This window comes from Perca flavescens, chromosome 13, assembly GCF_004354835.1.
Source record: "Perca flavescens isolate YP-PL-M2 chromosome 13, PFLA_1.0, whole genome shotgun sequence".
In the NCBI taxonomy this organism is placed as follows: Eukaryota; Metazoa; Chordata; class Actinopteri; order Perciformes; family Percidae; genus Perca; species Perca flavescens.
In genome coordinates this window covers 23,661,813-23,805,991 of record NC_041343.1, presented here as the reverse complement: position 1 = coordinate 23,805,991, position 144,179 = coordinate 23,661,813, and the positions used below count along the sequence as shown (strand labels likewise).

The window sequence follows — 144,179 nt, the reverse complement described above, 5'->3', positions numbered from 1 at the left end:
CAACTAATACGCCCTCTATGTTAGAGGCAGAGCTGGAGGATAACGGGGATTGTCGCCGATTTCCCAGGCGGAAGTCACTGATGTAGTCAAACAACTACACAGTGGCAAAGCCCCGGGATTGATGAGATCCGTCCAGAAATGCTCAAGGCTCTGGGTGTGGAGGGGCTGTCCTGGTTGACACGCCTCTTCAACATTGCGTGGAAGTCTGGGACGGTGCCAAAGGAGTGGCAGACTGGGGTGGTGGTTCCTCTTTTAAAAAGGGGGACCAGAGGGTGTGTGCCAATTATAGGGGTATCACACTTCTCAGCCTCCCTGGTAAAGTCTACTCCAAGGTGCTGGAAAGGAGGGTTCGGCCGATAGTCGAACCTCGGGTTGAGGAGGAACAATGCGGATTCCGTCCTGGTCGTGGAACAACGGACCAGCTCTTCACTCGCAAGGATCCTGGAGGGAGCCTGGGAGTATGCCCAACCGGGTCTACATGTGTTTTGTGGATTTGGAGAAGGCGTATGACCGGGTCCCCGGGAGATACTGTGGGAGGTGCTGGGAGTATGGGGTGAGGGGGTCTCTACTCAGGGCCATCCAATCTCTGTATGACCAAAGTGAGAGCTGTGTCCGGGTTCTCGGTAGTAAGTCGGACTCGTTTCAGGTGAGGGTTGGCCTCCGCCAGGGCTGCGCTTTGTCACCAATCCTGTTTGTAATATTTATGGACAGGATATCGAGGCGTAGTCGGGGTGGGGAGGGGTTGCAGTTTGGTGGGCTGGGGATCTCATCGCTGCTCTTTGCAGATGATGTGGTCCTGATGGCATCATCGGCCTGCGACCTTCAGCACTCACTGGATCGGTTCGCAACCGAGTGTGAAGCGGTTGGGATGAGGATCAGCACCTCTAAATCGGAGGCCATGGTTCTCAGCAGGAAACCGATGGAATGCCTTCTCCAGGTAGGGAATGAGTCCTTACCCCAAGTGAAGGAGTTCAAGTACCTTGGGGTTTTGTTCGCGAGTGAGGGGACAATGGGCGGGAGATTGGTCGGAGAATCGCGCAGCGGGTGCGGTATTGCATTCAATCTATCGCACCGCCAGGACGAAAAGAGAGCTGAGCCAGAAGGCAAAGCTCTCGATCTACCGGTCAGTTTTCGTTCCTACCCTCACCTATGGTCATGAAGGCTGGGTCATGACCGAAAGAACGAGATCCAGGGTACAAGCGGCGAAATGGGTTTCCTCAGGAGGGTGGCTGGCGTCTCCCTTAGAGATAGGGTGAGAAGCTCAGTCATCCGTGAGGAGCTCGGAGAGAGCCGCTGCTCTTTGCGTTGAAAGGAGCCAGTTGAGGTGGTTCGGGCATCTGGTAAGGATGCCCCCTGGGCGCCTCCCTAGGGAGGTGTTCCAGGCACGTCCAGCTGGGAGGAGGCCTCGGGGAAGACCCAGGACTAGGTGGAGGGATTATATCTCCAACCTGGCCTGGGAACGCCTCGGGATCCCCCAGTCGGAGCTGGTTAATGTTGCTCGGGAAAGGGAAGTTTGGGGTCCCCTGCTGGAGCTGCTCCCCCCGCGACCCGACACCGGATAAGCGGACGAAGATAGATGGACGTTGTTAAAGGTGTGACATGTATTCATTTTAAGACATTAGTAATTAAGTAAGTATAGAAACTAATAAGTCAGTTGCTACTGGTCTATAGGACTGTATTAATAAGACAATACAATCACAAGGTATAGCCTCAACACCATCTAAGAGTGAGACTCAACCAAAAGTTAATATTTTGGATTTATTGCAAGATTGTTGTATTAGATTACATTGCACTGTACCGAGGTTTCCATTTTTCTATGTGTAAAATGTATGGTCCTTATTTGGCCAACATGTTGATGTAATATCTTTGAATAATATAATCTTGGTGAAACTTTTAGCAAAACCTATGGATTCTTTTTTTGTTCTGTACAACCAAAATTAGTTAGAAAACGTGAATATGTCATCTACATACCAGAAATATCCAATAATCTTGTTGAAATTTGAAGTTAAAGTTTCCATCGTTGAAGAGTATTCATTCATTTTTATTAGTTCATGGGGGAAAGGGGTTGTATTTGTAGAAGTAAAATATTTTCACCTAAGATCATCATGCTATATTTGTGTCAGAGAAAGTTATAATATTTACAGTTAGTTACGTATTACATTTAACATAGCCTATTTAGAGTGTATATAGTGTGTCACCTATATAAAGTTGTTAAAGGTGCCCTGCAACACAAAACCGTCTTTACCCGATTTTTTGAAATATGTTAGGTCCATATGTGTTTGTGTTATGTTGTGAATGTGAAAATGAACTGCTACCTCCTCTGTCAGCTCTAGCCACTGAAAAGAAATAAGCAGAGAAATCAGGCCAATTACAAAAGCTGGTCAGTGTGACGTGGTGTTGCCTGAGCTCATTACTATTCATTAGCTCGCCCAGTTGTGCTGGGTAAAGGATGCTGATAGCCAGGCTCTCACTGGCTAGCTGTTAGCCAATCAGAGTCAAGCAGCTTAGCTCGTTGAATATTAATGAGAACTGGCACAAATCGAGCTGAGTCTTCCTGCAGGCTTTCTATACCACGCTAGAATGGCTTGAAACAAGGTAACCAAGGCATTTTTTCCACAAAAAATGTTACAGAGTCAATGGTAGAACTTCAGACATTACCACAAAGTAATGAAATACGTGTGGCAGGGCACATTTAAGCAGCGGTGGAAGCAGTATTAAGAATAGAAGTAATGAAAAAAGTAACTAGTAAGTATGGCTGTCAAATAAATATAGTGGGAAAGTAGAATAGTAGAAATATTACTAGCTGTTTTGCAAGTTTTAAGCCACATGTCCTTTTAAGATTCTGTATCTTGACAGGACACATTTTCAGTGGTGGTCATAAGTGTAACTATCTATGACAATTTCTTTGACAATTGTTACTGTGTTCCTCTCCGGCTGTTTACAGCAATACACTGCCTTGTAGCCTAGATTTTGTGATACTAATATTCACTTAATTTGCTTTGTTAGGATATAGCTACATTCAGTGTACATTTCTTACAAAAATGTAAAATCTAATGCAATCCGGCACCTCAGCCATACGTTCTACCTCCTTTACAAAGATAAGAATATTGTTTTTTGGATTGACCCTATCAAAGAGATATTCATTTCACTATATTTTAATTACTAATATTATAAGTATGTGGTTGTAGTTTGCAGTGGTGTTGAACTGGACTGCATTGTACTGGAAGGTGTTTCTAACGGTTTACTACTATTACTATTACTATATGAAGAGTTGGCCATTTGTGCAGAATTAGTTAAGCTAAAATAGATGCTGATATTTGTATGGCGGTTATCAGAGAATCACATCTGGCATTTGTTAACCTCTGTATTCAAAATGCCACCGAGCCATAGAGGAGACAGTAAAGATGTAAAATCTGGACCATAATAAGTGAAAACGATAAAAGAGTGTTTTTGTTCTGAAAGAAACAGTTTCAAACATGCTAAATCTGCCTGCTGTTAGTTTCAGCTCCAGATTGACGTTATTATTAGGGTTTAAAATCTAACAGCAGGAATGAGTTCATTTATGTTTCTATAATACCGAACCCCAGCTCAACTGCTTTGATTCATTTCTCAAAACTTTAAAGGGATATGCCACCGTTTGTTGAAATAGGGCTTATCACGGTCTCCCCTAGCTGTAGATAGGTGGGCCAACGCATTTTTTGTTCATGCATTGTTTTAGTCCGGTGCAACACCGGCAACGCCACCGCTAGTTAGCTTAGCGTAGTGAATGGAATCCTATGTTGCCGGTTAGCACGTTGTGAGTAAAAGTGAGCCAACAAAAGACAAAAAAACAACCTAATTACTTGCACTGAGACAAAAAATGCGTTGGCCCAACTATCTACAGCCAGGGTAGACCGTGATAAGCACTATTTCAACAAACGGTGGAGTATTCCTTTAAAACGTGACGCGTTGACACAAAATATAGAAAAAATGGGTCCCATACCTTCCAAAATTTTTTAGAAGAACTCCTTGTAGAAAATCTAATTTGTTCTAATTGAAGGAAATAAAGGACAATAAGGAATAAGGAATAAGGAAATAAACTAAAAGGAAATTAAGAAGCACCGGGGTGCTTCTTAATTTCCATTTAGTTAAAATTAGTCTTCTCGCTAATAAGGTATGACTTTTCAAATCTCATATTTGATTTAAAGACAGTGACAGTAGTAGTGTCAAAAAGCACAAAGAGGACAAATACAAAGTGTGTGATCCTCTTCACGTCTATTTGGTTTGAAGTACTCCAGTCAAGTTAATTAGTTCCAAACATTTCCGTATTTTTCTTCCTTTGTTATCCATAGGTTTTGTTATTATTACATTATAGGTTATATTCACAACAAGCATGCACGCACGCACGCACGCACGCACGCACGCACACAGCATCAGCCAACATTACACTATTTTTCCATGATGTAGGCTACATTTGATTTTCATAACCACACATTCCAGTAAATAAGATCAATATGTGAATACAGAGATGACTTCAATAAGTATTCGTCTTGAGGCAGCTGTGTGATGGTGTTGCAGTGGAGTGGGTGCACTGAGAAGATGCATGCACTGTATCATGACCACAATATCCATGTCAACTTCAATTAGGCCAATAGACGGGTATATATCCTCATTTTTTAAACAATAGGTCAGGATTCAGGACCTAAAATAGCTGACAGGCCCTACTGCTCCAGCATCCCTGCATCCCTACATGTCAAGAGCACTAGTTTTAATTAGTCCGGGTCCCAGGGTGACAGGCTACATTTATCACTTGGGTCCCAGGCCTAAAGAATGTAAGCACCCCTGCTCTATGGGAAGCTAAAGTCGATGCAATGTCATGCGCAGCCTGATTCTGATAGTCCTGCTGCAAACTACAATGCCTTTTCCACAAGTTTCAGAGATGCTCTTCCTCCGTCCGTCATAGGTGGCTAATTTCATACTAATACTCACAACTAAAATAGATGTAGGGTGTAAGCATAATTTACCATTAGGATTTACATAGATGGTATTGATCTGGCAAGGAGAGCTGTGCTATTGCAGCCAATGGTTTGCATTTCCTACTAAATTACAGTAATTAGCCTTCTTTAACTTCTGAAATGGTTTAAACAGCTTGCTTGTTTTTTACCTCCATTTAACAAGATGTCTCTAGACATTGAAATTCTACACAGAACACTGAACGAACATTCACAGAAGGAAGAAGAGAGCAACTGAAGAGAAAAACATAAAAGGCATCTAAATACATTAAAAACACAGGTCTATTAGATGTCTTTAACAGTCAGATTTCGTGTTCCTCTCATGTGCACATTTTTAGTGTTAACAGTTAAAGTTGTGGCCTACCTTAGCTCATTTTGTATACTGTAGATTCAATTAGGTCAAGAAGCAGCTTGTTTCAAAATGAGGAAAATATTTGCATTCATCTGCTATTAGAGTGGGTGTGAACAGGAAATAATGTAAACAGGAAGAATAGAAAGTACAGAACAGGAAGTATGATGTAATTTATTTTATTTGTTACAGTAAAAATACCATTTCTGTCTCAGCAGAAGCATGATTCCAACACATCTTGATTAGGGAAATATCATGGTTTGGGTTCAAATAACTACTTATGGAGCAATCGTGGCAGACAGACAAAAACAAATCCTACAGCCATTATAGAGAGCTCTTTGTCACTTGAACGTAAACATCATTTTTGGGCATTTGCTGAAACAACTGATTCTGTTGCTTTTCTTCGGACTAAGACGAAAAAAACAATAAGCAAAAGGTACCTGGCTAAGCACACCATTTAACATACTTTCAAAATGCGCACAGAGGAAAAATAATTGAATAAGACTAACTTTGAGTTAGTAGTAGAACTACTTTTGGAAAAATTGTAAAATTACTAGAAACGGAACCATCCCTGAGTTGTAGCATAGACATTTTATATAGTTACAGTTATAGTTAACTGTTCATCAGTCTGAGTCAGCTTCGAAGGAGTTCATTAAAAGTCTCTGCACTCTGCATTACACTCTGCCATTTCCCGATATACACACATCTCATTATGTTCTACACCCGTGAAAGGTTTACCGTGATCTAATATATAACAACCCCATTCTCCTCGCAGTAACCTTGATATCCACATACACTTTACAGAGTGGGTTGATCCTTTCCTCGCTGGCCATCCCCCAGGACTCCAGCTGAAAGGGCTACCTGTTGTCTGTGTGTTTCCCAATTATAGTTTTCTCCTGAGTAAGCGTACATTAGGTGACTCATCAAGAACGCTGTCTGCCAGCGCTGGCTGGAACGCAGTGTATTATTTCAGCATCAGTGTATATTTCAGGCTGAGTGAGAGGAGAGGAGAGCGCGGCCATAAACTTAATGGGTTAGTTCACTCAATAAAGCGGCGACTTGTATGACTTGGAAGCTGCCCAAAATATAACATACTCAGGAGTGCCACCGGTGGTTTTTCTGAGGGAATTTGAGAGGAGGTGAAAGTGTGTTTTTTTTTATGTGTGCTTACTTGTGTGTCTTCTTGTCTTTCTTGGACTGAAGAAAATGTGCGAGAAGAGAACATTTCTTACAGAAATTAGTTTAGAGCTGGAATGGTTAAGATCTAAAGGTTGATTAAGTAAACTAAATGTTAATAAATTAATGTGTGCTCATTTGTGTACATATGTGCACCTAACATGTGAGAATATAATGTTGTTTTAGTGCACAGAGGTTATGTGCATGCATACAAGTCCAGGGTGCAGAGGGAACATTCAGACAGCATCATGTTCCTGGGTCAATTGGGTTCGTTAATGTCTCTCATCTCTGCGGTGTGTTAGCAAAACACTTGATTCAGAGCATCAGGAGAGTTTGGCCTGCTGGGAAGAAGTTTTGTAACCACTTACAGTAAACTGACACTGCATGAAAATAGAATTACAATGTTCCGAGATCCATGGAAAACAGGATGGAGAGAAGTATGGGGGAGAAGTTTAAGAGTGGACTAAGTTAAAAAACCCAACAGCATTTTTTTCAACAAAGTTATTGCTAAAGCCCACAGAAACACGTATTGCTATAGTCTGACTGATTCATCATAAAGTGCTTTTTGTCAAATATAAATATAGTTCTCTCTGAGTTTTTTTTTGGTTGCTCAAATGTTGAAATTAGAATTTGTTGTTAACCTAAACATACCTGACAACGCTGAAATTGTTTCTTTTGTGTGTGAGCAACATGTAACTTTTTAAAGTGAGTTAAAATGAACGCTTAGATGCTTAAATCTACAGCAAGAAGGTCATAAATTCATAACAAACTCTAATATAAATCTGGCGCACTCTTTGGTGTTTTGGCCTTTACATGTGGAGAATGAATGCAGTGTGTTTCTAAAGGTGAGACCGTTCTTTTATCAGCTCTCATCAATGTTCTCGTCAGGTTGCACATTAAAGAAACTCCTGTCTGGATCTGTACAGACATTATTTCATCTCTGCATGTTCGACTGTTGTTCCAACTTGCTCAGTTTATCTTTGGCTGCGGCTTCACTGTTCCTTTACAACTGCTTTGAAAGTGATTTCAGGTGAGATTTTATGAAAAGATGCTCTGTTTGCAAGCCTTGTTCTTTTCTTTTAAACCAAATGTGTTGACATAATCCATTTTAGGAGGTTACTTACGCACTGTGTGTGTGTGTGTGTGTGTGTGTGTGTGTGTGTGTGTGTGTGTGTGTGTGTGTGTGTGTGTGTGTGTGTGTGTGTGTGTGTGTGTGTGTGTGTGTGTGTAATTGAACCATTTGCATACCTATTAAACAGTAAAACAACCTTTTTAAAAGAAAGTCATAAGGTTAATTTTCACTTTTTTTTAATAATGACCATCTTCTTAATTGTGTGCATTCTGCTGGTTTACAATATAAATAATTCTTTAAGACCCTCTCTTCTTGATTATTTATTTCCCATGCAGAATATAAAGCTAACAGGTAACGGGACTTGACAACATTGCTTTTGTTAATATTACCATAATTCATTCACAGCAAATCATAGAGGCCAAGCCCTTTATTCTATTCCTCCTAAATGTTATGGCTGTTACAATGATGGTCTTAAGACATTTTGATATAAGTTAAAGTTAAATTGGTTTTTACTGTGCTGTGGAAACAAAACCAGCGACAGAGCAGTGAGCTGGTCTGTATGTCTATCTGTCTGACTTCATGTTGGCTTGCCTTCCTCTGGAATCCCTCTGCATATCAATGACTTCATGTCAAAACAAGCCCCAAATCCCCCTCTGCTGTGTGTGTGCGTGTGTGAGTAAGAGTTAGAAGATGGAGAATCTCGCAGGGGTTTGTTCACATATCTGTGCAGCCAAAATGAAAGGAGGCTGTGTGTGTGTGTGTGTGTGTGTGTGTGTGTGTGTGTGTGTGTGTGTGTGTGTGATTGTGCATATCTGTGAGTCTGAATGACTGTTCATAAGCCTCTTTACAAAGGCTGGAGGTTAAAAGTCCAGTGTTTCTCTCTGATCATCTTTCTGCCAGACTGGTCAAGTGCAGAGAAAGAGAGATATGTCGCTCAAGTGAGAAGAAGGAGGCACAAAATGAAAGTGTGTGTGTGTGTGTGTGTGTGTGTGTGTGTGTGTGTATGCGTGCTGCAGACATTTCACAACCACACTACCTGAATTTTATATTTTCTGGCAAAGCAAGACACAGAAAGATCAAGCTGGAGGAGGGAAGGAAGAAGCCTCAGAAGCCTAAAGCTGTGTTAGTTCACCTACAGTCTGCAGTTAGCCGATGGCAATGAGGGGCCACTGCTTCAATTTTAATAGACTACAACATCCAAATAGGCCTTTTTCACAGCAGACATTTTGACATATAATAGCAGAAAAAGCACAGATGTAATTAGTGATGGGCGACTGTATTCCATTTCGGTGAGCTTCTTCCAGGGTCTATGCGCATACTCACTCACTGGTCTGGCTCACTGGACACTTAAGTGGGAAAGAGCCACTGTTAAAAGTATTGGATGGCTTCACACTGGGTGAGCGTGGCGTGAGCGTGTCAGCTGCGTGGCGTGTCAGTTTTTATTTCGGCTTCCATGTTGACAGGTTAGAGCTTGCACACTGCCTGCGTGACACGCACGTCTCAAAACCGCCGAAAACGCGTGCATGCTAGAAATAGGACCGATGCCTATTTTTCACGCGACACGCAAGCGTGTTGGAAGCATTTCCAGGCAAAATAGAATAGGAAAATATGTTTATATGTCATTTTGAATAATAAAATATATATATATATATATATAATAAATCAATGTGTCCAGACATGGCTTGCAGCAGCACCACGTCAGACACGTTTCTGGTGTGCAAAGACATAGAAAACGCCACGTAGCCGCCACGCAACTGACATGCAACAGAAACGCCACGCTCATGCCACGCAGCCAGTGTGTGGCCGGCCTTAGTTTCAAAGTCAAAATGTCTGCTGTGAAAAAGGCATACTGTGTGATGTGATAATGTGCACTCCTAACACATAATTTCTTCTTTAAAGCAGCTCTAGCACTACCACCTCAAGGTATTACCTTAACATATTTTATGGTATCTTAAAAAAAGCAACTTTTGTTATTTAAGTTTTTATTAGTTTTAACATTTTGACATTATACAAAAAACAAAATGTTATTGTTTATTTAAAAGGGACAATGCACAATACATTTATGGCACCAGGTTCAGCTTAAAGCTAATTTCCATCAAAAGCCTTTTATAGTTGGAGGCTGCCAGTCTATGACCTATTAAAGTGATGAAACTCTTTATCATAACATATGACGTAGTATTTGCAGAATTGTTTATAAAACAATATATATATATATAAATAAAAACACTACTTTTTCAAATATATGTACAGTATAGAGCAAGGCCTGCCATGGTCATAGCTAGTGTCAAAAAGTACATATCACATTTCAGCATCACACAAATTAAGATACGGTAATTTTCTTGTTACAATAACTTCAAATTTGCCATGGGATATCCCCATATAATTAAAATATTACAGATACACAGATATGCTAAAACCTGGGCCCCCGTTATAGAATTTGTTGAAAGTGAATCCCTCACATTATGTTCTGTCAACTGGTCTATTGATGTACGGTATAAGGATATATGTGGTATAATGCTGCATAATATTCCCACTCTGAGCAGTGTAAAGTGATGTACAGGAACTGTGTGTAACTATATTTTGTGTACCTTTTTTTCTTGGTTGAGCCTTGGTGGGGGGTTTGGGACGGGGTTGTAATACATTGTATTTTTGTTGTTTCTTGTTTTGTAATTTGAAAATCTATAAATAAAGTACTAAAAAAAAATAACCTATTGTCTTTTGGGGTTGGAGGGGGTGGATAGGCTTTTGCCTTTCTAGCTCCACTTTGTGATTACTGCCAATGGTCTGTTATTTATTTTATGTCTTAATTTGATGAATTAGCATGTCGCACCTTTAATTGGTTTAATCTAAATGACTACAACCAATAACCAATAACAAGCCCCTGTGCAAGAGGGTATTTTAGGTCAGTTGCAGCTCTAAACTCTACCGCTGTGTGGCGCTGTTAAAAACACGTTAAGATGGAAAAACACTTTCCGGGACCCCCCCTTCGCAGACAGGAAGTTGCCTTTGTTGACTCGTCAAGGAAAAAGCAAGATGGCTAACCTGGACGTGGAGGATTTTATTCAGCAAAACAGAGCTTTGGCGGACCAGGTAGAAACATTTCGAGGTTACTGGGAGAGTGAAAAACACTGGCAGGCCAGGAGGGAGTTCATACTACGGAACATAAGCGACTTTGAGGACCCTCATCTGGACCACCTGATCTCCCTGTCCATGGTCTGGGCTAACAACGTCTTCCTCGGCTGTCGGTACGTAAACACAACGTGCTCTCACGACCGCTACGGTGTAGTACAAATGCGCCCTTATCGGACAGCTCCTTGTGTTGATTTCTTTCCGGAGCTGGACGAGATTAAAACCGCTCCACAGCCGATAAGACTCCCTTACGTAGCTAGCTACGTTAACCCGTAATTTAGCCTGTAGAGATTAACGTTGGCGGTTAAACACTTAACTTCAGTACAGCCGTTTATGTTCACCTTAAATATATTTGCCAAACTCGTCAGTTAACTATTCCTCAATTGAGGCACCATTATCTTCCAAAAGTTAAACTCATTGCTTGACATAACTTCTGATAAGTCACGAAACTCACCTTTTTGTGTGTTGTATGTTTTGGGTTCACGGTCTTCTTCGTCTCATTCTCAGCTCATAATGGGCTCACAGCTGCCACCTGTGTCCTGAACTGAAAACGACAAACTAATGGGCGCCAGACTGCAGTTGCAATTTTCTCTCTCAAATCAAACAGCAGATAATAAAGATGATGACTATGTCTCGGTTTTTAAATCAAGGCTGTCTTTGACCAACAAAAAAAGAGAGGAAAAAGGATCATGATATGACACAAGTTGTCTACGGCCAGTGGAAGTAACGTTATTAGTTGAGGGTTGGATTTGTGATTCCACTAGTGATATTTGAGTTATAGAATGACTTACTGACCATATAAACCCTTGTGTTGACTTCGGGTCAAATTGACCCGTTTTCAATTTTTGTTTTATATCAGAAAATATGGGACGTAGAAATAAGCGCTGAAAATGTGTATAAGAAAAATGTAACAATTTAAAACGTTGGAAAAAGCAAAAACAAACTAAAGAAAAAAAAAGGGGTCAAAAAAAAAAGTTTGATTTAAGGCTGGACAGGCCTGCAATAACTTTCACAACAGACGGATAGATCTATGAGGCCAATTTTCATAAATGCATAATAAAAGCAAACATTATTCATAATGATTTATCAATAACCAAAATTATAATCTTTTAATTCTCTGTTCATCAATCTATCATCAATATCAGCAATATTCTCCCTTGTTTTTCAGTCCACTGTTATCACTTCAGAAACATGAACCACAGATGAATTGATGATGCTGAATCGTTGTGGGTAATAATATTAACATTTCCTTCCACTAATGGCAGGTATAGCACAGAGCTCCTGGAGAAAGTCAAGGAAATGGCTGAAGGCGTCGTGGTGGAGGACGCACCGGTCTTCAAGACAAGAGATGAGATTATGAAGAAGCAACAGGTACGTTTGTGGACACGCGCACACAGAGATTTGTTGACGGCAAAAATCCTTCATTTATGCCTCTCTTTTCCATCACAGGGTCGATGACCGGCTCATTCGCATTATCCCTTCTGGTCACGTTGGATCAAGCCTGAAGACTGATGGGACTCAGCTGTTACGTACATGTATACAGGCTGCGATTTTAACAAGTCTGGCCACATTTCACATGGTGAAATACAATCTTACACTGTTTATCAACAGTGTAAGATTGTAACACCATGATGGTAACAGATGTGATCAGAGTGTAAAAACAAAAGCAGAGATATTGTGTTATCCTGCATTTAATTGTACAGACACAACATGAACATGTTTTCGACAGTGTGGGAGCTTCACTGCTCATCCATTTTTACACTTTCTTTTAAAAAGCGTACTCATTGTTTTTTAATTAAATTTTAGATGAAAGATGACACATAATCTTGTCATTATGTGTTTAGCACAATAAATAACTTCCTTTCTTCTCATGGGATTGTATTTTTTTTGTTGCATTTTTCCAAGACAGATCATAGTGGTTCTGTGCTGTTAGACTTTCTGTGAGTAATCAAACAACGTAGGACATACATTTTCTATTATCACTACCGCAAAGCTCTAAAAACAACATAATGTCCAGGGGTCTCATTTATAAAACTGTGCGTAGGATCCTTACTATAAGTGTACGTACGCCCAAATTGGCCGCCGAAAAAAAGTCAGATTTATAAAACCGTGCGTACGCACACCTGTAAGCAATGTTCCCTTTATAAATCACAGATTGACTACAAGTGGTACGTGGATCAGCCTCTTATCCCGCCCTGTACACGCCCATTTTTAACCATAAATAGTCATTGTAAAGCACCTCGTGAATGCTGATCAGTATGTTAATGACCCTGGCAGTTGTTCTTCGTTACACCGAAACATGCCGAATCATGACTGGCGGGGAAAACAAACAAACCTTTAAAAATCCTCTGACGCTCGGGAATTGCTGCCAATTGAATTATAATTTCGGCCTGTCGCACAGTGTATGGAAACCGGATCTATAGACTACCTTTATTAATAAAATCTTCCAAATCAGCAGGCATTAAGGCACTCGGGGACAGCTTCGATATACCAGACGTATATAATAAGATTTAACAGAACTATATATTATATCCAAACAAGCCTTAGTGATGAAGTTGAAGATTATATATAATTTTTTTTTTTTAAAACACTTAGCTGTCAGCCATTTCCCTCTGAAAACAGCCGGTTTCACCCAGAGTGGCGAGGACCTGTATTTGGACCGGGATGGCACGGTTCCGGCGTGTTGCCCTCTCTACTGGACCCAATTCAGTACATAGATCCAAGAGCGCAGCTATATTACTCTTACAGCTACATTAGGGAATCGGCATATGAGCCAGTCATCGTCATTGTCCCTGAAGTCTCTCTTTCTCCTGATTCTTCCATTGCTGTCCTCCTGCAGGGCCAGCAGTGCCATCATGCAGCATTACGCACGGGTTCACCGCAGTATTTATATGTTTAGTCTACAACAATTTGTGATTGTTAACACCTTGCTAAAATCACAGCAACAACTAGTGGTATCCCCCACCCCGAGATACAATTTGAAATCGAAATGTAATAGGCAAACACACTTTTCTTCATGCAGGGTTTGTTATAAACAGTATTAGATTTTAGACCGATAACAAGGACATGGAGCGTAACGATTGCGCGAGAGCTTAACGGCTGTATTTCCAGACTTTGACATTTGATGATATATGCACAGTATTAAAGACATATATTTAGTTATTTACACGGTGTTCTGCAGTTATCTAATGGTAGGGTATTTGATGATATCCTGTATTCCATGTAGTCGGGCCATCTCCTACTCCTGCGCTCCGTAGCGGACAATGTAACGGCGAGACAGCGCCGATTAAATATTAAGAACACATTTTTATTTAAGATTTCAGTTTATGGAACAGTTATCACGGAGTACAAGCGCAAATAACACTGCTGGATTGAATCTTCATGGTAACGTGGATGATATGGAGTGAAAAAATGTGCGAGGCATCAATATTTTTATTTTTTCTACTCTTATAGTTATTCCCATTTACTTTTTACAGTCTGACTTCAGTTCACCACCTCACCATCTGCGTCGCCATTTCCTATTTTGTCTCCATAATGTGCGTACGCATGGGTCAGAGTTTGCGTGGAGGACCGCACATTCTCCCGTCAAGTTTGTTTTTTATAAATCACAACCTTTGCGTGGGATGTGGCGTACCTACGTTTTCAGCCCCGTTTTGTGCGTACGCCACGTTTATAAATGAGACCCCAGCTGTTTATCGCTGCTTAGTGGGCTTAACAAAATTGGAACAAAGCAGCACATTTCTGTAATTTTCTCAGTTACGGGTTGGGTTTGGATCTTGCTTAATACTTTATCTTCATGATGGGTGAATTCATCTGCTGGCAGTTCTCAAAAGAACAAGATAACTATTTCTGAGCACAAACCCAACCCTTATGACCGGAAAGGAAATCATATTAAAATTGGAAACGGATTGTGTTGGTTTTAACAATATCTCACATATAGAACTGAACAATCATTGACGAGCAGAACTCTTTCCTCTAATTACTCAAGCTCACCGTTTCACCATAGTCAATGTTACAGTACTATAGAAAAACACGAGGACAAATAAGTTCTAACAGTTTCTCACAGATTAAACAAAAGAGCAAAAAACCTGTCTCAAACTCTGAAAAATGTTTAATTATGTTTATACAGCATATTCTTATAAGTATACATTTTTTGTTTGTTTAATTCACAACATCTTTATAACATATCCCTTCTGCTTTTAAAGTGAAATAAATCACTAGCCACAATATGAACTTTACGGTCTCAGAAAAGAGTACACTTTGTTTTATGATGATTGATTTTCCGTGGATTATTTAGCTAGATTTGGGCAGGGTTTAGCGATGACTGTACTCAAGTGATCTTTTAACTGAGTATCAGAAACAAACAAAACAGGTGGTTTCACACTCTTGAAACTGCATGCAAGTTCATTTCTGCTAAGGTTTCATTTAGAGCAAAAAAAAAAAAAAAAGACTGCACTGCACTGCTTATATCCTCTGCTCATTTGTTAGTTCATTTATATATGTCAGCTGTGTCATTTCAAGAGAAGGAAACAAAAGCATAGACTCTTCATTTATGCCGTCACAGGCAACAAAGCATCTGAAAGTCATTCACTTTCTGTGGCGGATGAAACTGGAAAACCGTGTGGGCGCAAATCTAAGATGAGCTGTCAGCAGAGGGAGCTGAGAACAGTTCAACTTCTCTCTTCTATCTTATGAGTTAAATTATGAACTATGAAAACTAACAAAGGTGTATTACAGAAAACCAGCAGAATAGAACAGAGAACATATTGTAGAAGTAAATCATGTTCCCATTTTTACCAACTTCATCCTGATTCTAGTTGCCTGTAACATACACAGCTTGCTACCACTGTCGTTTAAGCCCTGTTAGCCATGAATTGCACCGTAATAGAAATGATATAGCACCACCATTCGAGAAAAACTACTACAAGTACTGTTGAACTCCTGAGCTCAGGGGCTCCGATGCTCTACGTACATTTTGATAACATTCCATAAAGAAAAGACACAGGGACAAAGGACAGCAGTGGGAAGACTGACTCACTTAGCTGACTTAAGGAAAATTAAATTGTTGTGATGAATACAGGATTTCCTTGGCTCAGCCGGAATTCCTACATCCTCTTCAACTAACCCTGTTCTTCATTTTGGGATCCACGGCCCAAGTTTATCCTGTCCCATCCTGGTGTTAATATTTACTTTGCCATAACACTCCCTCTCAAACATACTCTTCTACCTTGGAGCCAAAGTGATGGAATAAAAGCTCAGAGCTGCTTCGCCAGGGAGACATGATTCATCAGTGCAAGGGAGACTTGGCGCTGTTGCAGCCTGTGACGTCTGTAAGCCCAAACCTTCAGTGTCTCTTAAAATAACAGAGATATGCTGGAACAGATCAGGGATAGTTATTTATAAGCTGCATCTGTGGCGGACTTTGGAGAATAACAATGATACTGACTCTGAAAGGCATATTCTGGGTTGCTATTCTTCAAAATATGCTGATTTGGTCATCAACCTGCCCTTTCCAAACAGTCAACTTGTCTGCACACAAGCAGACATTACACAAAAAGAAAAAGGAAAATTTCCTAAGAAAAAAAAAAAAACAAATCTGTAAAACTTAAACGCTAACAGCATCAATCCAACCAAACAACGAATATATATTACAAATTATGTTAGCAATAACTTATTTCACATCATGCAATAAAAAAAAAAGTAAAATTAAGGACAAAAACACAAATATAAGATTGATTTTCCCTCCCTATTTATCCTCAAATGTATTGGCAAGCAAGTTAATGTCCATTCTGATTTGGTTGTTCTCTTGATGTTTTGTTTTTTTATTCCTTTTTTCAGGGTGGCACTTGAGTACTTCCGATATAGTTGCTGTTTTTTCTTGATGAGGTAAAAATGAAAGACTAAAGGATGATGGAGAGAGGGTGGTGGAGACGAGCGAGTAACGAGCGAGAGAAGCTCAGACGTCCACCCAGCTCTGCTCCACGATGGCCGTCACCCTCTTCTCGTACTCCCTCTTGTTTTCCTGATAGAGCTGTGCGGCCTGACTGTTGGCCGGGCTATTGGGGTTTGGCTCATCCAGCAATGACTGCGGAAAAAGTGAGAAAAAAAATACCCACCTGATCTTATCAGCATTAAATAACAAAGACAGATTCTGTGAATGGGGTGGCATAATGAGAAATGTACTTGTATGCAATGTATACAGCAAAAGGTATGAGGTAATATAGCTTTATGCATAATTACTATTCAGTAAGGGTGTCCCAATTTCGATTTTAAAACAAAAACTTATCGAAAGGATACTATTAGAGCCCGACCGATAAAGGATTTTTAAGGCCTATATCGATACAAATATTTGGCGATTTAGATTTCCCTAACATTAGTTATTTATATGTCCTCACTAAAATAATATAATAATGCAGTTTGAAAATAAACTTGTTTGTTTTATTGTCACAACAGAACAGAGGAACATCAAAATATATTAGAAGTTCTGATAAATAAAATGTATAAAAATACAAACTTAAGATATGAAATTTAAAGGGTTAAACACGAGTGTTGCCAACAGGGACGTTGTAGAGCACCCTCTGGTGGTCAAACTATGCAATGTCCGTTTTTATGTTTTAAATATTCATTTATAAGCCATTGTAACACAGCTGCACTTTTCCAGACACCATGGCCACTGCTGGAGTCGGAGAAAAGAAAAATCAAATCGGATTAAATGGAATCAAAACCTTACAATCTAAAGCCAAATGGAATCTAGGATTTGGAGAATCGTGACACCCCCTTCTATTCAGGAATATTATTTCACATTTATTATGATCTCTCTCTGATTTTTTTCCCTTCATTTGGAAAAGAAAATTAGGTAGGTAGTGTTGAACAGAAATGTCATTGGATATGATCATTTATCATCCACTGAAATAACAGAAGTTTACCATCTGAAATGTATACACAAATGCAGGATGCTCGTTTACCACCCACTCATATTTTATTCTACAAATCTAGGGTGAATTGTTGGAAAATCATTTTATTTGTTTGTGTTCACATGAACATTTGAGTTGCAGCAAATAACACACAATATCCCATGTATTTCAGTCAGGCCAATGCATTCGTAGATGGCATGAACTGAAGCAAGTGCAGTGCAAAAAAAAAAAAAAAGAATGAAAACAAAAGGATGCCAAATGGCCCATGTGAACACACAGAGTGTGCTTTGTGTAAAGACAGTTAACCCAACCAACCTGGATGGAGGTGAGTATGGACGACACATCGTATGTGGGGCTCCAGCGGTTCTGAAGGATGTCTAAACATATACTGCCATCTGCGTAAACTGGTAAAACAAGAGAAATCACTAAAGCTTCAGACCATTGAGACCAACATCACAACACCAGTTATTATGTCTCTGTGTCAGTGTCACCGAGATAGATTTCTCTACATTCTCTACTCAGACTGAAAGAACAGATGCTTTTTAAACAAAACAGATGGTGAAGATGAATCCTGGAGACAGTTACAGTTTCACAAGCTAGCAGTATATTCCAAATGATACACAAATTGACTGTGTTTTCACACTGCAGTTGACGACCGCATTACAGCACAGAAAAACACTGCAAGTCCCCCAGTATAAAAAAGGACCTTATGATCTGGTGTAATCAGCAAATACAACACATAAAACTAAATGATAAAACATGCAGCCCAGACCAATCAAAAACCAAATGGAACACTTTTCTGGTTGCAAAACCCATTATGTTGGCTGTACAAACATATACAAAAAAATCAACTCCATTTGGACTTTACTGACACACTCACTGACCTAACCTACTTCATTTTAATTATGAACTGGGAAAGGAGATGAATGGGAGGAAACCGTTTGAAAGTGGAGGAACTTGAAGCCTTGAGATAACGGAGGCACAAACAAAAAAAAAGGGTAGTGTACTTCATACACCAATACATGTAAACTGTAGACGTTGGTTATGAATAAAGTGAGGGCAGGCGTTTATTTCTATATAAAAATAAAACAATTTCAATCAGTGTGTTAGGGCAATTGTACCGCTTACCATTTGGGTGAAACATTCTGGAGACAAACCGAACTGTGGGAGGCTTGTTTGGGTACTCCTCTGAAAACTCTATCAGCAGCTTAAACGTCCCTGCAGAGAGACAGAGGGGGAGAGCGGGTAGGAGGAGAAGGGCGAGAGACAGGGCGAACCACAAAGAGAGAGGGAGAGAGAGTGTGAGGGGTGCATACAAGTAATTTTGAGGGGAGATTACAGATGTGAAGGATCGAGTAGGTCAGAGAAAGCGAGAGAAACAATTGCGTTACTAAAAATACAGCTGGCTCGACTGGAAGGAGAAGCTAATCCTTCACTGAGGCAGAGATGTCGACTCTGCAGGCTAAAGAGGAGAATAAAGAAGGGGACAAGCCTAACGAGAGAAAACAAACCCTGAGTCAGCGCTTTTCTTGCCTGACCTAAGTCATAATTACAAGCAAAAAAAGTGTGTATGAGGAAAAAAAAAAAAGTCTCTATATGTGCATGAATGTGTGTGCGTATGACTCTTGTACTGTATGTATTATACGACAGAGCTGCAAGTTTGTTACCAACTGAACACATCTAATGGATGTTCAGCTACTCAGTTACTGGTACTGATGTCAGCCATTTATCTACAACACAATTGCCAGATTTATACATGATCAGGGTTACCACCAAGAGCTATATGCACATAGTAAGCTAAACTTGATGAATACATTACGCGCATGTAATATAATACATTAGGAACAGCTGTCCCCCGTCCACAGCTAAATGTAACCAAATACAAAGAAATCTGCTTTTACCATAATTCAATTTTGTGTAACACGTGTTGAAAATATTTTGGAGTCTGTTGCATATTTGGACAGTGAAACACTTTTTTGTTGTGTTAGTTCATTCAATTCTCATTGAAATAAATCAATGATTATGACGTTAAAGAGCAGACCTGCAGCTTTACATTTTAAGATTAGATAAAAACAGATTGGGTCTTGTAGGTCATTCATTCATTCATTTAGCGATGATACAATGTTATCAAATGTCTACAAATTTCTGCTGTTGAGAATATACTGCAATAAAACCAAACAAGAGTATGAAGAGTTTGCAATGCAACGCCATTCATCAAAGGCTCTGCAGTAGCATGTAAATGCACATTCCTGGTAGATTACTTTGTAACACATGCAGTATTTCTACAGTTTATCACGCGACCTGCGCAATGAAAAGGCATTGCTGCTATGACCATTTTGTAAAATCCTGTATCAAAGTATTATAGACCTCTGCGCAGTGTTTTGGCGTCTGTGAAGCCTTCAAATTCCCAGATATGTTACTTTATAAAACTGGACTTCCTGGACTAAACTCCACTACTAATCGCTGCCTTCGACAACACGTCTGAACGGCATTGTACATTTACAACATTGGAAGGTATTTCATTGCATTAAACATTATTCTAATTATTTTATGTGACTTGTGTACATTTTCCACATTATGTTATCTATGAAAATAAGAAAACATCCTTATCAAAAGTATATCACTGTCCCACTGCACTGTATAGAAATTAGGGAGCTATGTATAAGGCAGCTCAACTCGCCACCGTTTCAATACAAATCAAATGTGTTTGTGTGTATAACCTTAGGAAAATTACAGTGCAAACGGCACTGTAAGTTAATTTAGCGCAAGTCAACTTGTCATTATATAGTATAAAAAAATAAAATAATTTAAAGTACTTCTAGGCCTTGGATTGAGATAATTTAAAACCCTTTTCATACTTTTTTATTTTTTAAAGACTCTCTGATATCCTGTTTGTAATCATTTAATCTCTACAGTACTTTTCTGAAAATATCTATTTATAGGTGTTGGAATGATTTTAAATGTGTTTGTGATTGATTGCTAGTGGTGTGTAACCCACCATCACATTTACAACACACTGCCCAGAAGGCTGATATAGATGGATGGAATAATGCACCTCCACAATAATAACAGCACAGGAGGAAGTTAAATCAAAGCCAGAGCTTTGGATAAATGTGCTCCCACTGAGCCTGCACTTTATAGACAAGATGAATCAAGATTGAGACCTTACCGTCTTCAAACGGTGTTCCCACAGGCCTGCAGAAGTCAGAGAAAGAGAAAAATTGTATTATTTCCATACCCAAAAATCCCCCATGCTAGCAATAAGACAGGGCTCGTAAGAAAACAAAGTACTACCATCAATCCTTCAAGAATTTGCTCTGCACAGACACCAGTCTGTATTTACTCAGCTCTTCACATTCACACAGACCATGTAAAGGAGCCAATTAAAACAGCTGTCCACAGGTTTTACATTTCTGGCAGCTTCCTCTTTGACTTTGAATTAGGCGAGGAACTATTAGCAAGTTCTATTGCTCTGTGTTGTTGCTCTGGTTTGTTTTTGTTGCACCTTGTTGAGTTTTCAATTACTTTCTATTATTGCTTGCAATAAGCTTGTGCTATTGATGTTTTATTATGTTTTGCTTTGACTTTTGAATTTCATACTACATACTATTCTGTGAATCTTTTTTTTTTTAAACCGAGAAGTAGGCTAGGTTTTTTTTTTTTACCACTAGGTGCTGCACTTGACTCATCTGCTCCCGAGTGAGACTGATGAGATAGCCCATAATGAATGTAGCGACTCCAGTCCACTGGGTGTAGGTAACGCACCTCTAAGCCAAGTCTTTTTTTCCTGCAGTGTTTATGCTGCGTTAAATTTACTTTGGAGGCCGGCTGCCGGAGCTCAGAACTGGGAATCACGTTACACCCGAGTTGACCACTTTCCAGTAACAATTTAGAAATCCTTTGTATTTAACGGGGTGAGGGGACTCAAGCCAAGTTAGCCAGACATCAGGCCAGGTCAATCGGTTTGCAAACAATCAATCCTGTTTAGCCGGTTTAGCCTGTTAACACCAGACCGGTTAAACCGGAAATCAACCCAACTCTAAGAAGAGTTTAAATTAGCATGCTGCTTTTTCACGAGTCGTTCTTTCAATTGCACGACAAATTGTGGACTAAGAAATATCACTAATCTAATAAAAAGTCACAATTTGGTTTGGTCTTCATCAATACATGTTTTTTCTTGCTTCCTCAACCTCCCTTGACCCCTCAACTCCAGTCCCATCAGTGTCTCAGCCTGTTCTTCCATCAAACACTTCCGCTACATGCTGATTTTCCAGACTGTTCTGTGCCAAAAATCCAGGCTGTAATCAAAAATACTTTTAAAAAAAAGCAGGGTGAACATGGAGAACGAGAATCAAAAAGGGGTGGATGGGTTGGGGGAATCACAGTGGCACAGTAAAGACAGCAGGGTGGATTTCGAGCATGACTCACCCAAAAATAACTGCGTTCCAAAGCATGATGTTGTTCTCTGATGGTGCTCCACTCACACCAGTGGGAGGATCTTCTTGAAGTCTGGGTAAGACAGAGAGATAGAGATGCAAGAAAAAAACAGACAAGCAGAAAGATGGACAGAGAGAAAGAGACAAGATAAGAGAAAGACATGTAAGGCAAGAAAGAGACAAAAGGCAAAGCAAGAAGAAAGAGAGACATAAGAACAAAGGGAGACGAAGAAACATAAGATCAAAATGAAAAGATAGGGAGCAAAAAGTGAAATAAATTAAAAAGGGACAAAACAAAATTAAAACAAGGAATAAAATGAGGATGTAAAAGGCGGAAACAAAACAAACATGGGAGAAAGAAGAGAGAGGGAAAGAAACAAGGATGGGAGAGCGCAAAAGGATTTTAATAAACACCTTGACTGCAGGATAATTATCAGTCAAAACACGAACTGCTGTATCAACATGACTTCAGTAGACAGAAAGGCTTGCAGGATCAACTGCACACTGCCCCTCCTGCGGTCACATGTCAGTTTACATAAGCTGTACCATTAACATTCATCTGAAGCACTACTGTGACCAACATTGTCATAATCCGGCAATCTGGGTACACGACAGACAAATACAAACCCTGAAAAAAAAGGAGGCACCCTGATGTCTTTTTTGCAGCAGCAGCAATGCCATTTTGTTTGGAATAAACAGGAGGAGAAACTCAAACAACACGAAATCCTAAGAAATAGTCATGAAATGTTTAGTCGATTGATACCTTGATCAATAGAAAAGGAGTCAAAGATTGTTTATAACTGATTTATGCTAACATGTTAGTTTTACTAATGTGAGGGTTTGATGCTTAAAAAGCAGGGCTGCAACTATAGGGTCATTTTACAGTCGCCGCAGCAGAGTTGGCGTGCGCAAACGTGACGTCAAAATGATGTAGATCTCGCTGGCGCTACAGGAGTTTGAGGTGCGCGAGCAGAGGGCGCGCACCACTATTTTTTCCAGTGGCGTGCGACAAAGCGGAAACAGGAAGCATGGACAAGTTCGGACAACCGGATGCCAGGACTCTCAGTTCAGAATCGACTCAACATGACGTTTTATATAAACTTTTTATTGATTTGGAGGAATTTTAACTGCTATTTGTCTGATTGAAATGCTTATTCTGTACAGAACACATGTTGTGTAGCTGATAGTGACATTTAGAAGTCAGAGAGACTACATCTGTTCAGATTACGGATCATCCACAGTATGTGGTTACTTAAAATCAGCAACAGATCGCATGTAGAGCATTTTGAGAGCTACTCTGTCATAATAAAATCAACTGGAGACTGTGTACAAGCTGATTTATGGGTCCGATAACATTTTATTAAATCGGACCACAGTGTTTGTGTCACTTCCTGCTCAGCCTGAAGGCTGCTGGAATCAGCTGGAAAACTGTCTGACTTGAGAGCAGATTTTTGTCACCGCCCTCTGCTGCTGCCACCTGCTCTCATCCACTTTACAGGCGAGGCGCAGTTCATCTCGAACGAGCCTATGGTCTCTCTCTTTCTCATGGGCGGGCCAAATTCTCTGGGCGGGCAAAGCAGAGAAAGGGGAGGTCACCTTGCTCCTTATGACATCATAAGGAGCAAGATTCCAGATCGGCCCATCTGAGCTTCCATTTTCTCAAAGGCAGAGCAGGATACCCAGGGCTTGGTTTACACCTATCACCATTTCTAGCCACTGGGGGACCATAGGCAGGCTGGAGGAATGCATATTAATGTTAAAAAACCTCATGACATGGGACCTTTATGGGGTCCTTGGCTTACAAAACGTTGAAGTCCCCTGCTCTGTATTACCCTTGGCTACAGTAGTTAGCAGGCATTAGCTCAGAGGGCTCACTTGGCTTGTTAACTTTATTATGTAAACGTCTTTGTCGCCCTGAACGTCCAACCAAACCCTGTTTAAAAAAAAAAAAAAAAAAAAAAAAAAAAAAATGGCAGTTCAACCAAGCGTTTAACGAAAGGATTAATATTCGTATTGAACAGCTAGATCCGGGTACAGCCATAGCTGCAACTAACTATTATTTATTTCTTTATTGATCCAACTGCAGATTATGTTTCTCACTTAATCAGTTAATTACTTAGTCAATTAAATGTAAGAAACAACTGTCAGAGCTCGAAGTGAATTCTTAAAATCACTTGTTTAGTATGAACAGCAGTTTAAACCCCAGTGGTATGAAACAAAGAAAAGCAGCAAATCCAGACATCTGAGAACCTGGAACACACTAATTGTTTGGCCTTTTTGCAAAAAATAAATAAATAAAAGAAAATGGTATTAAAAATTGATCAATCAAAATAGCTGGTAATACATTTTCTGACTACTTAAAAAATATATTTGCTACAGGTTCAATTCATGGTAAAATGCATCCTTTGGGTTTTTTATTTTCTAAAAGACCATTTAGAAACAACATAAGAGTATTTCTCTTTATTTTATGGCATTTTACAGCCCAAATAACTCATCAGATAACCAAAAATGACAACAATGGATTAATCATTTATGAAAATAATTAGCTTCAGTTCCACAAAGAAAGCAGCCCTGCGCTGTTGGACTGACAGCTGAGCTGTGAAGAGCAGTGCAAAAATTAAATTAAATTAAGTTTCCAACAGCCTCTGGTTTGTTAAACTACTGCTCAGTAAATGCTATAAAACAGGCCTGCATGACAAATAAAGGAAGTGTGTTGAAATGAGCCTGACTACTCATACCGGTCTGTTGCTGATACAATGTGTCATATTAAAAAGGTCTTGCTTCAGATCACCAATGCATGTAGGCCAGGTCCAGAATCACCACCAACTATTTAGGCCTACAATCTCATTCCTAGTATTAATAAGAGCTTACAGCTATAAAACAAGATGGGCTGATTTGTGTGTCTGTGTGCGAATGTAGATCCATGTCTACATTAAGTCCCTAGCTGCAGACAGACCCACTGCAATTAACCTCATTTACTGTAATAGGCTCTCTGCTGGTGGTGGGATGCTTTACCCAGCTACTAGACTGATAAATACTTAATTTGACTTGCAAACTGGGGATTAATGACCAGTCTGCAAACAGCAGATTAGTGGAAGTAATGGGCAGTCTTGAGCCAATATATACTAGCCTGGATGCCAGCCGAATTTAGCCCCGCCCACAACATTTGAGGTTGGGAAGTTTGGTCTGGACTTGATCCGTTGTGGAGCAACTATGCTCCAACCAGAGCTGTTCGGACCAAATGGGCGGGCTTTATCTGCCTTTGCTCTGTCAAAGCCTGCCTTGGACTTGCAGCTTCTGTGACGTCTGTCTCCGTTGCTCCGATTGGTTGTAGGTCTATCCAATTGAGTGCAGAGGCATTTTCTTTCCTGGTTTGGTTGAAACACGCCCCATAATCAAGGCCCAATGGAGCAGTATCAGACTCAGATTCTGACTAGAATCTGAGTGGGATGACGTCAGGCTAAATATATACTTTACTGTTTTTAGTCTTTGTGGGGCAATGTGGGTTAGGGGAGCACTGTGTGATGGCTCATTTTGATAAAAATAAAAACTGCCAACCATTTTCTCATTGGCTTATGTGATGATTTGGTGGTTTTGTATCTTTTTAAACTGAATATCGTTGGACTGTTGGTCGGATAAAACAAGACATTTGAGGACATCACCCAGGACTCTGTGATGGACATTTTTCCCAATTTTCTGCCATTTTACAGACCGAGGAAATAATGAGCAGAATTAATAACTGTTATTTACAGCCCTAGTATAATTTCTGTTATAATACATACCCTAAACAGTGTAGTAAAGAAAACCCTCCAGTCAATTCAGTAACTGACATACATATACTAGTTACTTGTTTGTATAAAGCTTCAAGTTCACATTACACGACTTTCAAAATCGTCGATCGCTGCACTGTTCACACTACACAACTTGCCGTCTTGTAAATCGGGAGTCTTTAAGTTGTTGTGGTTTTCACACTACATGACTGACGGGTGACACTGGGTCACACACTACAAGATCTTTCAACAGGAGGAATACCTGGTGTGCATGTCTGATCTCTAAACTACCTTTTGTCACAGAAACACTAGTCTATATCCACGATGTTCCACTTCCGGTCGATCTATGAGAACTACAGTGGTGTGAAAAAGTGTTTGCCCCCTTCCTCATTTCCTGTTCCTTTGCATGTTTGTCACACTTAAGTGTTTCGGAACATCAAACCAATTTAAACAAAAGTCAAGGACAACACAAGTAAACACAAAATGCAATTTGTAAATGAAGGTGTTTATTATTAAAGGAGAAAAAAAATCCAAACCATCATGGCCCTGTGTGAAAAAGTGATTGCCCCCCTTGTTAAAACATACTATAACTGTGGTTGTCCACACCTGAGTTCAATTTCTCTAGCCACACCCAGGCCTGATTATTGCCACACCTGTTCACAATCAAGGCATCACTTAAATAGGAGCTGCTTGACACAGTAAGGTCCACCAGAAGATCCTTAAAAGCTACACATCATGCCGAGACCCAAAGAAATTCAGGAACAATTGAGAAAGAAAGTAATTGAGATCTATCAGTCTGGAAAGGGTTATAAAGCCATTTCCAAAGCTTTGGGAATCCAGCGAACCACAGTGAGAGCCATTATCCACAAATGGCGAAGACATGGAACAGTGGTGAACCTTCCCAGGAGTGGCCGGCCGCCCAAAATTACCCCAAGAGCGCAGCGACGACTCATCCAAGAGGTCACAAAAGACCCCACAACAACGTCCAAAGAACTGCAGGCCTCACTTGCCTCAGTTAAGGTCAGCGTTCATGCCTCCACCATCAGGAAAAGACTGGGCAAAAATGGCCTGCATGGCAGAGTTCAAGGAGAAAACCACTGCTGAGCAAAAAGAACATCAAAGCTCGTCTCAATTTCTCCAGAACACATCTTGATGATCCCCAAGACTTTTGGGACAACATTCTGTGGACCGATGAGACAAAAAGTGGAACTCTTTGGAAGGTGTGTGTCCAAGTATATCTGGCGTAGAAGGAACACTGCATTCCATAAAAAGAACATTATACCAACTGTAAAATATGGTGGTGGCAGTGTGATGGTCTGGGGCTGTTTTGCTGCTTCAGGACCTGGAAGACTTGCCGTGATAAAAGGAACTATGAATTCTGCTGTCTACCAAGAGATCCTGAAGGAGAATGTCCGACCATCTGTTCGTGTACTCAAGCTGAAACGAACTTGGGTTCTGCAGCAGGACAATGATCCTAAACACACCAGCAAGTCCACCACCGAATGGCTGAAGAAAAACAAAATGAAGACTTTGGAGTGGCCTAGCCAAAGTCCTGACCTGAATCCTATTGAGATGTTGTGGTATGACCTTAAAAAGGCCGTTCATGCTCGAAAACCCTCTAATGTAACTGAATTAGGACAATTCTGCAAAGATGAGTGGGCCAAAATTCCTCCAGGACGCTGTAAAAGCCTCATTGCACGTTATCGCAAACGCTTGGTTGCAGTTGTTGCTGCTAAGGGTGGCCCAACCAGTTATTAGGTTTAGGGGGCAATCACTTTTTCACACAGGGCCATGATGGTTTGGATTTGTTTTCACCTTTAATGATAAACACCTTCATTTACAAATTGCATTTTGTGTTTACTTGTGTTGTCCTTGACTATTGTTTAAATTGGTTTGATGTTCCGAAACACTTAAGTGTGACAAACATGCAAAGGAACAGGAAATGAGGAAGGGGGCAAACACTTTTTCACACCACTGTATGGTTAACTGCTCCTCAGATCTCTGCAGGGTAAATTGAGACAGCTAGCTAGACTATCTGAAATCTGAGTTTTCTGTTGAACAACTAAGATAACTTTTGAACGCCAATGTTCCACCAAAACAAGTTCCTTCCCGAAGCTATTTTGCAGCCGCACCGGGGGCTTTGTGCGGCGTATAGCGCCGCCCGTGACGATTGTGATTGGTTTAAAGCAGGGGTCTTCAACGTTCTGTAAGCCAAGGACCCCTTAACTGAAAGAGAGACAGAGCAGGGACCCCCTACTACATACATTGTATAAACTGAAGTTTCATAATAAGCTGGGCCTACAATAACGTGTAGGGCGGCCTCAAGTATTTATACATAACTTTTGTGCATAGAATACTAAGCTATTAAAATAGCCTAATAATTGTGGAGATGATTTTATAAATCGTGTTTTAATGTTAAACATACATGTGGCACATTGAATCCTTAGGCTTAACTCTGTGGATGGCCTTAGTGAATACCTTACCTATGGGCCAATGAGCAGTGTGGATTTATATTTGCTATGTTGGATTCATGTTAAGACTTTTCAATTTTTGAAAATTAAAATAACTATAAAATGGAGGCAAGCACTACATTGACTCTGAGGACCCCCTAGGGGTCCCGGACACCCTGTTGAAGATCCCTGGTTTAAAGAAATGCCAATAAACCAGAGCACGTTTCTCACATCCCGGAATGCTGTGTGGACTAGCCAGACTATGAAAACATATGCGAAAAGTGACACGTGGAAATTATTTTTTGTTCCAAAAATGGATGTTCGCCCAAAGCAAGCCCTCCAAGTTGTTATTGTGCAGATTTGCATCGATAAAACTTAGAAGAAAAAGAAAAGAAGGCTTAGGATTAGGGAGTGTTGTCATTGGCACACGTTTTCACTAAATAGCCAGTTTCTGCACGTCTTTACTATTTAGGCCTATAGCCAGTTTCCTCTTGGTGCTACAACTTTAGTCCGTGTTGCAAATGCAACAAATACAAACAAATTTCCTATTGTTACAGGAAATTTGTTAAAATACTCTGAGGAGCAATAAGATTGAAAAAAAGAAAGAGAAAGTGAAGGTTGTTGTTTTCACAATGATTTTGCTTCTAAAAATAAATTTAAAGAAATGAAAGTAACGCTTTACTGAATATAATCTGAAGAAATTCCGATGTTTTTTGAGCTACAAAATTGCTTATTTAAGCAGCACTTCAAAACCAAAGTGTCATTTCACATCCAAGGTACTGAGCCAAAACATCACACAAAAATGTTGCTGTTCAATTACTTTGCTCAGTTTCAAGACACACATTGCGCAAATAATTTGACTTACAGATCAAACAAGGGAGGTTAGGCATTATCACACAAGGCTGAGTTCAATCAGCCAGCCTTGGCATGGACACACAGGCTGATCCAGAAATATGCTTTGTTTTCCTTGCCTCAGTGTTTAACAGTTTACCACCTGGGGACTGGCACAGCAGAGTAGAGTTACAGTGACACATTATCTGCCCTGCTTCAACGGCAGTTCTTAGTAGAATAGCTCAGGATCTTTTTTCCAGACAGGTGTGTGTGTGTGTGTGTGTGTGTGTGAATAATACAAACGTTTTTGCGCTGTAGGATGCCATATGGAGCATATGGCAACAGATTGGGGATGGCGGTTATTACAAGCAGACCCTTGCCAGGTGTGATTCTCCCAGCACACCCAAACATATTCTTGTCGTCATGGCACAGGCTTGATAATATAATAGTTTAAACCAGAGGGATATTGGTCTTGTTTATATATACTGAATTTAAAAAAAACGCATTAAGAAGAGTGGGCAGGCACATATCATGCCACCCTAAATATTGAGATGAAGCCCCCCCCGACCACGAACACAGAGTTGTGCAACACCTGGGAGCCAAGTTGCTGCAGGGGGAGGGAGGGGGAGATTGAGCCATAATGCTGGCTGGCTGGTTGGATTTGGCTACCTTTATAGCAGCAGAATGTAAAACCAGAGCATGCAGACTACACGGAGTAATTCGAATAAATCGTGTCACATTTAGCTTCTAATCAAGGTCAGTTAAGGCTTGACAAAGGGTTTGCTGAATCTTCTGGGAAGCCAAATTTAAGCCACCTCAGCTAGCCGAATGTTGCACCTAGGCTAACATACAAACTTCCTTTAGTCAGGAGAGGAAAAATGCAAAGACTACCCTTAACGTTATTCCCTGGATAGAAAACACTGCATAAAACCGAAGTGCTTCCTTCGGACATTGTCCCGTAGAATCAAAAATAAACAGTCGTGCATTTGTAAATCCTACAAATGCCATGTGCAAAGACAAACCAAAAAATAACAATAACTGCAGTCAAGCTTTAGCTAGCTATTTACAGTATTCTCTGCACCAACAGCTAACGCTAAGCTAACTAAGCTAGCTAGCTACACACACAAATAGAAGAGCGGACTGCCAAAACGTTGCGGTACCTTTTAAAATCTCTCATAAGCCGTCTCCTTGCCGGGGTCGACATTGTTCAAAATGTAATTTAAAAACTAAGGCAGGACCATAGACCGAATACTATCCGAAACCAAATCCGGTGTTTCTTCCGCTTGTATGCGTTTTCTTCTTCTCCCAAAACAACTAGGTAGCTGTTTTTGGTGACGTCGGTTGCTTACAGTGCTGGCCTGCAAAGGTACAGCCCCTTTTATGTCAGAAACCATGTCGATATTAAAAATATGGTTATCATAACGCTCTAAAAATATAATCCAACTATAATTCTGTTGGTGTGAGGTATAAAATAGCCTACATCTTATAGCAATAGCTGAAAAACAAAGCCTACTGCAAGCCAAAAGTAAGCAGTAGGCTGGTCATCATAACATAGAGGCATATAAAACATATTCAAGTCTTATTTGTTGTGTATTATAGTAATTTTAATGTCCGAACCAGGTTGGAACACCCTAACATAAATACACTATTTTGTTGCAATATTCCTACATAAATTTAAAGTATTTCTGTGATGCAAGTTTTTAGTTTTAAGTTCTATTTGTCACATAGCCTGGCCTACTCAACATATCTCTACATTGTGCAGTAAAATGCTTTGTTGCCGCTTCTGGTAGCCTACTGTGCTTAACATAAATAACAATACACTGTCAAAAATGCAATACATACAACACATGATAAAGTAGGCTACAAACAAAAGATAAAGTGCAATAAGGTGCAGTATAGCCTAATATATATAATATATAATATATTTCATAATATTAAATATGGGGCAAATATTAAACAGCTCCACATATTGTATGACACTATACCAAATATTATAGGAAACCATCACAGGAAATGTGATGAAGGCTTTTATTTGTGTAAACACAAGATAAACAAAATATTACACAACTAAATATCAGATGAGACGTTTTCTTTGTCTTTTCAAATAAATAATAAGTCATTTCAGACACTTTGGGCCCCTGGGCCTGTGTCCGGTAGGCTCTCGTCCACACCAATGTTTATTAAAGAGATAGTGACAAATACTAGAGTGCATGTGATACTCACATTTGAGATCGTATATAGGGACCTTATTATCAGTCTTATAAAGTTACTCTAGCCTGTGATATTCTCATAATATTTTCTTAGGTTATTACAAAGTGACTGCAGACCTTAGTGACTAACTGTACATTGCATTTATCACACATATAAAGAGATGATCAAGTCAAGTAAGGTTAACTTTATTGTCAATTCTGCAATATGTGCCAGACATACAGAGCAATTGAAAATACGTTTCTCTCCGACCCACGGTGCAATAAGGACACGTACAACAAGTGAAATATAAAAAATAAGAAATACAGTATATACAAATAAAGATAAAAAAGATAAGTAATATGTACAAATAAGATAAAGAAATATAAGTAATATATACAATACAGTAATAAATTCTAAATAGTTCAAATGTGAGGCAAAATCAAACAACAGAGAAAACTAAAGATGAAGACCCACCACGGTTGTGTCGTCCGCAAACTTCACGATGTGGTTGCTGCTGAAGAAAGTTTGCAGACGACACAACTGTGGTGGGTCTCATCTCCGTGGTGGGTCTCATCTCCAACAACTTTGTCTGGTGTCATGGTAATAGCATCAAGATAAGATAAGGATAAGATTTTTATCCTCGTAGGGTGACTCAGGTGTCTTAGCAGCAACGGCAGTGAGAATGAAACACAGGTGCAGGCAAGGTTAGAGTCAAGAACCCACCAAGATAAATAAGAATTAAAATAAAAACAAGAAGTAGAGATAAGATAAATACTGAGCTGCTGGCCCTAAATATCTGCACTGGATCACATGAGTCATAAGATAGCTGCAAACATTCAGTGAGGTTAATGCAGAAGTGACAGTGTAGTGAAATGGAGAAGAGACATGCAACATGTTTTTTTAATGGACTAACATTATCATTCATGTCATCCATCTTGCGATGTGCATGGGGAAAAGTCTGTCTGTTAAAGAAAATGCAAGCTGTCATCTACCTAATACAATCACCCCACCTTGACTTCTGGATGGATGACAGGTGAAAATGTAAATTAATGTGCACCAGTCTAATAATCTATTCAGCAGTAAGTGGTTTATCTTACATCTACATAATCCATCTGTAGTTTATGCACATTGCCTGCATGGTTATGCCGGTAAAATGATTAACATTATGTCAGCAAAAATATGGACAGATCAAGTAGTGATTGTGGGTTGAATTCACCTTCATAAATCAGTAATAACATGTTGAGTACTCAAATCAGAGTATGAAGAAGAAGAAGAAGAAGAAGAAGACGACATGCCTTTATTTATCCCGCGAGGGGAAATTCACAATTTTCACTCTGTTAGTACAGTTGCACACACACTTGTATACAGATTACAGATAATGTAAAATTATGGATGCATACTTACATGTGTTCTGGAGCTAAAACGATTAGTTGATTAATCAATTGTCAGACAAAGCAATTGCCAGCTATTTTGATGATCGATTTATTGTTTTAGTATTTTTACATTTTTCAAATGCCAAACATTTCCCAATTCAAGCCTCTCAGTTGTGAGCGTTTGCTACTTTTCTTTGCCTTATGTGATAATAAACACAATACTTTTAGGCTTTGGATGGTTGGTTAAACAAAATAAGCAGTTTGACATTGCCTTGGGCTTTATGAAAATGTAATAAAAAAAAAATGTCACTACTACTACAACAGCACTTTCACTATTTATAGGCTATATTAATAGATGAAAATAGTTGTTAGTTGCAGCCCTAATGTGTTCTGTCGTAATTTTAGGATTTCCACTGAAAATGATGCCTAAAGCAGGAAAATTGTGGAGTGAAACTTTATAGAATGATGTAAACAGCTTCATTACACTGTTTTTTGTGAGATGCATGTAAAGCATCTGGTAAAGTTATTGCAGACGTTATTGTCTGTTCTTCTTTTTCATTTTTAAATGGCAGAAATTGTTGCAGAAATTGACCAAGACCAGAATCAACATGACACATCTCAATACTGTGACTCACACACTGAACTAAAGCACCATCCCACTGCAGGGTTTCATTGAAATCCCACTCAAAACTCTAGCAAATATAACTGTCTATTTAATCTAGTTTAATCATTCTCTTGCCCATTTCCCAGAGCGAGTCCAGATTGTGGCTATCAATAGACCCACTGCCCTGTTAGCATTTAGCTATTGAGAGAATGTAGGTCACACATAGACAAAAAGGCTGGCGTTAGTCTTTTCTGGCTCCCCCAAGAGCCAGGAATGAAAAGCATGCTCTTTATGTAATGCAAAACACATTTACATGATACTATCTATGCTCTTGAGGGAGGAAACAGGTTTATTTATAGGATTTCATCACCAGTAGAAAACTCACTTTTAGTCAGTCAATCAGTCAGAAACTGGACAAAGGCCTGGATCCAGCAAAAATAGGCAGGAAGAGATAATCACTGCTGAGCTCAGGTGCCTTTAATAGAAAGGGCAGAGAAATGGTGCATTACTTTCTCTCACTGAGATACTGAGTGTTTCTCTTTATCCCTCCCTTCTATAATATAGCAACATACTGTATATGAAGTGTATGATCATAATTGAGGGAAATAATAGGTCATAATGAGTGTATGAACGTTTAAATGCTTTAACAACAGGATATGATACGTTTTCCTTCTTCATTATGTTAAGCAGGTTAGAAAATGTTAATGTAGTTGATGATTTTGGAAATCATGATTTATTTTATGCATTGATAACTAAATATGCAATACATAGTTACATTTTTTGATATAAACATGTGCTTTAAGTTAAGTATAACTTATCTTTTTTAGTGTAAAACCATCTGTAGAGACACGTTGAAACCTATGAATATACTGTCTAATAACAACAAACTTAATTAAGACAGACCTAGTCAGGAACGTACACAATAATTCTGCAAAATAATTTGATGATGTGTAACAGTCATTTTAAACTCTCCCTGAGTCTATTGGGTCCCAACTGAAACTTTGAAATTTAAAACAGAAATGTTTGTCAACCAGATGGAAGTTATTACAGATACAGTAGAATATGCAAAATGCATGAAAACTGATATCTAAACACACATGGTATTTTTTATCACAGATCTATAATGACATATAAAGCTCACCTGTTGTTGCGTGTTTGTTTGTGTGCAACAGTGCATTGAAATGTGCATAGATGTTCAAATCTGGCTAATATTTCAGAATTAAATGTCAACTATTCATGTCCATTTCTGTTACAATGGATTTCAAAATATTTTTTTCATTTGCATAGTGGGCCTGTTTTGGCAATAATGCAGTGAATTGTTTCATTGTCATGTCTTCCCTGCAGCTGAACAGGTTCAGCCTTCATTCTAAAATATCAGTATTTCCTTTAGCATTCACAAAGTGTGTTGGTTAAACATTATTGTGACTTATGCTTCAATTTTAACTTCAACTTCAACTTCCAACTTTAAACTTTATTATCCCGAAGGAAATTTGATCTGTAGCAGGCATCAGATCACATCAAGGACATCATTCCCTCCCTTTCTCTTCCTCATGTTCTGCGGATGGAGGGGTCACTTAGGCCTTTTACCTAACTCATCAGTCTTACTCTAATGACCCATTAGTCGCCACAGAAACCTGCAGGTTTCGGCTAGAAGACTCCAGTCTGAGTGTTGGGGCAGGGCCGTGATGAGTCATCACCGTGTACTGCTGCCATCAGTGCTAATGAGGAGCGAGGCTTTAGGATGGTACAAGCTAATTGTCTGATTAGACCTGTGATGTTCCATTACATTTGCATGGGCGCTGATGGTAATTAAATTACGCAGCTGACTGGTGTTTGAGTGTTTGGGCAGTCGGTCAAGCCTGTAGTACGTTGGAGTGTCTCATCAACTTTTAGGATCTGTGAAGGGCAATGGTGCTTCCAGTGGCGGTAGTGAAGTTTAAATGGATTAAAATTATGCCGTAATTGGATCTGGACAAAATAAGACTGAAAACGTTCACATCAGGAAGGTGTTTTTTTGCTGCATGGTCGTTGTATCAGATGGGTTGCATTACATTACGTTACATGTCACTTAGCTGACGCTTTTATCCAAAGCGACTTACAATTGCTATATATATCAGAGGTAACACGCCTCTGGAGCAACTAGAGGTTAGGTGTCTTGCTCAGGGACACATTGATGTTCATTCATGTCCCCCACAGGATGACTTGTAATAACTTTGATGACCCCTTAATTTTTCCACTGGCACTATGATCAGGTATTTGGACATCAGCCTCAGCAGCACTTTGTGTTTGGTGCTAATTGGCAAATGTTACCATGCATTATACCTGTTTAACATCAGCATGTTAACTTGTTGTTGTTAGCATTTTGCTCAAAGCCCCACTGTGCCTTAGCACAGCCACAGTCACATAGCCCCTACTGTGGCTGCAGACTCATAGTCTTGTTATCATGTAGCCGGTCACTTGGTTATCTGGAGCAGGATGTCTTAATTCCAGTATAAAACAATGTGTCTAACAGAGGACCATAGGAAGAGATAGAGATATACCGCGTACACAAGTTACTAGTAACACAAATTATGTGTCCTACCAATGGATCCACCCAGTCTTGGTGTAAGGGACAGATATTAAGCTGATATGTGATACTTTTCTTTCTTTTGTCAATGTCTAAAATTGGTTGGTCCAGCCAGGTTAAAGAAGAAACCAACAAAAGTATATTGGTGTCAAAACTGTGAAAATTGCTACAGTGAGGGTTATCAAATGTGATTTTTCAATTGTTGGATCACCACAAAGAAAAATGGCCTCCACCTATATTGCATTGTTTGGGGTGTTGGCAAAAATCCAAGGAATGGAAATCTGCATGGCAAGATACCATTGTTGTTTTATGATGATTTGAGTGAACTGATCCTTTAAAATAAATCATTGATCATTAGAACACATTCTGATGTAGTGTTTCTGTGTCTGATGTGGTAAGAGAGAGCGCATGTTTTTATATAAATGCTGTTTTGGAAGCTTCTCACAATCTTTACAGTAAGGGTGCCTCTGGAACTTTGGAGAAGCACAAAACCAAATGCAAATACTGTGGATTACTGTGAGTTGCAATTCATTATTCATTACTGATGCAACAACAAGGCTTTTTGTAGCAATACGTGTATACAGCATGTATTAGTGAGGAATGAAAACAAAGGAGTTCTAGCCAACCCTGGGTAAAGCCAGAGTATCAGAGGCAGAGAGTATTGTCAAATGTTAATACACACACACACACACACACACACACACACACACACACACACACACATGCACACACACACACACACACACACACACACACACACACACACACACACACACACACACAAAACTTTAAAGATGCATAATAGAAAATGTTGGAAGCACCTCACTTGAAAAACTGAGAACATAGATTTCAGCTTCTGATGTGTGCTAATTACCACCAGCGCCCATGTAGGCATAGAGAAATAAAAGACAAAAGTTGCAAAAAATATGCAGACAGGACCAGGCAACACTTTTTAAGCTCAGGAGACTTTAAAATGCTAAGCTTTCATTTAACAAAAACATTCAAACTTAATGTTTTGTGGACTATAATGGAGTGTAGCACAACAGTTATTTTTTCCCTCTAACAAGGCTTTTTGATATTGTTTTCTTCCTAAGGACGAGTACCCTGGACTTCTTCTTTGTCAACACCAGATGGAGCTCAAGATATTAGATGGGAACAGTAATCTGCTGTTGTCATGGTTTCAGGTATCCTGGAGGCAAATTTGCCTTTCCTAGATTTGCAAAGTCATGACCTGTCCTACTCTGCCTCTGATTGGCTAGAACTCGTTACCTTTGTTTGTTGGATTGGTTAGGTATAGGCATGAGGCGTGAGATTGGTTAAGGTAAGAATACCAGGACAAAACAATCAGAGGCAGAGTAGGGCGGGACACGCCTTTGCCAAACCAAAATCCACATCCTGGAGACACAATACTGCATGCTAATGGAAAGAGAAAAAGAGAGAGGTAGAGGTTGTTAATTCCTCTCTTTTTTGTTTTATATCTGTATCTCTATATTTGTGTATGTAGTATAATGTAGGCCTATATGTATGTGCCAAATCGCTTTTTCACGTTTAACCTGCAAATCTATATTGATTTGTCATATGACTGCAACATCATACTTTTCTAAAAGTGGTCATAACTTTTCAACTTGTCATATTTGTATACATGTATACGTTCATAATCTCTATTATCTAAACTACTGCTACATAACCTGTATCTGTCTCTTGCAGTCTTTCCTTATTTGGAGTTTCTCAAGGTTATGCAGAGGGTAATCATCAGATGACTTCACAATGCACCGCTTAAAAAGCTATTGCTATACAACTCAACTATTGTTTTTTTGGGAGGGAGACGCACAATGGGTCTCTGTCCCATCCCGTCCAGGATTCTAAGTGGTTCTGTTCTCCTCATTTCCTCTGACATCACAAACAGTATCATCAACCAACTATCCAAAACAACCCATTTGTCATGATCTAATCCTCTGCCACATTGCAGATAAACATATCTCTGATTGTGTTGTTTACAAGAAGCCATTTTGTCCTGATAGCTTGGCATCAGCATCAAACATGCAGTCTGCATCTGCTTGCCTAAAAGGGCTTTTATCCAAACCTCCTTGGCATACACAGATAATTTAAATTTAGATGTTGAACAGCAGCAGCAGCAGCAGCAGCAGCAGGTACCCAAATAGCTTTCATTACCAAATGGGAACAACAACAATGAGGCTCACTGATAAACTGCAGTCATTTGATTGGTGATTATAAAATAATCATGTATCCTGGCTTATACTTAATGGCATGTTGGAGGTCACACTGGCTCCGTCCCGCCACAGTGCAGCTGAGAGTTGTGTTACTTTGGATTAAGCTCTTGTATTATGTTGCCTCTGTTGTCTCCTGCTTATTTATGCAGTGATGGTCAACTGTGTGTGTGATGTCGTCACTCGCATAACTAGCAACAAACATTTGGGACACTCTGTCATCACTGGACACATGCACGGGGTTGGGTAAAGCTAAATAATGAAAGCTGACCAACTGTGTAATCTACCTGTTAAAAATATATATTATCTTTTGTTGTGGTTTCTGCGTTTATGCCTTGCATTCTGTTTTGGTTTCTGTATTTTGCCTTGTGTTTTGTGCCGTTTCTGTTGCTTCGTAGTTTTCTGTATGTTTCCTGTTTTTGTTGTTGTTCTCCCTTGTGTTTAGTGTTGTGTCAAGTTTCTGTGTTTAGTCGATTTCATGTTTCCCTGTTTATGTTCTGCTTCCTGTTTTATTTTGATAGTCTGGTCTTCTGTCTTGTCATGTCTGGCTTTGCTTTCTGTTCCCACCTTTGTTGATTGTCTTGCCCCGCCCTGATGTGCTTCACCTCTTGTCTCACCTGTTTCTGATTTACCCATCACCTCATGTATTTAGCCTCTGTGTTCCCCTTGTCTTGTGTCAGATCGTTTTGTGTCAGCACCTGTTTAGTTTGTAGCCATGCCCTTGTGTTTCCTCCCTGTGCCTTGTGTTTGTGCCTGCGTCAGTTTGCTTCATCCTATGTTTTTCCCGTCAGTTTTGTTTTTGTGAGTTTTCCAGTCTGTGTACTGCCGCTTTTTGTTTTCATTAAACCCTCCACATCAACGTTTGCCTGCCTGCCTGCTCTCTCTGCATTTGGGTCCTCACTCTCCCACCACACACCACAACAATCTTTATCAATTTTTACATTTTGCTAAATTGTAGATGCCACTTTGTTGTATGTAGTGTGAGCCATTCACATGCAGAAACAACTAGAACTTTAAGACTTATTTATTTCCACTTTGCACAGGGACACATGCACGTTTTGCTACATATAGGGAACAATCTAAAAGTGTTCCCTAATACATCATCAAATGAAATGCAGGCTGATCACATAAGGGTGAATGAGCCACTGGGGTGTGCCAGGTTGGGCGCTTGCCCAGTCCACTGCCCAGGGCTACAACAATCCGACAGCTGGATGAGCTTGTTTCCAAAGTAATTGATGAAATGTTAATGTGGAAAACAACGATCCAGAGAATGCTTACCATGATCTAAAAAAGGCCACAGGGTCACTGTTTAAGAGACTTGGAACTTGATGAGGTTTGTCAGGAGTCAGATGACTGGGGAATGCAATGTAGTTGTCTACTGTGAGCCTGCAAACAGAGATTTTCAATTATGAGGCGAGCGCTCTTGAAAATAAGGATTATTACATGGTTTGTTCAAGCCAAGAATAGGGAATCAGGAAATCAAGGGAATCAAGTTTAATCAGGAAAACAGAAAAAACACCAACTTATTGAAAGAGTCACACATGCATCCTCTGTGGGACTGTGTGATTGCTGCAGGAGGAAATAGATTTGAATTCTTTTAGAAGAGCTGAACCAAAGTGAAGGATGTATTCATTTTTTATTTATTTCAGAAGGATAGTGTACTAACTGCTGCTGAGGAATATCAGATTGTTGATTACAAAGATGATGACTAATCTGCAAGACAATAGTGGGTATAACTTAGCCATCTACACTATTTTGAATGTTGTAAATGAGAAGAGCAGTTTTCTGCACGTAATCAATAGTCTGCACACTTTAAAAATAACCTGCCAATCATAGGGTTGTGTGCCAGCAGTGGAACACTGAATCAAAGCGACCTTCCCTCCTGTTTAATTTAATCATATTGCCTCCGCCATTTGTCACCCTCTTTCATCTTGCCTGGTGTTTCATCATATTTACAAAGGGACCTGATAGGTTTAATTAAATATACAATAATTATTAATTAACATGATACATGTCTCTATTCTTCAGTGAGTGGCCCTGAAAGGCAGCTCAGGTGATTCAGTCTTTGATCACTGCTTTTGTTTAATATGTGGCGTCTTTTTGTGGCATAGACTGAGGTTTGCATTATGAATAGTGGGCCAAATGGACCAGGAAATATATTGTAGCTAGGTTTGTGTAGGCCTAAATGCACGTACGCATAGTCACTAGAGCATGCACTTTATGTTTTATGATTTATGTATTTTTGCTTTTCTTGACACAGCACAATGTTTTTCATTTTAAAGTGACCTCTGTCAACCTCTACTTACAGCACCCCTAAAAAGTGTCTGGCAAAGGTCCCTAGCATGTGAACGGGTTTACTTGTTGTTTTCCACAGTTTGCATTTAGGTTATCTATGGTTTCTCTTTTGGTAATTATTTTTTTACTTCATTTTTTTTTCTTTTTCTGGGCCAGACTTGCACTGTTAATATGGCTGCATGTGATGGACGCATCCTGTGAATAAATACAGCTGGACTGCAAACGGGGTCTTCCTCTCAGGTTTTGTGCCTCGGCCAACCTTACGGTAATATTATGATTTGAAGAAATTAAATTTCATAAGCAAGTAACTGTCATACTGATTATTAGTATAGCCTAGTGAACTATTAATGTATGTTTTATTCTATTTAGTCAATTTATTTACAAAAACAAAGTAAAACTTGTAAGCTATATAAAAGAAAAACAAACAAGATCACCAGCAACATACAAGCCACAAGTAAGCAACTATAGCATTGTTCTTGTTCAAAAGGGCTAGGAAAAAGTTAAGAACTTTTCCAGTCCTACCCCCTCTTAGTTTTCATTATTCATAATATAAATTGAATTTGCATCCATCAGTGTCCATGTTGAATTCAGTCGACTGCAAATCGACTCTTTTGTTTTTGTTATTTTAATTCTTTTAGAACCAGTGTGGGCAAATGTCCAGGAAACACAACAAAGCTTATTCAGTGGTTCAATATGTATTAAAATGTAGGCTAAGTGGTGAATTAATGAATGCCTTTTTTTTTTTTTTTTTTTTTTGTGTGTGTGTCATGCCACTAAGTGGCCCATCCCAGGACACCGATACAAAAGTAATTTCATCCACAGCTTCCGGTCCAATGTCCACACACAACATACTCTACTTTGCACAAAATAAAGAATAAAGAATAGAAAACATATTATATAATATAAATAAACAGGGAATGTGCACGTCCATGCTTGTTCTAGAAAGTCTGCAAATAAAAATTTTCATAAAACCTAATTAACAGATCTTTATTCAGCCTCATCTCTCTTACTTCAACTTTGTTGTATAATTACAATCTTAAATCATGATAATGTTAATGTTGTAATCAGGAACAATGGGTCATACTTTATAAACTGATATTTTAGTATGTACAATTTTAATTTGAAAAGTAACTGTAGCTCTTAAATTAATGTAGAAAAGTAGAAACTAGCATATTTTGGAAATACTCAAGAAAGGTACAAGTACCTCAAAATTATACTAAAGTAGGCTACAATAAAATTGTACTTAGGCTAGTTACTTTCCAGACACTTTTATTTTGAAGGAAGTGTTAAATTCCGGTGTTTTCGTGGTTACAGTTGGAGCAATTACACCCTCTTTACACTTGTCTTGTGGATATTAGACTGACAGGAAGGATTATATCCAGACTGAACTGAAAGGGTGGGGACAGGAGTATTATGTGATATTAGTTATGGGCCCATTACAGACTGCAGTGAATAGTCCTGAACCAAGCTACTGTTAAATCACTTATCAAAAAGTATCCAAAAAAGAATTCTGTTTTGTTATTATCATAATTTTTTTTATATTACGGAATATATTAGCCTACATTTTCTTTTTGTATTACTTTAACTGAATTTATTTGCCTCATTGCAGTCCTGAAATGTTTTAATCCTGGTTCAACCATGGACAGTAAAGCACGTAATAACATTGTTTATAAAAGAGCTGTATACATTACAATATATTATTTTCAAATGTATTAAATAAAAGTACATCAAAATATACCTAAAGCACTAAAAGTAAAAGTAGGCTACCCATTATGCAGTTCATTTCAGAACTGCAGAACAATGTATATTATATAGGCCTAATTGGATTATAAATATTAATGCACTAATGTGTAAGCATCACTTTAATGTTGCAGCTGGTAAAGGTGGAGCTAATTTTAATTAGTTTATACTGCTGGATAACTTGGGAATTTCCCCCCTAGGTTTAATAAAATCTTATCTTATCTTGACCTATACATAACTATTAATTTGTTAGTTATATTTTGTATTATTAATCAGAATGTTACTATAAGTCTCTGGAATAGGTGTAGAAGTATAACATAGACACTATGTAGCCTACAAAATAGTTATTCTTAGATAGTTGTTTGTTAGCTTTGTTGCCCTTGTTTCAAGCTATATTTTCATTTCTATCTTTTCTGTTCTTGAACTGTGTGCAAGTACATCGAGAGCATCTTTAAATTAATTGTATATGTACACAAAGGCTACTTGCCAATAAAACTGATTCTGAGTAGAGCAAAATGGAACTAGGGCCCAGCATACTCAAGAAAAGTACAAGTAGCCTATCTAAAATGTGTACTTAAGTTATTGAATAAATGTACTCAGTTACTTTCCACCACTGCAGATGGGTAAATAACATTAATTGAAAAAGCTCAGGCAAGCGTTTTTTTCCAGCTCTCCACATCAGCCACATGCTTTTATTTAGAAGGTCATAACCGGAACTGCGGTCTTTTATTGCGGAGAGTAAATTCCAGGGTGGATCATCATGGGTGGATCACCAACTGACGTCTCTATTCAGTTTTCAGTCAAATCATAGCAATCTGCCGGACAGAGCAGATACATGCGTCTACTAACAAGAGACACGCTAGCACCTTCTGTGGTGCTCTGATAAGCTTCGGAAAATACTAGTACATCTGTGGGACGTCTTCTAACCGAAATTAGGTAACGCGTCGGCAAACGAACATCCCGAAAACACACAAAAATGGACGAAAAGCCGTTTACGAAAGAACTTGATCAGTGGATCGAGCAGCTTAACGAATGCAAGCAGCTGTCGGAGGGACAGGTGAAAACATTGTGTGAAAAGGTGAGATATCTCTCAACTCTAAGTTACTGTTAACGTCTTCTCTCTCCTTGCCGACGCCTTCCAGACATTCTTAAAATGGCGTCTATAGTGTACATTTCACTGCGCCGTGCGTATATTTTACAATCACGTTATGGTTTTTGGTTTGGGCGTTTGAATCGTTGCCTGTGGAGCTAATCAATCAGGCAGACTTTATTTGTATAGCACTTTTCATAAATATATAATGTAGCTAACACAAAGTGCTTTACATAATCCACACAAAGCAATAATTGGATTTGTATTCAATAAAATAATAACCGCCTTTACTGAGGAAACTATGTCCTAAATATCTTACAGTGAGGAACACCAAGCAAAACGGGCTAAAATGCATAGATAAATAGACCGACAAATACGTTGATAAATACATAAATAAAGCTCACTTAAAAGCCAGACTAAAAAGGTAACGTTGAGTCTTCAGTTTGCTTTTAAAAGTATCAACGGTCTCTGCTGCCCTCAGTCCCTCATGAAGGTTGTTGTGGAGGCGTGGACCAGCTAATGAATTACCAACACATGTTGTTGCTGACTGTGGGTTTACTAGCCAGGAAGGGGTCAGCCATACTGTGTGGATTCAAGTCACATACCACTTTTACAGCCCTCCTCATTCAAACTGTCAGTGTGACCTGTGGCATCTCTTTTTAGCTAAAAAAAATCATACATCTATACAGACACACATGTAAACAAACCGCTCTGTGAGGATTGTAAACAGCAATACAGTAGGGCATTGCAATAAATACACTATAAAAAGTGCTGGAATAAATTAAGATTATTATTAATTAACAGGTTGCTTATATATCTGAGGTATGTGGATATGACAGTAGTTTATATTTGATGCTATGATACCAAAACAAACCCCCAAAACAATACTTTGAGCCTTTCTATCCTCAAAGACTATCCTAATGTAGGCTAATGTGCAGCACATTGCAGCCCTGGAAAGGTTGATAAAGGCTTTCTGTACAGTTAAAGATGTGGCTGACCTGAGATGAAGTTGGCTTATCATCCTCTATGCATGTGTGCTACGTGGTTACTCTGCTTTACTCACAGGTAGTTAAGAAAGTTGCCATTAACCTCTGACCCCTGCTAAGTTTTTATTTACTTCTCTAGTCAATAAGTAGTGAGGCTGACTTGTTTACTAGGCAATAAAGTAGTCAATTTTCAAACTTAAACATGAAATATATGACTTCATTGGTCAAAGACACATCATGTGAATGGGAACTCTAACTGGTGAACTTTCTTTTGCTTCCAGTTGGTAGACCTGTGTCACACAGGGAAACTTAGAGGTAATGTAAGCAAATGACGTAGGCGACTGAACTCATTACATGGCTAGATTTTTCCCCTGACACTGTCATCTTTGAGGTCACAAAGGTGTTGTCATCTTAGCGTGGTGTTTGACCTTTTAGCCACTGCAACTGTTAAACTTATTGTGATTCTTTCAAACAGAAACTGAAAACCGAACATGTACAATGTTTTCAGTATCCACATTTTTTGCTCTGCTCCTTCTTTAGCTGATAACTGGCCAACTGACTCTGAAGACTTCTGGTATGAGTTGGAGCCTAACCCCTTTCTCACCTCAACGTATTTCCGCTCAGACCATCTGCTGATTTCCAGCTCTAGCTGTCGGGGCCACACATAACAAGTTCACCTGTAGACTCTTAAACATTTTTTAAATCATCAAAATGTGGTGTTTCTTGATTTTCTTTTGCAAAACTAGGCCCACTACCCTATTTGGAGTGCTGGAAGTTAACCAAGGAAGGAGCTTCACAAATAATGTTTCTCTTTCCTGTTACTCTCCACTGTTTCCTCCCAAATGCAGCAAAGATGCCATAAAAATAGTTGAGAGGAAAACCTACACAGTTTCCTCACCCTGCTGTATCGTTGTCATAGCTTGTGTTCGCTCAGCTACTCCAAAGTGTCTACCTGCATCTACAGTATCCATTCACCACCCTGTGACTTGTGTTAATTTATTCAGCAGAATGCAACCTCACATCCTCCTCCCTGATTTAAAAATAGCAGAGGATGTGATTTTGATTTTGAGTTGCATCACCAACGCTATCAAATCTATTGTAATGGGATCAGAGTGTGTGACTCATGATAACACTGGGGGTGCGGAGGAATGTGATGTGCTGTGTAATCTGTCCTTTTAGTCTTTTCATTCCTGCTTTCCTGCTTTCTCAGAAAAAGCAGAGTGTCTGCCTGGTGTCTGGTGGGCAGGCAGGAGGGAATACTCAATCATAATCAATGCAAATCTTTCAGTTTTCAACATTGCCGTATTTTCCCCTCGCAAGGCTCTGCGTGGGTTGTTTGTTTACAATGTAGTATTGTAATCTGCTTGATCATTTAATCGTGTTTAATCATTTAAATGTAGTTGCCGTGTTTACATTAAGTGAGTGCAGACAATGCTCTGTTTCTCCTCAAACATTAATGCCATATGGCATCATCTAAAGGTTGTCAGAATGATGTAATATATTGGTCATGCGGCAATAATTGCCCCACTTCCTGGAGCTGAAGTCCTCTCTATGACCACTGTCTATGTTTAAACCAGTTGGATGCAGCTAGTCAGGGCAGCAAATAAAGCCTTGTTTGCCAACTGAGGTCATGGTTTTACTCAGAAAAATGAGTCGGTGTTCCACATGATAGTTTGTTTTCCTACCACAACGCCTGATTTATACTAGAGAACTAAATTTGCATCGTGTATCCATTAAGCAAAGCAGAAATCCCAAGATAGTGTCATAGTGATATCATAAAAACAGTATGTAAATTTCATCTGTCAAAAAGACAGATGAAAGTATGTGACAACACAGTGTTCCCTGTGAACACACTCCAACCAAAAAGACTGACGTTGACAAAATGTTGTTAAATGCATTCTCAGCTAAATTCACAAACTGTCACAGTAGAAAACACGGACCCATTCTGCCATCATCTAGCTGGTGCTGATTTCCACACTGATTATAGTGCTGTTGCCAGGCAGATGCTTAACTTTTAACTACCGTAATTTTAAAACCTCTTGAGTGAAGTCATTGTTTGTAGTTGTGCCTAGTCGTCGAGCTTAATGTCTGCAGGAAAATCTTTGGCCGTGTTTAACTGACTTTTACTGGGATTATATTACGGCAGACGTTAAAATGCTGACTTCACTTCTTGGCGCTTGGCTAAGCCGTTTGATGTCTGTGTGATGTCTTTGGCACGACTGTCATCTAGGAGGTTCCCTCCCTGCAGCCTCTCTGTGGCATTTCTGCTACAGGTGTGGTACTTTGGTCGAGGTGCTTGCGTTACATCTGCTGTCATCCTTTTTCATATACAGCTGAACTGGCACCTACAGTACTTAAACTGTGACCCGCCATCTCCTGGATAAACCGGTCTCTCGCATCACTATGTCCAGGCTCAAATTGGGAATTATGAAAATGTTATCCTGATACCGTAAACAGCAGGTCACATTGAATTAGTTTACTTCCTCCATCCAGTTTTATGGAATATTTGATCTACAGATTTTAATCCTGTTCGATGTTTTATTGTTTTTTGTCATATTTTTGTTGCTTGGTTTCGTTATAAGTAAAGGATATTTACTAGGTTTTTTTTAAGTGAGGTGATTGATGTTGCTGAATCGCAGTGCAAGAATGATCTTGTAATCCAACAACCAGCTATAAAGGCAGGTTATTTACAACTGCAGGATTTTGATTAAAGATTAGGAGTCTCTTAATGAGAGGAAGGAGCAAGGAAGTAAGAGCATCAAACAGATGAAAACACTGGCCCGATTCCTCTGCAGTATCTGAGGCAACCTTTAGCAGGACTCCGCAGACGACAAAGAAATCAAATCAGTGGTTTATTACGGCACACAGTGAGAAGATATAACTCGTATCTGTTGTCAGACCAAGTTATCCCTGCTCTGGCCTCGTTCAAAGTGCACATTAACCAAGTTCTAATCAGCTGAGCCAGTTTAGTACACAGAGGTGATATCTGAAGCATCACTGAACACATTACTCAGTTCAGCAGTGTAAGATTACAGAGCTGTAGACCATTTTATTGTATTATGCATTGGCAAAGCAACTTAGTAGTGGATGTTCTAATGTATTGTGGGTGGAAGAAATGGCACTTAAGGATATTGTCTTTGATTGAATAGTTATACTTTTGTTTAAACCCAGGGTCTGATATGTTTTCCCAGGGGAACGGTTAGGGCTGGGTATCGTTCAAAAACTTTTGATACCGTGACTTCGATACCAGTTCCTAAACGTTATTTTTCCGATACCAATTTTATAAAACAAAAAGGTCTACAACAACACTACAGCACGGTAGACGGCCAATCTCACTCAACGTAATCAGGAGGGGGTGGGGGGGATGAAAATATATTGCTGTTCCACTTTAACACAGGCATGTAGCTTAAGAGTCCAAGGCCCTGCTCAATCTGTCATCCACAGCCCAGTCATTGAAATGCCTCCTGTCACATGGTAGTATGGGCACGTGGAAGATGTAATATAGGTCAGCATTGTGCAGCGCTGCAGTCCTTCTCTCTCTCTCTCTCTCTCTCTCTCTCTCTCTCTCTCTCTCTCTCTCTCTCTCTCTCTCTCTCTCTCTCTCTCTCTCTCTCTCTCTCTCTCTCTCTCTCTGCCGGGATGACAGGCCGACTTCAGCAGTCTGTCAATTGTCTCTTTATCTCACCGTGGTCGCATTTGTTGTTTAAAGGCAACAGTATGAAAAGATTGCGGGCTGCTCAGAATGTGCCACAGACAAAACACCAGGCATTTATTTGGGAGGACCTAACCCCTCAATGTTTCTATTGTCCACCTTCCTATGATGCCTGTCTCGTAGGCTGTTTTTATCATCAAATGTAAGATAAACCACATATAGAAACTAAACTACCAACCACAGAGATTTAGTTAGAAGATACAAACGTACTGAGAGCTGAAAACACAACTTTTCTAAACGTCTTTCTCTCCTGCACAGGTCCTGGCGCCCGTCAGTAGACATCCTTAATACCTTATTATGGCACAGACAAATACTGTAGGCAGCGCTTTTTCAGTAGTGATCACATGTTTCTAATTCTAATGTGTGATTTATGTGAGAGGAACAACTGCAATGTATACACAAACTCTCACACACAACCAGTCTATATGCGAACGGGAATTATGTATGTGTTTATTTGCATATAGAGCGGGGAAGTGAGATCCGATCACAAGTGGTCACTCAGGACGCATTTGGAGATCCATTCTGCTGCTAGGTGGGAACACGCCCATCCACTTGTGATTGGATCACTCAGGGCAGATGTTTAAACCAGGTCAAAACAGGCCCACTGCTAAAAGGAATGTGGTCATATGTGGCCTAAACCACCTCCAAATGTGGTCTGAGTGATCGGATCTCAATGCGTCCTGCGTGCATTCCCACCCGTACTTAGAGCTGCCCCCTTATGATCGGCTCACTCAGATCACATTTTAATACCAGGTGAAAACGGGGCTTCTGTCTCTCTTCTTGCTCCATATCTCCAATGTGGCTCAGTGCGTCAGACATGTCTGGTGGTCATTCAGCTCAGACAAATTTCTCTCTCAGCCTGAGGATTTGTTTGCTTCAAAGCTCCTTTTAAAGAGCTCATCCAGCTGACTGACCCCTTTAGTCAGACCAGCCGGCCAAGCTAGACTGACTGCAGGAATAGTTCTTGTTGTGGGACTCCAGATTTAGTATTGGTGCTTTTTTTTCATTATGTTTTTAGTTTTGGTTTAGTGGGGCAAGTACCGGTTAAGGCTGCATAATCATAAGGCACCTGCTTAGTGAAAATTAATAACAGAATGTATGCTTATCTTTTTAAAATTAAAGAAATATGCACTTTAAAGGAACACGCCGACTTATTGGGACTGTAACTTATTCACCGTATCCCCCAGAGTTAGATAAGTCCATACATACCCTTCTCCTCTCAGTGCGTGTCGTAACTCTGTCTGGCGCTCCCACCGATACCCTGGTTGGCACAGATCCTGGAGATAATCGGCTCCACCTAGCCTACTGCTCCCAATAAGTGACAAAATAACGCCAACATTTTCCTATTTACATGTTGTGATTTGTATAGTCACAGGGTGTACAAATAACAAGGTCACATGAGACACAGCTATCTTCTAAACGTATACATACCGGGAACTATATTCTCAGAAGGCAAAGCACTGCTACTTGGGTGGAGTGATTTGATCGCAGCACACGTAAGCCCCGTGGTGAGGAACAGAGAGTTCGCCTGGAGTTTGCTCAGTTGCTGCAATCAAATCACTCCGCCTGTACAACTCTACACAAAATAAGGAGAATCTATTCAGTTCAATTGTATTTTTAGTGTCAAATCACAACAGAAGTTATCTCAGGACACTTTACAGATAGAGTAGGTCTAGACCACAGTCTATACTTTACAGAGACCTATATGCAAACCCAAGAGCAAGCTTTCCTTTTAACAGGCATAAACTACTTGTTCTGTCACTAGACACACAGGTGGTTGTTTCAATGAAGCCAAATTATGCCATGTAAACTTTCCTGCAACAGCTGACCAGCAAAAGAAAATCTGTGTGTGACTATCTCCTGTTTGCATTGAATCAGCAGGCAACCGTAACCAAGTGTAAAATAAACTAGCTGTCAGCAGCTGAGTCATACACTGCCACAGCAGCTTTTAGACTGCGCCATAAGGATCTTTGTAGAATTAAACTGTGTCCACCTTGTAGTGGCTGACTGTGTTGCCATCGCCCTCCTAGCTCAAACTAAGTGCACTCAAAATAGTAATCTGAGGAAACAAAGTGTTTAAATCACAGGCACTAGTGACCGTTTTCCAGTCTCTTCTCTGATGAAGAGCAAATAATGACAAAATTACAGTGTAAAGTCACTTGGAGTTCCCTGCATTTCAAATGAGCAAAACACAGTAAAGTGGCACACAATATATTAATTGTGGAAAAATGACTTCAGGTTTTGTATTTCATACTTCCTGGTGTGTGTTTTTTTTTTTTTTTTTTTTTTTTTTTGTATCCATGGGTCACAGTTAAATGTGTGTGTGTGTGTGTGTGTATTTATTTTTTTCTGCAGGCAAAGGAGATACTGACCAAGGAGTCAAACGTTCAGGAGGTGAGATGTCCGGTAACGGTGTGTGGCGACGTGCACGGCCAGTTCCACGACCTCATGGAACTGTTCAAGATCGGAGGGAAATCTCCAGACACAAACTATTTGTTCATGGGAGACTACGTTGACAGAGGGTACTACTCCGTAGAAACCGTTTCTTTACTAGTATCACTTAAGGTAAGTTATCATTGTAAGAAGTCCTCACACATTTGACTTGTTCCAAAACTGAAACTGAATAGGGGTTTTGAGGACGAAATTTACCACACGGCTCTGTTTGCTCGTGTTTCAGGTACGCTACCGGGAGCGCATCACAATCCTCAGAGGGAACCACGAGAGCAGACAGATCACACAAGTTTACGGCTTCTATGATGAATGCCTAAGAAAATATGGCAACGCCAACGTTTGGAAGTACTTTACCGACCTGTTTGATTATCTCCCCCTCACTGCCTTGGTAGACTCTCAGGTGAGAATTGGTTGGTTTCACAAATATAATAAATACGACTTTGTTGTGACAGAGTTTAATGTTGCATTGTAGAATAAAATATATAACATTGCTAGTTTGGGAATTATTAGTTTAATGATGTGATGGATACAGAAGCTGATGGTGAGTACTTTTACGTTTTTACTACTAATACTGACATTTTCCTCTCATCCTTCCAGATATTCTGCCTTCATGGAGGCCTGTCACCGTCCATAGATACTTTGGATCACATCAGAGCACTGGACCGTTTGCAGGAAGTGCCACATGAGGTAGTTGGATAATACTTAATTTTGATGTTCCTGGCCAAGCGGCTTATAACTTTGCCTTTTGACTATGTAACAAAATTTTGGTTGTAAAATAACTGTCATCAACAAATGTTTGTCAGTAACAGTCACTTTACCATAAACGATACTTAAAGCGTAACTCTCGCCAAAATGCAACCTAGGGTCTTTTTGTGAATGTACCCCAGTCAAACTTTGGTTTAAAAGCATATTTAGGACGGAATTGCCACTTTTAAGATTTACCGTATTTTCATTTTTCGGTCAAATGTCCTTTTGAATGGGAGTGCTAGGGGCTCTTTTATGCTAGTCTCAAAATAGCTATTTTTAAAACACTAAGAAAGCTCGACACAACATTCAACTTTGCTCAAAGTATCACCAGGGGCTCTACACCTTAACGCAAGCATTGACAACGTTGTTTGTGTACCCAGAATTTACTAAAAAGAAAGCATTTTAACAACTCACCGCAGCTCTTGTTGTTTCTGGCCGGTAACACCTCGGCAGTCAAAACGAGTCGATATCCAAATGCGAATGAACGGACTCCATATGAGGCTCCTTTTTCAACTACAAGGTCAATATTGTTTTTCAAGAACGACAAAACAAGAAATAATCTGTGCATTTATATGGAACTAAGCTTTAGGAGCTTTCCATCTTTACTCTCCTCCCTCTTATATTGCATTTGGAAATCGATTGTTTTTGACTGATAAAATGGCTGCGGCCAGAAACAACAAGAGCTACGGTGAGTTGTTCAAAACCTTTCTTTTTAGTAAACTCTGGGTACACAAACAACGTTGTCAATGCTTGAATTAAGGTGTAGAGCCCCTGTGATACTTCGAGCAAAGTTTAATGTTGTGTCGAGCCTTCTTAGTGTTTTAAAATGGCTATTTTGAGGCTAGCATAAAAGTGCCCCTATCACTCGCATTCAAAAGGCCATTTGACCGAAAATACGGTAAATCTTAAAAGTGGCGATTCCGTCCTAAATATGCTTTTAAACAAAAGTTTGACTCAGGTACATTCACAAAAAGACCCTAGGTTGCATTTTGGCGAGAGTTACGCTTTAAAGCCAGAAAAGGAAGCATTGTGTTGATATTGTCTTTTCTCCATAATTCAGTATATTTGCAGATGAACATGGTGGCTGTTCAAGTATTTAATAGCAGGACTGCGTCTTTGTTTCCTTGCCAACGTGCTCCTCTTTGTCTCCCGCAGGGTCCCATGTGTGACCTGCTGTGGTCGGACCCTGACGACCGCGGTGGCTGGGGCATCTCCCCTCGAGGAGCCGGCTACACTTTCGGCCAGGACATCTCTGAGACTTTCAACCACGCCAACCGCCTCACGCTGGTGTCCCGTGCCCACCAGCTGGTTATGGAGGTGCGTGTCTTATTTAAATTTACCAGGCAATTATACATTTTAGTATAATTCAGGACTGTGGCTGTTACAGTACATAGACTTCCCAGATGCAGTCAAGAAGTACCCACTTCAGTGGTGTTTTGTTTATTCAAGTAATGCTTAACGAAAACTGAACTAAATGAGCACAAACGGAACAAAGATTTCTCCCAACCACTACTGCCACAGAAAACAATAAGACAAAGGGCTATACCACCATCTTGAACTGTCATACAGAGATTAAAAACAGATTTTCATTACAGTAGCACTTTTTGAATTGTACTGAATTATACATCTCCGGTGAATAATGCATCGGTTTCCTCCAGGGTTACAACTGGTGCCATGAGAGGAATGTGGTGACAATATTTAGTGCTCCCAACTACTGCTACCGCTGTGGCAACCAGGCAGCTATCATGGAACTAGACGACACCCTCAAATACTCATTGTAAGTATAACAAAAAAACTGAGAGCTGCAGTATGTGATTGTGTGTATCCCTAAAAGCTGAAGCTCAGCATGATTATGTTCCCCCCGAATGTTTAATGCCTGAAATGGTGCTACATGCGTTGTAAAACACAAATTGTGTGTATGCATCATTCTAAACAATGCTTAGTATTATGCTTCCAATATGTCCGAGTTGCATTTATGATTGGTTGACAAATCTCATGTTTTTTTTCTACTTTTTTTTTATTTCTTCTCCTAACTAGTTTGCAGTTTGATCCTGCACCTCGCAGAGGGGAGCCTCATGTCACTCGCCGCACCCCAGATTACTTCCTGTAAATTCTGACCTTTTGACCCTTGTACAGTCAGGCCCAGTATTGCCATGATGTATGATATTCAACCGATAACAACATGAATGAGGAAAGGGAGGGTGGGAGACTGGGGGGGGCTACACAGCAGTGCACATTGTATATCCACACAAAGACCTATTTAAGCATTTAGCAAAAAAGAAATGTCTGTGTCTTTTGAATTAACCAAAAGGTGTGTGCCATATGTATAACAATATTCATTGCTGAGGACTTGTATTGAAAATCTCTCCCACTATGTAAAACAGTGATGTTTAAATTCCTCATCCTGTTCCTGGTGCAGCTGGACCGAATGCACCGAGGTCAAGACGAAAATTTACTACGTCAAATGCGGCTGTTTGAACTCTACATGCCATGGCTTATATTTAGGAGATCTGAATGTGATCTGTTTGCACTTTTGTAAATCTAAACAAATGTAACATATGTGAAAAGAAGAATATTATTTCACACTACAGATGCTTTTTTCTTCTTTTTTTTTTTATTTAAAAAAATTACAAATAAAGCCCCCAACAGGCAAGTTTTACACAAGATTTCTTTGCCCTGTGTAACTTTTTAAGGAAAGCCCTTCCTATGCAGTCACACAGCTGAGCTTGGTGTATATGATAGACAGATAATGGAGTGTTCATCCACATCCACTCACTGACTCCCGTTGAACTACCAGAGTCTGTATTAACCAAACCATTTCAATAATAAAGATGAAGGTGGCTCCTTGATATGAATGTGCTGTCATCTTTCTTTTCCTTTTTATGATACTGAAAAACATTGCCCTGAATGAGATGGCAACTGGTGTTATGGTCTGGCTTAGAAGGTCCCTTTGACCTGTGATTAATTCTGAACTGAACCACCTGGAAGTCAGCCAGTTCACCAACCAGGGAGTAGGTCAGTCATCAGTACCGGTTGGCTGGCATAGCTACAATTGCAGCATTAGTTCAGGGTTTGTGGTTTGGATAGGTTTGCACACTGATGACCTTCTTCCTCTTGGAGAGCTACTATAATGGTAACTAAACTGTCTCAAAGATACATTGTTTATCAGGACATCTTGGTTAATATTAAAAAGGTAATTTTTTTTTCTTCAAGAAAAGCACACATTCTATACACACACACCAACATTTACCACCATCTTGCCAGTGTGAGCACAATTATGAGCTTTGACAGCAAATTGTAGAATGTTTGATCCCTTTTACTGTCGGTCTCAGTAAAGGATTCTTTAGTCTTTACATTGAAACAATGGCTTTTAAGCATTATCATATTGTAAATGTAAACATTTCTAACATTTTGGTATATTCATGAGCAAATCAGTACTGATGCAACATTTAGAAATATATTAAGCGGTATTTATGCAATCAAAACTAATAAAAGCTTTTGAGGAGCACTTGAAAGCACCATAGACTGAGCAATGATTATCTGTACCTAGAAAATGCATTTCCAGCAGAAAATGCGTTGGAATGCTGAATAGCTGAATTGCTAAAGCTAAACTGGTTGAATAGCTTAAATCCGTAAGAAGAAGTTGAAGTAGTGAAAATAGTTGAAAAAGCGGAAATCGTTTTAATAAGTATGAATTTCATTAAAAAGTTAAAAGTTTATGCTAAACTGAACTGTTTGCTTTAAATGTTGAATAATGACAACATATGTAGAACATCGTGAGGTCTGAGTAGATTTTCTAACTGATAATGACTCACATGCAGAAATATGAAACAAATTAATACTGTTAAAGATGAAAGTTGAAAAGGCTGAAAGAAGAAATATTTTTATTATTATCAGATAAATACACTGCATAGAAAGAAAAAGCATCAATCTAGCTGAGATGAGATTTGAAATATATTAGGTGAAAAAAATGGGTCTGAACAAGAAGAAAGAGGAAAGAGAGGAGAGAAAGAGAGAAGAAAGGAGAGCAGGAGAGAAGAGAAGAGAGAAGAGAGAGGAGAGAAAGAATAAAGAGAGAAGGAGAGAGAGAGGAGAGGAAAAGAAAGACAGCAACTTTGACTAAAATTGACTAAAAAGGCTGAAAGTTTAAAGACTTTGTATTATTATCAGCCATATCCATTGCGTAGAACAAACAAGCATGACCCTCAAGAACTGAGAGGTGGATATATTGCCTGAAAAGAAACGGGCTATATACATGGATGAAATCACAAATGACCCTGGAGGGAGAGACAGAAGAAGGAAGGGAGAGAGGGAGTGAAAGAGCGGAAGGGAGGGAGAGAGAGAGACAGACAGAGAAGGAGTGATGGAAGGAGAGAGAGATTGAGAAGGATGGAGGGAGGGAGAGACAGAGGGAGGGAGACTAAAGGAAGGAAGGAGGGGAACAGAGGAGGGAGGAAGACAGAGAAAAGAGAAAGGAGGGAGGGAGGCATAGAGAAAGAGAGGGAGACAGGAGGGAGGGAGACAGACAGATAAGGAGACAGACAGACAGACAGAAGTGGAACACAAATGATATAGCCTGATGCTTTCTATTGAGTGTGTTGATTATCTCAAAATAATGAGATAGTATCTAAAAAATAATGACTAAAAATCTCCAAATAATTACTCAAGATCTCAAATCTTATAATAAGATAGTTTCTCAAAATAATGAGATAGTATCTCAAAATAACGACGAGAAGCTCTCGAAATGATGAGATAGTATCTTAAATAATCAAAATAATGATATTTCAAATTGTATAACCAGAATGTCATCCAAAAAATACAAATGGCGTGCAAGCTCATCCTGTTGACGATTGCATAACTCAAAGCATATTTATTTAGTGTTTTGATGTAAAATAATAATAAAACAGGGTTAGATAAACAGGGAATGAGCCCTCATGGGGTCCGCCCCCCCTTCCGTTCTCCTCCAGTATCTGACAAAGCGACCGTCAGCCTCCGGGCGGCAGGACTCACCAGGTTGATCCAGAGACTTCCAGCCGCGATTGGTGCCTCCGAGTCTGTCAGGCCCTGCTGTTGACTACAGAGGAATTTCACCTCTGGATCCGAGTTAAAACACTTACGGTACGTAGCTTCGCAAAGCGGAATGTATTCTTTATTTCGTTCACCTTTTTAAATCGATCTTTAAAATGTGTTTACATTTTTGTTTGAATAGCTTCGGTGTGGTTGCTAAGAGGCCTCATTGACGTAGCGTTAGCGTAACGTCAAGCTTAGATGCTAGCATAGTGCATGGTAATGCTAGCTGCCTGGTTCGCTTAGCTACTATTTAACCAATATTAGACGATTGCTTTGGTTGTAAAAATACACACAAGGTAGGTATTGTAGCTAGCGTTTAACATGCGGAACTGGTGTTGTATGCATTAACGAGCACCCATTTAGTTAATAACGTGGTTAGAATTAACGTTACCGTTGTTTAGCCTGTGTTAACAGGTGGCTAGCTAAATGTATCGTTGGTTAGCTTGTAGGTAACGTTAGCGCTAGCTAATGCTAACAATTTGTCGTTTGAATTTATATTGGTAATAACAACGCCAGCGTAGGTATTGTTAATTTATGTGTGCATGTTGTACCAGGTTTATCATTATTGCTGTAACGTTAGATACCTACCGTGAACTATCATTGGCCTGTAACGTAAGGTCTATAGCGGAATAACAGACATGACAACTTGTCAATATTAGCTTAGCTAGCTAGCTAGTGGTAGCGTTAGCAATGACCAGACGTTACATTAAGTGTCCGCTAATACAAGTTTACTTTGTCAAATTTTGTATTTTACTTTCTGCCTTAAGATAAATCATGCACAAGTTGAAGGAGATAATGGGATTAGCTGCATGTTTTACATTTTGTACCTCCATACGGTTCCATGTGACAAATTTGAAAAATATTGATTGATATTCCTTTAGGTACCCTTTTAATGTATTTAATAACCTTATTGTTATACTCTACAGATAATGCCCACAATAAAACTACAGAGCTCCGATGGGGAAATCTTCGAGGTGGATGTTGAGATAGCCAAACAGTCTGTCACAATCAAGACCATGTTAGAAGGTATAGCTATTTTCTTAAATCAAAACAAACTGTTGAGTCCATTGTGTCGCTTCATGGCTGGTGTGATGTTATTTTTCTTTGCGCCATTTAAATTAATTAAATACATGCACATTGTGGTAGATGTTACTGATGATTGATTTGATTTTATTTTTTTTTTCTATATCATGCACACAAGTGCCCAACCCTCATGGGCAAACATTTCACAAAATCATAGGCTTACACCATACATCAACAGACACCTTTTATGAGATGTGAAACATTTAGCTCCTTAAGTCCTGAATATCACAAAGTGACCTGTTCTGGAAAATGAAGGAAAAATTGTTTTGATTAGAATTAGCTGATGTCTGGCATTCATTGATTATTTGACAGATTTGGGAATGGATGATGAAGGAGATGATGACCCAGTTCCCCTCCCTAATGTGAACGCTGCCATCCTCAAGAAGGTACAGAACACACTCCGTCACCACCAAGAAGAAACACAGCGATACTAGACAAAGACAAACAATTTTAGTGTGGTGTTTAAACCCTTCTACTCCAGTTTGAAGTGCAGTGCTGATTAATGCCATACATATTTGACTGGTTTTAACTAATGTAATGCATTACATTGGTTAAAATGTGTGTCCCTCAGGTGATTCAGTGGTGCACTCATCACAAAGATGACCCTCCTCCTCCTGAGGATGATGAGAACAAGGAGAAGAGGACAGATGACATTCCTGTATGGGACCAGGAGTTCCTCAAAGTGGACCAAGGCACCTTGTTTGAACTGATTCTGGTAAATGTAGTTTACATTACATTTACGTTACATAGACCTACGTTTATTCTCTGGAGGTTGACCATAATCTTAACTACAAGCATTACCATTACCATGCCAAACCACCAACCCTCACCTATACTTAAACCAAAATGCAAATTTGTTAACAGATTTTTATCTCCACAACACATGCACATCAGTAATGTCAGTAACACTGCTGAAAACCTTTTTTGGTATTCTATAATTTGATTTCTCAAGACATTTGCTTTGATGCACATTATATAAAGTTGTCATTGCAGATATTTTCTTTTTGCTTTAGTACCTCTTTTTGTTGGTAAAGTTTTCTTTTGTTACTGCTCCTTTCCTGTGGTCTATTACATTCACGGCTGTAAAGTACTGAGTGATTTTCATTTGGTTGACTCAGATCCAAAAGATGCATAAGCAGGCAGAGTGCGTGAAAGGTAACCTAATCAGTGCTTGGGAGTGATTTGGGAAATAGGCGTTCCAGGAAGTGAAACACAAGTCGGAGTGCCGGAGTGTCCGACACTTGAGTTGATTACCCTCCCCCTCTCCGGCTGTTTATGTCTTTACGTGCACAAAGCTAGTTGATGCTGAAGAGGGAAGGGCTGGTGACGAAGTAGCTTAGTGGGCGCTCCCATGCTAAATGAAAATGAATGCAAATTGACCTCCAAATGGTGTCTGGGAGGTTCAACAGGTATTAAACACGCATATGTTGCATCTGGTCTTAATAATTTAAGGGTTTACTGGAAGACAGAGATGCTCGAAAGTCTCTGAGCTAGAGTCAAAGTCTCTGAGCTAGAGTCAAAGTCTCTGAGCTAGAGTCAAAGTCTCTGAGCTAGAGTCAAAGTCTCTGAGCTAGAGTCAAAGTCTCTGAGCTAGAGTCAAAGTCTCTGAGCTAGAGTCAAAGTCTCTGAGCTAGAGTCAAAGTCTCTGAGCTAGAGTCCGGTGTGGTCAACATGTTTTGTTGCGCAGCAGATTTGTTAATGGTTATGCAGGGAGGGAATAACATTCAGCTCCTCAGACGTTTCCTAAAAAGGATTGTTCACGAGTCCTGCATCTCGAGTCCTGCATGAGTTTGAAGTCTTATGATGATGAGTCAGTTTTTGATGTTTTGTTTATTGGTCTCAGCCTCACTCAGAAGTAGAGCTGGGAGTTATGGTTGGAATCAATGTCCCAATATTAGTAAGACTGTTCTTCATATCTAAACCTCTAGATAGAGAGAGGGTTGTCAATCATCGGTTGAGCGAGAGAGAAAGTGAATGACTGTGCATGCACTCCGAGCAGACGGGTGTTGGCGATCGAAAGTAGAGGAGAAATTAGACTTTATTGTCCCCAAGGGGCAGAGAGCAACGGCACTTAGTAACGACATACAATAGCATACAACCGTACACACTCAGGCCCTTGCACTCAAGACTAAAGTCGCAACTATTAGTAAATGAACGGTGAAGGTTTCAGTTTGTCTATGAATAAACGCTGCAGCCCACCGAAGGGAGCATCTACTAAAACAAGGTGTGCTTCCTGACCACGGTCTGGGAGCTGAAGCGGGAAAGTCATCTCGCGCTGATTTCCGTCCTAACATTTGAGGCTGTGGGCATGTTCCCTATCGTCATGGGATGTAACCTAATGTCTGGTCTGTTTGCAAAAGTAACCCTAATTACACAGTAACACTTTAGATGAGTTATACAGTTCAAATTGTTGAATAGCACGATTTATGTTGTTGAATTTATGAAATTAAAGCAGTCCTCAATTATTTGTCTCAAACATACTGTAGATTAACAGTGTCCTATGATATGCTACTTAAGTACACTTTGAGAACCTATTACTAGGACTACAGGAACATTGCATATCCATGAATTCCCATTTACATACACTACAACGGACTATCCCTGTAACAATATGGCCACAATTTAGCACACACCATACACGGTCCAGCTATATACTAGGTTTCCAGCCAGTCTTGTTTATATAAAAAAAAAAAACTTTTTGCAAGGTAAGACTTGCTAAATACTGCTATTTGTAGCTTTTGCTGGGCTTGCAGAAAGAACTGGAGTTAAGGCTCTTATACACTATACGCATCCAAGGTGGCGCGTGCCATCGTGACGTCAAAATTACGTAATATCCTGCCAGAGCGCCCGATTTATAGCACGTGTGACAAAACGGAAAAAGGAGGTCTGAACGAGTTTGCAGACAACCGGATGCCAGGACTCTGAGTGACTGCAAGTCTGTCTTGTAAACTTACTGGGTTAGGATGAGTTCTTTTATGGTGAATGAAAGGCTTGATCCGACGAAGTAGGTCATCGAATCAAATTGAAGCATTGACAACAACACTGCTGCCAGTTCTGCCATTTGTTTACTTTTTTTTTTTTTCTTCTTCTTCTAGTCCGTAGAGAGAGCAACGACGGTAGCATTTCCTCATTAGCGCCACCTCTGTTCAGGAGAAGACTGGAACTAGTGTCGCGACCACCAGCGCGGGTATAAATAGTCACGGCGATCCCATGACGTCATGTTTGCGCGCGCCAGCTGGGCTGTGTCTAATATATAAGAGCCATTAGGTGGCCTTTGAACTTACTGGACACTCTTTACACCTGGCTGAGATCTGATCACAACATCCACCTCCCAGATGTGGTCTGACCGATCAATTTGCACTCCAATCGCAATGCTTTCTGTGTGCGTTTTTACACCTTGAATCAATGTGTTTTTCCTTATCCAGAGAAGACACGGATACAGACTGCATGTTGGTGCCAGGTGTAAATTGTATATTATCCAGTCGTCGTGACGGCAACACAAATGCAGCCTCTTACTGTTTCTATTTATTTACTGTGTAAACACAACATGCTTTTGTCGTCAGCATTAATCCTCGACTTTTAGAAAAAATGACACCAGTGAAAATCCTCAGTAGCTCCATGTATCGTAGTCCCTGAAATGAATCCGAAAACAAAACTGCCTCAGCTGGTTGTTGTTGTGTTAATTTTTCTTGAAATGCTAAAGGTGTCTGTCAGTCCTTCCAGCCTTTTTCTTACTGCCACCCCCGTCCCCTAATCTTCTCCATGTTGTTTCCTTTTTAGGCCGCCAACTATTTGGACATCAAAGGTCTGTTAGATGTCACCTGCAAGACGGTGGCCAACATGATTAAAGGCAAAACCCCAGAGGAGATCAGGAAGACTTTCAACATCAAAAATGATTTCACGGAGGAGGAAGAAGCCCAGGTAGTTATTCCACCCGTCATCTGTCTTGTTATAGATTACTTTGGAGTGATGCTAAACCTAATTTTAAATTACCCTTTTTTTTATTTATTCTGTACAAGGGATCATAGCTTTGACAGTTGACCCCCTGCCCCCCACATATTTTCGGAAACTGATCCCGTTTGTCTCTCCTACCGTCCACAGGTACGCAAAGAGAACCAGTGGTGTGAAGAGAAGTAAAGGGGCAAGATCCTGCCAACACTCCACACTGAAAAAGAATGGTCCCTGTTAACTGGTTGCACTGGCGTTGTTCATACCAATAGCATGACCATTTTAACTTTCCTGTGTTATTAATTTAAACAAAGCTCTTTTCTGTCTCCACACACACGGTGTGCATTCTCATAACAAATAGTTCTGGTTTCATGGCTTCGTACCCTTAAAGATTAGAAAATGTTTCCCTGTTGTTAATCGCTAAGGTTGTCTTTTTTACTGGACATGTTATGTTTTTCTTTTAGGGTAATTAATGAAATAAAATGGCTCTTTTGACAATGGAGATGAAAGAGTGAATATTTTATTTTTGCTCTGAGTGCATCTGTTCAGTGAAACCATGTTCAGAGAGGATGGACTGCTTAAAAGGAAAAGTGAAGTTTAGGGTGGAAAGAAGTTTGAATTTCTTTTTTGCGTAATGTCCTTTGGACTCAAAAGTACTTGTGTGTTGTCACACAGCATTGGGTAATTTTTCCTAATTCATGTTTTGAATTGGAATCTTTTGTTGGATACAGCTCAGATGCTGGCTTTTGGGATGATCAAACCATTTGAAGTAGTAAATAAAACTCATAAAAAGGGATGGTGTCTGTCATTTTTGTGTTGAAGGTACTGGGGGTGCAGAGGAACATTTTAAATTATTTTAAAAAGTAATATGACTCACTGAAATCATTCTTAAAATACACTTTTTTTTTTAACTACAGTAGACATGAACAATATATATATTCAAAACACTTTTAATACATCAAACAAAAACAAGGAATACGTTTTGAGGCGTTAAAAAATACAAAGACATCTCCGAGATGTTCCCACTACTGACGTGAACATCCTCAAAATAAAACAAGCTATTTCTAGCACAAGAGCTCTCTCTGCTGGAGGGAAACGGGTTTGCTGTACAAAAGATCAGTTTACAGTTTGCCCACAGCATTGTATGCGGAGTTTGAAGCTGGAAGCAGAATTAAAGCCTTTGTAATCAATTTTTGTTACACTGAAGTTGGAACATGCACAGATTGAGAACACAAAATATTTGAACGCTGCGGCAGTAACACTTGACTGAAACAAAGTAAAATTCCATACGAGGACAAACACAATGTATTGCTTTAAGAAATGGTAGAAACTTTTTTTGTAAGTATTACAGTTTTTTTAGTTTTTTTTTTTTTTTTTTTTACATAAAACCTATAAAAGTTTAATTATAATAGGGAATTCCAACATTTATAAAACTTTACAACACAATGCAATATAATAGTACCCATTTGGTCTCAGATTAGTTCATAGAGCTACAAAATGTTCAAAGGAAAACAGCCAAGAGGAAAACAAAAATCCCTCATCTTTGAGGGTTTCACCACCAGCGAAAACATCTGACCTGACATCTGAAAAGTCACAAAATTCATAATTTCTTTTGTTTGAGAAAATGTAACAAAAATGTAACAGCTGATCTAGTGAGAGACTGAAAGTGCCTAAAAGAAATAACGTAACTTGGCAGTTGGGGAGGCTCTTGTCATGTATTAGACTGTGTGTTTCTTTCTTTGTCTGAGGGCTGCACACAGGTAGTTGTAAAAATGTTTACAAATGGAATGAAACGGAAGTCGTACTGTTGACAAAATGGCAGCTAAAAAAAACAGGCGAGGTTGTACTGGTCAGGCTGGCTGGTTGCTGCTCTCTGCTCCCCTCTGGTTCGGTCTGAGGGATGGTGGTGGATGTAAACCTTTACATTTGGAGAGAAGTGTATATGTAACAACACTGAAGATGAGGCAGTGTTGATGTGGTTCATTTAACAAAGAGCTCATTTACGATACATTTTGTTTGATTGTCATGGAGGTCAAAGCACAGGGCCGGTTTAAGAAAAAAATAAAAGAGAGAGGCTTGGGAGTTTTAGTTGTAAAATTGTTTCTCAGGAGGCAAAGCTGTCCTCGATGGCAAAACTAATTGCTTTAGTTGCGTTGAACTGCAGCAGATGGAGCCAAAGAACCACAGATCTTTAGGCTCCAGATTGATTCTACCTTCAGCGCAGGTATGGGGGGGGGGGGGGGGGGGGGTGTTCATCCTCCCAAGGATGGGGCTCCAAAAAGCGGATCGTTCAGTGGACCGCCTGACAGAGGCTTCTCTTCCCAATGACACGGTAAAGCCTCACAGACTCTGCTACGCTCGCGTGTTCCTCGTCAACAATTAGCTTCGTGACCAGGAAGTCACAAATGTACAGTAGGATTACTGTATGGTTATTGGTTCATACTGACCTCATTAACATGGGCAGGCTGCTAACAATTTACCAGCGATTGATGAACCCGTACATCTGCCAAATATTTCCAGACTTTCGGGCTGAATGCTTGATTAAATAATTGACCAATTGAAGGGGGCTTTGAGGAGGAATGGGCCTCGTTGACCTGTTTATCTGTGTGTTCTGTCTAGAAACACCGACTGTGGAGGATCCAGCCTCTGAACTGACACACAGCTAGTATCTTACTCTGGGGCCATCGAGCAGGGCGGACGCAGGCTGTCACCTGGGTGAAGGATGGCTCCCCTTTCTTCACTACTCCACCCTGCCGCGCTCGGTCACTCCTATTGTAGTTTAAATCGTAAAAAAAAAAAAGAAATAATAATAAAGGACCGCAGGTTATGGATAATGTGAGAATGATGGCAGGTGAGGAAGATGGACTTCGTGGGGTCAGGGATGTGAGCGGACCAGAGCGATCACTGAGACTCTGTTAGCACTTTGAGAGAGAGTCCTGCGGCCTTGGCGGCCGACAGCGCCGTCGTCGAGCCGTGCGTCTGCTTGCCCGTCGGTCCCGGGTGCGTGTGGGCGTGTTTGGTCGCGGGCTGACGGAGGTCGCCGCGCTTGCCGGCGGACTGCTGCGGGGGTAAGCGCGTGTGTGAGCGCGTGTGTGCTGGCGGAGACAAGGGGAGGTGTGTTGACGGCGAGGTGGGTGGGGAGCAGCCCGGGGAGGGGGGGAGCTGGTGCTGGTAGAGACGGTGGCGGGCGGGGGACGGGGGAGAGTCTATAGCACTTAAATCTGAAGAAGTTGGGCTGGGGCAGCCTCCTCCTTGAAGGTAGCGAATGCACTTCTTTTTCCTCCTAGGGACAGTCAGAGAGAGTTATCTGTGAATAAAGTGTGGATGGTAAACGTCAGCAGGCTTTAATGAAGATGCATCATTCACACTGATGTCAATGAAAAGGGAGACATATACAGTATAATGTCATAATGAACAACAGAGAAGTATTAGTGTCAGCCTGTGTACATATGTAAATGAAGGGTTAAATGTCCAAAACATCACCAATCCAGATTAGGAAATATATTTGGGAAATTCTAGGCTCCTAACTAATTATTTTCTAGTTAAAAATAAATAAAGGCTATTGTGTCAAATAAGTGGACCTCTAAGTCCCTGTCTTTTATAAGGAAAAAAGTAACAACATAATTGCAATATTGGTGTCAATCTAAGGTAAAATATTAAAGATTGCGTTAAAGTAACATTTGGGGAAATTTGCTTATTTGCTGATTTACATACTTTTCGAACTGTTTGCATAGAATAATATTATACGGATTACTATTTTCTCTCTCTGTTAAATGAAACTGTTGCGGATGTGTGTGGATATTGTTAAGAAACCAAAACGTTGCTTGAACTCACAAGGTAACATGGGAGCCACTGGTTTTGTGCTTGTCTAAAGCCCGGTGTGTTCCTGAGGGCACACATGCCCTCCCAGACCAGATAAATGAGACGACATCGTCTTTTATCAGATAACAGCTGATGACATCAACTCTGTATCACGACTGTGTTACATTCCACTTGGTATTATAAAAAGCGTCAGAGAGCTTTTCGTTAGGTCACTTCTGTACTCGTGCTGTGGGATACTGTAACTGCCTCCTTGGGTTCACAAGTGAAAATGATATAACTTCGGCGGTTCCGTCTATCCTTTGATAATGTCAATTATTCTAACATAATGGAAATAGAGCCAAGAGGCAGGCGCTTAGCTTAGCTTAGCTTAGCATAATTACTGGAAGCAGCCAGGGAGAAATGGCTAGCCTGGCTCTCTGTCCAAAGTTCAAAAACCTCGGAAACTCACTCAGGGACCACTTTAGTTTGATCGGTACACCGACAAACATGTAAGAGCAACAATGTTAGGTTTTTTGTGGGGAGTGACGTGCTGGAAATAGTTCCTGGTGAACAACATTTTGTGACTTCCTGGAGTTTTGTTGTGACCTTAAAGTTGCCAGGCAACCAGCAGAGATGCTGCACAGATGGATGAACGGTTGCTAGTAGTTACGTAGCTCCCTCTAAAAACCACAAATTGTTTTTTTTTTTGTTTTTTTTTGCATTTATGTCTGTGTTCCAATTAAACAAACAAGACAATAACAACATAGTTACTGAGAATGAAAGGTGTTAGGTGTATTTTTTGAACTTTGGAGAGAATCAGGTTTTCCCCCTTGCTCCCATTCTTCATGGTAAGCTAATTAATAAATAATTCAGGATTTTAGAGCAGGGCATAGCACTTCAATTCAGAATTACTTCTCATTACTTCTAATTTAACTACTACTAATTACGTCTGTACGGTTAGTCTTAAACAATGAGCTCCTCTTAAAATAGGAGAACAATATTGCATCTGTCTAAAAGGAAACAGCAGTGATGTGCTGTGCTTTGTGAGGTGTTATACTTAAAAGCAGACTTGTGTTCCTCCGAGCGCAGCATCAAAGCAGTTAACAGGATCCCATGATCATTACCAGAATATGTTATGAGTCACCAGGTTTAACCGCAAGGAAAGGCGCTAGGCCATATTTAGAGGTGGGGGAGGGAGAGAGAGAGAGAGAGAGAGAGAGAGAGAGAGGGAGGGAGGAAGAGTGCAATAGAAAGTGATTTCTAAATGTCAGAGTTCACCATCAAACGGCGCCTGTTACCACATCGTATGAATGGAGAGAGTTGAAAGCAGATGGGCATGAGAACGGCGTCAAAATGCTAAGCTGCAGGGAGTGTGTGTGTGTGTGTATGTGTGTGTGTGTTGAGCTGTGGTGATAAGGATTTGCTCTAACCACATTCACCCCCCTTTGTTCTATCAAACCGAAACGCACGCACACACACACACTTCGATTTCCATGACGTGATGGTGGGGAAGACGACGGGGTTGCTACAGCCCTGTGGTGGTAGAAGCTTTTCTGCAGAACCACACAGATCCCTGACTCCTGCAGCGAAGCTGTCGACTGGCGTCTACTGTAAAATCCTGCTGCGAGGTGATGGGGAGGGGGAGGGGGCAGGGGGGGGAGGGGGTGCTTCTGATTTCTATTGTACTAGAACGGTTTCTGTCTTATTCTAGAGAAACTGAGGTCAGGAAACACCACTGGGATCAATGTAGCTGTTGTAGTGAATAAGTCTTTGGTAAGTTTGGATGGACAGCTCTGGCAGATAAATAAATATAACACCCTGTGTTGCCAGGGGCAATTGATTATACTAAACTTTGTAAAGCATGTTTCCCGTTTTTGTTTTATAACTATTAAAAAAATCTTATTCCAGCTCGCTCAGGCTAACCCTTTGCTCGCAGTGAGGAAACTGGCAACTTCCTAGCTTTAATTCCTAATTACAACCAAGAGAGAAAATGATCTAATGAATTCTATTTGGCAACCTTTGCTACTGAATTACAACAAAGCTTACTTGTAAATATTTGCATAGTTTTGCATAGTTGCAAACTGGCATTAATGCTAATGATTATGTAAGAACTACTACCCAACAAGTTAGAAGTTCCCTTATTATAATGACTTCATGTTTTTTTTTGTGTTCTCAGCAGAACTCTAGATTCGGCCCGAAGTTACAAGTTACAATAACAAGTTTGACATTTTTCCTTGTAGGAACGTCTGACCTTTGGACATTTTACGGCACAAACTTACTGAATTCATAAATATGTTACGTTAGAAGTTCAACTCGGTGATGAAAAGTGTAAAAAAACGATCAGTGAGGAAGCAGAGAAAGATTCCCTCTGATATCACTCCACTGACATGTAGGTATGTTTTTGTTTTGAGTACCAGAGTGGTATTCTCCTTTAACCACATTCACTTTACAGGGCCTGTATAACGCAACGCAGCTCAGAGCCCAAACCACCTCTGACCTCTAGACGAGACATCACACGGAGAAACATTTAAATAAATGCGGGTTAAGTGTTTGTTTTCACCTGTGATGCCTCACTGGACCTGACAATATTACTGATCCTGGAACTGTAAACCTGACAATAAACCTTAGAATGTGGAGCCTAATGCTTCGGACTTAAAGTGATATGATTATACTGCAAGAGTGTATTGTTTGGGATGTTTTGATACTTTTTTTCCAACTGTGAAAATTTGTCCTTATTGCATTTCTTTAACTACTATGCAACTACGTATCCATGATTATAATGCTTCAATTTGCAGAGCAGCGAGTTAGTGACAGACAGCATGCAGACTTCAGCTGGACAAACATTCTTTGAAGGCGGAGCTCGTCTTGAGGCAGACATAATCTCATTGGTTGAGTTAACCGTCAGTGGGTGGAGCTTGGTGACTTAAGTAGTAACTAAAGATGAATGAAAAAGCTGAAGAGTGAGAGAGGAAGGAATTAAAAGGATAATGCCTTGTGAACTTGATCAGAATGAGGAGATGATTACCACCTCCAGAGAAGCTCCGCCTTTGAGAAACGTAACTACTGTGACTCTATCAGAGGAAAGTGATGCACTGATGGACAGATGGTTCAATGGGAGGAAAGATGAGGTTAGTCTGTTTGTTGGACGACAGCAGTGCAATGCTACGGAGTGGGTATGGGGTGGATGTTTGGTACACACCTGCAAGGACCGCACCAGTCCGTTTGTTGGTTGAGGCCGAAGCGAGCCCGGCATTTCTTAGGAGAGCCCGGGTCTGAGCACAATGCACAGCATGCACAAAACAAAAGGGAGGAAAAGTAAAAATAGAGAGGAGCAGAAAAAGAAGAAGAAGACGAGGGAAAGAGGTTAGAGAGGGCAAGGACAGAGAGAGGAGAGATAAAGCCAGACAAAGAGTAGAAAAATAAAGAAAGAGACACAAACGCATGTCAGGGCAGGAAAAAGCACCAACTGGGCTGTCCGTTCAAAGTCAAACTGTTAGTAGCCGGTTACAGCACAGCAAAAACATCCACGACCAGCAGAATAACCACACGACTTAGTTAAACAAACAGTCAGACATCCTGGAAACAGGCTGTTAGGGCGTACAGAGAGAGACAGAGAGAGGGCAGCCGTGCTGTGACACTGTTAGTACAGGATTTTAAAAAGGTCATGAACTGCTTTATCTCAGGAGGTCAGCACTCCTCAAATCCAGAAATACACTTTTACTACTGCGCCGCTTGAGGCTGACGTTGGGCCTGATATTAAAATATTGAAAAAAATATTGTGCCCTGCCTAGGGACTGCAGATGTAAATTAGCCTAAGGCTAACTCTGGTGCAATGCATCAAATGGCAACATTTATGTTAAAAAACTGTACATGGTCCCTAACAAATAAAATGATTGAATATATTATATACATTATATATATAATCAGAGTTTTTTGTTGAAAATCTGAGTTAATGTATAGATTTTTCATCAGCTGTAACTTTTAAAATGGGGCATAGCTTTAGTTTGAGGCACTACACTCGCAATACACTCACGCTTGCAATGTTATTGGCATCGTTGATGCTTCACCATCAGCTGCTCATTCATCCCCTGCTCTGCTACTAACATCTACCAACATCCATATTTTTCTACCAATCTCCTACATGAAATGCCAGAGTTGCCTGCAGGACATTTAAGATTTCTATAATTTAGCTTTGGAACATTTACGTTATACATTTCTCAGTTTGGATGCTACCTGCTAATGCTAGTTACTATTTTTACTTAGCATGAGCAATCTTGACAGCAAGTGATCTACTAGGGACATGTGGAGGACTTCTCTGTGTGCGTGTGTCAATTGATTGTGATTGGTTCAGATGAGAGATGGGGAAATATTTTTGATTGCCTTAATATGGTGTGGGAAAATACCATGATGTCAGACATTTTAAAGTTGGGACAGCTAAAAACAGGACATAAAGTGATGTACACCGGGGATTAAAAATGTTTATAATTCAGGTTATGTGGAAAGCAGAGTGGGTGGGTGGTTTGACGTTAGAGACACATCCTGCCTCAAAGACACCAAGATGTTGTTCTACGGATCGCCAACGCAAGTTCAAGCTCAACTGAGTTCTGTCAAACACTGTGCAGTTGACACTGGCCATTTTCTCATGGTATATGTCTGACAGGAGATAGGCAATATATTTACACGTTTACCTGTATTGGAGTCCTGCAGCTTCTCCCTTTTTCTCCTCTTCTTTTTGCCCTGTGGGAGAAAGAACAAAACAAAATCCCCCCAATTAAATGAGACTAGCTGTTGAAATGACTAAATAACTACAAATTCACCATCAGCAGACTTTTGACTGAAGCTGATGAATCCAGTTCTTTTGGTGTGTATTGTTTTTGTAAAGATAATGGGATTGTGCAAGAGTGCAGCTGTTCCCTCCTATCTCTATGATTTTGTCTGAAAAAGGCTTCCATAAAGAACTTCTGGATTCCTCTTTTACCGGTTAGCTTAATATGTTTGTTTACCACCCACGAGGGCAATCCCTCTTGGAGAGTGATATAGTTACAAAACTGTATTCTTTTATCCACAGCAATCTGCACCATATGAAAGAAATCTTATGTGACATGTATATCAATTTTAAATGAAAAAGGGCAAAGTTAAAAGCAGCAACCAGCAACCAGGTCAGGCAACCATATTTAATGCTCTACAAAAGCAAGAAAAAGAGCAAGAAAGATAAAAACAAACAAGAAAATACGATGCATCACTAATGTCATTGTAAACTCAATTTCATGCAAAACCTGATGTGTCGTCGCCGAAAATTAATCGATTGGCACTCAACATATCGTTTTTAAAAAAGGCTTTTCAAGATTTGCAGATCCCCTCAGATCCAAAAAATCTTGTTGTTTCCATATTCGTATTAATTTGCATTATCTCCACTCTGATTGCAAAGTGTGACTGTTGAGGTAAACATCAGAGTTGTTCACGCAGATCCGGTGATGGTGAAGTGAGGCCTCATATTTGGCTGAGATGAAGGATGTGGGTACAGAGATCTACCGCCTACGCCTCGATGTCTGCCCTCCTCGGCTCGCTGTTAGCATTGTATATGTGGTTACAACAACTCCTCTTGCAACTGCACCTTTCTGAAGCTTTATGTCTGTGGGCGTAGTGTGTGTGTGTCCCTGTGTGTGCATGTACTATGTGTAGTTTTTTTTAGGACTCGTAAGAGAAACCCTCCACAGCTTCAGGAACTTTGTTTCCTGTTTTACGAGTAGGTCCAGTGACTGTTTTTTTTTTTTTTTTTTCAAACCTCAGACAATATTTTAAGCGCAGCTGAGAAGCCCCGAGTGCTTGCATGTATCTGTCGTCATTACACAAGTTGTTCAGCTTATCAGACTCTCTTGCCCTGTGTCTAATAGGAACATTTTAGATAAATCAATTGTTTCTGGCTTCTTTACACTTGTGACTTGTGTGATGAAATGGGGCAACAATAATTCCACCTTACAGGTGCAGAATGATTGGCTGATTGATCGCATTCTTGTCATTACAAATGATTGGAAAAGGTTTGACTTGGTGACATAGTGTACACAGTTACCTGCCCAAAGCCCTATAGTTTAATACTGTAAAAACAAGCACTGTACCTGTCATTTAGCCACCATATGTGGGTGATGTTTACATATACAGTAGTACTTAGTCATGACATTTGTCCATAGGAACTAACCAAACAGCATCCACTGTGTTATGCCTTGCTGAGCTGCTTAGAAAATGCTCAAAGCTCCATGCATACAGCAATAGTTATTACACCTATGATCACAGTTTACTAGAGCTCTGGTTTATAATGTATTCAGAACATCGTGAGGAGAAATTAAGAGAAGTAACTCTCCGCGGGTAGGGTCAGGGCTTTTATTTTGAAATATCTGCTCAATCAACTGGCATCGCCTCGTGCTGCTCTGTCAGCTGCAGCAAAAAAAATTAGATAAGAACCAAATGAAGAATGACATTAGAACTGAATCAGTGTGCATGTTTGTGACATGAAGCACTCGTTCAGATGTAATAGAACGTGTTATAAACCACAGCCCAAATAAAGTGTCACCATAACTCGTGTGCCATGCCTGCCCGTCTACAGAGTTCAGCTCAGTCAGGTGAAGAGAAATGAGACAGTACAGCAGAGAGAAGCGTAAACAGGTTTCCACTCTGATAGGGATCTAACGTCACTGAAAAGCAGCCTTAGTTACAACCAAAGCCTTTACCTCACCTGATTATGACACATTTTCCTCATTGTTTTCTGGTAGGAAATATTTATACATTACAGGATTTACCTGTAATTATTTGAAAAGCAAATGACTCACGACTAAGTGCAGTGTCAAAAGGTTGTGTTTTTGTATAACCATAACGTATTTAGCTTTACTAACAAAAATGAAGGTGCTGTATTTTTTTTAAATGGATGCCCAAAAATAAAACTATAGCAGCGAGGCCAGCCATGCGGCCCTGCTCTCTGTTAGTTGAGCAAAACGGGTTGATTTATACCTCTGTGTGATTCTGTGTTTTACAGTTTACCTGACTAGTAGTCATAACCATGGCAACGTGCAAGACTTGGTGAAATGTAGTCAAAACTGACCAATCAGATCTGCTTTTGCAGCTTACGTGTTGTTTGTAAGGCTGATGTGTGTGAGTCATTAAGATTTTTGGAAGGTGCATGCAAACTTTGCACAGGAATACCCACAAACCCCTTTCATGCAGCTCTTCACATACTCATTTTCCCACCACAGAGGCATAAATCCACCATAAGACGTGTCCCTACCCAATCAGCTTTACTCTTTTCCCCTGCGACCCCGCTAAGGCCCGCCTCCTGCAAGAGTTCAACAGCAAACTGACAGATCAGAGGCACACAGCAGCCCAGATACAGCACATCCCCAAAACATTAGACTACAACACATGCACCATACAGGTTTGACTTCCTCTCGTATTCTGGGGGGCCTATTTCATCATTTCATGCTATAAAAATCTGTCGTTATGTTTTATGATTTTTGACTGACAAGGCCTGGGAGCCAATAATCATGCAGGTTGTTGAGACAGTAGCCAGTAAAGGAAGTAAGTTGATCCATTTCTTCAGCTTTGAGGTGAGAACAATAAATATGATCAAACCCAGTTCAACAAGCTCTGGTTCATTACATTGATCCTGTTCTGTTTTTTTTTAATTTTGGTTTTATTTACAGGGAATCAAACCAGATAGAAAGAAGTCAAGTGGCTGGACTGGCTCCTGGTGTTTGTTGCATACTTTTTTTTTTTATTATATAATTGGCTGCTTTCTGCTTCCAGGAACTGCTTAATGTCAATCAAACTCAGCCTTTTTATAGGTGTTTATTCTGAAATTGAGATTCTGAAATTCAACTTTTCATTAAAAACACTATTACACTATTCTTACCACATTTCTAGTTTCTACAAGCTCAGTTGTAACCATAGCAACCAAATGACTTCTTCACATTAGAGATGGTCCCCTCTACTGCCCAGGTATAGAAATCATGCCTTTTCCATAACAAAGAGTGCCTTTCTCGACTTAATACTTTTACATCCCCATGATTATGTTTTTTTTTCTCCTAATCTGCTTTTAAAAATCAGCTCAGAAAAGTTGTATGGAGAATGGATGAAGAGGAAAAAAAGATGAGGAGTCAGAAGAGAAGTACTTACGTAATTGTCTCTGGCAGACCAGGTCGGGTAGAGCTGCATGTGGAGTTGTCTCTCTTTCCTCGCCAACTCGTAGTACTTGGCCTGTTCCTCCCGGGTCAGTGCATGCCACTGGACACACAGACACACAAAAACAAGAGAGAAACTGTTAGTATCTTGATCTAATTATCACAAATTAGGTACTTCACAATACTGTGTACTGTACAGTCTTTGGTGGGTGTGGCTCCTGTTTTGGTGAATCAACCCCTAAATGAAAAGTCATCACGCTAAAAACAAGGCTTGGCACTGATTGATTATTTGATTATCATACTTGATATAGGCAGACGTTATAAATTATTGTCTTTTAATCAGGGCCTTACTAGGCACATGTTAACATGTTTTTTTTAATTTGTTCACACTTGTTTTATTATATTTTCCTTTTTAATATTTAAATTCTGGAGCCATTGGAGAGGATAGAAAGCCATAGAAAAAAGGTGAAAACATAAATGTATCCTAAATCTAAAGCTATGAACACTGTACTTTTTGGCGTTCTGATTGTTGAAGGCATTGTTTTCATTGTCTGTTTTGATCACCATCATTATAATACTAATAATAACTATTTGTTTACTATGAAATAGTAAAAATAAATAAATAATATGATATACTCCATGAGATATAAAGTTAAAGCCAGTTTTAAAAGGTGTGTTTTAAGCCGACATTTCAAAGAAAATACCAAAGTAGCGGTGCGGATTCTAAGCAGTAATTTGTTCCACAGTTGAGGTGCCATGACAGCAAGGTGACGGTTGCAAATCTAGACTTCTGCTGGTGGAAAAAGCTCTTCTCACAGCCCTCACAGTTCCTAAGTGGACGATACGGCATGTTTTGCATCTGAACTGTACGAATGTTTTAACATACTTCACTTTCTTATCACTCCTCAGGATCCCAGTACCACCAGTCAGTGTTGTTATAATCTCAGTAGCAGTATGTGAGGGGAAAGGAGTTCACGTTACCAAAGTCTTCTCATGTGCCTCATGTGTGAAATTACAAACTGACCTGGAAACAGGATTAGTCTGTGTTTAGTTTTGTGTGTGTGTGTGTGTGTGTGTGTGTTTGTGTATGTGAATCCCTCACCCGTCGTCCCAGAATCTGGTTGATGGCGGCGCTCTCCTTTAATGTGCACTCTGCGATGACCTTCGCCCTCATCTCCTTCATGTAGAGCATGAAGGCGTTCAGGGGTTTCTTGATGACCGGCTTCTTGGGCTCCTTCTCCCGCTTGGCCTCCATATGCGGCTTCCTGAGGGGGGAGATGGAGAGAGTGGCAGGAAGAGGAGGAGGAGGAGGGGGTAAGGATGGATAAAGGAATTTAAGCAAAGATGGAGAGAGAATCAGAGTTTTTTTCTCTTTATGTTTGTCAATTTGTGTATACAAGGATTTAGACTTGGTGAGTTGCTCATATACAATATATTACATGAAACGCAACAGACATACTGTACACAATACAAATTTAGAGCAAAGGTTTGACATTCTAAGAAATACTCATATTCACTTGCTTTCTGAGGGTTAGTTTAGAAGATTGGTAGCACTCTCATGTCTGTGCGTTACATATGAAACAAAGCCAGGAGAAGAGATATAATGTGTTAATTAGTGAGCTTTAGAGATGCTGGTAGGTGGATTGGACAGAGCTTGGCTAGCAGTTTCCCCTCCGTTTCCAGTCTTTGTGCCAAGCTAAGTGTCTCCTGGCTGTAGCTTCATATCTAATGAACAGAGTGATATCGTTCGGCTCATTTAACTCTTGGCAAGAAAGCAAATATGCATATTTCCCAAAATGTTAAACTATTCCTTTAGGGGAAAATGTATGTCCCCTACAGAATTCCTCATTTTTTGCACAATTTTAATTCCTATAAATGTCCTAATATATCCAATAACTGAAATTATTTCTTTCCACCCCATCTAGTCAAGAATTAAAATCTCAGACAATACTTGCGTTCATCAGCATGAAAACAGTAACATGAACTGTGAGTCAGGTAAAGATTGAAATATATTAAATACTGCAACAAAATAGTATTCAGTTCCAGTCTCAAATTATGGTAAAACGCTGCAAGCAAAATGCTCTAAGAGTAGTGATAAACAGAGCATAAATTAGTACAAAAATATACAAACTAAAAAGCTAGAGGAAAATTAAGAGAGGAGGATATGATGAACGGTGATGAATAGAGGAGTGTGACAGAGAAAGGGGAACACTGAGGAAAACAAAGCAAGCGTGGTATGAAGTGCAGGCAATACTTACACATACATGCCCCTGTCATACTGATCGTGCTCTTGTTTTCCTGTAGGGGGCACTATGGCTGGGTGGGGGATCCCTGTAGGATGCATGCCTGATGGGCCTAGCATCAGAGAGTGAGGGAACCTGGTGGAGGTGAAAGAGAAAGGTGGAGGAAGAGATAGATGGACGAGAGACAGAGTGACATAAATAAGGTTTGGTTAGTCTAGAGAAATGCTTTGGGTCAGGGGCAGAGAGGACGGTGAGCGACAAAGCAAGAGCGTCAGTTTTGGTAAGCAATGAGCTTGAAAGCGTGAAAAGGTTGATCATTGGGGGTGCCAAATTTTATTTGCTGAACATAGGATTCCTGCTGTGTGAACAGATATGTTGATTGACTGAAATGGAAACTATTTAAAAAGCAAAAAAAAATGGTGGATGGTGCTGATGTTGAGCACAGCTGTGTGGTTTGGTTCTTTAAATTTATTCAGCAAAGATGGAAGCATTTGTCACCACCAGAGGGCGGCCTAGCATTACAGAGTGAGAGGTTGGGAGACAAGGAACATACTCCTTCACATCTCAAATGTCTTCTTGTTTGTAAGTGCACGGACTGAATTCCGACCCCATACACATCTTACAATAATCCATTAATATTTTCACCATCCAAATCATATTGTTTGTTTTTAACCTGCATGCAGTAACTGCTGGGGTTGTTTACTGCACCTGACAAATTCAGTTCTAGCAGCAGAAATATATAAATAACAAGATGCATAAATAAAGACTTTTTAGTTTACTGCTTAGAAATAGTGAATTCAGAAGATACATTTCCCGTCTGAGTTGTGGTGTGATATTGATGATAAATGATTGACCAATTTTCTAATTTCTTTTTATTCTTAAATTTATACTGGCTTTTAGTTTGTATGACAAGAGGTGGTTTTGGTTGCTGTGGGTCGGAGGCCTTGTGTACGAGACCCAGCAGACAACTTGACGAACTGGCAAAAGCACTGTGGCGAGAAAGACTCAGTCTGCTGCAAGCATGTCTTACAAGATCGTTCAGGGTCAAATGTGTCAATTTACAGTCGCAGATTAAGCAAATGCACACACAAAAAAAACATCCAGCTGAACAATATGAAGACATTGTAGCTCTGTCAAACTCACAGTGGGGACACAAGGCTTGCAGTCTTATTTTTTTTATTGTTCCTGTGCGTGTCCTTGAAAAACAAAAATGCCTGCAGCATGGGACGGCATAACAGGATCTCACACAACATTTGCTTTAAAAAAAATGCAATAGCAAGAAAAAAGCAGTTAATGTTCTGATGGTACTTAATAGTGTGTGTTTCTGTGTGTGTGCGTGAGAGAGTGAGAGTGTGTGTGTGTGTGCGTGCGTGCGTGTCAGCCGTTTGTATTCTGCAGCAGCGACTAGCTTGGCTCAGCTCAGTTTGCCTCGACTGGACTCGTCCTGTTTACAGCACACTGGCTCCAATAGGACTTTTACAGCAGTTGCCCAATGAAAGCTGACAGGAGATGAACATGGCAAATGGAAAACTCAGGCATTTTTTATGTGCTGTAAACAGGAGTTTATGATGCAGAGCAATGCTTGTTGTTTTTCCTATTACTTTCTTGGCTCGGTCTGGCTTGGTCCGACCAGCAGGCTACGATACCTGGAGTAGGAGGCGGCGCTGGAGAGGTTGGAGGAGTAGGGCTGCCTGAATCCACAGGGGGACAGGGCAGGATAGACTGGCTGGCTCTGCCTGCCACGGCACAGCAGAGGGGGAGAGACAGCAACAGTTGATGCCTTTTAGCTTTACAGGTAAAGCTTTACTGTGATATAGAGGCATTGTTTTAGGGAATTTTAGGCGTGCATATTGTCGTGCAATTCATCATCTTTGTTTGCATTTTGAAAACATTTCTTCTCAGTTTGAATGTGGATTCTTAGAAAGCTGGACTGGTTCAATTTCTCTACATTTCGGTCTTATTTTTGTTGGCCTGTAATTTATATTCTATTCCTTATAATTTATATAAATTGTTTGTCTTGCTGTGAGTTTTAGGAGAGACCTTTGGACAAGCCTTCAGCTTCCCACCTCTCCCGTACAGTTCTTTTGATGTATATGCATATAAACGTGTGTATATGCGTAAGTGTGTTTGAATGTATGAGTGCATTTCTCTTTTAAAATGCTACATTTGTAATATGCAAACAAATAATAAAAAAAAAATACTTTAGTAAATCAAAAAAATCTCATTGTTCAATAAAGTTCAAGTTATGTATTATATGCACAACAATTACAATTGGCAATGACAATCTTAAGTCTCAGGCTCACTCCAACAATACCAATTAAATATGTATAAAAAAAAAAGAGAATGAAGATCACACAAGTAAAAACACGAGAGATAAATAATAAACAATCAAGTAAAATCTTGGGGTTTAATGCTTCTTTGCATCTATGGTAAGTATCCATCGTAGAAGCTCTTGTGGTGCACGGTGATCCCCCCCCGGAGAGTCTGGATCAGCACTGTTGACAGCGGTGTGTCAATACTTGGCTTACCGGGAACAGAAACACACACACTCACACACCACGGGAGGTCGAGGGTGGGGATTGGATGTAAGCAAGAGCCTTTGATATGTAGAAAACCGCATTTCTACCTCCTGAGAGCCCATCCCGAACCACCCCCTTCAACTGATTCATTCTTATGTTTCAACATATGCAAACACACGCACTTTAATCCACATCTAGCATTTAAACCACCTTTACAATCATCATTATCACCACCACACACACACACGTCCTCTCTCATCCTGACTGGTCACACACTACAACACAGGTCACGTGTTGCTCAGATAAAGATAAATCAGTTAGTTCAAACTAACTGATCGGCTTTTAATTTCAACAGGCACACACCAGGCATACGTCCATCAGTCCATTAATCAGTTGGCCCACCAGACCTCATATACACCATCATACAGGTCACACACATCAAACAGCAGCTCCTGAGTGATGGTGACGCCACACTCAAACAGAAACAAACCTCCCGTGTGACAGGCATGGCTGGACAGAGGAATGCTGGGAATGAAATGAAAAACTAGGCGACCTGCTCCATTGTGCTGGCTGCTGCGCCTTGTGCATGTTCTTTGTTACCCTTTGACTACCAGTGACAAAGTAATTACATCCCTACAAACTGATTTTTTGATTCAGTCAAAGGTAATGGCTTTGAAAATGTCTGTGAATGACTGCAGAGGGGAATCGTTTTCATGCTTACAGTAACTAATTGATCTGACACTAAAGGCCTCAAAAAGACCTCTGACTGCCCTCCTGCTATACAATTTCACTGTCTTGAAGTACAAAAATATCATAAAATGTGAAATAAAATAAAGTCATATTTCCTTACGTTCGGGCTGTTACTTGCCATTTTAGGCACACATGATCTTCAACTTCACACGTAGTTGTAATATACAGGGTTTGAACTTCTCTCTGTAGCACTCTTTTTTTCATGTTACACAACTATTTCTGCCACCTTTTTTTTTTAAGATTATTTTTGGCCATTTTTAGGCCTTTATTGACAGGACAGCTGAAGACATTAAAGGGGAGAGAGAGAGAGAGGGGGAATGACATGCAGCAGAGGGCCGCAGGTTGGAGTCAAACCCGGGCCCGCTGCGTTGAGGAGTAAACCTCTATATATGGGCGCCCGCTCTACCAACTGAGCTATCCGGGCGCCCAAATATTTCTGCCACTTTTATTGTGAACAATAAAGTGCAACACTATGAATGTCTTCCAGGTGAAATTGCCTGAAAATACATGCCTATATCCCCACATTTAAACCCTAACGAGTCTCCCCCATCTCTATGACGGACAGCTTTTCACCCCCTTTTGCCTTTCTACGAGGTCGAACAACACAAACTAGCTCTTTCCGAGCATAATCCGACCTTTACAGGCCATCATCGTTCCTTAAGGAAACATGTGGAGGCTGTGCTTCACTCTCACTCGGCTTGTTTGATAGAAGTTAAAGAGGCTTTATCACATCCCCTTCAGCTCTTGATTCTCACTGTATTTAATAATGCAACATGTTTGTGAGACTCTTGCTCCCACCACAGCGGTCGCCACTGCAACGCTGCATCTTTACAAACAACAAAACACATCTCAAATAATTACTGACCCCCTCCTGGTCCAAGGCAACTAACACACCAGCCAACAGGCCCGGGGGACCTGTGGAGGTGGTCATGGAGGGGCAAGGGTGGGGAGACCAGGCAAATAGTGAAAACAACAGTAAACAACAGTTTGACATTTAACCACTCATTCTCTATGTTCTCCCCTCCTCCTCCTCCTTCTCCTCCTCCTCCTCCCTCAACAAAGAAGCACACTACAAGGGGCCAAAACAAGCAGATAATCTGGGTTAAAGGAGATTAGCTGTTAATATTTGTGAAAATCCTCAGTGAAATGTCTGAAAAAGATAAAACGCCTGTAAATCACAGACTTGAGAAATGTCTGGGGACAGACATCTCGTCCTACAGAAACATGAAAAACAGACATAAACACACATGTATGTGTACAACTGCACAAACAAAGTTTTAAGCTTCCGTTCCAAATCTCCATGACATTTGATGTAAGCCTTTAACTGCTCCCGTGGGGGATTTTGTCCAGGCACAGATACTGTAGGTTGCAATAAATGGATTTGTGTTGATCCATAAATCAATGGAACACATTATAAATTAACAATCAACCAGCAAGACATCGCAAGCTCACAATCGACTCAGAATTGATGGAAACTTTAAATGAAATGACTAAATGCGGAGCAGATGTGGCCGTTGCAGACGTCCCACACAACAGAGCTTTCTATAATGCTACTGCTTTTTCCCCTATAAGGAACCATCAGGGACATCAAGACACAAGCTGAGAAACTGATACATTATTTTGGGGTCTTTGCTAATTTATTTAAGGCCAGAATCTACCTAAACCTGCCAACATTTTAAGGAAGACAGCGAGTTCCATATATGTGAAGGTACTGTATTTACCATGACTGCTCACTGCTGTCTCTATTTTCTCTTTTTCATTTCTTGGCAACAAAATCCAGTTTTAAACCACATTAAGTCTCTTCAATGATAATTGGATTGTAGTCAGTACAAACACGCATTTGGAGGACATGCTTGTGACTACACAGATATATACTTTATTTTTTTTTTTTACATAATTTTTTGGGCTTTTCTGCCTTTAATATAACAGGTCAGCTAGGTGAGAAAGGGGAGAGATAGGGGGAAGACATGCAGGAAATCGTCACAGGTCGGATTTGAATCCTGGACCTCTGCATCGAGGCATAAACCTCTTAGTATACGTATGTGCGCCTGCTCTGCCAACTGAGCCAACCCGGCCACCACGATACATACTTTTAGTGTCTGTAACATGTTTTTGGTTGACATTTCTTTTAAATTTTGCAGTTGTCCACATTCCTTTTGTCTTGACAAGAGGCCACAAGTTGAAGTAAGAGTCCTAAACACAGAGGATCAAAGGTGGTTTCTATGCCAACAGGGCCTTGGGTTAGCTACTCTGACACCAGGTGAGACAGTGATGTATGTGACCCAGGTCAGAGTGTGTATGTGAGTGTGTATGTAATGCTGGGGAGATGATGATGATGATAATAATGATGATGATGGTGGTGTTTGGGAAAGTAGAGGTGAGTTGTGAAGATTAGCAGAAGATGTTTTTGGGTAAAATGAATGTTTGAGGATTAGGGGTTAGATAAGATACGGATTAATGGTGCAGAAAAATCACCAGAGTTTTGCACTAAACAGCAGAAGCATGTTGGTAGGGCTGGGACAAATGATTATTTTCATTATTGATTAAACTGCTGATTATTTTCTAACCTATTTCATTAAATGTTTGGTCACAAAAATATCAGAAAATAGTGAGATATGTGTGTCACAATTTTCAAAGTGCAAGTTGACATATTTGAATTTCCTTGTTTTATCTGACCAACAGTCCAAAATGCAAATATGTTTAGTTTATTGTCACAGAAGGCTAAAAAAAAAACAATCAGGAAAATCTTTATATTTAGAGGCTGGAGTTGCCAATTAATTTTATCAGCTAATCAACTAATTGACTAAAAAAAAATAAATTCTTAGTTCATCATTTAAAGGGCAGACCTAGTGTATTCCTTTAATGTTGGGGAAAGATTGTGAGTTACACAGTAACGAGGTCATCACAAGTACACACAGGACTGAGTGAGTCACAGTATGTACAGATGTGTGTGTGTGTGTGTGTGTGTGTGTGTGTGTGTGTGTGTGTGAGAGACACTCACCAGCCCATGGAGGGAGTGATCTGGCTGACGCCGCCTGGAGGGAGGGAGTAATACCCCGAGAGGTCCTGGGACTGGTGCCTGTGAACGCCTGGAGGACACACACACACACACACACACACACACACACACACACACACACACACATCATTGTATTACTCTTTTCTCTCTTGCATTTTGTCACTAAAGACCTCATAAGTACAGACACACTAAATAAATGTTGCCATTTCCCTGTCTTTTTGTCTTTTAAACACACACATACACATACACACACTCATTAGGTCAGTTCAGCCCTGGCCCCAGGTCTGATGGGCTATTAATAGTCTGGGAACCAGGTATTAAAACACAAAGATACCCTTAACACAGGTCACACACTTCTGTTCCCATCCTGTCACAGTGTGTCTCTGAGAGTGTGCATGTGTTAGTAGTGTGACATAATACTGTGTGTTGAGTGCGTGTGTGTGTCGGACCCTCCGCTGGGAGCTGATGTCGCCAGTTGGTTTCACTGGTTTATTCTACACAAGTTAAGTTCCCACATTTTAAAAACACACACAGATAGGGGTAGACACACACCCAAACAAACCCTTTTGCATTCTTCATTTTCTACTTTTAGCAGAAATGTTTTCCAACAAAAGAAACAGACAGACTCTCTGCCCTCACACAGTAAATATCCAGTCTCTCTCTGTCTCTCTCTTTGTGCCCTTCAAAGGAAGTCATTTGTCAACAGGCAGCACCTAGCACTTAGCGCGGCCCGACTGCTAACCTGTGTTTGCAGCAGAGGAATGCTGTAGATGACTGTAATTTGGCCGCGGCTCCGGGCCTGTTTCAGGACCCCGAGCCACTATAAATCTGGACGACAGGAATGTGACTGAGTCAGTCGACCTGTCTCACCACTCCGATCCTTCCTGCCCTCCCACCACGCCCTTCCTCCCTTCTCTTCTCCTCCATCATCCTTTCCTACTGCCCTCAGCCCTTCCACTGCCCAGACTCTTTTACTCCACGTTTTCTCACCTCTCTTTTACCTTTACCTTACTTCTCACTCTTTCATTACACACCTCAACTCCTTTCCTTCCCTCTCTCATCCTTCCCTTCATCCATTCCAAGATTGATCCATCCCCCTATTCTACTTTTACGGTCACTCACGCATTAATTCTCGCTATCATCTCTGCTCTCACCTGGTTTATTCTCTACGGTAACAAGATAAAACACAATCCTATGTTGTCCTGTAGACATCTCATTAGTCGCATCTATCTATCTATCCATCTATCCATCCATCCATCCATCCATCCATCCATCTATCTATCCTGTGACAATGACAATTAGGGCTGGGTATAGGGTTGGGCATCAAGAACCGATTCCTACTTGGAATCGTTTAAAAAATTACGATTCCAGTGCAATTGTTTTTTTATTGGAATTGTTTGGAGGATTTGGTTTCAAATCTAATCATGGATTCCAAATTTAACATGTGCAAGTTTTGGTTTCCGTAGCGGCCAGGCGCGTGTTGTGTTGCAGCGATGGAGCGCAGTAAGCGGCGCTCTAGTGTGGCTTTATTTTACGTTGAAAAAGCCCCGTCAAACTGCAACCCACCATTGAATCAAAATAAAACTTTCCTCTTATTTGGGATATAAGCATGTGACCCGTTTCAACTCCACCCCTCAAAAGAATCGATAAGAACCGGAATCGAAAGGAAGAATCGCAATTGGAATCAGATTCGTTAAAACGATGCCCAACACTAGCTGGGTATTGTTAAAAAAGAAGAAATATTTGAGATGGGATTTCAGAACGGGGGAAAACACTCAACTCTAGGTAGAACGTCTTGTAGATTGTAGCAATATGCTACTTTTACAGTTCACCATGTAAGCATTAAAACAGAAAAGGTTTAGCGCCATGTTAAATAAAAAAAAAAGGTTGTAGTCCTGCCTCAGCGATAGTATAGTACAAAAACAGCAGGGTATCTTTGCCTCTGCCTTCAAACTGGACTTCAACACACACCAACATACTGTAGGCCATTTTGTTGTTTTGCCAGAGGGCTATCATCAGGCTGAATGTGCCCGTAGGCTAGTATAGATGTTTCTGTCTCTTAACGTTGTAGAGGATTAAAGTGAAATGTCTTTTGATTAAATCTCAGTTGAACTCAACAGATTGCCCCATTTAACCATTTATAATAGATATCGACTGTTAGGAATACAGATGAATAACAGCATTAATAACAATGAATGCTAATGCTTCTTTTGATACCGAGATGGTGAACTTCACATCCTTTTTCGAAATCACCCATATGAAATGACTGTATCCCTATCATCTAAACAGAAATCCTAAACACAGTTTTATTCTGACTAATCTAATCTGTCAAACCTGGATGTGATGGTAACATGACGCTGGTTTCTGTAAGTCACGTTTTTGCAGCCTTGTTTGTTGTTGGGAAACCTGAAGGGGAAAATTAGCTGCAGTAATGGGGCAGTTTTCTTTGGAATGCCCCTTTTAAAGCGGCCGTCTAATGACAGCTAAAGCAACTATCTCACGGTCTCCATGTCAGCGTCTCGGGAAACAACTTAAAAAGGAAACCATTTGAGTCAAATCTGACTCTGCGTGAGCTCAGCATCAGAACGTGTGCATTTTGAAAGACCGGAGGAGCTGAAAATAGTATTCCTGCACTGCTAATGTGCTGTGGTGGTTATAACCACTGAGAGTGAAAGTGCTGCAGCATCTGAGCCTTTAAATGACTTGACAAGCAGCCGGTGTGGTGTACATAAAAGAGCCCAAGACCAGAAGAAACTTTGTAGTGTTTTGTTACAGTAAGGGCGGTAATAAGAGCTGACAAATTTTACTCAAAGTACAGGAACAGTTACTTTTGTTAAGAGCAAACATCAAAAGTCACAGTAATAGCAGAAGTCAGTTTTTACAGTGTAAAACTACAGATTATAAAAGCTATGTCTAATATGACTCCTTTAATATTTGCCCTTATTATTCCGCACATTTCATTTCCAATACAGTTTCCCTTTTTCATCGTGCAGATTTTAAGCAGAGAGTCTCACACTCTTGCCATCAGTCATCTGAAAGTAAACATAGGGTTCATTTTTGTTTTCTCTAATAATTAAAGGCAACAAATTACTTTAGAAGGTATAGTTACTTTAATGCAATGGTAATTGGAAGAGCTACGGTCATAAGCAATGTTAAGCTTGGAAATCAAACTCAATTGAAAACTTAAACATGTTATTTTTAAACTAAATTCAAAAACAGAAATAAAAGAAAACAGAACTGCCTCAAAAGATGAGGCTGCCATTACCTTATAACAAAAAAATAAAAACAATAAATAAATTCCAAAATGGGTCATAAATATATAGGTAAATATAAAGTCAAACATTTGAGCAAACACCTACTCAAACAGGAATAAAGATTGCATTTGTTGGGGACTATTTTCAGCTGCAGATTAATACACATTTGGTGCTCTTGTGAGTTTTTACAGCAGCAGGATGGCGTGTGTGGATTTGACCCAAATTAAAACACCATTATTACTATCATTATCTGAGGCTATTAGTGGTTCCCCGCACTCAGTTTAAAACTAGAGGGGATCGATCATTCCAAGTAGTGGCTCCTAGGCTGTGGAATGTCTTGCCTCCCTCTCTACGTTGTGTGAATTCTGTCAAATCTTTTAAAAAGCAATTGAAGACTCTGCTGTTCAAGCAGGCTTTTAGTTAGTTGAGTTTTTTTTTTATGATTGTTTGTTATATTTTCTATTTGTATTTTAATTTTCTTGTATTTTAATTTGTTGTATTGTATTACAATTTATTGTGAAGCACTTTGTGATTTTTATCTGTGAAAAGTGCTATACAAATAAACTTTACTTACTTACTTACTTACTTGCTAATGAAGGAACATGTCACTCAGTGCAATGGTCTGGCTCCCTGATGTGGTTTTAGTAGTTTTTGGACAACAAAATGGACAACAGAGCCATAGCACAGATGAATAAGCTATATCAGGTTTTACATATACAATACTTGTAAGTAGAAAGTTTTGGTCCTTTCATGGATTTGTTGATGATAAGAAAAATATAGAATTATCGCCAGCCTTATTCTTTAAATAATACTTTAAAAAAACTCAGAAATGCAGTGACAATCCAAAGTTCTGCTCAGGTAACTGAACCATGTTGTTTGCAACTAGTTACTTCACACTACTGCACAATCTGTGCTCATCTTGCACATAAAAGTGTGACCACGAGCAGACATGTTTCATTTCTGCTTTTTCTTTTTACACTCTATTGTCCAAGCCAACAGTCATATTTGAGAAACAGTCAAAGCAATGTGACGGTGCTGGATCGACTGGGAACAGCTACTTTTAAAATCACATGCTAAATGTGGTGTTATGGTTGACTGAAGTGACTGGACTGAACAGCTGGGTTGCACAATGTCAAACACAAACCGGCAGGAAAAGTCTCAGATTAAATTAAATGTAACTCAAATGTAAACCTAGTTTGGTAAATCTAAGATATACGTTTTAAACAATAAAAAAAAGTAACCTATTGTGTTTGGTTAAGAACTATTTTGAGATGAAAAAAAAAGCAAAAACAGAAACATTTAAAAATGAAATCTAAATATACATACATTTATAAAGTTCTAACACACTTTAATCCTCTAGACCAATTCAACATTTTTTTGCTGTTCTATGAAAAGGTAATTCTCCATTCCACTTTTTCCACTCTGCTGTCAGATATAACAGTGATATCAGAGTGAGATTTTAATTTGCTGTGATCTAACAAGTGTACTTACACGAGAACACATAAACAGACAGATTGTTAACAAGCTCTCTGGTTACCATGGAAACTGGCATCCTTGCATTCCTGTCATTGTCATTGTAAGTCTCTTGCCATATCGATGTGAGGTGATGAGCTAAAGCAGCGGGGCTCAGGTGTGACAGTTTGCACCTTCACTGTCTGGGTTTTTTCCTTTTTTAAGGTCCATACCTTAAAAAAGAATCAAGTACTGATACCCAGTCCTTTTTTTTTTTTTTTTTTTACTTTCACTATTAAGGGAAAGTTTAGGGGTTTATAAAAGTTAAACTCTACTAAAGGTCACTCAGTAACTTTTTTTAGGCAGCAGTGAAGACAGACAGTGGGCGCTGATGGAAACAACACAGGAAGTAAACTGTTCAGTGAGAATAAAGCGAGAGCTGTGAGCTCAACTCTCAACAAAGGAGGTTAAAGAAAGAGAGGTGTCAACTTTGAGCTGAAATATAACAAAAGACTTTCCTTGTTCACAAACAATGCATGATTATTATAGTAAGCGGCTGTCATCTACAATGAGCTGAGTTCACAGGAACATCCTACTGGCTGCCAACATGACGACAACATGCCTCTGAAGAGTAACAGGAGTTAAAAGATGAAATGTTATACTGATGCGCAACCCTCGTATTTTATCATCTGTGTGGCGATGTAGAAAGAGGGACACAAAAAGCCACAAAAAAAGATTAAAGAAAAAAGGAAGGCAACTGGTGATCACATCTCTGATTTTCCTTCAACCTTTACATGCAAGTCATGCATGAGAGGTATAATGATAGGCCTGGAGATGGGGTGCGAGAAAGAAACTGGCAGAGCACAGAAATTACAAGAGCTCAAATGATTACAGGAGATATATAAAGGTGAAGCCTGAGGAAATGTAGAACTATAATTTGACAATTGTTCACAGACAATAAACAATCAAAACAGTTTCAGCTCAAAATATTTCTATCTATTAAAAAAACACATTACTTACATTGTTGTAGCAGTGGAGCAGAAATCACCACAGCAGTTACCTCTATCATATCATATCACACCAACTATGAGTGTGAAGAAGTGATTAAATGGTGACAGCACTGAGAGAGGCATTGGGATGCTATTTTAAATGGGCAAGAGCCTTAACATTATGCAAGTATGCACAGATTCTATAATGCTGACCCCACTGCATGCTTCTTGTACAAACTGAGTGCTAAAATTAAAAGGGAAAACATGACTGTTTGGCAGGGAAGCACTGAAATTACACATTTGTTAATCTAAATAAATGCGGGTTTTATACTGGGTGGCGTAAACCTGCACTGATTTACAATGTGCACATACTCCTCTTCAATTGTGGTAAACATGGCATATTGCAGCCAAACAGACTGAACACAGGCTGCTTTTAAATAACCAAGACCAAAAAGAAAGGGTGTTTACCAAGGTACATAAATGTCACACCTGCGTTCATATTACCATTGGATAGCCTCACAGAAATCATTAATCAGGCTTTTGAATGCCTCAGCTGAGTGTTTGGCCTTTGCCTATTCTCAGACTTTGTCCCCTGCTGGCCACTGTATGCTCTCTTCAACCTTGGAACAATCAAATTAAAGCAAAAGCATGACTCCTGATAGACTGCTCTCTATTAGAACAGTAGCATCTAAACTAGTGATTCCAAACCAAAGATGAATCAGTGGAGTTACGAGATGATTAACAGCAGAAAAAAGCAAGAATAATACCATTTCTGCTTACAAAATTCCCCCTTGTTTCTCTGACTTTTCTCAAATGTTTGCTCTTTTCTTATGAATACATGGATCGTTTCATTTTTTTAGAACTCAAAAGATTATTCAAATATAGAAATAGACAAAAGGACAATCTGTCTTTGGTTGAACTGGTCACAACTTGCAGACACATGCATCCACTGACGAGGCAAGTTGACCGTTGATGGGTCATGAGCCAAAAGCTTCGGGAACTGGTGTTCAAAACTTGCTAAAACCGGTTACTATTTCTATGAAATGTCAAATATTTGAATTATAAGAAAGGTGGGCCAAAACATCAGCTTTTCAGTTATACAGTACACTACATCTCTAAATCATCTTGAAAATCACATAACATTTTTCATGCTTTCCAGTGCTCAAAAACCTCAGATCAGCTTTCATCCCACTTCTCATCATACTTTAGCTTTGATCTTCTGACTTTCTGCCAACAAATATAAAACTATAAAGATCCATGTTTAGCTCAGCGATGCAGCAGAACAGTTTGAGGACAGCAGAGTAAATAGTTGTGCCGAAAAATGACATCACTGATGAGGTAACCCCTACCTGTGAGGAGCTGATGAATGATATGAGGAGTGAGGTAAGGTGGTATGTGTGTATGTGTGTGTGTGTGTGTGTGTGTGTGTGTGTGTGTGTGTGTGTGTCTGTGAACACTGTAGTGAACAATGTAGTCAGAATTCAGGTGAGATGGTGTGAGGAAGGTTATGTGCAGCAGTGTGTGTGTGTGTATGTGTTTGTTAGAAGCAGGTGGCTCAGTCTGTCATTAAGGGCTGAGTCACTATGCTAGCGTCAGTCATGGACACACACATACAAAGTCTAGACCAGACAAGGGGAGTGTTTTTGTAGGATAAAGGGGGTTTCCAGACAGAGCATGCAGAAGATTGCCTGAGGTCACACTCCAATATCTTATCAGAGCCAAGAAAAGACTTGTTCAATTGAAGTTTCTTCTTTTGCTGTCAATCTCTTTCTCCCCTACTGTTTTCTCACTTTTCTCTGAAAAAAAGCTACTTGCTTTCCTCGTAGAGCTAGGCGATATGGAAAAAAAATCTAATATCACGATATTGTTGACCAAATACCTCAATATCGATATTGCGGGGATATTGTAGGGTTGACATGTGGTGTTTACAAAAAATATTTACACAATGAGATTTTTGATAAATAATCATCATCAATGTGTATATAATAACTAAGTGGTTAAAGGCAAATAATGGAAAAGCTAGAACAGTCTGGTGAGTTCAAAAAATTACATCACTTTACTGTAATCCAGCCATTAAAACCAGGGACAGATAACTCTTGTGTCATATCACGATATTACGATATCCAGTCTCATATCACGATATCGATATAATATTGATATATTGCCCAGCCCTATTTCCTCGTCATCCACTGTCAAAATTCTTCAATTATCATTCAGACTCAGAAACTGAGAAACTCTCTGAAGTGTCTGAGGAAAACCAAGGCAGTGTTAGAGGACCAATGAATTGAACAGGGAGCGATTTCATGGTTATCAGCTGTATGAAATAGTGAGTTATGTTGCTGACCCCTGCCAAATGACTAAGACAGTTTTCACTGTTAGCGATGACTCCAATCTGCAGTGTAGTTTATGAACTACACTGCAGATTGGAGTCATAAATAAAATTACCAATAAATGTAGAATAAATTCCATGGCAAAGCTCCGGTCCAAAATAAGTGTTAAGTCTCATGCAAGTATTAATTCATTCATTCCAATGCAATGAAAGTTGCTCATCCAGCACATATGCCAAAAAGAATTCTCTTTGTTGTTTCCCCCTTATTGTGCAGCATTAGTGTCTCTTTTCCTGAAACTACTGTATTAGCTCCTACAAAAGGCTGTGTACTGAGATGATGGCGCCTACATTACCCACAATGCAACTTGACTGCAAACACTTCAATTGGAGATTTGGGTGTGTTCGGCTAGTAGCTGCTAATTTAGCCTCAAGCAGAGATGAGGAGCGGGCTACAGAGGTCTGGTAAATTCTAGGGATGCACCAAATCCAGGATTCGGGTTCAGATTTGGCCGAATATTGGGCTTTTTGACGGGGTTCGGTTTCTGCCGAACCTTAGAATTTTTTTTCCACCGAACCGAACCCTACGCTTGCACTACGCTGGTCGACGTAATGACGGTGCCATCGATTACGGGAAGGTGTTTACGTAGGTGGACCGTTCAATGCAGTAGGCTGTGAGAAAGTGAAAATGGAACTTGTGAGCAGAAAAGGTGTTACTTCCAGTCAAAAGAAGGCGATTCAAGTCGAGCTACATGTTCAGTTTGCAATGCAGATTTGTCTCGTAGTGGCAAGGACCCTAAACAATACACAACATCGCCGCTGTTAAAACATTTGCATATGAAACATCCAAAAGAATATGAGTTGTGGAATCTACAGACAGCAGCAAAAATGCACTAACTTCAGGTACGGCAAAGGAAAAGACAGTCACAGCTAAAGACAGGGCCTCTCCCGGGCTGTCAATGGACAGTTAATGGACTGAGGATGGGAGTAGGATTCAAGAGAATCTTAACCAGTGGCTTCGGTATTTGGCCGAACCCTAAAAATCTGGATTCGGTGCATCCCTAGTAAACTACTTTGAATTCCACACCTCCAGCTTTATTTTCTACTTTTAACTTGTAGTCAGCCGCAACCAACCAATTTATCAGATTTTGCGCAGCTCCCTCTGGAGCCAAAAAAGGCTTTTTACAACTTTTTTCACACCTGCACTAATACTCCCCAAGATCTAAAAACAGACAATGTGTAGAATCAGTGGAGCTCACCTTTAACACATGTATGATTAGTCCTCTGGGGACCATGAATGTGCTAAATGATTTTGGCTAGTGACGCCAGACAAAAGAGGATGAGGTTGCCAAAATCCTCTGGGGATCAGGAATATATTAAGCAAATTCAAAAGTAATATGGTCAGCAGTTGAGATATCTTGATCTGTACTGCAAAGTGTGAGACATACAGCCAGACAGATGGCCCAACCAACGCTGCCGCCATTTCAGCTCCGCCTCTTGAAAGGCAAAAATCCTACAGTCTTTAAATGTCAGGGAGTGTTTGTTTGTGACTTTCAAACAGAGCAGTGTGTGTTTGTATGCACAGCGCTTGCTAAGGAGAACCTTGTGTTTGCTGCAGCGATGGCTTGTGCGATTGTCACTCTAATTGTTTCCATCTTGTGTGTGTGTGTGTGTGTGTGTGTGTGTGTGTGTGTGTGTGGCGGTTCCTTCAGAGGAGCAGGCCACTTCAGAGCAGCCATGGAACCGCCACAGGCTGACGGAGCCGGTACTGCCACTTCACACACTATGTGCGTGCCTGAGTACGTGTGTGTGTGTGTGTGTGTGTGTGTGTGTGTGTGTGTGTGTGTGTGTGTGTGTGTGTGTGTACGTGTGTGAGAGACCTCTTAATTGTGTGTAGTTCTGTATTTCAACAAGAATACAACATCAGTAATGTTTGTGTGTTAAACTGTATCTATGTCTACCTCTGTCTTGTGTGTGTGTGTGTGTGTGTGTGTGTGTGTGTGTGTGTGTGTGTGTGTGTGTGTGTGTGTGTGTGTGTGTGGGTGTCTGTGCACGTGTTCTCTTACCTGTCTTCTGGCTCATGTCTGTGGGCAGGTGTGGAGGACTTGGGCTGAAGTGCTCGTTGCTGTAGGGCAGGAGGGACGTCAGCGGATGCATCCCGTGAGACTGCTGCACCACCGACACTTTGTTGGACTGTTGACGAGACACAACAATACAAAATCAATTTAAGATTATAATGAATTTATACAATCTATCTTTTTTGCACTGACTGAATTGTTGATTTTCCATATCTTAGCAATTAAATGTTGAAATGTTATTATGGATAGAAATAATGGGTAAAATTATTAAATTAAGACCCAGTTGAAATAATCCAGGATGCAAGACTTATCATAATTTGAATTCTTTTTCTGTCCACCACATGAGAGATCACAAATTCAGCAAAGGAAAACTCATATAATAATAATAATATTAAAAACCATCTAAATTATTGTAATCACTAGGATGTTTGGCAATTGTATTTCAAGATTTAAGATAAGTCATTTAGCCAAAGACTACAGGACACGATCAAAGAACATCACAACGATGCATGTTTTCTTCTTTTTCATTTGCTTGAAGAAGACAAATTCAACCAGAAACCAACATGAAATGAATGAGACAAATCTCAATAATTTTCTTCTCTTAATTGAATCACTGTTGTTTAAAGATGAAAGATAACACAGATACACAATGATGCCAATGTCATTCTCTCAGATCATATTTACCTACACTGGTGAGGACATTTGCTCGCAGATATAAACATCCAATTGAACACATACACACACGTGTACAAGAATGAAAAATAGAAAGAAAGAAAGCTGGACATCTTAAATTTGGTTTGGAACAAACAAGATGCGCTGTTCTTTGCTCCCATAGGTTTTTAGTGCAGCAGGGAGGAGCAGGAGGCGGAGGTCCATTTGATCGATAAGCCTTTGATGATCAAGTGAGGCTGCGTGCGAGCTTGTTTGCTTTCATGTTTCTGTTTACAAATGGCTTTCAATAACTTATGTGAAATCCAGTTATTGCTAATGCTCACAGCATGCTGGCTGACATACGATATGTCACAGTGGTTTGCAATGTTGGAGGCAGCTAAACAGGCAGCCTTGAACGGAGTTACACTGCGTATGTTTGAACCAAGCCATGTGTTTTTGTGTGTGTGGACTGGGCAGTGTAACTATTTCTGTGGGAGGGAAGTATACTGTAAATATGTGTCTTTATGTGCAAGTGTGAATGTGTGTTTGTGAGTGGGTGGATGTGTAAGGATGGATCTATGTGTGTGTGTGTGTGTGTGTGTGTGTGTGTGTGTGTGTGTGTGTCCAAGCTGTATTAAGTCTTTGAAAGCTTGGCAGAGGCGCCGATTTTCATGCACATGAATATCTCTGAGAAAAGTTTTTAAGTTATTTTATTTTGTAAACTGAGATGTACATGCCTGTGTGTGTGTGTGTGTGTGTGTGTGTGTGTGTGTGCGCGCACACACGCGTTTGTGTGTGTAGATCCATTTGCATGAGTGTCTGTGTGCGTGGAGTGCACTACAGAGGGGCAGATCTGGTACTACTTGCTGGGCCTCCTGCTGAGTTACAAAGTGAATACCTTATCACTTAAAGGCAGAGCTTCCACACGCTACACTCCACATTAACACAAGCACACACTTTCAACGGCTCCTTTCCTATCCATCAATATCTTAAGGTCTCTCACAGTGGCCAGAGATACACGAACACACACAAACTGACCCTCATGTGTATGCTACACTGCTAGCTGTGGAGCTAAGATCAAACCGCTAAACTGCTTTTAATGTCAAGACATGAAAACAAAATGCACTGTCTCTGTACTAAAGAGCCGAAGGGTGGGAAGTTTGAGGGTGGGGGAGGAGGTGCAGGCTAGGAGGTAGCAAGGGGGCAGGGTGGAGGTGGTGGTGGTGGTGGTGAGGTTTTAGATAAGGTGGTCTGCATTCATTATAACCTGAAGAAGCCCTCACTAAAGCCCTTAGTTATTTTGTAGCTTGTGCAGCTGAAATTGGCTAGAGACGCTCGGTTGCTATATGACAACAACGGCTTAAGCCGAGCTTTGAGCAGAAAGCAGAGCAGTAGCCGAACGTTTATGTTAACCAAAACGTAATTTTCATGCATCAAACTGTGAAATATATGTGTGTAATATGTCAATAACTGGGTGAATGGAATCCTAAATGTTACTAAAAATGTTAACAAAAATCCATCTTTTCTCCGACTCGTAGTATTGTGTGACAAAAATAACGCAACAACCCACGGTTACTCGTTTTCCGACATGGATGTGACGTCACATTCGAGCTACTAGTCGCGATTACAAGACAAAAAGAACGCACCATTAGATGTCAGGCTGAGAGGTGGGAGGTAAAACTGAAAGCGGTTGTTCTCCTACTGGGAGGAGCCTTGTAGGTTAAGGTATATGCAAACATTTTGACAAAAGAAAGATAGCAGAATTGGTCCTACAGAGAAATGTTTTAAAAAAGGTTTAAAATTCAATGCAACTGTGCAGCCATAAAAGCTGCCTGTCCTGGTTCTATGGCCACATGTACATCTCACTGGGGCCAGATTTGATCAAATGTATCTCTAATGACTCTGGTGCCTTCAGAGCATATTGGCTCCCAGATACACCTTTTGCTGCTCTTTTTCACCGTTTCTAACAAAAATCAAAAGGTTTTGAATTAATTTCTGCCAAAGGAAATGATGCAACACACCACACAACAATTTTTCAGGCGAAATCCCAAAACTGGGTAGTTAGCATCAGTAGTGAGTGCTATGTGTATAGAGATTACATGACATAAGAATCGGAATGAGCCTTGAATGTAAAGAATCTGAGTTTGTGACTGCAACACATATGTAAATGAGTTTTCGCATGTTACATAAAAAGACTAATTGTACACCACTGGAAACCAATATAACACCTGCCTGACGTAACACCTGCAGAAACATCAGGATTCAACGACACACACACACACACACACACACACACACACACACACACACGCACACGCACACACACACACACACACACACACACACACACAATCCAGAATACGTGACACCTCACCTACAGCGCATGTACAGACCCATGCACAAACACACGTTCTGTTTTGACTGATTCTACACATATGGATGCAAACACACACACACACACACACACACACACACACACACACACACACACACACACACACACACACACACACACACACACACACACACACATCTGTGCAGGGCTGCTAAGAGCCTTCAGAAGAAGTTGTGGCTCCGTTTCACGTGCTGAGGTCGATGTAGCCGTTTTGCTGTAACATTATAGCCGCAAAATCGTCCATTTATGTTTCCTCTTTTCCTCGGGGTAATTAGCCGGCCTTGAAGTGGCTTTCGTTGCGCCTTCCTTTTTTTACACACACTCAGGGAGGCTGACTGAGAGCACTCATTTAACCCATAATTATCAACCCCTCTGTATTTAAAAAAAAATCCCCCCCTCCTCCTCACCCCACCACACACATACACTCACAGAACTTACACATAATTACCTTAGCTGAAACAGACAAGTGTGTACATGCATGTGAAGGACACACACACACACACACACTCGCAAAAGATCAAATAACACTTTGGCATCTTTGAAACATAAACTCGCAGCTATGTTTTTGGTAACAGAAGAGTAACACATATGTTAAAACACACACACACACACACACACACACACACACACACACACACACACACACACACACACACACACACACACAGGAAAAGATCACTAACCCTTTAATTTACAGGAGTAGAGTTACCCACTCTTGCAGGCTGACATTAATTGTCAGAGAATAAATTCGTAGTACAAATCAATATTAAATACAGGGTTTTCAACTGTGACTGACTGAACCTTGATTGATTTATTTTTTTTAATAGGAAAATAATATTCATGGGGGCACATCTGCCTATAGGAAGCACTAATTATGTGCTGTTTCAGAAGTGTTGTTAGGACAGGGCAACCTCCAGCTCCCCAAGTAGGGTGTGCGCCCCATTTAGGCTGAGCCCTTGGCAGTGGCCCGGGTTCGAATCCAACCTGCGGCCCTTTGCTGCATCTCGTCCCATCTCTCTCTCCCCTTTCTTGTCTTCAAGCTATCTTATCAATTAAAGACCATAAAAGTAAAAAAAATAAATGTTGTTAGGACAGTCTTAAGGGGTAGAAAGGTATTTTCAGATGGAGGATCTGCTTCACACATTTTGTACGTATCTGAAATGAACAATATGAGTCACACCTCATTTCGGCAGCGACTGGCTAGGTGTGCTCACCTGGAGGTGTTTCCCTCTATATCCCCTGATGTTCTTTACATTTCCTCACTGTCTGTGTTCACTACAGACAATTCCACAATCTGGAATATCTATACTGTGAGTATGGAAAACACACTGGACCTACTGTAGAGACACAAAAAGAAGTCAATGTAGGGCAGCAAGGATGTGCTCGGGAGCGATGGTGATAAAACTGCCGTTTTTTTGCAGCATCAATGCAAACTGACACTGGGAAATAGGACAGACTCATGTCATGACTCAGCGACGCACACAAACACTGGACTGCAGTAATGTTTCGGACCGCATCTGGTCAGTTATGTGAATTTGGTTTTCAATGCCCAGCATTAATTAGCCTGTGTATCATCCTGCTGTGTTGTCCCTAGTGTCATTCTGGAGTGATTATGACACATTTAGTCTCGCTTACCAGACCTATCTCCACAGCGCTGCAGAGTAAGGTCTGGCCCCTCCATGCATACACTCCAGGATAGGAGAAGAAAACGGTCTGGGTTGTTTGCATTTCTTTAAACTAATCACAATCGTCCTGGGCGATTCTCAAAACTTGCCATTTTCAGAGAATAGCTTGCTAGCTCGAAGTTTGTTGTCGTTTCCCAAAATGTACAAAGTTTTGCAAGGCAAAAGACATCCGGGCGCCGGATCTTGTGGTGATTATCTGGTAATTGAATTGTTGTCAATCCAGACTCATTTGACGCAAGTAATATCTGCAATGATGGTGTTTTGGTGGTATGCAATTGGAGTGAGGTAGCCTCCTTTAAATCCTCTTTTCTTTCTTGGTAGCATCAACCTTGTGTCTTGACTTCAAGGTACCCACTGGTGCAATGTTTTCACGATTGGGTCCCTGTTTTGTGATTTACTCGACATGATACACATTCCCTGCCGCCGGTTTCACACGGTTAGTTCTACTCTGACAGTTGCTGGTGGGAAAGCGCAAGGAAATGTACCAATTTCCTAGCCTGACAAGCCAGACCCACATCAAGATGTTGGGTCTGGGAACTCACCATTGGCAGGGCTCAATCCGAGGGGCGGGATAAACGGTTGTCTTTCAAATTCCCTCTGCACGCAATAGGATAGCGCTACAACCAGGCAGAGCAACGCTAGTTGATAGATTAAACTTTTCCTGTATCCGGTCGGCAAAACTCCGAACACATCTTCCTTTTTTAAGAATGACTTCAGTTCCGTTCTTTGTTCTTTTCTCAAAGAAAAGCTTAACTCCAAGTCTTCCAGAGTCGCGGCCAAAGCCGATTTGAAAGACCGCTGTTCGCCAGCAACAGCAGCCATAAGCCCACCGACTCTACACACAATGTGATTGGCTCGGCCAGAGTTTGGTTTTTCCAGCGCGCAAGCCAACGGAGAGTTGCTAGACTGACCCTGACTGCAAATTACATTTGCTGCCGGTAGGGTGCGTCTAGATTTCTAGGCTACCAATTTCCCAACAAAGGCAGTGAACAAGAAGACTGCAAGGTAGCAAACATGGATGCAAACAATGCACAATTAAAAAGAGATGGAAATGTATTCAATGCTTTTGTCAGACCTTGAGCATTTTAGTAAGAAACATTGAACGTAAATATAACTTTGTTTACGAGAAAACAGAGATACAAGATAACTTGAACATTTGTTACACAATGTCTTCAACGGTCAAGAAACAGTAGTTGGTGCATATTGGTGGTTGTTTGACACATTTTTACACACTACATTGAAAGAGTCGTAGCATGCTGTGTATCACTGTACATACATTAATCATGTATGCAGCCATAAACATGAATAAACCCACTGCCAAACAACTGCAACAGCACTGAATAATAAATCTCCTGTTTGTTGATTACATCAAAGATGTAATTACTTCAAAGATGCGATTACTTTAAAGATTTCAATTAGACATCAACACCTTTTTAAGTGCGTCAGGTAATCGTACATGTAGCCCTCAGTCTCTCTGTAGTCTAATTTCACTTGAAAGGCCTTTGATTTATCAGCATATTGTTGCTGTCTTTTATCTCCACTCTGTTTAAACAGAAATCTACTGCTGAATACAAGAGTTAATGGGATCTCAGACGTCACTTGTTTGTAATGACGGCCCTACACTTTGACCCCGACATAAGCACGCGTGCGCGCGCGCACACACACACACACGTACATATGCATTTCATATACACATTTGTGCAAAGAAACGCAGTTGCATGTTATTGAACACACACACACACACACACACACACACACACACACACACACACACACACACACACACACACACACACACACACACACACACACAACCTCTAATGTATTCTTTAGCTTTTAGATGACAGACTAAGTAGATCCGTCTCTTTTTATATTTGAAGCGGAAATTAAAGTGCCCTCCCTTTTGCCCCCACCCCTCCACAGTGCTTTTGAGTCTAATGTCTTTAATCTCAAATTTCACGGAGATGACACATTTAAAACATTCATCCACTCTCTTTCTTTCACGGTCATCCTTGCCCTATTGTGGAGGAAATAAAGAAAATTAAAAAATATGCACAGTTGCTGGGAATTAATGGTGGATTCACCTTGTTCTCTGCAATCCTTTCAAGTGGCTGCAATCAAACTGCTTTGCAGGAAAGACCTTTCTCACAAAGACATCTGAGCTCAACGGCGCCATGTTTTGTCATCAAATGAATCGAGATTGCACTTAATAAAGCGTCCGTCAAAAAGAAATGAAAACAACCATTTCTAAATCGCGTTTTAGCGTGTGAATCAAACCAGATCCGCAAATTAACTGTTACAACAAATGTGCCACTCTAGGGAATAATTCCTTTGGTTGTGGTGCAACTTGGAAAATATTCTAAATGTATCAGCCAATTTTAAACTATTGCTTTAAATTTCAACTGTATGGATGATGAAATTACCTTTGGTTTGATTGGTTCGAATTTAAGGACACACACACACACACACACACACACACACACACACACACACACACACACACACACACACACACACACACACACACACGTTAGGGTTTGTGGGTGAACAGGAGGGGGGGAAAAACTCTGTCTACAGCGCGGTAAAATTCCCCACACCTGCATGCAGAGAGAAAGTGTAAAAAAAAGAATGACAGAAACCCAGACAAGATGTACAGAAAGAGAAAGAAAAAAAATGCAAGCAAGAGGAGAAGATGAGGTGGCAACTCCACACGAAAGAGAACTGAGAATCTCACGGAGCATCGGATCCCATTGAAACTCTTGGCCTAGATTAGACTGATATTAGATTTTATCAATATTTCATTTGATTATATAGACTCCCAGGAGAAAGCATAATGTATACGAAGTAAAAAGGCATGGCTGTGGGAAATACCTGAGCTGCGTGACATTGGGTAGACCGATTCTGAAACTGTCCCATATGACTAAGAAAACATTCATATGATTAAGATGACTCTGAAAAGAAATGCTGCCCCTCTTTGCTGAGAGGAAAAGGTTATACATGATGCCATTTGATTATTAGTATTATTATTATTAGCATGATTGTTTGCCAGAAAGCCTTTTATATTTTGCATGGAGAGACTGCAAAAATACAGTATACTCACGGAAAAGGAAAGATACAGAAAATATAGATTTTCTTTAAACATCGGAAACATTTAGTTCCAACTATTTATCTAAGTCATTGCTTTGACTTGGTATGTCACCCCTCTATGGGTTGATAAATAAAATTCATGCTCTTTTGCTATGGTCTAAAGTGGCATTGTGTCGTTAATATGAACCGCAATTCATAAATAATGATTTTACTTTCCTTTGTTGTCAAATATGTTAGCACGATGACTTGAGAATACACTGAAATGGAACAGGTCTCATACTGTAACTCTTCAACCAGAGTACTTTTATATTTCCAATTTTGTCCTCCACTGCTACTTAAATACTCTCTTTAATACACAATCTTACTCAGAGACATTATGTTCATACACAACAAAATTACATTAGTAAATACGTTTTGTAAGAAAAGTAATGCTGTCTGGATTACATTTCTTTATACAGACGTAGTGAAAATACGTTGATATTGAACTCATCTGCAAACTGCTCACCGCCAATGCAAAATGTTCACATGGAAACGTGTTTATGGTTATGTTCAGGCTACTCAAAAGCACTTGGTTAAGTTTAGGAAAAGATTATGGTCTTGGTAAAATATTGAAAAAGTCAATGCAGACTTGAAGCACGAGGCAACACATGTAAATACTCAACCAAAAGCATTATCTTTTCCTAACTTGAACCAAGTGTTTTAATCAAACTCATGGGACGCAGCTCAATCTCTGTACTCTGGTGTCAGAGTCCAGTGCTTTTGTAGATTTACATTTACATCCAACATTGCCCCCAGTACCGCCAGGGTGACCTGCTCTACCCGTCGTGACCCCCCACAGCCCGTCCCACCCCAGCAGTCAGTCACAAGTAGTGAGTGGGTCTGCCAATCTGGAAGTCATTGCCTTCTCCAGAGTCAGGAGCCCAAAATAAGAGCCTCTTAGTTAGAGGTTTGGGCAACATCAAAGCCCAGGCAACCATAACAACACAGCTATGTTTAAAAAAAGGGCCAAACACCCCTCCCCCCAAAAAAGGCCTGCCCACTCCCCAATTACACACACACACACACACACACACACACACACACACACACACACACACACACACACACACACGTTTATGCATGAATGCATGTATGCAAGGACACGCCCAGTGCATGCAAATACCCACACAAACACATGCACACACACACACCATCGTCCACTGCTGCCACACACCACTGGAACATCTGGGCCTTGGCCATGATGAATCAGTAACCACTGCTGGTTACTTACAGACAGAAAAACTTTGTGTGTGTGTGTGTGTGTGTGTGTGTGTGTGTGTGTGTGTGTGTGTACATATTACTATAAATACTACACCCAAATGTAACGTTCACTGACAACAATGACTGATTTTGATATGAAAAAACTATTGTTTGGATTGAGCCAGGAAAGAGGCGTATAATCTGATCATTATTTACACCTTTAGGATGAAAGGCACTTTGATTTTATTTAACCACCACTTTTCCTCCTACTTCAACTAGTTTACCAGTAAGATTATGTTCTCCACATTTTTTGGGGGGGATTTGGGAGTTTCAGCAATCTCAGGGAAGTTTATATATCTACTTGCTAGATATATAATTAGCAGATTTTTTTTTACACAGTCAAGTTATTCAAATTTGACTTCTTTTAGGGCAATAATAAATAAATGAACAGTGGATTCAGCATGTATCTATCAGAATCTAATCTAAATCTTTTAGATTTTTATATTGCGAACCAAAATTTACAGAAAATGTATGAAAAGTTTCAAGTGTATTTATTATAATGTGTTGCCTACAATTGCATTTCCATCCTTTCTGATTCATTATTGATGTTATTTCATTTCCCAGTTTTCCCGCACAGTGTTTTTATGCATTTGTCTTTATGTATGCATAATACTATCTTGTTCCATCTACCAACACTGCGGGTGTAAATAATAACAATAGAGTTGCAGCAGTAGCAGAAGATTAGAGAAGCCATGATGGTTGTAGCAGTAGCAGCAGTTGTAAAACAAGTAGTAGTCTTGGCCAGACTTGAGAGAAAGAGAGAAGAGAGACAGGAGAGAGCGCAGATTCACTTTTCACACGTATTCTGACATCACAGCTAAGGCTCGATGTGGTGAGAAATCCTCTTCGTGAGAGACGTCACTCTGTTCGGCTCCAGCTGACTCCGGGCCATGGATATGTCTGGGTGCAAAATCAAATCCAACTATTGCGATGGCATTTAGAGATGAGTTATCGCTTTGATAATGAGCAGACGGAGACAGACAAACAGGCAACTTTCTCTTCTAGACTGTGGTGACGGCGTCACTCTGCAGAAATGACTTCTAATGAACAGTCCTGAAGGGAGTTAATTAATGGTGTGTACTTGTTTATTTCTATCAGAAAGTTCCACAATTAACAACTTGTTTGTGACATCTGGGCAATCATCTGCAACAAAAATATTGACACAGGGAGTGAGGAGGAAATGAGGAGACCACAGAGGACATAAATCCTCTTTGAGACAAACTTCCTCCAGGGTTTGGTTTGCTCGAACAATAGATACTACGACTACTACAGGCCACAGCCATATTTGTCTGTCTTGAGGGAGCCAGTTAGCAGAAGAAGAAAAAAAGAGAAGAAAAAAATCTAGCGGTTTGATAACAGTATTGTCGAAAAGGCACGGAGACTCGCCGTGGTGGAAAAGGCGTCTGTGTTTGCATTCATTCTCAGACAAGCTAGCCGGGATTGTTTCCAGTGTGAAATGTCAAACTTTCACAACTGTGTTTATCTGACCTAATTTATCTGGTGGCTGTGGTTTGGGATGAATGATTTTAGCCTCGTGAGTGACCTCTGGGAGAATCTCCTCCTACCTACTGTATTGTATGAGGGAAGGAAATGCCTGGCCTCAGAGCTTTTTTTTTTTTTTTTCTTTCTATCTTCTTAAAGATCCCCAGGGTGATTGCCATCCTGGCCGGAGGTTATGTGGTCCCGTCCCCCTGCTGCGATGACTGAGAACATCCATCACTCACTCATTGTGAAACCTTTCTCCTACGGCTGCTGAGGACAGCTTTCACTCATCAGCTCAGACTAAATACCAGACCATGTGCCCAAATGGAAAATACAACCACACAAAAAAAAATCATGCACTGATGCATTTCCTGTGTCCCACTATCTATTTATTACACAAATATGGCCACCGAATACCACAATAAAAGAATCCCACAGGTCATGATTTCTTTTCAGATAGAGATATACACATTCAGACAATCAGAACATCCAATGGCACGAGTTTCAGTGATGATTTCGACCACAACACAGTCAAATCCGGTCAAATGTCGCCCGCCTCGGTTTCACAATGATCTGAAAATATTTTTAACCTCAACAGGTGGCAGGGAGGATCCATTCATCTCCCCGCATTTACTCGTGGCGGTGCTCTAGGTGAGCTCGGAAAGGCTCGGGGCTGTGGACTTAATGCTCCCTGTGCCCTCCCCCCCCCCATGTGGAGGGACGGCTGTCAAGGCGGCGGACGGCCCTCAGTACGTCAGGGGGTCTGCGGCAATATTATATATATATATATATATATATATATATTTTAGCATGCTCTCAAAATTCACTGTCCCACAATGCTACCAAAAAAAGTCAAACAATTAAGACCTGAAACAATTGTTCCATTAATTAAACAACATAAATTGGCAACTAGTTTGACGATAGATTCATCATTTCGCCAAAAATTTGCTAGTTCCAGCTTTTGAAATGTGAAAGTTTGCTGCTTTTCTGTGTTTTTATTTTATAATTTTTATTGAATATCTTTAACTTTTGGACAGTTGGTCGAAAAAAAACAAGACATTTAAACCAACAACTCTGGGCTCTCAGAACTTGTGTTTTCAAAGCCTCAACGATTTAAAATGTAATAATTGATTTAAAATGTAATAACTGATTAAAAAAATAATGAAAATAATAATCAGTTACAGTCCTAAAACAGTTTTTCAGAAACATCTTGAAAAACACACGAGTGTGTACAGTTGTTTACAGATTTGTTCAACATATTTGATCACACACACGTGTGTGTTCCTAGCAGTGTATTTGACTCCCATGCGTTTTCTGTGTGTTTGTAGTGATCAGGGCGTTGATGAGGCGGTCGTACATGGCTGACTCTGACTCTACATGTATGCCAACTGTTGGGTGACTCAAGTTTTGGGGAAGCAGACAACTCAATCAGCTTACATGCTTTCTGCCCTCTGGGCCACCGGTTCTCCTCACGTGCACGCTGCTCTCTGTCTGATCTGCTGCTTTGATGTTTGTATCAAAATAATCTCATCCCTGGGCGTTATGGGAGAATTGAAGGCCATGCAAAAGAAATACCTGGGGGGCAGAGTGTGCTCAATGGCCTCAACATCCCCGAACCCCACCCCCCCCCCCACACACACACACACACACACACACACACACACACACACACACTGTGCCATACGAAATAATAAAGGCAATCTGCTTTTTGAAAAGTGAGATTTATCTATTTTATATTTTTTTAAAGAATAAACCAAACCAACTAAAACATTGACAAAAACTGTTCTCTCAAATTTCCAGTTCTTTCCATGTTGCATCACTTCTTAAAACAGAAATTGTTAAATTGGTACATCCAACATTGGAAGTCTCGACACTAAAGCAGGTCATAAGGTCACTGGATTTAGGATACTAGAATAGTTGATGTGTGAAAGCCGCTGTTGTGTAAACTTTATTCAGCGTGTTGACCTCTCACTATAGCCCCTTTCCCACAGCCTGTTCATGGTGAGAATGTTACGCCGGTATTCCGCCTCGCCGTTCTGTATAAAGGCGCTGACACACCAACCCGATTAACGGCCGTCGGACAGTCTGGTGAGGTCGGTGACTTGAGTCTGTTCGGTGTGTTCCGTGCCGTCATCAGTCGGAGGAGCTGTCGGCATCCATTTTGGCCGATTTGACTTGTTGATTCGGTCAGTGGGCGGTCGGACTCAATGACCAATCTAATGCTAGCCCTTGACTAGCAAATCAGTGCAGTTCTTCCACAAGAAGAAGCCCGAGAGCTGACAACGCCAGTATCTTCTTATTACTAGCCCTAGTATTTTCTTCCGTTCAGCGAGTAATGACAACAACGATCCTTCTTGACTACTATGACTGATGACAGCGTGCTCTGTGTTTACTAGGTCTAGAGAGATGTTCTGTCATTTCCGTCATTTTTTGGGCGACAATACAGATTAGCGGCGTCTGCTGTTATGGGGACGCATTATGTCTCGCGCACGCGCAGAATGTACGCTCAAGTCGGCGTCGCTTCGGTACGTTCAGAGGCACTTTTTTGAGAGACGGGAGCCGAGTCGACTGATCAGTCCGACTGCCTTTTCTGCCAACAGTCGGCCTTTGGGTTTATTGATTCAGAGCCTTAAAAGGAAAGGACACAGGTGGCCTGCATGTCTTCCTGCTCTCTCTCTGTGCTGTCAAATAAAGGCAGAAAAGACCAAAAAAAAAATAAAATAAAGAAAAAGGTACAGACAGAGGTAGTAACAGAGCCAAATCGACATCTGTGTCCATGACGTCAAACATTATCAATAATGCATTTCTTTTCAGGTGAGGGGAGACAAAGCTTTGGATAGTTATTTCAGTAATATTACTGTACATTCTGATTTAGCATTAAGATTTTCCATTAGGATTATTGATTAATCTGTCAATCTTTTATCCCATTAATCGTTTAATCTATGAAATCACAATTTCCCAGACCCTAATGTTACATCTTCAAAAGTCTTGTCTGACAAAACCCAAATTTATTGTATTTACAATGATGAAAAACAGAGAAATGCAGTAATTCATTGTCTTTAGGAAACTGGAATCAGAGAAGGTATGACATTTTTGCTTATAAAATGACTACAATGATATATAGATTAGCAAAAAACTTTGCAGATTATTTGTCTGTTGTTATTGTTTCAGGAAGACAAAAGGAGGAAAAAGTATGGGACATCAACTCAGAACCAGCCAGAAGGCACACAAACTGCAAGAGGGGAGTCTTCAGAGGACATCATGGACAAACTAGAGCCCCGAGGCCCCTGTCCAATCAGCTCATTCCTTTCATCGTCTCTCAGAGAGATCAGACAGTCCAATAGCATTTTAAAAACCATCCTTCACCAAAGATTACAGCCGTTGCAACAAACACTTCTGACAACAGGTTATTTATCAGCACTGATGACCAGTGTCCGCACTGGGGGCTGACACAAAACACTTGGAGGGTCTCCTCAGAAGTCTTGATGCGTGCTGACACTACTCTTCATCTTCAGGTGGAGGGCAAAGGCCCAAAATGGCGACCTTTGACCATTACAAACTTTAAAACTGGATGAAGACCAAAATTCATGACAATACTAGGGCAGTGCTCGATTAAAGAAATTCTTAGTCGAGTAACAATCATTCAATTGTATCGACTAATCGATTAGTTGATTTAATCGACAGATCTGTAAATCTGAGTTACTCTGCAAAGAGTCGCGCAAAAGCACCACTTTAATTCTTGTGTTTACCAGAGATGTGCTCGTACGTTTCTTGGAAATAAGTCATTCAGCATGAAAAAAGCATCAAACATGACTAATCGACTAAAGAAATCTAAGTTGACTAAGAACAAAACGACCGATTGGTCGACTAATCAACTAAGAGGGAGCAGCCCTCTTAGCAGTTTTTAGATTGCATTGACAGTGCTTGATCTGTGCTACGCCTACTACTATTATCTACTTTCTGAGCAACACTCAAGGTTAGCATGCTAGAAAAGAAAAGTCTGACCTTAAAGTCTTTATTGAGAAAAAGTTGATAAAAAGATAATTTTCCTGTAAACCCTGAAAGGTTTTTTAGAGAATCAAGGTCTCTACAGAACAGAGAACAGCCTCCACGATCAGATGATTTGCAACTATATTTCAGAATCAAATGTTCCAACAGTCATCCAACTGTCACGACTGATAACTGAATCAGTGCTATGTGTTGCTTTTGCTTTGGAAAAAAAGTACATTTCCTGCCAATAAAGCCCACACCAATAAAGCCGGCTAGAGGAAAGAGGTGAAGGAAAGAGGTGATGTTGAGATGAAAGAGATGCTTGTTTTGTTTGACAAACAGTCCAAAACCCCAAAGATATTCAATCTATTATTTTAGAAGATGAAGAAAATGAGCAAACAATTCACATTTGAAACCAGAACGGAAGCTGGAACCAGTAAATTTTCGCCATTTATCATTAAAAATTGCTGTAATGATTGAGTGATAATTGTAATAGCGACGATTAACTCTTCTATGGATATACTAATCGACTAAAGAACAAAAGGCCAAGAGAAGAGAAGAAACTGATGAATGTGTAGATAGAGGAAAGGATAGAGTGATGGATGGATGGATGGATGGATGGAAGTGTAGAGGGAAATTGTGAATGCTGCTCTGTCTCCCTCTCTCTCCTTTCATGTCCTAATTTATTCTGTCTGATTAATTCCTTTTACCCCAGCGGCTGGAGCGATCCCTATGGATGTGCAGTGCGCCCCACCTCCCAGCAGCCCCGGCTCTCTCTCTCTCTCTCTCTCTCTCTCTCTTTCTCTACTTTTCTACCTCTCTCTTGGCCCACCTGCTGGGCTGGTCCCCTCTCCACATAGCATTGCAGCAGCGAGGAAACAGAGCAGGTGTGCCGTAACCATAGCAACCATAGCACCGCTTCAACCGCAGGCCGCAAAAAGTCCCGGCTCTTGGTCTAAGATCTGTTGCTCCACTTGTTTAATTTGTATGGGCAGCAGGGTTCAAACTTACCACCATCTACTAGCCAAATGATGGTAAAATATGCAAGAGGCTGGTAGATTTGCTTCACTCACCAGCCAAAAAACCCAATGGTAATCTATTGAGTGGCTGCTAAAATTTGAACATTCACTAGCCATTTGGCTGGTGAACAAAAAAGTTAATTTTGAACCCTGATGGGCAGAATGCAAACTTCAATTCAAAAAAGCAACGTGGGCCAAGATTTTAGTACATTAAAAAGGGATAGTTTGCAAAAAAGCATTTCATTTACACCTTTATCCATTTAGATAAGTTTTAGTTTTATGTGACAAGGTTTTGATAAGATAAGACAGATTTTATTGCCCCTAAGGAAATTTGTCTTGGCCACATACACAAACAGTATCTGCTGCTAGGATTAGGATTTGTACATACTTGGAGTAAGTGAGAAAATGTTTGTTTTTAGGAACTGACCCTTTAAAACAACTCTGTCTGCTATAGCTTGATAATTGATTAATCCTTTGCAAAAATGCAAAACAATTGACTGTCTTAGCTTCATGTTGGTTGAACAAAAAAATGACATTTTCACCAGCATTTTTTTATAATGTATACTTTATTAACAATTACATAGGCCTGAATTACACACACATGCACTAATGGAGAGATGCGAAAGGTGCCCCGAGCAGTTGGGGGTTCGGTGCCTTGCTCAAGAACACCTTGGCAGTGCCCAGGAGGTGAACTGGCACCTCTCCAGCTACCGGTCCACCACCATACTTTGGTCCATATGGGGACTTGAACCAGCAACCCTCCGGTTGCCAACCCAACTTCCTACAGACTGAGCTACTGCCACTCCAATGTACACTTTTCTGAGGCTTTACAGACCAAACGATTAATTGATAAAAAAAAAATATATATATATATATATATATATTTTTTTTATTTATTTATATATATATATATATATATATCAGATTATCTGCAGATAAGTTGTCTTTGTATCCTCAGAGACATTTAAATGTTAACCTGAAACCTTAAAACTCAAACTCAATCTAACCCTAACCGACTGAACCAGAGGGCAAGTCGCAAGACACAGTACAAGGATCATCTGTGACCATGGTGACCTTTCAAACGAGCTCTGCGTCTATAATGTTACGCTGCATACACTCAACCAAAATAAACTGATTTCACAGTTAAACCCAAAGAACTTTAAATGGCACCGACTTTGTTGCTTCTGTGAGTGTGTGCAGTCATGTGTTTAAAAAGGCAACATTTTAAACAACTCCTTTCGCCAGAAGTGAACCGTTTTAGCCAGAGATCATCAGATGGACTTGAAAACTACATTCTGGAGTTTAGTCCAAACACCTGGAAAAACAGCTTTGGTTTTCCTCTCGACTCTCATTTATGGTTATAAGTGGTTGTTACCACAAGTGGTTTGGCTTGGTCTCGGGGGGGATAAGATGCTTTTTTGTATGACGGATAACGCCTGAAGTCAGTTACTGTTACGCAGCTGCATCAGTGTCCTTGAGACACAGAAGCCCTGAGGTAAAACAAAATAATAATAATATATATAAATAAAGATTTTCTTCTTATAACTTATTACTTTTAAATAATGTCTTCAGATTATCAATGATTTTAAAGCACTGGCAGACTGTAATTATGTATGACGGCTGCAACATTTTATTATGGTTTAATACAATTTGTAAAGAAGCAGGTCTATTTTGAATGAAAAACCTGTTAAAATTTAGAGTTTAAGTGTATTGCACTCTTAAAGCAAGTGGTTTTGACTTTCACTCACAAATTTGATCACATACTATCCTCCCTATGGTATCGTCCCTGCCCTTCCCAGGTGCGTTTTCTATCAAAACAACGCAGAAATGATATAAAACATAATTGTAATCTTTCAGTTTAATGTTAGGATACTCTCTATGTATTGATGGTAAAACACATTCCTTTTCTCTTTCTACGGTGCGAAGAGGTGCACTTTGTGTGTTTGGCAAACATCCTCGCTGTAGTTTGACTGGCTTGAATTATAGATAGGAGACGCAAGCCACCCACTGCTTGTTTGTTTGTTCAAGACTTTGAGTAAGCACAGGCAATGCAAGAGAGAGAGAGAGAGAGAGAGAGAGAGAGAGAGAGAGAGAGAGAGAGAGAGAGAGAGAGATGCACCTCAGAGAAGACCCCTATTGTCAAAAGGAGTAAAGAGTTCGCCCTCAGTACATTTTGAAAAGAAAAATATGAAATGGGATGGAGAGCGCAGAGGGAGATGGAGGTGACGATGATTAAAAAAGAGAAAAGGAGAAGAAAGAGAGAGCGACTACATGGGTCTAGTGTATTCATCCTTAGCTGCAACATGCACTGTTTGGTGGAATATCTGTTATCAGCTGAGTTTGGTTTCCAGTGTGATGGAGTAATATTTTGAAAAGGTTTAGAAGTTGATGTCGAACCTATCCTCCTATACACCACCGTTGATCATGCGTTCGCACGGCTAGAATGCTGATCACATACACACCAAATAAGAAAAGATTGATAAAGACAAAAAAAACGATAAATAACGGAGAAATAAAAAGAGAAGTAGGCGACACAGTGACACACACGCCGCCGCCATCATGGTGGCAGAAAACATCCCGTTAAAAAGTCACCATACCACATAGCCATAATTGTTTGTTACCGAGAGCTGCCTTACATCACTGACCGCCCGTCCCTGCACTGCACCTCAGTGGCGGTTCTTCTGAATCCAAGGGGGAACCCTCCTCTGCCCATCCAGATCACATTACACAGGGCTCAGGGCTCTGATGTGGCTTCAGATAGAGAGCGTACAAACCCCGGCCCACAACCACACAGACCAGCTCAGCGCAGGCCCCGTCCTGTGGTCTCCTCACTATGAAAGAATATTTTTGAATGCCTTGTACATTCCCTAACTATATCCCCCCCCCCCACCCCACATGCTGCTCTCATTTAAAGGGGTTTTAATGGGGGGGTTGCCAAGCATGCCGGTGGTTGTGACAAGTTGTTCTGAAGGGATGCACAAAGCGCTTCATCGGGTTTCACTTCTGGACAGAAGGTTCTGGTAGGAATTGCAAAGAACTCAAAATAACTAACCAATGTCAGAGCTGAGGGTGGTGAGCAGATTGTAGTTTTATTTTTTAAATTTTTTTTATTGAAGCCAGAAATGAAGTTATTGGTACATACTCACTCAGACTTTTTTGGACTCGAAGCTAACGCAAGAAGTCCCCAAACTCCTATCGCTGATATGTGAGGATAGCACTAAAATAGACAGGTACCGACTAGTTCATTTTCCAAAATAAAATATCCATCACTTGAAAAAGTAGCCATAATGCCAACAAACTGACATATGTAAATTATACTGTTGAATATAATATATAATATAATACAGTTGTTAAAGACAAGAGCTGCAACTAATGATTCATTTCATAAACGATAAAATCTTTCAAATAATTTCTCAATTAAGTGAATAATAGTTTGGTCTATAAAATGTATGAAAAGAAAAACATGTTGTTAGAATTTCCAAGTCAAGGTTAACTCATTCAAATTGCTTGTTTTGCTCAACCATCAGTCCAAAACCCAAAGATATTTAGTTTACCTCTGTATATGACAAAGAAATCAAATTCTCACGTTGGAGAAGCTGGAACTTAACCTGACTCCGCCAGATGGATTGCTTCGCATTTGCTCGGCATAGCCATCTGGGAACTTTCCGTTGAAGAACTTTTGGGAAGGGGCAAAAATACCGGTTAACTGATTGGTCGGTCGTTTGGGGAACAAACAATTTTCTCTACCTCAAGATGCCAGATGCCAGGCTAGCTGGAACCAGAGAATGCCAATTTGCCTAACAACGTATGAGTCATTACTCCATTAATCATTGCACCTCTATTTCTTTATTGCTTGTTGTGCCAGTACACCAACATACACATCAGGTCTCTCAAGTCTCACGCATTGGGCGTGAGACACACGCATTTCAACCTGTTCACACGCTCACACGCCACACCTTGTATTTCTCACGCACAGAAATTACCAGGATAACGCCCACCAAGTTGCGGCGCTATTTTTAACAGTGGAACAAGTAGAGGAATCAAGTGAGTTCCCCATAGAGTTCAGAACGCCCTGCCACCATCCGCGGCGCTACCATTGGTCATTTTAGGTTCGGGCCCGCCCATTTTGACCCATCTAGCAGTTCATCCAATAAGCAGCCTGAGGAAAACTTTTGAGTGAAAGCTTCTCAGCCAATCAGCAGCTTCTACCCGCCTGCCCACAGGCTGCGTCGTCACCAGCAAGTGATCCAATGAAATGAATGACGTTTGTGCACAAGCTTTTCAAGCAAGCTCAATGAGACAGACACAGAGTGTAGCTATTAGCTATTTATATATATATATATTAGCTAGCTAATATGAAACGCAAAGCAAAGCAAAGCAGCTTGTTTTCATCTAAATTCAGCAAGAAACACTCCAAGGAGCAGGAGGAGGACATTTTAAGTAACGCGGTTACAAGTGACGATTTACCATCCTGCTCTGCCGCCCTCTCCCCATCAATCCTCCCGTAGCCACACCGTCACGCCAGCAAGGCAAGTAGTGTCTTAACGTTATTAGTGTCTGGCTGTCTGAATGAAGGGGGAACCTGAATACATTTGGCTTATTTTAATTGGCCCGTCCAGTTTTCTGGAGGCCAACCTACAATCAAAATCCTGGTGCCGCTAGTGCCTGCCACGCACAAGCTGAGTGAGTGCGGATTTCAAGTTGCGGCTTTCGTCGTGGTTTGTGACTTTGCCTGAGATTGAGTGACAAGTGTACTCGGTGTACTCGCCCTGTTGTTTATCTGGTTGCCATGACTTGGCGAGTGATGACGTCCTGTCACTGTTCCAGTTGAGGGGAGAGAGAGTGGATGACAGTTGGCTTGAGTTCAGTAGAGCACACGGCTCTGTAGAGTCGTGGAATTATGACTTTATATACTACATATACATAGGAACAGGAAACCCTGATGTGTGTCTGCCCTATTTCTGATACTGTGGCAGCAGAAATCAACATAGAGGAAACACTGGGTAGCTTTTATTATTGGAAACACTGGGTAGTTTTTATTTTTATTATTATTATTATTATTATTATTATTATTATTATAGCTACATGTTGAATCGGCTGCAGGGCTACTCTGACAGTTTTATATTTTTATAAAGATACCCATTTTAGGCCTACCAATAATACTTTTATAACAGTACCCATAATAATTTGGAATATTTTTAGTTTTTCTTTCCTTTTATTTTTACTGCACAACCTCCCGGGCTCCATTGTGAAAACCTTTGCCTAGGCTATTTGATTATATTGTATGCAGACAATTGATAGTATTAATTATTGTGCGCGTGCACACACACACACACACACACACACACACACACACACACACACACACACACACACACACACACACACACACACACACACACACAAAGGCATACTGAATTAATACAAATAAAAATTATTTGTACGAATTTATGTGGGGCTGCTCCCTCTTAGTGGATTAGTCGACTAATCAGTGGTTTTGGTCTTAGTCAACTTAGATCTCTTTAGTTTGATGCTTTTTCATGCTGAATGACTTATTTCCAAGAAACGTATGAGCACATCTCTAGTAAACACAAGAATTAAGGGTTGACATTTTACCTAAGAGATCTCACCGTGAAACCTACTTTGATTACTTTCATTAAGGCAATTTTTTGTTGTATTACACGTTTTCTGAAATGTTGTGTTTAAATATGCAAAGGAGGCGTTATCTTATTCAATATATGCATCATTTTGCATGACTCTTTGCAGATAAACTCAGATTTACAGATCTGTCGATTAAATCAACTAATCAATTAGTCGATACAATTGAATGAGTGTTAGTCGACTAAGAATTTCTTCAATCGAACACAGGCCTACATTTATGTCATTTATCAGATCAGACTGCGTCCCCACCCAAACCCCTGCCGCCAAAATCTCACTCTGAACTCTGTTCAAAACTTGAGAGCCCTGACACATACACAGGGCACAGGTGCTGGGATATCTAAATGGAACTCAGCCATGATTAATGTTATTAGTTACAACTGTGATTAACAAGTCAAAAGGTCTGACATTAAAAAGAACAATAAACTATTATAAAAATGAATCAGAGTCCCTTCCATGGTATACAGTATATTTACACAGTCTGTGGTGAGGATTCAGACTTACTTATCATTAAAGGGGTGATAATGTTCAGCAGACCTATACTTAAGGCTTAATTTACTTTTGTAATGGATCAAACACAGAACATTTGAAAAGCAGATAAACAGGGTATTGAAAGAAGGGAGGCCAATGGGAAAGAACTGCATGTGAAAGGAGTTTGAACCAAAAACTACAAAAGAAAGCTGAAGAGAAGACAGAGGAGGGGATACAGACACTAATGCACAGGTAAATACAGTACTGAATGCAAGTTTAAAAAGGTGGCTAAATGATTGAAATGTTAAAGTTGATAAATGTTTAGACTCCTACTAATGGATGAATACAAAGAAAAGACACACACACACACACACACACACACACACACACACACACACAGACACACACACAGACACACACACACCATCATCGGTCCTCACCTTTTCATCCATCTCCCTTCTACACATCAATTAAATCCCATTCCACTGGCCAGGTCTTGTACTAGATTAGCACCCTACCTTCCCTTTCTGTATCTGAGTGAGTTTTCTTTAATCTTCAGGAGATGTTCCCATTGATGGGCCTATTGATTTGATGTTGCGCCAGCTGCTTTTATCTCCAGGAACTCAAAGGAGGTGTTGGAGAAGAGAGAAGAGATGCAGAGAGACTCAGACTCTGGGCTCGTGGCTCAGTCTTATAGGTGAGAATATATTTATAAAATATGTAGGGAATAAGAAAGAGATTCAATCGGCAACCCTCTGTGACCCAAAACTTTTTTTTGTCTATTTGAATCTCGTGTTATAAAGAGAAAAGAGACGTTAAGGAAAAAGGGAAAGGACTTTTCTCTCGGTTTGGAGGCAATAAACTGTGTTGAGGATTTCGACATGCCACAACTCCACTGGAGTCATCTGTGTACGGAGAGCGAAGCGAGGGTGCTACCATTCAGCTGACCACATGTGGAGTTTGTCCAAAACTCAGTGAGAGCCAGTGCGTTCCACCACAAAGCTGCATGCACAAGCCCAGGGGGCCTTGCTGTGCAGCAGCATCAGAGAGACCGCCTGTCACCACTCGCCATCTCTGGGGTTGAAGTGCTCTCTCTGCTGTACTGTGTGTGTGCATGTATTTATGTGTTCAAACTGTATGTTCATGGGTTTATATATGTATCCATTTAGGTTCTTCCGTCTATTTAGGAATGTGTGCATACACGGTTTTTATAAAGAGCATTTTTTGTGTTTGTGTCTCCCTGCGAGAGCAGGGCAGGCCTGTGGTTTATGGAGCGCCTGCCAAACTGCCCGGTTCGCTAACAGAAGGGGTTGATATTCTGCTATCGATCATCTAAACTAATAACATAGCAACTAACATAGCCCACAGTGTGTAATTAGCACCCCAAAATAAAGTGGCTGGCTCTACCCTCTGCATTTTAAAATCAGCTTTTGTCATCTGCTCACTCCTTCACTCTTTGCTTCTTCTTGTGCCCCTCATATAAGAGTTCACTCTGTGTGCACCTGAAAGTTTAAATCCTCAGACAATTTTCCCTGTGGGTGTCATGTGGGAACTAAGGCCGTTGACGATTTTCTGTGTCAGACGCTCCCGCAGTTTTCCGTCTCAGGACCTTGTAAGATTTCTGTAAAAGCTTCCGCCACAGCTGTGCTGGGAACAAAAGCAGCAGCAGTTATGTGGGAACTTATGACAAAAAAACACTTCCATACTTAGGATAATTTAAGCCAGCAATGTTGCAGGTTCAATGTGTAAAAAGGGTTTAATGTTATGTATTACTGTTTTTCCTGTCTCACCATCTCCATTGATCTTACTACGTTATGTCTGTCACTTCAAGTAAAAGGACAATATCAGTGTTTTTGCATATTTAGCCCATTTTCACATATACTCTATATCACCACTTAAACTGTTTGAGAAGCATGCGGTTGTGTTTTAGTGATATGAATGAATACAGCCATTGATTTCTATTCATTGCTTCAAGCTATGAAAACCAGTTAATCATTATGAACATCAACTCTGGCTTTTTGGCAAAGGTACGTACATTATTCAGCTTTTTAAAGTGACTACTTGCTTGTTTTCCTAATCCTTTATACTGTAAAATTAAATCGTAGATCTTTGTTTGTTTTTTTATACTGTTGGTCAGACATAAGCAATTTAAAAAGGAGGTTTCCTTGGGCTCTGGAAAATTGTAAAGGGCAATTTTTCCTCTATTTCCTGACATTTCTAGACCAGACATTTAAATGATTAATCTAATAATTAGATGTAAGCAGATTAATCAATGATGAAAATAATCAGTTCAGCCCTGTAGACTTTGCGTTTACTGTGTAAGTTTGAAGAGTCTGCTAATTGATTTCATGAATGATGGAAACAAACATATACAAAAATATATGTTCTGCATTAAAAAACTGTCCAGCAAGAGACACTGGTATCATCTATCTATCTCATCTATCCATCCTTCCGTCCATACATCCATCCCTTGTTTTTCGTGCCCTCCTCCTGCATTCTTTTACCCATCCCTCCATCATTCTTATCCATCCCCTGTATACACAAAGTTCTGATGTTTGTGTTTGTGGTCGGCTGAATTGTTTAGTCGTGATTCGTAATGTAAATATGTGGCTGCGTGTGAGAGCACCGCTCCCTCTGGACGCCCCCTGAACACACACAAACGCACACTTAGTCACAGACACACACACACACACACACACACACACACACACACACACACACACACACACACACACACTGCATATTCAGGGAACAACCAGCAGCTGCCTGGCTCGGCTCTGTTACTCCTACTAAGCCATAATTGTTCCCGGGCCTCTGCTCTCTCTGCTCTGGTCCACCCGAGCCAAGCGGCTAACCATCAGCAGCCCTTATGGCTCGCTTCGCCTTCAGGCTCCAACCGCCCCGCGATGTAGCCGAAAGTCTCCGCACAAGATACAGCACGCAGCGTGGCCAACACTCAAAAACAAGAATGCATGTTCCATTTTTAACATAATTTAATCGTTAACGGAGCTTTCAGGTAAAGTAACAGCCTTTGCCAGGAATATTTGAGGTCCTCTGCTTTGTGGGCTACAGTGACCGTCAACAGTTGATTCGATTTCTCACAGTGCAACTTTGCGGTTCCATTCCAGGTTTCAACAAATGATTAACTGTTACTGATTAATCTATTGGTGTTTATTTTATTTAATGTGTTGTCTTTAATTAAAAAAAAAATGAAGGACATATGACCATCGAGAGTTCCCGAGGACCAAGGGGCATCTTTCTAAACTTGTAATGCAGCTATAAAGCTTCTACAGACATTATGAGTTTAAAAATTCATTCAAGATTCCAATCATAATTACACAATCTTTTTTTTTTTCTGAACACTTTAGGACTTCTCGTCCATGTAGGCTTGAAATTTAAAAAGATGGAGATCGAAAGCTCCAGCACATCTACTAAAATGAACCTTGACATGAGATTGTCTTGTAAACATCTACCATTTTTGAGAGGATTAATGGAAATACTGAGCTTCCTTAGTTAAAAAGGGGTATTTGGTGTTATTTTGTGAGTTGCTGTTACACAAAACTAAGTAAGCTACTTTTAAGACATTAACAAGATCCATCTGCCCTCCTCTCTTCTCCCTTGAATCCTCAAATGTCTGCATCTTCTTCTTCAGGATGTCTCTCCCTCGGTCTGTATTTATCGGTTACTTAGACTAAAAGTTCCTTCCTATCTCTCACTTGCTGCCTCGCTCGTTTAATCTCAGTCCAAAAGAAACATGGTGGGAAACCATAAAGCCAAGAAGCTTGCAGAGGCCAAACCAGAGATCCCTGCTCCCATCCTGGACTCCTTCCCTCCGCTCCTCCCTCCTGTTACTGTATGTGATGCCGCTGTGAAAGGACAAACAGGCTTGCAACCCATTACTTCACTGATCAAACTGCAGGATTTTTCCATGACTGGTTCATGACAAAGCACCTCATCCACAGCCACTTTATAAAATCATTTCATGTCGTGCAACAAGGTTTTTGAATTTCACAGACTTTGCTCTCCTCCTTATTTGTTCTTTCATGCAACACTTCAACACCTGGGAAATGCAACCTTATACGATACATCTTTCCATGATGCCAAGTGATGAATGTGCTAATGTGGGACGTCTTGAGTTTCCGGTCTGGTTGATAAGCAGGGAGTTACATATGAGTAAATATAGTACTCATGCAAATAATGATTGATTTGACTGATTTTAATGCTTTCAAGCCATAATTGTAATTTATCTCATCTATATCTAAAACAAATCGACTTCTACAACTGTATTGTCTCTAGATATGTATTTCTGTTATATATTATTTTCCATTGTAGGACAGATGCTTTTGTAGACAGTAACTTCTCCATTTAAAGCGGTAAAAAGGAAAAAAAGAAGATGCAGTTGAGCAAGTCAAGCTTTAAAACTTTCCACCAACACACAGAGCAGCACATGGTTAGGGAGGAGCAGTGAGCGAGTGAGTGTGTGTGTGTGTGTGTGTGTGTGTGTGTGTGTGTGTGTGTGTGTGTGTGTGTGTGTGTGTGTGTGTGTGTGTGTGTGTTCAGGTGACAATGAGACTATAGGCCTTTATTTTCCATGGTAAACCACAACAGGCTTAACCTCGCCTAACTGTACACAACGAACACATACAGAGAGAGAGAGAGAGAGAGAGAGAGAGAGAGAGGCCCTTATCGTCAAAAGGAGTAAAGAGCTCGCCCTCAGTACATTTTGTATTGCAAATATAAAATGCAAGTCTCACTTTTCTCACTGAGCTTCAAATAACTAAATATACTCTTAAGCTCTACTGATAGTTGGTAATAATGTTTATTTCACAATAAGCAAAAAGACTAGAGATCATTGTAATATCCAGATTATATTTCATGCAACAGTTTATCTTGGTCACTGAAGAAGAAGCTGCAGATCATTCTGGGAAACAGGACATTTGACGTTGAATAAAATCAAACAAAGTAATGCACATTATCATTTACTGGTTTATGTGTTCATATTTTGAGCAATCCTAAGAACTCTGCAGGAGAGACATTGGTGGATAAGGTGAAAGGAAGGAAGAGGAGGGTTTTTGGATGGGGATAACTTTTGTTGTCATAGTGGCAAACTTGTTTAACACTATATATATATATATTTGTTAACTGTAAATGCGTACATAAATGCATATGTGCACACGTGTGTGTATGTATTAGAGATGGCCCGATACCGATTCTATCTTTGTGAAACATTAACAAACACAAACAATGAACGCCACAGAACTTTCTTTTATTCTCCAGTTTGACAGTCAGTTATAACGGAAGAAGAACATAAGTAATATACTTTAACGTAGATTTTCTTTAGGGCTTTATTACGTGGTATCGGATCGGTGCATAAACTCCAGTACTTCCCGATACCGATACCAGCGTTTTAGGCAGTATCGGAGCCGATACCGATACTAGTATCGGTACATCTCTACTATGTATGCTCACGCTTTTAGTATTTTTGATATCATTTAGTTTCATTTATTTCCATCCCCTTCCAAAACTAAAATAAAAAGCTTTAAAATAACATGCGTTTTTAGTTTCAAAACACACTTTTTCAAGTAATCATTCAAATGTTACAATTGTGTCTTAATCTTGAAATTAGTTATTTAAGTTATCATTTATTACTTTATATATTTCTAATGCTAATAATCACTGATTAATGTAGGTCCCACTTTTTTGTATGAGGAGGTCTCATCTGGAATCAAACTCTTCTAAGTAGCCTAAACTAAGTGGCAGTGGGGACTCTCCGGGGACATTTGCGGACTTTCTCTCCCTGTGGTGAAATTCACAAAAGAGAGAAAAAAAAGGAGAAGGAAAAATAAAAATAAAATCAACAGTCTTCTCCCTTGCTTCCTCTAATCAAAACAGCATACCACTGACTTAATGTCTAGCTAATGGATGCTTAATTGAAACCAGTATTCCCTTAGCTGGCCTGGGATTAATGCAACTCTGCGGGGGGATCAACTGGAGCCTTGGATGGCACTCACGCTGCGCTGCTTGTTTGTGACAGTGTCAGAGTTATGGCTGTCTTTAATTGGCAGCATTAAGACCCCAGGCACATTTTTAAAGACAAACAGAAAAGAAATTAGAGAGGGAGATGGGGTGAAGGAGAGAGACGAAGTGCAATATGAGCGACTGAAGGGGGGGGAGTGACAGCCGCCTTGCTCTGCAGCGCGGGGGGGGGTGAATGCGTCCTCTGGGGTCCTTACAATGGGCTGACTGTGCCTGTGCCTGCTGTAAATCTGTCTGGAGGTTTTTTTTTTGCAAGGGGGCCATAAAAACTTCATCGATGGAGTCTGTCTGACTGACTGCAAGTCTGTCTGTCTCCCCTTCCCTGTTATCAAGAGAAACAAAAGTCTAATCAGTGGCGCCTATTCCACAAGAATTACAGTGCGACATCCACAGCTTGATGGTGATGATAGGGGTGTGGTTTAATCAAAACAAATCCTATGTGTATCATGTTTATTGTTTGTTTCTTCATTAATAACTTTTCTTTGGGAGGTTTCAACCATCGGCGTCAGAGTTCATTTGACTGAATACAATATCTGAACTAAAAATTGTCAGCAACATTACAGAAACATACTGAAAGCGTATATGGTGGCATGCAAATACCGACACGTTAGACTCCGGGTTCATTTTCCTTTCCAACCTTTTTTCTGGTTGTTTTTATTTTTATGATTTGAAAACTCAGGTATTTTATTAGTCCTTTAAGGTGAGGAGATCCAACACTATCTGCATGTGAAGAATTAATTTTACAAGAAACATGACAGAAACATGTAATATTTAAAATGTGGCAAGAAGCTGAAGTGTCTTGTGCAGCAGTGGTTAGGGGGACATCCTCCTCCTCTATGGTGAGTGACACTGTTTGCTATCTAATATTTAATAAAAGCATAATGTTTGTGTGATAAATAAAAGCTACAAAAAAAGAGGCATTGCAGGACTTTTTTTTTAATTTATTCTTTTAATCGCAGACAAAAAAAATGATTCAGCCTTGATCATTTGGGCTGTGGCAACTCTGCTGCCCACTTTGGTTTCTTCTAACAAATCCACTTCCTATTGTTGAAAGTAAAAACTGACTTTCGAGATTTGAATTAGCACTGGATTTGTGTTTCTTTTCCTTGAGTGCAGTGGTGAAACGGTTAAAGGTTTCCTTAAGGTGTCAGAGTCTGTTTCAACTGGGGCTGTGGTTTAGTTTTACCAGGTGCACAACGTGGTTACCGCTTCTCATTGTTTACTGCTACCTCCCTTCCGCTACTGCAGTTACCTTCTCTTTCTTCATTGTTCTCTCTCTCACTCTATCAATCTCTCTGCCTCTTATAATTTCTCTCAGACTCGTTTGCAACCACTTTCTCCTTTTTCTCCATTGTGTTTTTCCTCCATCAGATCAACCCAATCTGTACCCATCTGATAAATCAGATGATGTGTTTCATTTGTTCTACACTTCCTGCCCACCCACCTCTTCCCTTTCATCTGCCCTTGGTGTGCATACAGTGTTTCCCACATACATGTCCTGTACTATGTGCAACACCTACGCCGTCACGCACACCCACACATGCTCATACACACACCGACCAAAGTGCAGTGCACATCACAGTTGCTCTAGTTATTTTTTTTTTGCCTTGAAAAATGCTCACACAAGCCGATTCACCACAACAGATTCTCACACACACACAGACACACACACACACACACACACACACTCAAAACTGATTAAAATGCTTTATGAGCTCCATTACTTCCTGAAACCAAACATATTAAGTTTTGGTAGTCGGTGACAACAACTTTGTGTCTAAGTTTGTCATTAAAAAGCACCTTGATTAAATTTTTTTCTGTCTTCCTTTTAGCCTCCATCAGCTCCCCTTTCTTCTCCTCCCTAACCCCTCCCTTCCTCTTTTGAAGACATCACCCCTCCTTGTTTTTTCAAGGCCACCTCTTCTTCCTCGCTTCTCATCTTCAACAACTCTGAAACCTGACGCAAATGATTGGACACGCGATCAATATTTTGTCCATGTCTTTCTTCTCTTTCCATCATAGAAAAATACGCTCTCGTGGCGTGTCCTTCTGTGTTTGTGCGTGAGTTTTGCATCTATTGAAAGCCAGAGTTTTCTCTCTTTAGACCAACAGAAAAGGTTCCCATGGCCACAAAATGTGGGCATGGGAGTCTTTCCGTACTCTACAAAACAGGGTAAAACAAAGGTAGGAAATCAATTTGACGCATAACTGAGCTCCTTTTGAGGAAACCTGTTGAAGAGGGAATTCCTCCCTCTCCCTTTTCTGGCTTAAAAATAGCATTAACACATGGACACATTGCCGAAACCTATGAGCTTCCAAAGACTGAAGAAATCACAGCAAACACACCTCTGGCAGTTAGCTGCGACCCATTCACCTGGGACTCATTTTCCTCCTCCTGCGCTTTTCTTTGATGGCAAACATGGTCATTTTAACATCACTAATGACACAGTCGCTGACACGCTTGGCATCAACAAGCCTTATGGGAAATCTGCTTTACAGAATGAAGCAGAGCACTGGCTAAAACCTTCCAAGATGCCAAAGTGCAAAGAAAGAAAACTGAAAACGGGACATGAGGAATATTTATGAAAAGATTACGGGGATTATGGGAAATGTGTTGTGTATGTGTATATATATATATATATATATATATATATATATATATATATGAGATGACACCATTTTGCAAACCGGTTAAGATTTCCAAAGTCGTTTATACTCAGGTTCCTAAAAACAAGGTTCAATATCTCTGGTAATGCTGCAGTAATTGGTTTTTACGGGATAGTTACATTATGGTGAAGTTTCTTAGGTATTGGTATCCTGGATTAGCTTAACACAGACACTCATAGCCTGTGTTGTTCTTTAACACATTATTTAGTGATATGTTCACAGTATTACTTTTTTTGCATAACATTTTTGGGGTTGGCCTGTTTGCTGTCTAAACAGGAGTTGAATGGAGGGTTGCTAAAAGGTTTTGACTCTGTACATTCAGTGAATAGACCAGACCAAGACGTATTATCTGAGGCTCCACCAACAAAGGACAAATGTGCATTTAGGTGATTCCAAAGTTGTCTGATATACAGTTACCTGGTATGGCTGGTACATAGCTCCAAACTGTAGGATGGCTGGGTAATTACTTGCCAAGTAAACAACAGTGTTCATATGTAGCTATTTTATTCATAAGATGTTTCTCAATTTCAGTGGGCCATTGTGCCCTGTGTAGAGACATTTGCATTTGTTGTTAAATTTGTCACCTGTCTGTACTGAATATCTCACTCTTGGTCTCACTTGTTACAGTTTTTAAACCAAAGCATCACAAGTAACTTGATGGCTAAATTGTACATGTACATAAAAAAACACCTAGAATGCCATTGACAAGAAGCTAACTATGCATACAAGTGAAATCAACCAATTAACTGCACCAGGTTAACAAGAAAGACAGGATAAAACATGTTTTTTGTTCCTGGCTCATATGGTCTTGTTTCTGAACAATGCACACTGTGTGTTAAACTGCTGCGCGTGTGTGTGTGTGGGTGTGTGTGTGTGTGTGTGTGTGTGTGTGTGTGTGTGTGTGGGGTGTGTGTGTGTGTGTGTGTGTGTGTGTGTGTGTGTGTGTGTGTGTGTGTTCAATGTATGTTAGTGTGTCAGAGAGGAAGAAGGAAGTGAAGACAGCTTATACTACAATGAGTCTATGTGAGGATGAGTTTATGTACTGTAAATTTCTTCTGTGTAGTAAATGTGTGTGTAGTTTCAGTATATTTTTGTAAGCGAAGTATTAGAGGTCTGTTGGACTTATGTGTGTGTGGTTTCAGTATAGGTTTGTAAGCACAGTATCAGAGGTCTGTTGGACTTTTGTGTATATGTGTGTGTGTTTATATATATATATATATATATATATATATATATATATATATATATATATATATATATATGCTATGAATGTAGCGTATGAAGGCTGCTTCATTCCCTCAGCAGATGAGTATCATATGAGGGAGGATTAGACTTCTGCTCCTGTGTGTGTGTGTGTGTGTGTGTGTGTGTGTGTGTGTGTGTGTGTGTGTGTGTGTGTGTGTGTGTGTGTGTGTGTGTGTGTGTGTGTGAGTGTGTGCGTGTGTGTGATCACAGCCATGTGTGTCGGGCTGCTTCATGCGGCTGAAGAGGCTCCAGCTGGTCTGGGCAGAGCCACGGGCACGGGGTGGAGAGAGGCGGAGGAGGAGGACGGGGTTTGAGTTTCATTTAGTCGACTATTTTTATGAACACTATTTTAATAAAGTGCATATTAAAATAATGATAAAGGGCTGGCTGCAGAGGCTGAGGTTTGGAGAGATGAGTCGTGGTGTGGGGAAAAGTCATCACAGGACATTATCAATTACAAACATCAACACAACAAATATGAATGTTTATTCCCACATAAAACACATGACGATGGACATGGCTATACCAAAAATTATTTTCTTGTCCGTTTTTGAGTTAGAGGTCAGGTAAACCATTGAGTTAATGATACGCGGGACAAGGTAACACACTAACAAGCCTGTCAGATGAGACAGGTAAAGAGTCAATCAACAAGACTCATAAGCACAACACAGTAGGGCTGGACGATAGGACCCAAAATCTGCAACACATGCAATTGAAAGTAATTCTGTCCAGTGCTGGGTTAATTTTATGTGGTTGCATGGATTGAAGCAATAGTTTGACATTTTGGAAAATATGTTGATGTTCTGGTGATGAGTTAAATGAGAACATCAATTCAGATTAGAAAGTCACAGTGCCCTTTCAACCCTCCTACTGAGAAGACATTGGAAAATAGGTAAACTAAAAGTGTCGGGTAGACGGGTAGAAGTGCACCCCTATGCCTAACCTTGAAGTTACTGTTGGTACAGGAATAACCAAGAACAAGAAGTACCCACTAACTGAACAACACATTCAGGCAAGCACATACAAGACTCCAAGTACCATGTTGTACCAGACCCTCACTCTACACACACAAGATGTGAAGTTAGTTACACTCAATCTGGGAACACACACACACAGACACATCTCTCAGTAGGAGAGTGTAAACAGGTTGTAAATTTCCTTACAGGGACAGATGAAAGAGGCTGAGCACATGGCAAATTGTCATGTACGATCACATATGGCCATCACACTGACTGTGTGTTTGCAAACAGTAGAAGCGCCAGCACATTACGTGTGGGTGTGACTGCAGGCTTATAAAATGTTAAAAGTCAACATGAGTGGAGGTGACTGGCTAATATCTACATGTCATATGTGCTGTTCCAGCAGATTAATATATCCAGTATAGTTTAAAGTAAATGTAGCGCATGTTTGGTAATCGGACCTATTTTCAGCTTTTCTGCTGTGTCACAGTTTTAACTTTTTCTTAACTTCCTCTAGTACTGCTTTGCATAATGCAAGTCATACTTGTTTGCTTGATGTAGATGCAAGGATTTGGTACCATGACCAAAGTTACACACTCTCCTTCTTTTTTTTTTTTTTTTTTTTTTCATGTGGGGGACATAAAGCTAAATCTGACCTTTGTCTCAGTGCCAAGCTTGACCAGGTCATTTGATAAGTGTTGACATGGCACAGTCCAGAGTTTGGCAAAGATTGGTAATCTTGGAGATTTATTATATTCTCATTAGTGTTGATTTCATACAATGCATATCTAAAGTTAATTCCGCCTCTTCATGTCAAATTGGTTTAATGATGTGACATACAGCTCATCAAGGAAAATTCCTTTTTTGGACGGTACAGGGTGATTATCTATGTGTGTGTGTGTGTGCTGCTGATATGTGGAGTGTAAACCTCACCTAATCTGGAGAGGCAGTGACTGCATTGTGAAAGTGTTCAACAGTCTGATTGACAGTAATGAAGAGGAAATGAAACATGAATTTAATTCCCATAGGTCATGTGATTTCTTAAAAAAAACACAATCTGTCTTGCTCTAACAGAAACCAACAGAGTATCATCACTTCAATATCACTCCATTTCCCACAAAGACAACTGAAAACCTGTCAAGAATTGGATTTCCCATTGACATTAAGTTGGACACATAACTGTGACCGAGGACATAAAAGATGTTGAGTTTCAATACCTTAGAAACTGCAGGAAATGCTCTGTCACGTTCGACAAACTTTCTGCATCACTTTTTCGCTGTCTGTCGTGTAGCTTAGTGATGACGTTTCCATTGTTTTCATATTTTTAAATGGTCGACGGACCATGTGTGCAGCATGAGTGAGTAGATATCTGTGGGTATTTTGATACCCTACTGGTGAGACAATGCTGTCACTGATTAACTACGAGCTGAGAACGCACATCTGGGAGGCCTGACCAGCTTGCTGTGTAAACAACGAAACTGTATGGTTTCGTTCCACAGGCCAATGACTCACCTGGGTGCAACATCCCGACACACACACACACACACACACACACACACACACACACACACACACACACACACACACACACACACACACACACCTTATGAAGACCTTGCAGACAAACACTTGAGCCTAAACAAAGAGTCATAACTTGCCCTCAGTCTTCCTCTGTCTCTCCCTTTTTTCTCTTATGAAAGTTTCAATTATCAAAAATCCGTGTGACCTCAGTCTGCCCATTTAAATGAGAGACAGTCAGGTCCTGTCGTGCTGTAAAGCAGCAAATCCTCACATTGGAGAAGCTGAAAACAGAAAGAGTGGCAATTTGACTTAATTAAAGACTTAAATTGTTATCACAAATCAGGGTCTGAATTTTGTCTAATCTGCCTTTACCATAACACCAGGTTCGCCAAACTGCTTTACAGCATAACGGGGGAGATAACTTTGAAGCATGAAAAAAAGACTATGGCCACTAAAGTAGAGCTGAAGCTCTCGAGAGTTCATTTCAAAGACTGATGGCAGCATAAGTGAAAGGCAGATGGAATAACATGTTTGACCTCTAGCATCATCTTGGCGACAGGAAGCGTGGGAGGAATTATGGGAAATGTGGACTTAATTTAGAGAAACACTCGCACTAATACCACATGAGGTTACCGACCGTGTCAACCGCTTGTTCTTTGTGTTTTTTTTAAATACCAACTGCAGCAGGGCACCACAATTAATCAGAGACTGTACTCAGAGATGGTTTGTGTAATCAAACGCATGTGATTTGGACGGTATTAAACGTGTCTGAATGTATTAAAGAGACTAATATCAAACAAACCCACACTTCCTTCGCCAACACCTGTCTTTTACTGCTCTAGAGTTTTTCCCCGTCCCACCTTCCCTCTGCGCCGGAAAGAAATAAGTGGATGAATAATTACAGGTACAAACACCTCGGGGCCATCTGAAGGGTTTTTTCCTCTTCTTCTGATATTCTTTTAAACATTTCCGCCTCATGAAATAGTCCTCTGAACAGTTACTCTTTAGGTGCCTTCACAGCCCGCTACTTCAAAGCTGAAAGGGCGATGCGGACGTTCTTTTGGTCATTGAAATTTTAATATTGAACCCTCCCTTTCCTCTTGCTCTATAATGCTCTCTTTACCTCTCTAGTCTTCATCCACATCAATTTTGATCTCTTGCTCATATTACCTGTACTTCCTTAAAACAGCGTGAGGCCCAAATCTGACAATCTTTGACCGCACACAAAAGATACTCAGATATTTAAATGTATATCTGTGATGTTAAATAAATCTTTGGGTTTTGGACTGCTGGTCAGACAAACCAAGACATTTGAAGACGTCACCTTGTGTCTGGGTAGTTGTATTTGACATGTAACCTTCCTTTTATCATAAGTTCAATAGGCAAGACCAAACAAACTCATCAATAATTAAGAAAATAATTGAATTCATAACGGAGATTATCCTCCACTGCAGCCCTACGCCTGATCTCATCTAAATTCTATTTCTTTCCAATTAACTAGCACTGTCAAGGATAATGGGAACGCTGCATAATGTTACACAATCAACCCTGTACAAAGTTTGTTTTCTTACTTTGGCTACTTAATTTTTAAGGTTTAAAAGCCTATTAGGGTATAATAATTGTATTTACTAATATAAGAAATACAAAATGAAACAACAATACAACATATTATATGTGATGTGAATGAGGAATCTGTTCCTTCGCTCTCGTAATCTTAACAGCCTGTTTGGCTGAGAGCAATCACAGAGATTTTCTGTCATATCATAAACCTCATTTCACTCAATAATCTTTATTCAACCATAATCTTGCACTTACATACATTGCAACAATGGCAAGTTAAGACACTGCCAGTTCCTCTATCCCATCGCACATTGGAAACACCCAACATTAGTAGCTTTTTAAAAACTTGTATTCACTTGGACAACATGGATGGAAAGTAACATAGATGCTATTTTAAATGTCATAAGTGTTGATCTATATACTTTACACATAAAAGAAAATAGTCCTTAAAAAGACATTTGGAGAAGAAAGATTTCCATCCGAGCCGGGCTTTTGCTTCCTTCTAGTGAAAGCTGCTTTTCTTTTAGGCCTCTTAAATCTGAGCGGCTGGGTCCTTATCGTAGCCAGTCAGAGGCAGGGAGGCCCCCGTGCCGCTCATCCCAGCCCCTGGGTCTGTATGAAGGGGGGATTAGGGAGGCCTCAGCCCGTGTTGCTGCCATTGTTTACCAAAGGACTAGGGGCTGGCTGAACAACCCCCCTGTCCGCACCGCAATACAATAGGAAACAAGGAAGTGGCAAGATCCTAGAGTCTTGCACACACACAAACCATTCCCTTGATCTTTGAGGATCGACTTTGTATTATTTGGGAGACACAAGGAGGAGGAAAAGAGGATGGGGAGGGGGGCTTGTTAGCAACAACAGCTGATTTCTGAATGGATACGAGGAAGAGGAGGAGGCATATGAAAAAGCTTATAGGCTACATGAAACTTGAAATCCCAACCCCCCCCCCAAAAAACGAAAACAAAAAGTGCACAAGCTGTCACTTGAAGTGGGTAATAAATTAAACTGCTATTTCCTTGCATGATTTGGAAATTCTGGTTTGGTTTAGAGAAAGCCATGGACATTTCAAAACACACTGCAGCTGAGTATTTAGAGTCAGAAATGCCAAAGTTTCACCCCTACCCTTACCAAACATGTCAACTGTCTCTCAGCAGTCTTCCTTTCCATTTTCAATTTTTTTGTCTGGGAAATGAAATGTCAAATGAACAGGAAATTCCCCCAAACAATACAATGACACTGCGCTGCTAAACGCAGCTTGTAAATTCCAGTGACTAAGTGTACACACTGTCAAACAGCATTTAAAACAAACATTGTACTGTTTTCCCAAAGCAATTAATGCAGTGAGCTCTTTACAGTCAGTGCCCAGGTACAGTGAGCGGTAAAGTGTTTCAGAGCAGCGTGCTGTCTTTGGAGCTTGTTGACGTCTTTGTGTGACCACAGCTTCCACATCACAGAGAGTTTGTCGGCCTCTCTGACAGCGAAGAAAATGGCACACAGCCGAATATCAGATGGTAGGTTCAATTGCTTTGCAGTGTTCAACTGCTCCTTCAATTTTCAGACAATGACCTGCAGTTGACCGTCTAAGAAAGTGTCCTAACAACCAACTGTATTACTCCACTGAGAGCTTTATGACTATTAACAGTCTGAATCGGTTTTCATTGAAATTTGTTAAAGCTTATCTAAACTTCAATTCAAATAAGTTGTGCTTCTTTCAATCTAAACAGTGGATAGACAAGCTGAACTCATTAAATAATGGTTTATAAAAAAAAAAAAGGTTATGGATTAAAATCTAAGTCTAAATACTCAAAATATAACTACCAATCACTCCTTACGAGTAGGTTACTTGCCACCTCAGAAACATTTACAGCCCGTTTTTGTTTTAGTGGGCTAGCCACCCACTACTTTTGACCAAGAACCCAACAATCTCCAGCAGCAATCATGCAATGCGACTTCTTTCTTTTTTTTTTTGCTACTACTGATCTAATACGCAGATGCCTGGCTGAAGTCCACTGCAGCAGTAGGTAATATCAATGTGGTGATTCGCATTACAAAGCCTTGCACCAGTCTAACATTGGCAGGCTTTTATTGTGAAGCAGCTGAAGGAAGTGCAGCTTGAGTTATGCAAGCCAACTGCCAACTGTTAACTTGCTGTTTAATTAATAGTCTACGCCAGGATATGGGTGTCTTTTTGCACTTTTCTGTAAAACAATCAGTTTGAGAAACTGCAAGACAGGGGAGAGGAAGCTAATTAAATAAAGAAGTGCAGGAGACAGAAGGCCACAAATAAAAGGTACTAATTTATCAAGTTTGGTCTGTTACAAACACAATGTGCCTCCTCCCTCTTTGTTAATAACCAACACCACGCCCACTAATATCAGACATTTTAGGGGAAATGCTGCTCTTACTCATTTGTTTAAGTACAAAGATCTTTATTTAAAAGTCATGGTCATAGATTAATAATAAGCTCATATTTATGCAAACAGACCAGAACACAGCAACAACATATGACACTCAAACTTCTGTGTGATGCAGAACTATTAGACTCGGTTCTTCCTCTCTCCTTTCCCAGCTGTTTACTGCTTTTCTTTATTCCTTCTTCTATTTACTCATTCTTTGTCCACTTTCCATGAAATCTTTTTATGGTTCACAAGTACCATGACATTATCTCACAGAGTAAGAAAAATGAAAAAGTTGAAATTAGAGCAAAAAGAAGCTTAGAACCAGCTAACATGATGAAGGCAGCACAAGCAAGTCAAGAGATAGATACGTAAGAAAAAGGCAAATAGAAAAAAAAGAGTTGGGAGAAAGACTGGTGGATGCTGAAGAGAGTAACATACTGAGTTTGTATTGACAATGTCCCCTCTGCTGGGGTTTGACTCCCCGAGACGATAAAAGACTCATGATCCCTTCAAAAACACTGTCTGCTGGTAATCCACAGTGTTATACACACACAGCCAGTGAAGGTCTAACACACATACTGCATCCACAAACACAACCCATACAGCCAACATTAGCACACAAACACACCATGAATCCTAGACACACACACACACACACACACACACACACACACACACACACACACACACACACACACACACATACACTTAAGTGTAATAAACTTAAAACAGCAAACATACACACGAACAATGTGCACTGTCTTACACGCTGCAGATAAAGCTTTATCCAAAGACAACAAGCTGAGGGAGTTTAGTCATATCTCTGAATCCCACTAAGCTCCTTCTTTGGCCACTTCCTCTGAAAGGACAGCTGATATCTACATTAATGTAACAACAGCAAAATGTCCCATGAAATGCTATAATAGGGAGTATTATCGCTGAATGGGATAAGGCGGGAATACACTTTGCAGCAGCAGAGATTAGACGCTTTTTACATGAGATGTTTACAGTAATACCATAATAATGGGGGATTTATTAAATCTTCTTGTCTATTTCAGACAATCAAGTTTGTGTAAACATGAAAAAAATGTAATCTTTTCAGAATAAATCAGCTCCTGTTCTGTACAATGGTATGTGACCCCCCCAACTGTCGAGACAAACGTTTAATGTCCTTGGACAAGTTCTTATTCAGACCTTCTTTCTAGGATAAATATATCTTCAAAAACGATGTGAATAAACACATATAAAACAATCTGAAAGAAGCTTGGAATTATTAGATTAGTCTTGTACAACCAGAGAAAAACCCACACGGCGTACCCAGGGGAGGGGAGGGGGAAGATACACACAAACAAATATTACAATTAGTATCTGACTTTTAGTCATTCAGCTGATGCAGTTTACAGGAACACACAAAGGTTTTCAGAAATTATTGTTTGTTCGTTCAGTTTAGCTGGTAAATGGTGACAACATTCAGCCTCCCACTGATTTAAAGAAGACCGTCACTGCCTCTCAACAAACTGGTTGCAAAGAGTGATTTTTCTTGTTTCTAAAGGAACTGATAGTAACAGAATTAGGGCTGCAACTATTTTCCTATTAAAACCTCTCTGCGGTGTGATTGATTGTTATGATTTGATACTATAAATAAAACTGAATTGAATTGAATTGAATCGAATTGATTGCTCCGCTGAAATAACTTCAAAAGATAATCTGGACAAGACTGGCCAAATATAATCTATATTTATGTTTTCAATTGCTCAAACTTCTGGACATATAATAAGATATAAGCATGAAGTGTGGGAGCAGATGTTCTTATCACTGAACAAAACAAACAAAACTAGCTATTAGTGCTGAAACACTTTTCCCATTAATGGAGTCATCGTCGAACATCATCAACAATTCTGGATGAACTGCTTCTATCTCCCTAAATGTAAGTATTTGCTGCTTTTTACATCACTGTTACATCAAGTCTTTTTGAGTTTTGTACTGCTAGTCAGATAAAAGCAATCTGAAGGAGTCATCTCTGGGAAATCATCACTATTATCTGACATTTAACAAAACTAAATGATTACTCAAAAACATAATCGACAGGCTACTTGACTTCCTAGTAGTGCCAACACTATAAGAAACTAGAAGTAAAGAGGGAAACTCTCAAAGTCATAATGCCGACAGAAGGACGGCAGTCAGACATGGACACACACATACATTACATGCGTTGCATGTCCCACATTAACACCACAACTAAGAACCTCAGAAAACACCAAAACAGCCCTTTTTTCTGTTCGTCTCCCAGACCTATAGTTTCCGATCCATCTCTTCCATCCATAATCATCACCCCCAGCCCCCCAAGCCCTCTAAACCACTATGCTCAGCCCTTTCAAGTGGCAGGTAAACGGGGCCTGACGCGCCGCTACCGCCTCGCAACCAGCGGGCTAATTACAAGGGAAGCAGCAACAAGTGAGCATTGTGTGGAGTCTCGAAGACACACGGGGAAAGAAAGTGCTCTTTATCTTGCCACCCCCACCCCAACCCATCCCACCCTCAACAAAAACAATCTCTGAGAGGCTTTGCGGTTGGCACTCCAGGGTTGGAGAAAGAGAAAGAGAAGAGAAAGAGAAAGAGAAAGAGAAGAGAAGAGAAGAAAAGATTGTGAGACAGTGAAAGAAGTGGAGACATTGATGAGCAACTTCTACAATCACATTTGCTCACCGTGTTCGTCTAACACGATGCCGGATGTGCCGTATTATGCAACGACGACTACGAAGATGTTTAAGGAAATACGAGCATACGCTCTCTCGTACTAGTAGTCCATTCAAATGATATTCTGAATCACAGTGTAGGGTTATGAATACCACTTCTCCTTGGGGAGAATGTGACTTCCTTGGAGATGTGTTATGTACATGTGTTGACAACCGCACCTTTTACATGTAAAACCTCCAACAAGTGGTGCTACTATTGGCTAGAATTTTCTTTAAGAAAAAAAAACACTGTAAAACAAGTGCTACCTAACCTTTTTCCAGACAAATTTTAAATCTGGCATCCTAAAGTCAAATTATAGGGGGCTAAATATGCAATTTAAGTACAAAAGCGGTTTAAAGTCAAAGCGAGGGCATAAACAGGGTTCCATACATTACTTTGAAGGATTTTATCTAACTTCATACTGTACTAAACTGTCGCGGAGCAAAGAAAAAACTTTCAAAGATATCATGAGATTGAAATTAAATTTTATTTTCCCATAGACTAGAGCTTTGACAACTCATTTTTTTTTTAAATGTGAGGAGCTTGTGATATTTTTAGCTATAACATTTTTACTACAAGCCTGTCACCAATCTCTTTTTTCTTTACCCTTCAACCCATTTAAAGTCTCCCATGACCAACTGCTGGGTCTTGACCAATACAGCAGATTCCTAAATCACTGTGCCTCATGTTAGATCAGCCTACAGTACATGTGATCTCATAAACAGGCATCTCTGCTGTTTAGCAATGTCTTGTCTGCATGAGCAGGGGATTAATTCAGGCAACAGGATTACACAGCACAGGAAAAAATGAATTAGGCACAACCGCTCATGTTTGGTGCAATTAGTCAGCCTATCCATAGATATTGGTTCTTATGGGTGACTTGAAGGGATTTTATGATTATTTTTTTTAGGGCTGTCTGGCTGGATGAGTGATACTGCATACTTGAATGAGTGAGAACCATGAGTGTTCTGATGTTTGTTTTAGCGGTTTAACACTCAGAACAGCTATTAAGGCAGCAACAAACTTCTTGTCATTCACGCACAGTACAAACAGATGGGAAACGTCATGTGAAATGCTTCACGGTGACGACATCAATCAGATTCCAACTTCAGCAAAGGCGTAAACAAAAACAACCTCTTCGTTTTAAGTTGCGCTTTATTTCATAAGGCAGTTAGGCGGGCGGGGGAAGGGGAGAACACAGTTCAAAAGCAAATCAGAGCACATGTAAAGTTTGTGATGTATTTGCCGGGCTGCAATCTGACGGTGGCTATTCAGCATCTTTTAAACCTAATCGGCCTACGCTGTATTAAACTACAGGCACGTCCAAGTACTGAAATAAAATCAACCGTTTCTGCTTTGCAATTTGAACGAGAGAAGGAAGTGTTTCTTGGGCTTAATTGACAGGCATATGTAATGTAATCATTATATAGCTCAATCACATATAACTACATCTAAAAGAAGCATAACAACAGAAAAGCCCATCTATTATCTATATATATATATATATTTTTTTTTTTTAAATGTGAAAAAAGAACAGTACCAATAGTAATCTACTTTTAATTCAAACCCCTGATTTATCTACGAAGGAGCCACTACAAATATCTACATTGAGATAAAAATATAGATTTGTAAGAAGTCTTAAATATTATATTTGAGTCCGTAGTATGATTTTTAGGCTGATGTACAGTAAGTGAAAGATTACAAATTTGCGAGACCAGATGCACAACAAATGAAATGCAAATTATGCACAAATTCCCAGAAGAAATATTTATGTCTTCATCCAGCACTTTATTGTCCAATATGTCCACGCCATCTCTGTTTGGTACTGTTTTGCTGGCTACTGAGGATCTATTTGCTTCAGCCCAAAATAAAAAGAAGTACTAGCCAGCGGCCACCAGACTGGAAACATTTCCATCCTTGAGCGTATGTTTCTGTCTTTGTCCTTATTGCTTCAGCAGTGGTGAGCTACTATGGCAAGAGCATCACCACCAACATTCCCTCCTGAAGCACAAAACCATGTCTTCAATGTTTGAACTTGATACCAAAGAATACATACAAGAGCATGCATTTCACAAGAGCTGAAATGCATAAACTTGCACTGGAGTCCAATGTAGGATGGAGACATAAGGACCTCAGACTGCCCTCTACAGTTCTGCAGAACAACAGTGGCCAGTGCACTGTAGCCAGCAGGAGAATTAAAACAGAAGTGGACTTACAGATGGAGAAACAGAGCTGTTGGGGAGGTAGGGGTCAGGCAGCATCAGGAATGGATACCCTGGATACGCCGGCGTCTTGTACATGCCTCCATCTTGATGCTTCGACACTGAGGTCGGACATGAAGAACAACAAACAAGAGTTAGAAACTCAATAACTAAAAGAAATATATATAATGCCAGTTTTTGGAAGATGGTTCTCTTATTTTCTGAGCAAAATATTTTTGTCTGGTCTCTGAGAAGACATATATCAGTATGGTATCATTTGAAATTTGATTTAAGTGAATACAAAAGTTGCTTAAATGAAACAATGTATGCACCCTATGAGGATTAAAATAATAAAAACAAGCCAATACTTCCAGAATGCCGCTAGAAGATTTAGGTGCGTGCCTCAAAACAAAAAGAAAACCCTGACTTCCAAAATAAACGTGCATATAAAGTAGGTCAACTATTCACAAGTGTTCTAGTTACTACATGTTATATCCTCGTGTGAGCACAGACTACAATACGTGAGCAAAAGCGTTACAAGCGTCACCTAGCCTGAGAGGCGTGAACTCCTGTAGCCTATGTGTTAATTTATCTCTCACCACCACCGGCCATATTGAGCATCAGTGGCCTCTCTCTGTGTGTCAGCTGTGACTAGTTTGTACCTGGTCTATATAAAACACAGAGACACATTAAACTTTTCGACTGTTTCAGCCTAATCCCTTGTTGTCGCTGAGCTTTTAACGTGGCCGTAACCAAGGTGACAGAGAACAAAATATCAATCAGAATTACTCAGAGCTGTAAAGTTATTTTCTGTGGGTTTCACTTTTTCCCATATAGACACACTAGATTTGATATCGCAAATCCACATTTGATAAATGTTCTGCACAAAGGAAGAAATGCGAGAACATTTTTCCCTTTAGAAATGATTGGAATGAGTTATAAAACTTGAGTCCAGCCTACAGTGACGCCTTGTAATTAAAACTGCCATGTATACATTCTCTAAATGTGCCTTATACTACGGGAGGAAAGCGAAATTGCTCTGTTCATTTTGGGTGGCAAAAGTTAATGAAAAAAATAAAAAACCTCTCAAGGACCCTGGTTGATCTCACTTTTGGCAAAGTCTGGCACAAACTACACTGCAAAAAATGTCAAGGGTTGAATCTAAAAATGTATTTAGATACATGGGCACAGGGCAGATCACACTAGTATACGAACTGAAGACATTATCTTAACGTGTTTGATAGAAACTGAGTAAAGAGTGAACTAACCTGATCCTTAGGACTGTATTTAAGGCCAAGAGACTTCCAGAGTCCATGTTTCACTAAATAACTTGTCATGCTGGACATTTAAAGCAGGTTATCTCTCTAGGCCTACTTAAATATCGTTCTGAAAACAGAAACACAGGAATGTCCCCCACCAAAGTGACACATAGGCTATTAGAGCTTTATAACTACAGAGCTGCAGACACGATGGACAACTTTTGCAGTGTACACCTGAAAACAACTCTTTGAAGTTGTTTTTTATGCTGCAACACGTGTCCTCGTGACCAAATTACTCCTTAGTTTGACACAATAGAGGGGGGGTCTTTATCGCTTCTCAGGTGTTTTTGAGATAGCAGTGGCTACTCAAACCGCACGAGAGCGAGTGTGTAAATGTTCTTACCTCCGTCGTGATGCACCCGGTGTTTGTCTGGGAAGCCCCTCTGTTCGCCCTGCTGTCCCCGTCTGACCGCCTGGAAGGGACCAACAACAAACCCGGGGTCAGATACTCTCGCCCCCCAAAAAAGTAAAGAAAAAGGTTGAGGACAAACAACCACACGTTTTTTAAACGTTTAAAGCAACCGTATCAGACTTTAAGGTGTGCGGGATGTTAGCCTACTACTGTTGCCCTGAAGGCAATTCATAGCGGTTTTTTAAGGGTAACGCTATCAATTGTCAGCAGCGCGTAAAATAAAAACAAGCTTTCTCACACACTCTTTCCGTGTTAACGTATATCCACTCTCACACACACACACTATAGGATATGCCACCTACGTACCGCTGCGTTCGGACTTTGATTTATTTCCGACTCGTTCACCAGAGAGGACTTGAGGTCGGCCAGGTCTCTCTCCGTGAACGCATTTTCTTGGATTTTCTCCTCTTGCTCCCCTTCGTCTTTAAACGCTATCATCTCATCATTCGCTCCCAGGTCGTCCCCGCCGCCGCTGCTGAGCTGAGGCATGTCTTCTTCTCCCACCTCCTTTGCGATAGTATACACTTAAAAAGAACAACAACAATAAAAAAAAAGTATAAATAAAGAAAAGAATGAAGGGACTTTGTCTGTTAAAACTCCTCAGTCTGGGGCGCCTCCAAAAGTGTAGAAACCCCCACCGCACGCAGGGAAAAAAAGTTGAGATGTGTTGTCGTCCCCGGCTGGCTGGTTGGTAGAGCACTAATGTTTCCCTACAACAGCAAACAGCTCATTTGAGCCCAAGACAAGGCGAAGCGTCCCGACATCAAAGGGCGCCGACCGGATGATTGACAGGTCCGATGACTTGTTGGGGGGGTTGTACGATTGTTTCGGCAGCGTGAGTCTCTTAAAGAGACATCACCTCCCTGAGCTCCGCTGAACAGGCATTATTCATGACTTTCAGGGGCGGGTTGACGCCATCCACGTTCCCCTGGCTGCAGACAGCTGCTGCGTTTTGCCATCAAAACTTCACTAAAGTAAAAACTAATATTATCTGAGGGCAGCAGGGCAGATATGTAGATGGAGTGGCTGCAGGTAAAATGTTCTTCCTGATAGTTTTCATATTTTGGTCAGGACTGCTGATTAGAATTATGTGTTCTGGTTCCAGGAAATATAATTTGTTTCCTTCCTCATTTCCAGTGGTGGACAGAAACTGCATTTACTCAATTACTGTACTTAAGTGGGCCTACACATTTGAGGTACTTGTACTTTACTTGATTATTTCCATGTAATCCTACTTTACTACTCCACTACATTTATCTAACAGCTGGAGCTACTCTGTGCAATTAGCCTATAATTCAACTGTAATACTCTGGATAACTGGCATTAATACTGCATTCATGCTGTACATTTCAAATCATATTCTTGTTTATATTGTATTTTAATTTTAGTACAATCATACATCCCATTTTCAGCATTATTATTAGTTACACTGTTGTTATGTATTGGACATGTTGTTTTTACATATTCTATATTTCTATTCTATAGCCTATGTTGATTTTATATATTGTATTATAATGCACATATTTTTTAACATAGGTTTTTACCTGTACATTTTGCATAAAAAATGCATTTGATAAGCCTAAATCAATTAAACTACCCAACAATATATAAATAAGCAAGCTCTACCTCGCCCAACTACAACAGTAAAATGCAATATACACATTTATGCATTGACAATAATCTAAAAGTATAATAATAGTATAACACTCACAGGGGATACTTAAAGTACATTGTGCTATTGATACATTTTACTTAAGTAACATTTTACATTAAGTATTTTTTTTTTTTACTTAAATAAATGCTTAAACTTAAACTAAATACTTCAAAGTAGCTGCACCTATAGAGTAATTTTCTCATTCTGTTTTACTCATTTACAATATTGAAATGCTGATCACTACCTCATTACTTTGGAGCTCAGCCATAATCCTAAAGCAAAGTTTGCACAGAATCTCTTGGTATCTTTTTTTTTCTCCAAATAAAAATGCTCCACTCTGAGGAGCTAAAAGTAATTTTTACATTTAAATGTAGGGATGAGGAATTTCTCCTCTAATGTGGAGCCAATTCATTATTGTCCATGTTGCTCTTTACTCAGGTTTGCCTGCAGGCTTCTCCATCTGAACTTTAGTTTTGGTCACATGAATGCGCATTATCCAGAACCTACAGTATCACTTAAAGATGCATGACTTTTAATAGTGGAAAGATTAGATTATTTTTCATCAGCTACACTTCAAATGCATCCTCAAATTGCAAGGTCCATCTAGGGACTGGCATTGCAAACTAAACAATGTGATAAAAAGCATCGGTCCATGTTTTTACAAATAAAAAAATTATATACATTTAAAAAAAGAAACTCTTGTATTTGAGTGCCTCTATTTTGCAATCATAATTTGGCTGTGGAATGTTATTACCACACATACATGAAATATATTAAAACTGCTACATACACAACATACAACACTTTGATTATGTTAACAAAACTAAATTAACACACACACACACACACACACACACACACACACACACACACACGCACACAAAAAAAACAACTTGACTTTCACTTCGTGTGTGTCTTGTTTTGCCACAGAGGGCTGTCTGTCGGCTGTGGTGATGGAAACAGTGGATCCTATCAGCTGCCTCTTGTGCCTGAAACCCTGCCCTCTCTTTCTAGTGATTGGTTCACATTAAACATGTGTCTTGTCATGAGCACTGGATTTAAAGGTCAACCTTTTCTCATTAACAAACATACTTTTAGTGATTCCTAAGTACCACACAGCTCTACTAAGAAAAATATAACCATACTGGTATCAAATGTTACTGTTACAAGTTAGTTGATAACTAATTATGCATTGTGAGTTTTACTCCTATCCCTACTGTCCTTTCGTAGCGGCTGTTGTCACACTGTTCACTTGGTAGTTTTCACATTTTGGAACAAAACCTCCTCGTTTGCATCGACAAAAAAATTGGAAGCTCAGTCAAGAAACTGCAAAATGTAGGACATTCTGTGAAAAACATCAGAAGGCACGGCATGCTCATCAATAACAGATGCACTGCGTGTTTTTGACTGGTCTTTACATCCCCCGGATTTTGTAACAGTCTCCAAAACAGCAAAAAGTGTTAGCTGTTGCAACTACTTGATTTGAAAAGAAGAAGAAGAAGAAAAAAAAAAAAAACATAGTTCAAAGATGTAGACTTGATGTTCTGATGTCTTATCAAACTCGTAACTTGCCTTCCCCTCTTTTCCTCCCAATGCCAATGCATTTTTAATGCTGATACAGTATCATAGCTGGTCTTCAGAGTTTTTAATTGAGAAATATTTATACAATCCCATGCTGTGACTTAATACTTGACTTAATCTGAGTCGGTTGCCTTGAATGAAAATGATGATCCACAGCTGGGAAACAGAATTAAATACAAACAGAAAATGGGCCCGGTATTTGCATAAAACTGCATATTTATACAATATCGTCGATGCATATTAATAAAAAGATTAAAATGAGCGGTTGTAATGTATGCAAATCTAAATTATAAATGAGTTGTTTAAACTCCTTGTTTATTCGCCTTGATTAAATATAGACAGCTGTTTTTCCAGAGAGACAGCACCTCTCCTGCGCGGGCCACGCTGCCTCGTGAGTTTGCCGCGCTCTGATCTTAACACAGTTTCCCATGAATATCTGTGCTGATAGTTACGCACATTCATCATGGGTTCACAGGTTCACCTAAGGCTATAGGCTATAGAGAGCCTGTATGTCTCTCTCTCACAGACAGATACAAAGAAACGAACACTCTCTCTGTACACATGCTGTCTCTCTTGAAATACTTTGAGGCACTCTGACCTAAAAACACTTTCTTTCATTATATATCTGTCGCTCCCTCTCTCTCTCTCTCTCTCTCTCTCTCTCTCTCTGTTTTGCTATGAGCAGTTTGATTATTTTTGTCAGATCAGAGTGTAGGTATTTTAAGTTCCCACCACCCTGCCTTATCAGTCTAAAGTTTTTGTGACTCACACACACCCCGAGCATCCTTTCTCCTCCTCTTTTATCTCAAACTCTAATGGCTGTCGTGACATCACACATCATCTGTTGGCAGGAAAGGCCAAATAAGGCAACATGAGCAGATAGAAAAGATAAGCAGCCCACACAGAAAACAAAAGGATGCATCGCTGCTGTGACCCACACGAGCTCTATATACAAACACACGAAGACAAATGCAGTGGTTGCTGCTGATAAAGTAAGTGTGTTTGATGCAACGATGTTTATGTTTTTATTTATCTGAAGTTTAGACATCAATAATATAATCTCAATCGGAAAAAGATTAAAGAAAAATTTAAATGTTGTTGTGTTGGGATCTGGACCCAATAAATCCAAGCGGGTCACAAGACAAAAAAATGTATTTCAGACTTTGAGACTTTGATCGCCTAAAGGCCACGCCAAAAAGGTTGGGATCCTCACAAACAGGATAACCTCTAACCTAAACCCAAACATTTGTTTAAAAAGAAAAAAACATGATTAACGTTGCAAATGAATGATGCCACTCAGTGCACAACACTCAAACATCAACTTCACTGTCAGTGTGTAAAGGACTCATTCCATATGAGAAGATCATTACATTGAATCCCTTTCCATTGCTCAATCATGGGGGGGGAGGACGTTCATTCTTTAAAATGTTTAAAAAAAAGATGAATCGCAGTTGGTTAAAAAATAGATTATATATGGTGCTTTATAAAGAAACATCAGGCGCATTAAAGCTGCAGAGTAATTAAATCATGTCCTTTCATTGGGGTTAAGCCACATCCAAGCGAACAGCTCTTAACTGGAACCACTTGTGTGCTTTTTATTGGTAGTTTTCCTGCAATCAAAACCATGTCCTTTAAAGCAGCATCAAGCCGGCAATGTGGAACCTCAACAAATCTTTTCAACAGTTTTATTTTGTGTCTAGGTTTCTGCTACGAAACAGTAACCTAATCTACTCAAGCATCAACTATTCCAAGTAGTTTTAGTGAGATTAAAGATCATGATTTAAGTTTTTTTTTTAATACGAAGATTACCATCAATCTGCATGCAAGAATGAGGGTTAAGGCTGTTTTATGGTTCTGCGGAGGCTCCATGCAGAGCATTCGCCGTAGCCTATGTAAGTGGCCTGATGTTTATACTTGTGCGCTGGTTTGTGTCGAGCCGGCATGTGTGTGTGTGTGTGTGTGTGTGTGTGTGTGTGTGTGTGTGTTTGGGGAGTGTGTGGTAGATTAGATTAGCATCGGAGCGAGTAGCGACTCTAGAGTCATAGTGAGAGAAACAAAGTGTCTCCCCTGTTCTTTCTGACCAAGGTGGGAAATCTTTATCAGGAAAAGTTAACCCTCTCCTTGATTTCATGTTGTTTATGGAGAAGGAAAACCAGGAAATGAGTCGGGGGAAATGCGACGCTACCAAGCCACGGCTGAGCGTCGTGCGTCGCTGTGACGTGTAGTAACATTTTTCGAGAGGTGTGCGTCAGGCTACAGCGTAGGGTCCGGCGTAGACGCAGAGGAGTCTGCGGGGGTACGCCGTCGATTTGACGCAGAAGAATAAAACAGCCTTTACCCAGGATTTAAATAAAAAATAATCACGTCTTAAAGTCCTTCACCAGATATTTTCTTCTCCAGTGAAACCACTCACTGGCCAAGGTTTGGTTTCAGCTCTTATGTAGCTGCGTGAGCACTGGAAACGGAGGCTCAGCAAAATAAACCTATATGAAATAAACTTGATATGTTGTGCCAGATAATGAGGGTTGTTCAAGTTCTGGTTTGCTGAGTGTTTGCTGATTTAAATGTGTCTGACTGCCGTCCCTTTACCTCTTCGTTAGCTCCTTATCAAACATTTATGAGCTGATATCATAGATCTGCTGAGGGCTTTGGGGGTGAAATCAACAAACATAAACAGTGGAGGGAAAGAGCTTTGAAAACACATTGCTGGTCTTCAGTAAAGGATCAGTGATGAAGTGATGACGAAGATGCAAACACTTTATTTGTGACTTTGAGTCCAGTGCAAAATATAAATTGTAATTAATGTACATGTACATCCGAGTTCAGCAACTACTTCAGATCACATAACAGAAATAAAAGCTATGGATCAATTCCAAACACATCTATAATGAGGAAATGCCAATGTACAATGCTCATGTAAATGAATGGCAGGTTTAGCAAAAAATATAGGCACAAGTTAAAATAAATAAATAAAACAGTTATTTTCTTTGGCAACTGAGGACTTGATTTTACTGGAATCTGCTCCAAGGATCATCTTCTAAAGTACCGTCCTTTTTTCATTCTGGGTTATCCATCAAGTGTGTAAGAGGAGATACCCCCCCACCTTTTTTCTTTTTTGTTTTGAACCGTCTATATCTCTGTTTGGAACAAAACCCTTCAAATGCATGCACGCAGCCTGCTCTCTTGTCCCTGTGTGCTCAGAGGAAAGAACAGGCGAGCTGTGGTTAGAACAGCTCCATCTTCACTCAGGCCCCCGCTTCAGTTCACAAACTTTTTAAAGACGTGCATTAACAAATCATGCCCCAACTTATGAAAAACAGGGCTGATAGTGACTGGCAATAGCAGGAAGAGAGCTTCTGCGTCACGCCTTGTGTCACCATGAACAGACACACAAACACACCGCAAGGTTAGTCTCAGAGTGTCGCTGAGCCGATTGAGGTGAGGTGAGGTGATTTGCAGGTTGAAGCATCAGGTTTGAAGGCAGCTCTAAAGCTGGGTGGCAGTAGCTCAGTTAGTGAGTGTAAATTGTAATTGTAATTTCCCCACTGGCGATTAATAAAAAGTATAAGTTAGGAATTATAAATTATAAAAGTTGGAAGATTGTTTTGGAAATGTATTCCATGACCATGGTTGCTGATCACTTGCTTTGGTGTTCATTACTTCAAGCTCAGATTACAAATTCACTGCTGACTTAGTTCATACTCTAAAGCCATTGATTATACTGAAGATTTGTGTGTAACTCAGGAATGATCAACGTGAAGCTAAGGTTCAGGACGATGGTTCTTTAGTCATAAAGAAAAGGCATGCAAGATGACACTTACACGTACCCTCTTCCCAACATGTTTCAGAGTAATCTAGAAAACATAAAACAAATCCTGTTTTTCAAAAGTATCTATAAACAGATTGCATTCATTTGTTCAGTTACTGAATACACAATCTCTCAACTAAAATCCCCATATCCCCTTTTTCCCCTCCAACATCCAAGTCAGGATTCAGCAGGCTTGTTCTAAATGAGAAACAGTTACATCAGATGCAAGACATTTATCGATTACAAATGTCTAAACACTGTTTGCTTTCTGCTGTTTTTATTTCATACATCTACTATTATGAAGAAACTTTTTTTATGCAGTAATAGTTGAGTTGACTTTGCATGTGTTGCTTAAATGCCACAGTACCCACAGGAGCATTTTCTGTGATAGAGAAGCAGAAATAATAATAATTGGCATGAAGAAATTAGGGGGGATTTACATAATATAGGGTATTATATATTAAAACATGACAAATAAACAGTAGCAATGAAAGTGTGTATCACCATAAATAAATGAATGTATTAACTTGACTTAGAAACTTTA

At 40.1% G+C, this 144,179-nt stretch overlaps 5 protein-coding genes across 21 annotated transcripts; 3 read left to right on the top strand and 2 right to left on the bottom strand.

Moving 5' to 3' along the window:
• Window positions 1-10,549: 10,549 nt before the first annotated feature.
• Window positions 10,550-12,372, top strand: cdkn2aipnl (CDKN2A interacting protein N-terminal like). Its single transcript, XM_028596118.1, has 3 exons — window positions 10,550-10,833; window positions 11,983-12,088; window positions 12,167-12,372. Exons 1-3 carry the CDS (start codon window positions 10,622-10,624, stop codon window positions 12,173-12,175), a joined length of 327 nt encoding a protein of 108 aa, XP_028451919.1. The 5' UTR covers window positions 10,550-10,621; the 3' UTR covers window positions 12,176-12,372.
• A 2,431-nt stretch (window positions 12,373-14,803) lies between these two features.
• On the bottom strand, window positions 14,804-30,454 carry ube2b (ubiquitin-conjugating enzyme E2B (RAD6 homolog)). Its single transcript, XM_028595853.1, has 6 exons — window positions 30,279-30,454; window positions 22,060-22,140; window positions 20,801-20,826; window positions 18,760-18,849; window positions 17,947-18,035; window positions 14,804-16,802 (listed from the first exon to the last, which is right to left on the bottom strand). Exons 1-6 carry the CDS (start codon window positions 30,320-30,322, stop codon window positions 16,674-16,676), a joined length of 459 nt encoding a protein of 152 aa, XP_028451654.1. The 5' UTR covers window positions 30,323-30,454; the 3' UTR covers window positions 14,804-16,673.
• Window positions 30,455-42,839: 12,385 nt separating this feature from the next.
• ppp2cab (protein phosphatase 2 catalytic subunit alpha b) lies at window positions 42,840-53,949 on the top strand. Its single transcript, XM_028595500.1, has 7 exons — window positions 42,840-43,192; window positions 50,258-50,467; window positions 50,580-50,753; window positions 50,951-51,040; window positions 52,256-52,417; window positions 52,759-52,877; window positions 53,138-53,949. Exons 1-7 carry the CDS (start codon window positions 43,091-43,093, stop codon window positions 53,208-53,210), a joined length of 930 nt encoding a protein of 309 aa, XP_028451301.1. The 5' UTR covers window positions 42,840-43,090; the 3' UTR covers window positions 53,211-53,949.
• Window positions 53,950-56,038: 2,089 nt separating this feature from the next.
• skp1 (S-phase kinase-associated protein 1) lies at window positions 56,039-61,997 on the top strand. Of its 2 annotated transcripts, none has more exons than XM_028596251.1 (6): window positions 56,039-56,218; window positions 57,097-57,196; window positions 57,566-57,639; window positions 57,825-57,968; window positions 61,034-61,174; window positions 61,355-61,997. In XM_028596251.1, the coding sequence occupies exons 2-6, from the start codon at window positions 57,100-57,102 to the stop codon at window positions 61,388-61,390; spliced, it is 492 nt and encodes a 163-aa protein (XP_028452052.1). In that variant the 5' UTR covers window positions 56,039-56,218; window positions 57,097-57,099; the 3' UTR covers window positions 61,391-61,997. The 2 variants fall into 2 exon arrangements, with proteins under 2 accessions (XP_028452052.1, XP_028452053.1); XM_028596252.1 differs by lacking the exon at window positions 56,039-56,218 and adding an exon at window positions 56,358-56,466.
• A 2,357-nt stretch (window positions 61,998-64,354) lies between these two features.
• On the bottom strand, window positions 64,355-137,359 carry tcf7 (transcription factor 7). Of its 16 annotated transcripts, XM_028594871.1 has the most exons (13): window positions 136,899-137,359; window positions 136,524-136,593; window positions 134,877-134,983; window positions 91,789-91,915; window positions 81,684-81,771; window positions 77,060-77,149; window positions 75,429-75,548; window positions 74,273-74,435; window positions 73,166-73,273; window positions 72,279-72,326; window positions 69,691-69,739; window positions 68,202-68,274; window positions 64,393-64,508 (listed from the first exon to the last, which is right to left on the bottom strand). In XM_028594871.1, exons 1-13 carry the CDS (start codon window positions 137,079-137,081, stop codon window positions 64,505-64,507), a joined length of 1,230 nt encoding a protein of 409 aa, XP_028450672.1. In that variant the 5' UTR covers window positions 137,082-137,359; the 3' UTR covers window positions 64,393-64,504. The 16 variants fall into 16 exon arrangements, with proteins under 16 accessions (XP_028450673.1, XP_028450675.1, XP_028450678.1 ...); XM_028594872.1 differs by lacking the exon at window positions 68,202-68,274 and having other exon boundaries at window positions 64,355-64,484; XM_028594874.1 differs by lacking the exon at window positions 68,202-68,274 and having other exon boundaries at window positions 64,355-64,484; window positions 69,691-69,730.
• Between the last annotated feature and the right edge of the window lie 6,820 nt (window positions 137,360-144,179).

Excerpts from the sequence above, each read along its gene's own strand:
- ppp2cab (XM_028595500.1), top strand. The coding sequence starts at position 43,091 with ATGGACGAAAAGCCGTTTACGAAAGAACTTGATCAGTGGATCGAGCAG. Across the intron at positions 52,418-52,758 it reads CCCACCAGCTGGTTATGGAG|GGTTACAACTGGTGCCATGA; the intron begins GTGCGTGTCTTA and ends GGTTTCCTCCAG. Across the intron at positions 52,878-53,137 it reads GACACCCTCAAATACTCATT|TTTGCAGTTTGATCCTGCAC; the intron begins GTAAGTATAACA and ends TCTCCTAACTAG.
- ube2b (XM_028595853.1), bottom strand. The coding sequence starts at position 30,322 with ATGTCGACCCCGGCAAGGAGACGGCTTATGAGAGATTTTAAAAG. Across the intron at positions 20,827-22,059 it reads TGGAACGCAGTTATTTTTGG|GCCTGTGGGAACACCGTTTG; the intron begins GTGAGTCATGCT and ends TGACTTCTGCAG. Across the intron at positions 18,850-20,800 it reads GGGAACACCGTTTGAAGACG|GGACGTTTAAGCTGCTGATA; the intron begins GTAAGGTCTCAA and ends GTCTCTCTGCAG.
- cdkn2aipnl (XM_028596118.1), top strand. The coding sequence starts at position 10,622 with ATGGCTAACCTGGACGTGGAGGATTTTATTCAGCAAAACAGAGCTTTG. Across the intron at positions 10,834-11,982 it reads AACGTCTTCCTCGGCTGTCG|GTATAGCACAGAGCTCCTGG; the intron begins GTACGTAAACAC and ends CACTAATGGCAG.
- skp1 (XM_028596251.1), top strand. The coding sequence starts at position 57,100 with ATGCCCACAATAAAACTACAGAGCTCCGATGGGGAAATCTTCGAGGTG. Across the intron at positions 57,640-57,824 it reads ACGCTGCCATCCTCAAGAAG|GTGATTCAGTGGTGCACTCA; the intron begins GTACAGAACACA and ends TGTGTCCCTCAG. Across the intron at positions 61,175-61,354 it reads CGGAGGAGGAAGAAGCCCAG|GTACGCAAAGAGAACCAGTG; the intron begins GTAGTTATTCCA and ends TACCGTCCACAG.
- tcf7 (XM_028594869.1), bottom strand. The coding sequence starts at position 137,081 with ATGCCTCAGCTCAGCAGCGGCGGCGGGGACGACCTGGGAGCGAATGAT. Across the intron at positions 72,327-73,165 it reads GGTCTGCCAGAGACAATTAC|GAGGCGGGCCTTAGCGGGGT; the intron begins GTAAGTACTTCT and ends GAACTCTTGCAG. Across the intron at positions 68,275-69,690 it reads GCTGCAGGACTCCAATACAG|ACCCGGGCTCTCCTAAGAAA; the intron begins GTAAACGTGTAA and ends CATTGTGCTCAG.